Source organism: Falco rusticolus, chromosome Z (assembly GCF_015220075.1).
Source record: "Falco rusticolus isolate bFalRus1 chromosome Z, bFalRus1.pri, whole genome shotgun sequence".
NCBI lineage: Eukaryota > Metazoa > Chordata > Aves > Falconiformes > Falconidae > Falco > Falco rusticolus.
Window position 1 is genome coordinate 50922857 of NC_051210.1, and position 144179 is coordinate 51067035.

At 39.8% G+C, this 144179-nt stretch overlaps 1 protein-coding gene across 18 annotated transcripts; it reads left to right on the forward strand.

Annotated features, from left to right (window-relative positions):
• The first annotated feature begins 7676 nt into the window (after positions 1 to 7676).
• Positions 7677 to 106996, forward strand: MPDZ (multiple PDZ domain crumbs cell polarity complex component). Of its 18 annotated transcripts, none has more exons than XM_037373293.1 (50): positions 7677 to 8209; positions 16436 to 16504; positions 17289 to 17455; positions 28698 to 28919; positions 29858 to 29997; positions 32067 to 32280; positions 34188 to 34316; positions 35334 to 35537; positions 38529 to 38643; positions 39842 to 39930; positions 41625 to 41820; positions 43341 to 43430; positions 45997 to 46076; positions 46791 to 46937; positions 47564 to 47731; positions 48725 to 48910; positions 51721 to 51930; positions 53562 to 53678; positions 56209 to 56367; positions 59302 to 59589; positions 60461 to 60584; positions 64660 to 64858; positions 67674 to 67715; positions 72116 to 72220; positions 73017 to 73112; positions 73592 to 73769; positions 75862 to 75972; positions 76497 to 76580; positions 79222 to 79323; positions 80516 to 80587; positions 83270 to 83432; positions 84039 to 84235; positions 86371 to 86462; positions 86731 to 86821; positions 87160 to 87240; positions 88313 to 88405; positions 88497 to 88571; positions 89980 to 90157; positions 92554 to 92699; positions 93035 to 93118; positions 93225 to 93346; positions 93668 to 93815; positions 97002 to 97088; positions 97825 to 97921; positions 98560 to 98603; positions 99677 to 99799; positions 100631 to 100735; positions 100853 to 100965; positions 102021 to 102144; positions 103001 to 106996. In XM_037373293.1, exons 2-50 carry the CDS (start codon positions 16489 to 16491, stop codon positions 103145 to 103147), a joined length of 6360 nt encoding a protein of 2119 aa, XP_037229190.1. In that variant the 5' UTR covers positions 7677 to 8209; positions 16436 to 16488; the 3' UTR covers positions 103148 to 106996. The 18 variants fall into 18 exon arrangements, with proteins under 18 accessions (XP_037229190.1, XP_037229185.1, XP_037229187.1 ...); XM_037373288.1 differs by having other exon boundaries at positions 7678 to 8209; positions 93225 to 93418; XM_037373290.1 differs by having other exon boundaries at positions 7678 to 8209; positions 93225 to 93418; positions 98563 to 98603.
• The last annotated feature ends 37183 nt before the right edge of the window (positions 106997 to 144179 follow it).

The window sequence follows — 144179 nt, forward strand, 5'->3', positions numbered from 1 at the left end:
GCTGACAGATCTCAAGTTGTGTAGACCCAGACAGCAGACTTGGATGGGGCTGTGTTGCGTGTAATGACACTGGTAGCTTATACATATCTGGAAAAAGGCTCTTTGATCTCTTCAGCTTGAGTAAATTCTCTAAGAACTATTTCTCTGTTTCTGAGGATAGTTTCAATATCCAGGTCCAACATTTATTTTGCTAAAAAGGAATGGGCAGTGGCAGTATTAGGAAAAGCATCTGAAGAAGACATCTGCAGTGCAGATGACCTTGCAAGCATAGATTTCTGAAGGCACCAGCAACGTTCCTGCAACGCAGTCCACATGAGTTGTCATTCATTAGGTTCCAGAAAAGGAGAACACACAGAGTAACCTGGGAGAGGGAAGGAGAAACACTGCTTGTAGCCCTATGAGTAGGATGATGGTTTCTGCGCTGTGGGGCAGGGGGCTGTATGCAAACTAGTGGTCTAAGTTTGGATACAGGTACTTCCAGCTAGTTTAGGCAAAGAGCAGTCCTAAAAACTACACAGATTTTCCTCCTGCCACCAGCTTCCCTCCTGTCTCTCTTGTCAAGTCTTCCCTATTGAAAAGCACTCAAGGAGGTGTAGAACCATGTCTCTTGCTGTCTGCAGCAGCTCCTTTTGGCTGTTAAAAGCAGCATTTTACAAACCAGATGTGCATTTTGGATCTTCTTAATGTTCAAGAATGTCTGTGTATGTTAAGGCAATACAAGGTTATAAGATATAATAAGCTTAATAATTTTATGTCGTTTACCTTTCATGTTTCAGAAGCTGCCTGGGCATTTAGAGTTCTGTTATTCAAAGCTCAAGTTCTCATTGATACAGACATGAGACAGAAAGCATAGGAGGGAAAGGGTGATTTTTCTTTAGTTGGGTTTAGTTTATTTTCTGAAATGATATTAGTATTCTTCATTTGTCCTGCATACAAATTAGATTCAGAGTTCAAATATTATTAACAGCAGCTTTAAAATTCATCACTTTGCAGTTGTTAAATCCATTTCCTCTTGGTTTGTCCCCTTGGCAACAAAAATTAAAAGGCAATCGTGTGATGAAAAAAATAACGCAGCTCATCTGAGCCTGTCTTTGCATAACACATTTTGAGATTCTGACTGGTTGTAGACTTGATGTTTGCTCAATCCAAAAAACTGGAGGAAGTTTATGAGTGCCTTGAGGTCCTGTCCTGTGCTCTGCACACTGCATGAAACCTTAAAAGGCTGGGGAAAAAATGGCGACTTTGTGAATGACAGTGGCGACACCAGCTAGCTAGAAACTAAACTGTTTTCTGCAAAGTTCTAAGTACAGATGGGCAACCATTTTACTCCTGAAAGTGAGGAGTTCGTCTTACTACAGTTGCGTGGCTTTATATGGAATATCTGTTCCTATTCTTACAATGGAAGATTCTGGCACTTACTGAATAGCTAAGGGCATATTTCCACATTTAATATCAAGGTGTTTAAGAGCTTCTCATGGAAATATCACTGTGAGAAGGAACCCTTATCTAAAAGTGCACTGTAATAGAAAGAAAGGATTTACTGAATTAGCTTCCAGCTTTACCACAGCTTTTTTAAAGTTGGTGAGAGTGCAGTTGAACTAAATTTATAATCACTTCATTTGCTAAAGATGTTTTTGCTTAGTACTAAATTCCTATGAATGAAATTCCTAAGAATGAAGTAAAATGGACCTTTCAGTTATCATATACTTGCAGAACTGGGCTTATTCCAGAAACACCAACCTTTTAAGTATTTTAGTCAGTTCAAACCTTTTTCCTCATGGTGGTTTTCAGTTTTTCTTAGTACTTTCTTGGTGGTGTGTAGGAACAGTGAAGTCCTTTGCAGTGGCTGAGCACGTACAGTGGAAGGCAAGTCCATCAGCAATCAAAGCACATTGTAAAGATTTTTACATCAGTGAACCTGCCTGAGACCTTAAAAACTTGTCCAGTTACAGACATGCTCATTCAGAGCTGGGCCAACAGTCTGTAGCACAAAGCACCAGAAGCTTCCTCCTTTCATCCCATTCACTGAATAGGAGGTATTCTCAATATGGGAAATGGTCCCCCTACTCGTCCTGTTTTTACAGGTGCTGATCTTGCTAGACAAATAGCATTGGTATAGGATAACAGGGATAATGGCTAATAAAGATTTTTTCCTGGGTAGCCTCTTCAAGAGGTCAGAGCTATTCCTTCAGATATGTCACCTGCCATCCACAAATGACTGGGTGGATGCGAATGAGCAATATGTAGTTTTCAAGTTCCTAGGCAGAGGGACATGTACTTGGCATGTTTGGAATTTAGACTCAAAATCTCCATACTGACACCAACACCAACACTGTGTTGGTAATACCTAGTCTGTAATAATCAGATATTCAAATCAGCTATGTATTAATGGTATTAATTGCAGTTGATAATACCAGTAATATGCACAGCCTTAGTCCTAAACCAAAGCACAGCTACAACATAAGTAAGGTGCAAGAGGACACATGTACATTTGGGCCTCTTTTCTACACTTAAAATTGAGAGAGATCACACAGAGCCATGTGGAAACAGCCCTTTTGGAAGAGCATCTGTGGAAGGTCATAAAGGATGGCTGTTTGCAAGACCTCTGTCCACACAATGACTTGGCAAAGCGATCTGTAACTATTCATTGCCCTTTCAAACACACTACAGCTCTGAAGCTGGTCCTTGTCTGGGACTGGGAGATAGCATTTTGATGGTCCAATAGGTAGGGAACTGTTTATCCGAAATGGGTAATATCATGACTGTTTTGGGGAACAAAAGGCTGCAAATGCAGAGCTGTATTTCCCCAAAGTTTTTAACTCTGAAACACACCGAAACCAGAAGCACCCCTCCAGTTTCACAGTTTGGATCAGAAGGAAAGAATTGAAGAATGATGTGTATTCTTAAATCTGCATCATACACTGTATAGGGCAGGATCTCAGACACACTGAGTAGCTAAACAGTGTATACAGAGGAAAATACGAGCTATTTGGACAGTGATAAACTGCAGAGCCATATGACAAGTTGATCTAGCAGTATGTCTGCTCTGCTTTACTTCAGTTTCACCAACTCATCTTCAAGAGGATTTGTTCTGAAACTAAATCAACCTGCCAGAGAAATATTTCCCTTCCCTCCTATAAATATGGCTCCCTCCCATATAATGTACTGCAGTTTACCTGGCTTTAAAACTGGTTAATTACATGGCATTTGTTCAGATAAATTTATATCTCTGTTCTGATATTCTAACACTTAGGGAAGAGGTGATACCATTTTCAATACGTAATGTTAACATGATCAGCTGCATACAAACTCCTGACCTCGTCAGGTCAGTTCCTCCCATTCTGATTTTTTTAAAACTCAAGGAAATCTCATGGAGGACCTAACAATTTTTCTAACACAAAATCTATTAATGAGATATTGTCTCGCCTTTTCAACACTGGAACAACTGTTGCATTGACAAGTACGCCAGATCATATGTTGCTCTGGACTGTGTCCCTTGAGGCACTTCCGAAAAGTCAATTAGATCATCTGAGAGTGGGGGTCTATCAAATATGTGGCCACCTTTGGCAAAACACAACATTTGGGGGAAAAAAAAAAAAAAAAGCGCCTTAATCTGACGAGACCAGACTCTCCTTGTAGATATTAAGTGTCTGTAAAATCTACAATAAGGTTAATAATCTTTGTCACTTATTTGGCTTCACATCTCTGCTATGGGCGAGGCCTGTGGTTTTAAACAATCCTGTTTGTGTGTAAATAAATGCCCTTTTAATTTGCTATAATTTCAAGTATTTTGTTTTGTAGTTACAAATAATTAACATACCTTTTATGATTTTTTTTAACCTTACGGGGCATACTTTCTCTTCTATGCACATGTGTAACCTCCAATAGCAATACTAACAGTTATGAAGTATGTCCCCAGGAGAGGCAATTTCCCTAAAAAGCTTTAAAATGTAAATCTATGCACCATTCTTGCCAACATGTATGCTCCAGTAAGTGAGATAATATTCTGTACTTGCCAGCATAATAATCCAAAAATTGAATAAATTCCAAGCACCAAAGTTAAGAGAAAGTTCCTAATTTAAACTCTGCATAACAACATGCATGGTGTTACCTCCAACTGCATAGGTACTTATTGCCATATGACTTTTGAAGCGTAACTTCTATGTTGAGGTGATGGAGAAGAGTGTTGTATTTAATTTGATTGTATGCTTTTGCATACATAGTATACATACACATAGTATAAATTCTGAAAAATGCAGTACAAAACTATTGTATTCTAAAGAGCTCCACGAAAAAGAAAGATAGCAATTCAGCCTTATTTGGATAGATAAGGACAGAATGCATAACCACATACTTAGCATATTTAGATTAGCAGCTATAGCAATTACGATCATAGTTACCTTTGATGTCAGATTGGTTTTCTACAGTTTAATTCCATTTATGCAACGGATTACTCTTGGTTTACACATCTGGGAATAACATTTGATCTACGTTCATTGCCATTTTCTAACAAGGCAGATTGTTATTAGTTGAGTTTAACCTAAAATTTGAGTAAATGCTCTGCTGAAAAGTGTAATATTGTGTCAGTGCATGCGTAAATACACATGAATATACATTAAAAAATGATGCTGTAATACTGAAGAGTAAGGCTATAAAAGCAGAAATGTATTAAATTTTTAATTAAGGTAGAGTTTATGAAAAGGGTTTACTGGTCGCTTTTTATGTTTTATTCTAGTTTAGAGATGGAATTGTTCAAGCATAAATATAAAATATATAAATATTTCTGAGTCCTTCCTCTCAGAATTCTTCTAGGTCCCTAAAATATATATCCTACCCATTCTGCAGTGGTGCATGCAACACCAACGCCCATACCAAAATATAATACCCAGAGTGATGAAACAATTTCTGTTATAAATACAACTTTTTTTTTTTTTTTGGTTAGGAAATAAATTGACACATGCCGTAAATGTTGTCAAATGTGTTTCATAAGCAATATCCTTCTCACAGTGAAGTCAATGTTTGTGACTCAGAGCAGGATCAGACTCTCGCTCCCATTGCACTTGTGAGATCCTGTTCCCATTACTATTTTAAAAGACTGCATTCCCAACAGTGGTCTGATGAATGATTTAATAGACACGCAGCCTTGTTTTTGGTGCCCCTGTTATTTCTGTAGACTTTTTACTCTGAGTTTACTTCTTCATGTTTTCTAATAAATCTAAGCAGTACTTTATTATTAATTGGTGCTATTTTACCAGCAGTATGTAAATCAGGAAGACAGACATCTCATCCAATATTGATACTTACACCATGAGTATATTGTAAATTGGCTTGAGAAATTAAATATTACTGGAGATTAATACTGGAGAACATAAAATGTTGGGGTTTTTTTCACTTCCCCTTCATCTTCTCCTTAAGAATCCTTTCTGACAGAATATTATATCATGGCTTTTGTGGTCATAATGGTCTTTTGAAGAAAGTTTATGTTTTAAAAAAAGTGCTTGCAGTTCTTACTTAAAATCACATGGAGAAATGTATGTAGATATGTAATTTATTTTTTTAGTTTGTAAACATGTTTAGACTTGAAATACAGAGTAGATTGGCTTTCCTCAAATTTTAAGGACATTTTAAGGGCAGCGTCTCGCAAAATTATACAACATTGAAGGCCACACTACTCACACTAACAAAGCCATCACACAGCTTAAACATTATGTGTCACTGTGCATCACCTAACCCATCCTGGGGAATCCTTAATACTTTTGAGACCCTCTTTTTCTGGGAAGAGGATGGAGAAGTAACATGGTTTCCTCACTGTGGAATCAGTGAAATGATTATCTTTTTAATAACTACTTTATAACGTGTCTGGCAAAGAAATGAGTAAATACTAATTGCTTATGTCTTTCTAGTTATCTTTCTAAACCTGTTAGCAGGTATACCCCCAAGACCACTAAGGTACTCCAACCCCTAACAGTTTGCTTTGCTATTGCCTAGATCTGTGCCTGCATAGCTCTTCATCAGAGTCATCAGGTACCATATACGAGAGCTCATGCGATGCTAATTCCCCTTACAGATGTGCTGTATGTTTACTTTGTGGGTACAGCTGTGTTAGCATAATTATACGCATGCAAATATTTTCAATACAGGCAATGTCTAAGGTAGTGTCATGTCTTGAACTTCTGTAGGTATAATCTAGTTAATATATACATCAAGGGACTAGACAAAATCTGGATATAATTGAAAATGCATTTCTACTTAATAATAGCAGTTTGCATGTTAAAAAAGTATCTGAAAGGTACATCCCATATAAACACAAATTGCACTGGAAAGAACTATTACACAGTGATGTTTTTCTACATGAGGAGCAAAATACCATTTAGCCTAATTTTGACCGGCTTTTAGCTCCAAATGAACTTACTAGAGTCACCATACTTTATTTCAGTAGAGTGCCACAGTTAAAGCCAGAGCAATAGAGAAAAGAACAATAGCTGTCTGGTTTTGCACTTACCTAATATACTGTGGCTTATTTAGTGAACAAAGATACATGCCAACAGTACTTTATTTTTAAGATTTTGTTCTGGATTCAATAAAGGCTCATGTAACACAGAAAGCCGCTGGGACAGTTTATAGAGCATTGAATGTCCTAGCTATAGCAAACAAAGCCTCTAGATTTGATTTAAAAAAGCAGTATGTTCACCAGCATACACTGGATTGAACAACGTAGCCTGTGAATAAAATCTTGGAAATTATTTTTCCTAAGTTAAGAAGCAGAAGAATGATTGTTATACAGGGGTAATTACATGCGTATTTTAATATACAGCAGAGGAAAAAGGTAGCTAATCATTTGGAGTTCTTCAGTCTGCCAACTGTAATAAGCAAGAGATTGTTTGGAGGGCCAACTTTTTTCAGAAGTTAACCTTCCAAATAAAAAAAAATAAAATACAAAAAGATGTATTTCTTAAAAGTTACATGATGCATGTTCTTCTTGTGAAAGTGTGTGTACCAGGACTGCATTTATCGATCCTTTCAAACAAACAGGGCAGTATTCCATTCTATCTCCAAAACAGTAACTTTGTTTGTGGGACAAAACAACTACCCCAAACAACTACCACTTGAATAGGGTTCTAATCCATTTGGAGAAAGAACCAAACCAAGTCAGAAGGCAAGCAGAGGAAGCTCACATCGCTGGCGTGCCCAGCCGAACAGCCCGGAACATTTCCCCTGTGCGGGGTGTCACCTCAGGGCAGCTGCCCGAGCGTCATCTACAACAGAGTTGTCCCCTGGCAAGGAGAAGGGGACACTGTGATCCTGCTGACGTTTGCTGGGTGAAGCAAAGTTAAAAAACAGCAAAATACTTCCACCTTCTGAAGAACTTTTTTTTATTTTTTATTTTTTATGGTCATTGCAAACACTCCGTGTTATAATCTCAAGATGTGCATACGTGAAAGGTACGCGGCATCTTTGCTTTTAGGTAAGAGACTTAACTACCTGGTGCTTAGGAGCAAAGCCCCGTTCATGTTCATCACCCCTACGCCCTCGGTCATCATTTTGCCTAACGTCACCGTGGGCTGTAGGTTTTCTTTTAAACATTTCCAGGCGTCTCCCACCCTCTTCCGCTGCAGTGCAGGCGCCCCTTGCCGGGGCAGGAGGGCCGGCGGCCGGCCGGCGGGGCAGCCCCGCCGCAGGAGGCACGGCACCCCCGGCAGAGGCGGCCCGCCGCTGCCGCCCTCACCTCACGGGCAAACCGCCTGCCTCGGAGGCCGAGGAGGCAAAGCCAGGGCGGCCCAGCTCCTCGGCGTCCTCCCCGGCGAGGCGTGCGCTCCGCCGCCCAGCCCCTCCGCCGCCGTGCCTGCAGCCGGGGAGAGCGAAACTTCGCTGGAAGAGCTGCGAGCCGCCGCGCCGCGGCGGGGAGGGCGCGGGCCGGGGAAGCCCCCAAACGTGCCCCCCCTCGACACCTCCGCCCCCCGCTGCCGGGATGCGGCTGCAGCCCCGCCCGCCCCAGCCAGCCCCGGGGGGCGCCGCTCCCGGAGACCCACCGCGGGGGGGTCCGCGCCCGGGCCGGGCCGGGGGGGCTGCGGGGCAGGATTAGGTTTCAGACCGCCGGGGCGTGCCTGAACGCGCTTTCCCCGCGGCGCGACTCGGCGCCGTTACTTGGGGGCGAGAAGGACGAAGGCGGAGAGCGGGGCCGGGCAGGGAGACCCGCCGAACTGCCGGGGTAAGCGGGGCGCTGGGCCGTGCCGGGCGGCGGAGCAGGGTGAGCCCGCCCGTCGTCTGCCGGGGGCGCGGGCAGGGCGGGGAGGGACCCACCGTGTCGCCGGAGTTGTGAGCGGCCTTTCGAAACGTATTTATCGCGCGAAGTTTTGTTTATTACTGTTCTGTTGATGCGCCGCGTTTTGCCGGGGCCGGGGGGAGAGCGGGTGGAGGAGAGAGTCCGGGGAGCCACGGGGGGGGCTGAGCTTGTTGCTGGCGCCCCCCGCCCCCCCCCCCCCCCCCCCCGGGCCAGACTGCCGGCGAGCGGCGGGGAGCGGCGCTGGGGGCCGGGCCGCGGCTCCGGCCTGCGGCAGGCGGGCGGTCCGTGGAGGCCTGGCGCGGAGCCGTCCTCACGTAAACAAAAGCCGAGCTCCTCTCGGCTGCTGCGGGGAGCGCTGCTGTGCTCGCCCTCTCTCCACAGCTTTTCTCGTTGTAAACTCAGCGGGAGTGTGCCGTGCCCGGGGGGGGGTCGCCTCACCTGCTGCCGCCACTGAGCGGCCGCGGCCCGGGGAGGGGGTGTCCAGGGCGCGGCGGCCCTCGCCCAGCGCTTGGCGGTGGGCGGTGTTGAGGCTCGCAGGAAGCCGGAGCCGGCCCAGAGGCCCGGGCAAGACCGGCGGTTTCCTCCGCCGCGGGCGTGCTGGCTCCCGGCGGAGCGGCGGACCTCGGGCGCCGGTACCTGTTGCCGTGTCGGTGTTGGTGCTTCCCGCAGGTCCGGGCCCCGCTGTGGCTCTCCAGCATCCCCCCCGGGACCGCATGTAAACGTGACCGGTTTGGCGGAGTGGAAGTGGGGGGGCGAGGCGCAGTCCCGAGTTGTGTGCTTTGGTGGGTCTGGGTGCGAAAAGTAAGAGTCTGCTTTTTGGGATGGCTTGTTGTTTCTTGTGTGGTGTCATCCCCTGCTGCCCGTACCTCACTGCGTTACTGGAAGGAGCAATTGGAAGGAACAACGTTAAAGAAAAGCTCTCGCGAAGCCAACTGTTTGAACTCTGTGTACCACATTTAACAGATTTGATTTGCCATTTGGCTGAACAGTGTTACATTGTTTTGTTTTGGGTTTTTTTTCTTTTGTTTTTTTAAGCACTGCCTCATGCTTTTATCTTTTTCCTTCTTAACACATGGAGATGATTTTGTTAGTGTAAGCTGTTGAAGAGAAAACGTCCTTACTGGCTTTGGTGCCAGAAAGGGTAGCAGGAGTCTCTTGCCGGAGCAGAGCAGTGATTTACTGTAATCAAGCTGACAGGTCTGAATTCTGGTCTTGCAGGAGTCTGTTGTGTAATGCCTTGTTGTTTCCCTGTCGGCACTATGTTTTCCAAGGTAACAGGAGCGTGCTGGGAGGAAAATAAATTGGGAAAAGGGAAAGTGGTAAAATGTATTTTGTGGAAATGTTGTTTGATGCATCTATGTAAGTGAAAAGCAATGGAACGTTAGAAGAAAAGAAGGCAGAATCAAAGTGTCTAATGGCACATCCACCTTAATGGCAACATTTTTTATAACAGAGAACATCACATTTTTTTTTCTTTTCAAAATCATTACTATTTTTAATATACATGCTTTTTATCTTTCTGTATCTTGTGAACAGTAACATGCATGTAACATTTACTGATTAGCTCTGGTGTTTCAAATGGCTTCCTTTGGCTTTCAGGAAGCTTTTCCATCAGGAACAGGATACATTCTCCCCTCTCTTCACACAAAAGTGCACTAGGAAAGTTAGATTGGTATCAGCACTAGTGAAAAAGACCTGCACTACTTACATGCTAATGGATGATCTTTATATTACATCTGGCTCTGTTCCCTCTGAAGACTTAACAGACAATGCCCATACAACTTCTCAGTCACACAGATTGCTGCAAATGGTTTTGCTTTAGTAGGTAACACTTTAATCAGTGCATTGAGAATGATTATAAAGACCTTCTGAATTGTGTGCTGCATGTTTCACGTAAGAAAATTTAAAATTCTGTGGAGTTATTCAGTAGACTTTCTAATTTGAGCATTCTTCTGAAGCAGTTTAAGCTAATGCAATGCCGTGCTGGCAGTATACTGTATCATCATTGGTAAGGACACCTCTGTTTCACTCATGGAATTCCCAACAAGCCAATATATAAATATGCCATTTTTGCCAAGACAGTACTGGGAATTTTTTTGCTTTCGAAGAAAGACCCCATCCTTGCATACGAGACCCTGCACGGTAGCTGTTACACGCTGTAATGCTCTCCTGCATTACTCTTCTGTTACTATCACAATATACAAGGAGAAGTTTGTGTTTTCAGTTTGTAAGGAAAATGGCGACTCTTCATTGAAGCTTACTGGCAGCTGTTCAGTGGGGCTCCTTAGTCATTCATTTATGTATGCTGTTCTCACCTCTGTGAAGATTCTAGTATAAGAGGTGCAACTGTTGTAGGAATTGTGCTTCATCAGGTTTTACTGAATTGAATGAATATCATTTTCAATATCAATTGATATCAATTATCAATTGCTTATGCTGAAAACAAAGAAGAAATATTAACCGTGCCTGGGTTTCGTACATGAATTCAGTATATGTAATGTTGCATATATTCTGCATATACTAAAAAGTTGCTTTTCAGTTTCTGAAGCTAATACTGTATTTCAAAAGTTAGAGGAAAGTGATTCCAATTAATCTCAATTTAAAATATTCAGTGATTTTATTTTTTTTTTTTTTAAACAGATGATGTTAGTTTCCTTAACTGAAAAAAAAAACCCAAAACCAAAAAACCCCACCAGAAGAATTTCCTCTTCGGTGTTGTTGTTTTTGCAATACTCTTTACAAATTACTTTTGAATACCCTGTGTCACACATTTATCAGTATGTGAAAGCGTTAAGTATAATTTAGGCTCGTTTCCCAGTTGCAATTATAACTTGCTCATCAGCTAACATGGGTCTTAGTCTCATATAGGGCTCCTTACAGTGTTACAGAAGATTATTAATTAAACACAGCAGATTGCTTATTCATCGAAAAGCATTGTAAGTTTCCTTCATGTGTGATGTGTACAGAAGCTTAGAAATAGTTGAATGTTCAAAATTCTGTTTTCGTAGTTGTTTCAAAATAGATAATCCTGTTCAGCTCTACCACAGTTCTTTCACATACAGAGCACTACTATAATCTTTTAACATCTTTTTGATGCATTCAGTATTCTTCTAAATTTCAGGCTAGTAACGTCACTTCTCAAACAAAACTGCTTATAGTCTTAATATAGGCTGTGCATTAGTTCCTGAACTGCCTTTTTATTTCTGTTTTGAGTGCTTCAGAACAATTTTCATTAGCATAGGTCTTAAATATAAAGGTCAGGCATCTTGTGCTTGCCTGTTACATTCCAGGTAGTCAATGGAAATCTGCTTTGTTCCTTGTGAACAGTGCATGGTAATTTTGTTTGTATTAAGTCCTTGATTTGAATTAGTTCTCTCTTCTGTTAGCCAGAAGCATGCAGTCTGGGGTCTTTTGGCTCATGAAACCAAGTGGTTGATGTTAATTTGGCAAGCTCACGTCCTGTCAGTAAAACAGTAGGCTAGCCTCTTTTCCCCTTCTCTCTTCCTTTCCACTTGTTTTTGTTCATCCTCCTTTCCCTGTTGGTGTCTGCTCTCCTGCATTTACTTCCATGCCCTTTCCCACTATGTTTAAGCATGTGTGTTTCTTTCATTACAATAGTGAAGGCTATACCAGTCAGGCTACAGTTGTCAAGTCCTTGTAATATTGCTCATAATCCTGGAAAGTGCTGTATGCAATGGCAAAATTGCCTTTGTGACAGTAGAAGAATACATAGAAAAATGTGAGGTCTTTCAGTTCACCATGAATGGTTTCCACTGCCTTTCTGTTGACAAGACCGCCCCCAAAGATGCTGGGGATCACCTTTATTTCCTTCCCGGGGATAGCAGCCAGCATGCAGGAGGTAACTGAGTGCAATGGAAGAGCTTCTGGAAATTGCAGGCAAAGCAGAAGGTTTAACAGTGATTAGTATCTTCCACTTCCTCTGCGGTTTGATGTCCATTCCCACGCCAGGCAGTGCTAGCACAACATGCCTGTCTGAGTGATGGACAGAAACTAGGGGAGGGAAATGATATGGGATAGAAATCAAGTACAAAAGGATATCTCTAGCTCAGCCAAATCCAGGCCCAGGTGTTGAAATTTAGATTAGAAGATTTGAAATACTCTTTTTAGCAGCTATAGAATGCATGTTGTGATTACCATGCTGCTTAATTGAAATAATTTAATTTTAGTCTTGAGCAACTCCTAGCCAAAGTTTGAGCCTAGAGATCACTCTTAAGATAGGCATTTCCTCTGTATCCTCAGACCCCATCAAGTAATGCAGGAGCTACAGAGCAAAGCCCATTACTGTGTTTTCTATCTTTGGCATTGCATATTTGCTAATCCAGTGCTATGAGCATTAGTTTCCAGGGTATTACCTGAAATGGCTTTGTGAAATAGTAGCTGGACTACCTGTTAGTCAATCAGAGTAAGTTTCCTTGTAGAAATTACATGATCAGATGTGAAAGAGTAGTCACTGGAAGTGGGTCATCTTTCCGTTTCCATGAATCTTTTGGCTGTTTAGCTAAATGGCTTGGATGGTGCAGGGGAAAGGAAGTGATCAACGTAAATTTCATGTCTGATTTTTAAAATTCTGAGACCTGTGGATTTTAGTGTTTTAGGTGTGGGCACAAAGAAACCAGAGCTGCAGCACGGCAACTATTTTTTGGGAACTGACCTTATAGAAGAAGGGCAGGATAAAGTGGAGAAATGTGCATATACCATGTTTGTTTGTTAGCATAGGAAGTGTCACATTTCAGAAGTGCAAGTTTGGAAGGAATTGTATTTAACTTCTGTGCATGCTTCGTAGACGATGGCGTGTGTCTCACCATTTACCTGTCTAAAATGACTTGTTTTCTACTTTCCTGTTATAAAACAGGAGGAAAAAGAAAGGATGCCTTTTTTTTTTTTTTTAGCCACATCTTTCACATACCTGCGCCTTTAAAAACTTCAAAGTTAATTTAACTTGCTATTCATTTAGTAGTGTTTCTTCAAGTTGCTAATAAAAATGACTAACACAGTTGGTCTATATTCTTACTACTGTGTGATTAATGAACTTCGACACTGAAATGCAAAAATAGTTAAATCTACTTTAGGCTAAGCTAGTAAGCTCTTTGTGGCGTGACCAGTATTTGTATGATGTATAGAAGGGCTTGTTCTGGCTTCAAACTGCTGTGATACAGGCTGCCTGGAGTTAGCAAAATGAGAGAATCAGAACTAAACTTCCCATTTGTGCATCTAGAAGTCTGTGATGAAATTATAAAAATAGTCACTATAGCAAATGATAGGCTTATGCCTTTCAACAAATAATCATTCATGCCTCCATACTTCTCCCCAGCACATTATTGTTAGAATACCTGGAAGCAAGCTGGTTTAAAGGCCAGGAGTTGCAGCTGTAGTGGTTGTTGATGGTTATGGGTATGTCTCTGTGGTGCGTTTTGGACAGATGTGTGCTTGCTTTGCCTGTACTTCAGCTATGTTAATGCGCCCCTGAGCTGGTGCTGACAGATCCCACTTGTTAGCATGGATGTGGCACAGCAGGAGTACAGTCACGTGGCTTTTCGCCATTTCAGAGTGCAGGCAGAGCGAACAGAGGTCATCTTGGACTGCAACATGTAGAAATGCTGGTGTGTCTCAGTGCCTTGCATCTGCATCAGAGGAAGTGTCCTGAAGGAAAACATCCTGACTGCAGTTTTGTTCTTGCTCCCACTTAGTGCTGCAGTTGATGAAAGCTTTAAGCTGATGAGCTGAGGAGGATTTTCCTGCTAATATAAATACAAAATAAGGAAAATTAATCTGAGAGTTAAAAATGGATTTGCTGACGTTAGGGTAGCTCTAGAGCAGTGTTCCTACCTCTGAAGCATGAGGTAAATAGAAAGTATATAATGAGTGTCTTAACAGAGCTAAGGAATTAGTTTCATTGCAAATTAGGTAGCATCATCATTTATAGAGTATGTTTAGGACTCGTGTCTGCTTTTAGAAAGCTTCCGTTACGAATCATCAGAGTTTGTACCTGTGTGATTGCATGAAGACAGTGGTGACCTTGTCCATTCTGTCACTTGTAAAACATGCCTTTCGCAGGACACCAAGAATGCGGCTTTAGGCAAGTTTAATCATAATGTAAAGCAATATTAAGCTGCTCCAAAAGATACGTACTTTTTACAGCTGCATCTGTTCTTGAGTTCTCAGGGAGCTAAAGCAGAAGAACAATAACCCTGTATTTTCCCTTATTAATTTCCTCAGAAGGTGGGTATTGAATGTACGGTGCTGTGTGCTTGTGTGTATAGTACTGTGATAAACAGGATCATGGCACTGAAATGACTGAAAAATACTCCACATCCTTTTTTTTTGCACAGTTTTCTGGTTGCATTGACGACACAGCCCCGAGAGTAGCTATAGAGGAAGAACTGGAACAGTGAAACAGGAAAGAACTGCTTTGGTTGGCATTGCCACTGAGAAAAACAATTTTGAACATCACTTAAATACCTCTATTTGTAAATAGGGGCTCTGGATAGAAGATGTGACAGTAGTTTGTTAATCTAGAAGGAAAAACTATAAGCTATTAAGGTTTGGAGAAGCCATCTTCCTTCATAATGTATAAATAATCTCATCCAGACTTTCCCCATGTAAAATAGACTTTTTTTTGTCTTGTTTTTGAAGAGTGTCAAAGTGAAAACACAAGATACTGAGTTTGGTTTTCAGACCTGGTAATAATGTGCTGGGATTTGCCATGCCAAGTGAGAAAACAAATTCATAAAGGCTTATTTTTATTTATTACTGAAACGTGTAATTTGGATCATGCAGTAAGGTTACTTTGACAAAGTCAGATTCAAAGGATTTGAATGTTTGTCCCTAAGTAGTATGTTGTACTAGAAAGAATGATTAGTGATTCTATACTGATGTATTGGCAAATTCAAATGCAATACTGTAAACTGATATGAAGCCCCAGGCATACTGAATCTAGAGAAGCCTTGGAGATGGAACATGAAACCATTCTAAACCCACTTGATGTGGGTTTTCTGCACAAACTGCAAATGATACGTGCTTGTCAAACTGTTTATCCTGGCTTCTGTTCCTTGTAAGTGAATCTATGTTAACAGCTGGTTGTTTTTTTTTTTATTGCGAGGATTAATTAATGCTGGTCCTGCTTAGGTTCTATAACTAATGGTCTTGTTGAATTTTAGTTAGGCTCTCTTACCCAGAGATCTGTCAGCACCATTCCTTTCCCTATTTTTCAAGAAAAAAACCTTTTCCCTGAGTGTGTCAGGATCACTGCTCACCAGATTCAAGTCAGGATGCTGTACTGAAGTGCTTTCCTATTATCAAGAAAACAAAGGCACTGTTGTGAAAGATAAGATGATAAAATGCAGAGCTTAGTTCATACACCCGCAATGATATTTGAACTCCTCAGCTATCCATCTCTGTCAAACATACTCCGTTACTACAAATTCCTGAGAAATTGCAGACACACTGTTGAAAAAGAAAATAACCCCCAAAAAGTAACAAAAAGGAATAACAAAGCAATTTCAGAATTCCTTTTTCCCAGTGGACGATTTCCAGCCTGGAAACCCACGCTGGCAAAAGACCTGCCATCATCCAGATCTGATCAGTTCCAGTAGGCACCAATAGTGGAGGCTGTAGTGGGAGGGTCCTGCAGAGCTGTGTAGCATGAGGACTTGTGACTTACGTGACTTTTCTTTTTAAAAGGTGACTTTAAAAAATATGCTATGGCTCATGCACCTGAAATTGTTAACACAGAGCTTGAAAATGATCCCTCAGGGGATGTTTTTTATGATTCACTGGAAAGGAAAGCAATGAAACTGTGTAAAGTATCAGTAACAGCTATGATTCATAGCTTCTGATTAAAGCATTGCAGGAAGGCATGTTGTGCAACAGCATGCAGACAGCAGCTTTGATATGGAAATGAAAAAATATTACAAAGTATATTCCTAAAAAAAATTTCAGGCAGGTTTGAAGCTCCGAAGTGACTTAGGATATGGTCACTGTTGAGGTTACATTAATTATCCAAGGAGATGCAGTTTTTGTGGATTGTTATTTTGCAGGGCTGTTTCTTCTTGTTAGACGTCAAGCTTTTTTCTTCTTCAGAGCTTAGTGTTTCTATAAATGTGACCCTTTTCCCTTTCTGTTCTTTTTCAGAGAAATACTGTATTTCTTACCATTATTGGAATACAAGCTGAGAAGCAGAAAACATGTTGGAAACAATTGGTAATTTTTTTTTTTATTTGTATCACTATATTTTTGTGGCAAAATGAAGTGTGCATGATAGATTTAGGGCATTGGTACATACTGCTAAAGAGAGGTTCTGTAAGAAATACCTGCTGTGCTTAGAAATACATGATGTATTTGTGTTTTTGTATTTTGTATTTGCAAACAAAAGAGGCACCATCATTTGTTCAGCATACTTAATTTTGAGCCTGTTGTCTTGATTTCATTGTTTTAATCTTTACAAAAATTAAAAGAAGTTTGTATGAAAAAGACAAATGTTTTCTGTTATGGCTGGTTTTGTCACTACTTATTTAAGTAGTCTGTAGCCACAGGTCCTGTAACTGAATTTTAATGGAGGCTTTTTCACTTCTGTAACCTAGTTCTTGATGGACAAAAATGTAATTTTTGTTGGCTTCAGTTTTGTGCTCTGCCTCTGACTTCCTGATTGATTATCATAGAAACATAGAATCATTTAGGTTGGAAAGGACCTTGGAGATCAAGTCCAACTTCTAACCTAGGGTTGCCAAGTCCACCACTAAACCATGTCACTAAGCGCTGCATCTATGCATTTTTTAAACATTTCCAGGGATGGTGATTCCATGACCTCCCTGGGCAGACTGTTCCAATGTTTGAAAGATGTGTTTGGGCTGGGGTTTTTGTCCAGAATGGAACCATTCAAGTCCTCTGTGGTTTGAACAGTAGAGAAGGATACATTTAAACCTGTTATCTGCTTGTATGAGGCTGTTTCTAAACTGCTACTGACTAGGAATGATTATTGCTACAGATACATATCGGGCCCTTCAGGCCATGGAGCGCTTACAGGCAAAACTTCGGGATCGAGGTGACATTGCAAATGAAGAGAAACTGAGCTTATTAAAATCAGTGCTGCAGAGTCCTCTCTTTAACCAAATTCTCAACCTTCAGACTTCTGTTCAACAACTGAGAGATCAGGTAGGAAAAACACCCTCCGAAGTGTAAGAGGAAAAATTGTCAAGAAGGTGCAAAAATGTGTGTGTCTTTGTATGTTGAATGGTGAAATCAAATAGCCTAAATTAAATGTCTCATACAAAGCTTCAGGGTGCTGGGGGGAACATACCCGTGGACTTTTCTGTGCTTTGTTAAGGGCCATAGTTTTTTATGTGGGTTTTACATATATGCATGTTGCTTGCAATGTGCATGGTAGGGGAATGGTGATACTGGGTGGGGAGTTAACATAAGGCTTTCTGTCTCTGTTCTTAAAAAGAAATACGTTTTGTATGAGGTCTTAGAATTGTTTTCCTAGGAGCCTTTTATTTCTCTCGTGTGTCTTACCCTATTACAATGAGAATATATGAGGGAAGCTGTGGAATGTTGATTTCAGAAGGACATGAAGATCTTTTTCTTTTTGGTATAGGAATAAAAGATCAAAGAGAAGCAAAAGCTCCTACCTCCTTTTTCCTTAGTCAGGACTTTATGTAGAAGTACTACTTTTCTGCATGTCTTCAGTGAGGAGGAGAAAAAGGGCAGCAAGTCTACTTTATTGACTTGATTATTTATTGCTATAATTTAATTTCTTTGTCAGCAGAGTAAGAACTTGAAGAATTTAAAAAGTAGTCCAGTAACTGAATTAGGACTAACATGTGTATCTGGTTTTGCAAATACTTGTTCCTGTGACTTCTGCAAGATGGGCGACTTTGTGGCTGGTATGCAGTAATGCTGAAGTGGGAAGATGCAGCCCTTGTACGCTGACCTTATGGTCACTGTGGAGCCACATCTCTGACTGGTGTGCAGTGGTCTCTTGACTGGTGTGCAGCTGGTGAGGAGTCCTCACAATTTTGATGCCACTTCAGTTGTGTGACAAAACAGTCTCACCCTTTATTACTTCTTGTGGATCATCTTGATGCCATTTTGCAGAGACAAGAAATAAGTTAGAATGGTGTCTACAGTGCTATACATGACCATGTTTTTCAGAGTTCACATGTTTAGTGTTTAGAGATGTGATGATAATAAAGTGATTTTAAAAAGTCTAGGAAGAAAAAAAGCTGTTCTGAGGGTTTGGTTGCTTTGCTGTTTGAAAAGAAGAATTTAGCAGTGACATCTAGAAATTATGTGAATGATGTAGTGATGACTTGGGGAACGTGTAATGTGAATGAGTGTGCCTGAAGCATGAATGGGAATTCAGTGAAAAGGCAAATTAAATTTTCACTTTGAGACATTAGCTGTGAGGTTAAAGGATGTCACCTAAAGGTTAAATACAGTCACATAAATTAGTAGTATTAAGAAGCTGATACTACAGGTGGGCAATTTCAGATGTGTATTTTTTAAAAAGCAAATAATTTTACTTTCTGCCCTAACCCTGCGGGTTTATCTGTGAGGTAACTTTAGTGATCTGTGCATGTTCATGATGCAAGCATCCCAGCAAAAGTAGGTCAGAAAGTGAGACCTACTTATGGGCCTGTAGGCCTTAATAAATTTGAGGGTAGGAAGTGTCTTGAGGCACTGTATCTGGAAGTGTCTTGGTTTAACCCCAGCTGGCAACGAAGCACCACACAGCCACTCGCTCACCACCTGATCTCCCTCAGTGGAATGGGATAGGAAAATCAGTAAAAAGATAAAATCTGTGGGTTGAGATAAGTGCAGTTTAACAGGTAAAGCAAAAGCCGCACATGCAAGCGAAGCAAAATGAGGAATTCATTCACCACTTCCCATGGGCAGGCAGGTGTTCAGCCATCCCCAGGAAAGCCGGGCTCCATCATGTTTAATGGTTACTTGGGAAAACAAATGCCATCCTTCCAAATGTCCTCCCCCTCCTTCTTCCCCCAAGTTTATATACTGAGCATGATGTTCTATGGTATGGAATATCCCTCTGGCTAGTTTGGGTCAGCTGTCCTGGCTCTGCTCCCTCCCAGCTTTTTCTTGTGCACTTGCTCACTAGCAGAGTGTGGGAAACTGAAAAGTCCTTGATTTAGACCAAGCACTATGTAGCTACATATAAGACATCCGTGTGTTCAACATCATTCTCACAGTAAATCCAAACCATAGCACTGTACCAGCTACTAAGAAAAAAACCCCAAATACCTCTATCCCAGGAAAAACCAAGACAGGAAGGCACAGAAATGACAGGCAAGAGCCCTGTCTTCTATTTGTGCAGTGAGTCTGGAAAGTGAGCTGGCAAATCCTGTAAACATCTGTCATGTTTCCCTAGCAAAAAATAGGATGCAAATACACAGTTTTAGCAGACAGACATGCCTTGCATTCCATTGAAAGTTGCTACTATTTTTTACAGTCTAAAATAGTGGACTTCCTTTTCTTTTTTTCTCCCTGAGGATAACTGATCTTTTAAGCACCAAAAGAAGATTTGAGAAAGTGTGTGTTTCTCCGTGCATGGAGGTGTTTCATATTTGCTGTCCTATTTTATTAAAGCTTCTGCATGTTAATTGGAAATTGATCTACTTCATTGTTGACATGTGCTTCAGAAGAGCCTCTTGAGTTTGCATTTGTGTTATGTGCAGTGGTGTGGGCCGAGTGCTGTGTTGCTTCATCTGGGTGTTGGTGAGGCTAACTAAAGTCAGCAAAGCTGATGTTTTGGTGCTTATTTGTCGGTGCTTTAAAAGTTTTTTTTAATTAATTGAGCAAGCAGGTTTTGTTTGCAGTGCATATATGTCATTGTGAAGTGAGGAACCGGAGTGGGAAAAGTCTGGACACAGCAAAGGTATGATTTTTTGAGAATTACTGTCCTGACTTCACTAGTCACTTGAGTTGAGGAGCACTGAAGGAACCATTTTTTTTCCCCGGCCTTTTCAAGTGTTTATTGTCCTGATGAAGAGCAGTCTCCTTGTTAGAAGATAAAGGAGTGACAGAAAAGAAAAAACTGGGACATTGTGATGTTTTGAACTTTTCAGTAATATTTTATTTTCTTTATAAAATATTTTAAAGAAAATACCAGACCATGCTGGCAGTTCTCTCCAGCTTCTCTTCCTTTCCTTTGTCTCTCCTTGTCTACCTCTTCCTCTTCTCCTTCTCCCGTCTCCGCTCCAGTCAGGGCTCTGCCAGAAAAAAACACCCTTCCCTTGGCAGGGCTACATTCCTCAGATGTTTTTTTTGCTTGAGAGTTTGACCATATTTTTTCATTCTCAATGCAGTCAGTAGTGAGAAAGAGTTCCCTTGCGGTGCAGCATATACTGGGTTCTATGGGATAGCTGGGTGTGAGGGTGGAAGAGGATTTAGGGAAGAAGTGGAGAAACTGTCTTTTCATATTGCCTGTGGACACTTGCTTAACTCTGTGGCTTGCTGTACTAGAGGAGGCCTTTAAGTCCTATCCTGACCCCCCTTTCTGCAACAGTGCTGTTTGCTCTGTGCTTCGAAACAAAATGCTTATAAGAAATGCTAATGTGGGACCTGCTTCACCACCCTGAGGATGGAGACAACAGGGAGCAGCCAGCAGGGTGGTGCCGGAGCAGTGTGGATGCCAGTGCCAGTGCCTGTTCCTGGGGAGCCTGGGGCTTTTGCTGTGGGGGAGGCAGTGTGCCTGCGGGGATTGCTGGGCAGGGCAGGACGCCTGCAACTCTGTCCTTGCTGCTGCCTCTCTGGAGGCCTCGCACAGCGGCTGGCTTGTGCTTCCTTGCTTCCAGTGCGATTGCTGTTGCAGCCAACATTTTTATTACTTGGAGCACCTGCAGCAAGCTGAAGTGCTGCCCTGTGCTTCTGTGTGGTCTCCAAGGGCTGGGACTCAGTGGCTGGAGTGCAGAACCGCCAAAAGTGCAAAAGTTTGCTCTTGTCCAAGTTGAGATCTAGCAATGCGGATTATGTTACTTTAAGTTTTGATGCACCGCAGACATGGCTTGGGTAACTTTTTTTTGTTAAAAAAGTATTTTGAGGAACTGCATGTAGGCACTATTTGATTGCATTTAATGTCTGTCTGTGTGACTGTAACGTAAGTTTTATCATACTTGGTGACATTTGTGAGATTTTCTTTTTGTCTTATGCCAAAATATGACCACATTGCAGATGTTACATACAGTAAGGAGAAAGCCAACCAAGGAAAATTAGCATAAGCCAAATGATAAAAAAAGCAATATTCTTCCATATGGTACTTACAAAATCAGAGTGCTATAAAGCTACTTCTTGAAGTATGGTGATTTTACTACTGCAAAGTAGCGCAGTCTGTATGTTACGAAAAATATTTAATGCAACCATAAGAGTATTGTCTTTCCAAGATTTTCACTTGTGGTTTATTGCTCCCCCTGGAATCACAGAGTGATCAGGTTGGAAGGGACCTCTTGGAGATCAGCTAGGTCAGCCCCCTACTAAAGGAGGTTCTCCTGGAGCAAGCTGCACAGAATCGCGTCCAGACAGGTTTTGAATGTCTTCATAGAAGGATACATCACAACCTTTGTGGGCAGCCAGTTCCAGTGCTCACCCTTAAGATATTTGTAGACATTGGTAAGATCCCCCAGCCTTCTCTTCTCCAGGCTAAACAGGCCCAGCTCTCTCAGCCCTTCCTCACAAGGAAGATGCTGCAGTACCCTCATCACCTTCATAACCCTCCACTGAACCCTCTCCAGCAGTTCCCTGTCTCCCTTGAACTGGGGAGCCCAGAACTGGAGCCAGCACTCCAGGTGAGGCCTCACCAGGGCAGAGTAGGGGGGATGATCACCTCCCTTGACCTTTGGCCACACTCCTAACACACCCCAGGATCCCGCTGGCCTTCTTGGCCACCAGGCCCTGCTGCTGGCTCAGGGGCAGCTTGCTGTCCTCCAGGACTCCCAGGCCCTTTCCCGCAGAGCTGCCTCCCAGCAGGTCAGCCCCAGCCCGTGCTGGTGTGCGGGGGGTCGTTCTGCTCCCCAGGTGCAGGACCCTACACTTGCCTTTGTTACATAAAGTTCCTCTCCATCCAGCTCTCCAGCCTGTCCAGGTCTTGCTGAACAGCAGCACAGCCTACTGGTGTACCAGCCACTCCTCCCAGTTTTGTGTCATCAGCAACCATGCTGAGGGGACAGTCTGTCCCTTCATCCAGGTCACTGGTGGATGAATTGAACAAGGCTATGACCCTGTACCTATCCCTGGGGAGCACTGCTAGCTACAGGCCTCAAGCTGGACTGTGCCACTGATCACAGCCCTCTGAGCTCTGCCATCCTGCCACTTCTCAGTCCATATCACTTCTCATCTAGTCCATGCTTCCTGAATTTACATGTGAGGATGTGTACGGGAGACAGTGTCAGAAGGTTTGCTGAAGTCAAGGCAGACAGCATCCACAGCTCCCCCCTTGTCTATCCAGCTAGTCATTCCATCACAGAACTTACTCAGGCTGTTCAGACATGATTTCCCCTTGGTGAATCCATGTTGACTACTCCTGGTAACATTCTTTTCCTTCAAGTGCTTTGAGATGGCCTCCAGGATGAGCTGTTCCATCCCCTTTCCAGGGGTGGAGGTGAGGCTGACTGGCCTGTAGTTTCCTGGGTCCTCCTTCTCGTCCTTTTTGAAGACTGGAGTGACATTGGCTTTCCTCCTCAGGCACCTCTCCTGCCCTCCATGACCTTTCAAAGGTGATGGAGAGCGGCTTAGGAATAACATCTGCCAGCTTCCTCAGCACTTGGGGGTGCATCTCATCAGCACATATGGATTTGTGGGTGTCAGGTTTGCTTAAGTGATGGCTGATGTGATCCTTCTTGACCAAGGGAAAGTCATCCTTTCTCCAGACTTTTCTCTTACCTCCAGGGTCTCGGAAGTTGGAGGGCCAGCCTTGGTAGTGATGACTGAAGTGAAAAAGTCATGCAGTAACTCCGCCTGCTCTGTGTCATTTGTCACCAGGGCACCCACCTCGTTCAACAGCAGGCCCACATTTTCCGTAGTCATCCTTTTCCTGCTGATGTACTTGAAGAAGCCCTTCTTGTCCTTAACCTTCCTTACCAGATTTAAATCCAAACGGACCTTAGCCTTCCTTGTTGCTTATACTGGACCTACACCTCTGTGCTTAGCAAGAATATACACCAGTTCTTCCCAACTTTTACATGCTATAAGCCTGTATTTGGGGGGGACAGGGAAAAGTATGGTTGTCAGGTTTTTGCTTATAATTTGTCTGTGGATTCTGAACTTCTACCTTTAGGGTAATTATAAATGTGATTATAAAACAGAGATGTTTTTAAGGGGTGTGTGTGTGCGCGTTTCCAGAGAGGAGACATTCTAAAATCCTATGCATACACGAAACTTCATTCTGTTAACAGTTTGACATTTTTTTTAAGGTTTCATTTTCTTCTTGAACTTTCACAAGTCAGCTGCCACTGTATATGAAGTAGGCTTACAGTGTCAAGCAGTTCCTCCACTGAAGGTGTTAGCTGTGTTTGTTTAAAAAAGGTGTGATGAAAATGAGGTGTTTCTATCAATTGGTGTTGAAGAGGTGGTGTTCGATACCGCATTGTGGCTGTGCTGTAACAACAGTTTTACTGAAGATTTGAGGTGAAGCTTTGTAAAGTTCTGGTTAAACTGGTGTGGATTGGAGGGTGATTTTTGTCTTTTACTGCATGTTTAGTATGCAGCACTTCTTTTCAGTGATATTTCAACCATCACACAAATAAAAACCATCCTGTGTCTTTAGAATGATGCAGTTAATAATTAGTTTTGGAAAATGTCTTAGAAAAACATAAAAATCTTCCATCTCCTGGTTTGGAGGGCAGAAGAAATGGGACAGGCCAGTCAATTCCTAAATGTTTGCAGTGGTGTCCCAGCTCATGCAAGTATGCAGAAAGCATGAAATGTCAGATTGAGAAGGTGGGCACTATATTGCTAGTTTGAACAGGATTCTGTCAATGAAAACAAACAATGCTAAACCAAAATAGGAGGTGTTACTGGTGCTGGTGCTACTTCTGTTTTAGCGTGGGGATGTATGAGTTTTCTACCAGAGAGAGAAACATAAATCCCTGAGGAGACTGTCATATCTTAATTGAAGAACTTAAAACTTGCCTAAAGAAGAAAGTGGTGATACTGGGCACATGTTCAGCTGCAAGTTAATGTGTCCATCGTGGCTAGCCTGCATTCACAAACAGTGAAATGAACTGCCTAAAGCAAGCCTCTGTTAAGCAGTACTAGCAGAACGTATACAGAACATAGTATGGGATGAACACAGAGCTCCTCTGCATACTGAAGGTTGTACTGTACGGGGTATTGAGTGGTGCAAGAAGTTTTTCAGATTCAGAGAAGGTATATAATTCAATTAATTATAAGGGCAATATGTCATACTCAGTAACCATTTATTTCTGATGTGTAGCTCCATTTTTTTCTTTGCTGTTTGTGCATACAAGAAAGTGTTTTATTGTATATTAGAGAAAAACAATATCATGATGAAAACACCATTTTTATCATTCATACTAATCTAAAAATATTGTATTTTAGGATTATTGTGGCTTGGTTGGTCTACATTTTGTGCACTGAATGATTTTTCCAGTGTTGCAACTTGCTCCCTATGTGTTTTTGTGTAAAGGAGTGTTGCAGATACAGCAAAACATTGACTTTTTATCCAGAGGGAGATTTCACAGACTGGGATTGTCTCTGGGTTAGCAGTCTGCACACCATGTGGTAGCATGGAAAAAAATGTAAAGTGAAATTTGTGAAGGAAGATGGAAGGGAAATAGAGGGTGAGGTGGGCACAGCAACAGTTTCTCAGCTACAGTCAGTTTCTGTGCCTTAAAATTCTGTTTCTATCCTTTTTTGCCTACATGGCTTGTTCTTTGAAAAGCAGAAGGCTTTCTGGCTTTCTGTATGTAGCCTCAGATTTTGCTCTTAGCATTATTGTAGGATTTTCCTTCTTCTTTTCACGTTTTTGTCTTAGAAGATGACTGCACACTTCATTCGAAGTGGGGGAATTCACACACAGTTGAGTTTTACAGGACGATCAGTAATACTGGTGACTCTTCCCCTTCCGCCATCCTGAAGATGAAACCTCAGGAAGCTCCTGCCACATTAAAAGGGTCCCATGACAGAGTAATGCTATGCTTAGAATGGTGCTAAATGAAATTGAAGGCATTTCAGGTTTTTCTCTAGGTTTAGTCTTGTTGACTGGAGTCATTACTGCTCTCAGCTGCTGCGGCTTGCATACTTAGTTTGAGGTTACCACTCCAGAGGCTGCACTGAAGAGGTTGTGTGAGCTCTCACTAATCTATATGCAGAAAAAACAGTAGGTTTTGCTTATAGTACCCTGTTGCTTGTTTAGGGTAATCTTGCTGGCTTTGCCTGAGCAGGTGATGAATTCTCTAGTGACTCCTTTCAGCAAGTGAGCTCTGAGGATGGTAACCTTCAGCAGGAAGGGCAGTTTGGTGCTGTTTTCTACAATAAGCAGTGCAAATTAGAAGATGAATGTATACATGTTACTTAGGAACATTTGTGATACCAGACGCATATACTATGGCCTTTGAGTATGCATCAGAAGTAGTTTGGATTTATATCATTTAGGCTGCTTCATCTTGCTGTAGAAATGTAAGAATGTTTTAAAACAGAAACAATGCAAGACTGGCTAGGTACAGTAGTATTAGTTATTCTTGCAAATTACAGTTTGACCCATGACAATTTTTTGTGGAAAGGAATGTGACAGCAGGATGCGTAAGAAGATTTGAAGGTAGGAGAACAAGAAGTGAAGCACTTTAATTGACCAAGTTCAATGATATACTTTTATACATTGAAATGGATGACATTGGGAAGGTGGAAGTGAATTAACCTATTATATGGAGTCAAGCACATACGAAACACAGTATGACATAGACTTACTAGTTTCAAATCCATGCATATAATGTAAGGGGAAATCTTGTGTTCATGGAAAGGGCAGAATTTGATTATGTCTCTGGGTGTTGCTACATGTAATGAACTGTGAAACTAGGCTTATCTATGTGTGCCTTACAGGCTTGCTGAAATGACTGTATGTGATAAAGAAAGTGTATGTGTGCACATATTAGGCATTATGATTCGTCTGAAACATAACACAAGTGATACCTCATACATATGGACAACAGAGTGTAAACACTGTAAGATAGAAATCACCGAGTTCCAAACATCCTGGTTTTCCTCTTTCCAGTTTTTTATGGCAGACCAGGCTAGGTGCTGTTGAGGACTTTTCTTTCCAGTGCTGTCTTGTGGTATTTTTTGTGTAACTTAAGGGTCTTCCCAGCCATAGGTGTTCAAGAAATGACATTCATTCTCTTGTATTTTCCTAAAGCACGTGGATGAGAAGGAATTGTGTGATGGAGAACGGTACTGATATTGTAATGACTGGATGGTTGGGAGAATCATGTGATAAACCTAGTGGAAGTAGTGTGCTTAAACAGTTGAGACTGGTGCAGTAGACATTTTAGAATACATTGACAGTTTTGAAATTTTTGTTGATACTTGCAGTTTAAAAATAAGGCTTCAGTGAAGGGGAATCCCAGTCTTTTGTATTGTGGTGGGGAATGCTAGAAAATTTGTGCTGTAAAACTATAAGAAGTATTTGAGGCTGCGATATTGTGGTCCTAAATTGTGGTTAGTGTGCCAGGCAAGTATAAAACAGGTCAACGTAGGGTAAACCAGTGCCTGTTGACAGTCAACAGGCAAGTGGGACAACAGCCATATGAGGGCTTCTGCTGAATTCACCTGAGCTTTGTACCACCACCAGCCATTCGTTAGAATGGTTGGCAGACATCTGCTTGAAAATAATTTTTTTAGTATGGCTGGGCGAAGTGAAGAAGTCTCTTACTTTGTTTTCTGCTCTAAGAGAAGTATATTGTCAAGGTTGTCAGTGTAAGGGTAGGACACTGGTTTTTGGATCAGCCTGGTGATTGTAGACTTGTTCAGTAATTTTGTGTTTAATTCTAGCTCATGTAGAGAGTCGCATTGGCAGCTGTAGTGCATAGTAATGCAGAAACCCTGACAGGTGAGATTTGCTCCCTGTGTAGCTGGTGAGACTTCTTTCTTTTTTCCATCAAAATACACTTTGCTTTAAAACTACTAGTACAGTAGGGAAAGCTTAGTCGTATTTTGTTTACGTCTACCATTCTGTTGGAGTACTTCAGGCTGCTATGCTGATATGAACAAAAAGAATTCTAGACAGATTATGGAAAATAATTTAGGTTATTCTCATCAGTTTCTTTAATGTTTGATAATTCACGACTTTACATGAGTTGTAAGTATTAAAAGATAATTTCCCTTCTAAAAATTATGTTTTTAAAATTGCAAATGGGGATTTCAGATATTTTTAACAAGCAATTGACCTGTTTTGGTGCTCTTGGATAGGGAAGAGATGCCATGTTAGAGTCTGACGAGTGGCTGGGGGAGTGGGAGGACAGCCCTCCCGTTGGGTCATGAGATTTGGAAAGGATCCCCCTGCTTTCTGAACTCCTTCTCAGAGAGGAGTCTAGTTGTGGCTAGATGCAATCCTAGTCTCAGATTTGGTCAGCGGTTTTGAGTCTAAAGGATTATGTGTACAGCCTCTTACTAGAGTTAACCTTTACTTGTCAGAGCCCAGTTTAAGGACTTTCACTGAAACAGTTTTGCAAAGTTGAAAAAATAGAAATTATTTAGAGATGATTTATTAGGGTGACAGATATAACAAGATTGGAATTGACATTGATAAATACACTTACTGCAAAACTCAAGGGCTTTTGTTAGTGATATTGTCCCGGGTAACATCCAATGTAGTTGGAGCCGCAAGTCTTACCAAAGAGACGTCCCTTCCTGGGGAGAGAGAGATCCAGGCCCCTTGACCTGTCCTGTAGTTAAGAGTTCTCATTGTTGGGAAAAAAAAAAAAAGATACTAAAATGCCAGATCTTATACTCGGGGCAAGGTGGGACTAAGTCAGTTACTGTGCGCTGATTGGCCCTTAACAAGGTGTCAGTTTGGGAAGGTCGTCTGGGTGCGATGGTTCAGCATGGAGCGGGAGGGTTCAGTACAGGTAGAGATTCACTGTCACAGATGTGCGAGGGTCTTCCTGGCCTTCACTGAAGCAGCACCAGGCTGTGAGGACCCCACTTCACCCTGGATATCACTCAGTTGCTTTGCTTGTTAGACTTTGTTCGTTATCTGTTTTGCAAGAGAGACATGCTGCTCAAGCCAATTTCCTGACTCCATTTTAAGCTGAATACAGTGTTCATTGTTGTGTCAGGAGGGGTGGTGTGGGTGGCATGGGGCAGGGCACACCACCACAGGAGGTTTCTGCTCTGTCTATAAATCTATGTTGACATCAATCTTTTACAGGTAAATATTACACCTTCCATACATTCCACTGGTGAATTCCCCCAGCTTCTCCATCATGGTGTGAATTTGGGGTCCTTGCCCCATAATGAGTCGTATTTGTTGGCTCAGCAGAATGGCAGCTCAGCTAAAGTGCTAGAAGCATCAATGAGATCTGTTACACCTCAGATTAATGGGAAGTCCTCAAGTGATGACTTTGAGCAGCTGATCAGAAATATGTCCCAGGTAAGCATGTTGCCTCGTAACCATGAAATGTGGGTCCCTAATGATCTGGAAGATTGAAATGCTTGTATTTTTATTTAAAAGCAATTGGGTTATTAAGCAAACCGGAGCTCACTTGCTATATAAACTAAAAATAACCTTTTAATTTGAGCAACAGTCGGTAAGTGAGAAAACAGTTGGAAAAGTAGCCTTGACATTATCACTGCTGAGTTACTACTGTCCGTAGCTGGGCAGTGTGCCTCTTGCAGATCAGCATGCCATTATCTTTCCGTGCTGCTATATCTGTGCATGAGGGAGATGCTTTGTCAGAGCATGCTCTTGTATGCATAACTAATGAAAGCTAGTTCTGTGACTTGCTTGGAAATAAGATGGAAAATTCCTTTTTGGCCTGGCTACTCATTGTTCTGTAGTCTTAGCTGCTTTCCCGTGGTAGGCAAAAATGGTGTACAAGTCCCTTCAGTGGCTGGAGCTGAGAATGGCCAGGCATATATTCTAGCATTTTTCTAATTAACCTGTAATAGAGCCAGGTAGAAGAAGTGTTCTGCTGTTCTGAAAAGCCTTTTGCACAGTCCTGTTTTCTGTCTTGCTGAAATCCATCCTCTTTTTCTAGTTCTGCTTGAGAGTTTGTCTGTGCCCTCTAAAATTTTATAGACACATATCGTAGTTCAGTCTCTGCTAAGTCTAAACTCTGTATATTTAGTTGTTGCTTCCTGATTTCCTCTCCTGGGCTGTAATAATCTTTATTTCTCAGACCTTTCGTAATTGTCACTTTCCTGTGTGATAGCAAGAAGTTTGAACTGAACAACTGTTCCAGTTGTTATAGCCTTGTCCAGCTGTAGCTGTCAAATTAGGAAATTATTCCCAAGTTGTTCACCACATTCGTTAATACTGCTTTTCAACATTTTAAACATTTGTACCCTTTTTTTCCTTCTACTGAACAGGGTCGGCTTGTTGAGACTATTGAGCTTGTTAAACCTATAAGTGGTGGTCTGGGCTTCAGTGTCGTGGGACTCAAGAGCGAAAACAGGGGTGAACTAGGAATATTTGTGCAAGAAATCCAGGAAGGAAGTGTGGCACATAGGTAAGATTGCTACTGGAATATTTTACTGTATCAAGTGCTAATATGGCACTGCAATTTAGTTGTGTTATTGCTGTTTTTGTGGTACAAGGGCACATTTCTCTGGCATTCTAAGCCATACATCGTAGTAGATTTAAAATTACTGATCACTACAGTTTATGTAACGTTGGAACAGGGCAGTGTACGATCTGTTCCGAATTTCTAGAAACTACAGATGTAGTTCCTCTGTGGTTTGTTTATAGTATCACCTTTCCAACAGGGAAAACGGGAAAGTTACTCTTCTCTGCCATGGGTTTTGAAGCTGAAATACAGATTTTGCCATCCTTGAATGCAGTGAAAAACAGTTTGGTGCAAAAACCCCAGTTGTAGCTAGCAGCGTTGTTTGTTAGGTAGGGTTCCATTGAGCAAGTGTGAAACCTAGCTTTTAAGTCAAGCAAGTCTTTAAGAGTTGTTGAACTCTTAAAGAGATACTTAGTTGATATTACCAGAAACTCAGCAGTGACAACAGCTTGCTCTAAGTATGCTTTAGACTTTAATTCTGATTCCAGAAATAGTGTTGAGAGAAATGGGTTTCTGCTGTAAGAACAGCCCAAGGGAGCAAATTAATGCAGTAGTGAATGGCAGCAGCACTGGTTCACTGCAGAATGGTGGAGTGTATCACTCTGTGTGGATTTGCTGATCAGCATCCCTGCCAGAGCTGGTTTGTGGTGCACTCTGTATGTTGTGTGGGATGTCTGAGTCATCTCGCTGCTCTTTCTCACTGTGCTGTAGGGAGAAAATTTCTGATTATTTGTGGTCTGAACACTGTCCTTTAACAGAGGGCAGAGCGTGGCCTACAGAGTTAATTCAGTTATGAAAAGTGGCATGCTCTATTCATGACAATATTTTTTAACCCGCCTAGATTTCACTTTTCCACTTCTTTTTTCTTCCCCTTCAAGATGTGTTCACTTTTACTTTTCTTATTCCATGGAGTTGAGACATATCTTTACTGAATCAGGCAGGGCCTGATTCCCTGGCAAGAAGAGAAAAATTAAACAACTATTACAGGGCTCATAAATCAGAAAAGCCCTGGCAGTAATGAGTCTTTGAGAGCACTCTGAAAAACAGTTCAAATTCAAAAGCACAGAAATTATGGGTTGAAGCTAAATAGCATTTTTCCTGAATACTGTTGGGTACCTTGGCTTCTACATTGTAGGTGCTTACAAAAGCTGGTGTAATAGGCATCCTTCGTTTTGTTACTGCCCTTTGATTTCAAAGCATTGCCACTTTGGGATGTTGAAGACAAGACTCCAGAGTTTTTGCTGGTTTATTGTAGAAGCAATAGAAGTGGTAGAGGAGGCAGAGGGTAACTCATCTGTGTATGCTTTGTACATTTCCTTTGAAGTAGGTCTGAGGAAGGGCTTGGTGTGTAATTTAACAGTAATGCTTCCTTTGTCAGAAAGTGAAGAGTTACTTTTTAATTTGTTCAGGGCTTTCCCCCCCTCATTTAACAGGGGTCCGTTTTATCATTTTCTTTCTGTTTCTGTCTCTGCCTTTCCTTCTTTTTTCTTCCCCAGCCCCACTCACCACCCCCGCCCCCCCGCCCCCTGGCCCCCCTTGGTTTTTTGCAAAACAAAATTTGTTTCCGTAACATCTTGATGAAAGTGTGTTCCACTCCATGGTTTGATGAATATTCAGAAGGAGCACACTGAACAAAGTGGAGCACTTGGTCTGTTAAGCAGGAGGCTCAAAGTCAAGGATAAACATAAGTTCCCAGGCTATGGCTGGGAGTGACTGAGATCTAATATGCTTAGTCTTGCATGGGGGTACAGGGAGAAGAAAGCTGGCTGGGGGGTAGTAGCCGGGGAGAGTGGCAGCGGGATTAGCTTCAAAGGAAACGATCACCAGGATGCCGCATCAGCTCCTTTCAGCAAAACTGCAGGGAGAGATTAAAAAGTGGGGGGAATAGAGACCAGGTTATTAAAAAAACTGGAAAATTGTCAAAATACTGTAATTTCTGTGGCAACACTTCTTTGGTTTTTCTTTTTTCTTTATTTTGTCATCCACCTTCCCTGTTTACACATGCGTGACAGAGATGGAAAGCTGAAGGAAGCAGATCAAATCCTTGCTATTAACGGACAAGCCCTTGATCAGACAATTACACATCAACAGGCTATCAGCATCCTACAGAAAGCAAAAGATAATGTCCAGCTAGTTGTGGCCAGGGGCACTTTCCCTCAGCTCATCAGTCCTGTAGTTTCCCGGTCTCCATCTGCTGCTAGCACAGTTTCAGCCCATTCCAACCCGGTGAGTAAACCCCAAACATCTATGTGTTTAGTTCTGGGCATGTAAATGCTTAGTGCATCCAGTATTTTGAGACTTTTAATTGTAACTTGTATGTACATTTCCTTCACATTTCTTGAGGTTTTTCTTCTTTTTGTCTTTGTCATAGCTTTTCCCCATAAGAGTGGAAAATACTCAGATTTGCCTGGGGGGATCTTGATCTTGGACATATTCCTTCTTCCTGTCTGCCAAATTCTGTGTATACACCCATGCAAACTCATGAAGCTTTATGTTGAGGTTGCAGTAAACAGGATCTTTTTTCTCTTTGCCTTCTGCTTGGGCAAACAAAAGTGTTATAGATGTTGCTGTATGGTCTGCACCACCAGCTGGATGGGTGCTTCTCTGTTTGTTTCTCTGTCATCTGTCAGCAGTGGGGCTCAGTGGGGGAATTGCCAAATGCCTTGTGTAAGGACATACTTCAGGACACCCAGAAAACAGCTGTGCTACCTTTCATTTCTTTTGAAAGCTTTTGCAATCCATGTGTAGAGAACATAGCTCAGAAACATGGTAATACTAACTGCACTTTCCCTTCCTGGTGTCTTACTCATGTAAGGGCTTACCCTGGGATGAAGTGGCCTCTCTTTGGTTTCTGTGGGTTTTGCTATTTAGTTGCCTGTGGCTCTTCTTTAAGAGAGTCAATAATAGGGAGTATATAGAGCAATCAGTCTGGAAAAAGCAGCTATTCTAGTGTTTATTTTAATAATTAGTGTAAAACCTTTGGTGAAGAAATTTCAGAATTATTTTTTTTTTCTGTGTGCAGGAGTAAAGCTGATTGACCTAACTTTCCCTGTCAGCACATAGGAGAGGCTCACTCTCTTCCAGTATTCTTGTGACACACTTCTTTCTTTATGTGATTGCTTCCGTATTCTCTGAACAGCTTCCCTTGCTTGTAAGAATGTTCCTTTCAAACCTGCCATGGCTCCTTCCTGTTTTTATCCATGCCTTTCCCAGTCCTTGTGTTCCCTTTGCCTTCAGCTGCTGGGGGAAAGCAGCTTATCTGGAGCTGTCCTTTTTCCTTCAGGCTTTGCTTGATCATTGTTAGTTTATGTTAAGACTGCAGATTCCCAAACAGGTACTATAAGGCTTTGAATTTGCAGTACCTTAATTATTCCAAAATCAGGTCTTGTTTTCAGGATCCTACCTGATGGAGCACCAGCTGTGACTTTAAATTTCGGATGAGTTTATGATGTGGTTTGTTCTTCAGGAGAAACAATACCAGAAGCTTCCAGTCATCCCTTCAGTACCACCCCACACAAACAAGCTAGCATTTGTCTTTTTCAGAGCAGTTTTACTCCTGTCAGAACATGAAGCCTGCCATCACAGCTACTTCATTCCAGCGCTGTTTACATCAGACAACCCAGATATCTTTGTTTGTTACACAGGGGACAATTCTGCTAATGGCTACCTCACAATACCTGGTGCTGCTTTTGGCCTTAATCTCTGAACTGGGTTTATGCTTTCTCCTGTGCTTTGTTATAGTGGCTGATGTGAACATGCACTTACCTGAAGATTTCAATTTCCAGACCTGTGAGATTTCCTAGCAGTAGTATTTTTCTCACTGACTGCAAAGGGACATGGAGATGGACAGTCCTAGGTTGCTGCTTAAATTAATTCAGCAAGTGCTTGAAAGTTGTGACCCACTACCCAGCTCTGTTTTGTACCTGAGAAATCCAAACTGTCATGGAACGAGCGTTTTAGTGCTTAAATATTATGTAATCTTACCCTTAGTAGTAATTGTTAGAAAGGTCCCATATTTCCACCTTCTACCCACCTTCCCTTATTCAAACACATACCCAAGAAATAAAAGAGAATCTATTTTGCAAGTATGTCCTTATTTCAATCGTTTGCAAGCTCATATTTATTCCTTTTAGGTTCACTGGCAGCACGTGGAGACCATTGAGTTGGTGAACGATGGCTCAGGTCTGGGATTTGGGATAGTGGGAGGGAAGTCAACTGGAGTGATTGTTAAAACCATCCTCCCAGGAGGGGTGGCTGATCAGGTAAATTCAACCTACTCTTCTGTTTACCTTTCAGTAAGGTGTGAAGTTACTGTTTTATAATCATACTAAATATTTTCTCCTCACGAGTGTAAAAAAGAGAGAGCAAGTGGTGAAATTTATCCTCAGTAAAGGTGTGTTTAGTGCAGGGGACCTGTGCATTTGAATGTAAAAGCTGGATTAGGCTCTAAATCACATTTTCAAACCTATTACATTATACATGTTTGCTGTGGATGCATTTAGACTCCTAATTCTTTCATGAATATACTGGTTATAATCCACGGATGAGGGAACACACCAAACACTTATCTGCTGTGTCTGGACAGCTAAGAAGAGCATCTGCTTCTCTCTGCTGGGCTTACTGAAGCTTGGAGCAGGCATGTGGCTTCATGCCTCTGCTTCAGGACACAGGCTCTGCTCCTTCCGGAAGGGCTCATGCGAATTTAATTTTATAATCATGGCTCATTTCAAGCTTGTACATTGGACAAGTATCTGGGGCAGTGTTAATGATGGTTGGGGATTGAACAGGCACAGAGACTGGTCAGTCTCCTAAGCACAGAAGTGGTGGTCGCCAGATAACAGAGCTGCAGTAAGGGAGAAATGTGTTTTATTTTGAAGTCATATTTAATCCTGAGGACCAGTTTTTAAATACAAGTGCAAAACTGAAGATTATGGCGTCTTTTGGAAGTGTGTTTGGAAATGAAACCTGAAGTTCTGTAATTTACATGCACTTGTGAAATAGCAGTAGGTAGTAACCATAACTATATGCATTTTTTTTCTGTGTTTGGGTGACTGACTGATTCATAAAGGATGCCCTGGATATTTCTGTGGAAATTCCTAGTAAAATTAGTGTGCCATTCTCCATATTATCAAGATACTGACTTGGCACCCAAAAAAATACACCTGGTTCATATGTCTCAGAAGTGACTAAAGCTATGTGGTGTTTTCCTAATTGTATATATGTGGGAGGAATGGCAGGATGTTAATAGATTTCTTTTTTCCTTATTATTCTTCCTCCAGCATGGGAGATTGTGTAGTGGTGACCACATCTTGAAAATCGGTGATACAGACCTTGCTGGAATGAGCAGTGAGCAGGTGGCACAAGTTCTGAGACAGTGTGGAAATCGAGTGAAACTGGTAATTGCAAGAGGTCCTATTGAGGAGCCACCTCTACCAGCAGTCCCTCCAGGGACGCCAGTACCCATCTCCATGCCAGGGAAGCAGGTAAGCAACAGTGCATACACTTAACTCATGGCAAACTTTTATTTCAGATTTTCTTTTAACTGCTTATTGAATGTCTTCCACACTTAAGTTCTCAAAAAGACAGGGTTTTCTTTCCCAGTAGTGTTGTTCTCAGCTGACAGTCTGGGAGAATGTAAATGTCAGGAGTCCCCAACGCAAGGAACTACATGCTTGAAGCATTTTGGGATCAAGGTGTAGGACTTCCATAAGTGTGATCCAAATATCATTTGGTTCTGGGTTGCTTGTGATTGTGCAGTAATACATTGAAAATAGCTGAAGCCGTGCAATCTTTTCTTCAGACAGAGCAAGCTGGCTCTGTAGCGTTTCTCTGTCCACCTGTCCTTTTCTTCTCCAGGAACATTTCTTATTTCCATATAATCACAGCTATCCATCAGACAGTTCCTCCCTGTGCCAACCAGCACACAGATGCTGTTTCTTTCCTACATCACCTGGCATTGCTCATTTGCTAGACATCTTCCAAAAAAAGTCAGCCAGCTGCTACCCTTATTCCCCTGCTGATGGTTGTACTCTCTGTACTGTTAACTTTTTTGCAGCTGTCAGCCACTTAAAAAATGCTGTAAATATTATCATATCCTGTCAGCTCAAAACCTCTACAGAATAGGTCACTTTCATGTTTGCAGCAAAGCCTGGTTTCATGGGAGCCAGGACCAGTAGTGTAACATACGCTTATGACCAGATACATTTAAATGTGTATAAGTGGAGGAAGTGAGTGAGAGAAGGAGCTTGGTTTTGAGCCTACAACTAGATATAATTTTTGGTTTACTCTTTCCTGTTGTTTTTTTCTAGACATTTTCGTCCCAGTTGCAATTTATGTTTTGGATAGGTCACTTTGGAAGAAAAAAGCCCCAGCAATTTTTATGTGAATACCATAATTTTGCCTCTGTCCATTGTAGTTGTATCTGTGGAAAAAAAACCCCATATATTCATCCCTTCCTTTGCGGCTGTAAGGCAAAGAAAATTAATCTTAATGTGGAGTCTTCTGAGCATCTAAGAGGAGAGACAGACCGGTACTTTTGTCTCTACAGCACTCGGAGGCATGAAAACCCAGCTGTATTTTAGATAAAGGGATCAATATTTAGCCCAAATTATTGTTTCTGTGAAAAGGAGCAGTCTTCAAAGAGGAGCTGAATTTGGTAATTTCATCTGTGTATATTTCTTCAGTATTTGCCTTCCTGAGGTTATATGATGCAATGTTGAAGACTGTATCTGCAGCTGCAGGATGTGTAAGATTTCTAGTATGGAAGAAATAGCTCAAAGCCACCAAGTGGCAACATCTGACTTTTTTGCCACCTTCCTCTCCATTTCTGCCCTTTTTAATCCCTTGTTCCTGGTACATGTCTCCTGGCAGGAGGCAGGCTATTTTTAAACTGTTTCTGCCTGCACAAATCTTGTTCTTGGAGGGAGCACCCAGTTAATGATGCTGCAAACCTCATTAATTTGAGTCTGGAGTGAAGGTGATGATGGAGACAGCTTGGTTTGTTAATTTCTTCCTGGTGAATACAGGGTGCGTGAAGACTTCATGATGCTTTTAAAGCTATTGGTGAGAGGAGAATGGCTTTCCGAAATGGGCACTTCTCATCATGTCCCCTGTAGATGTCTATCCTGTAAAAATTTATGGGGTTGTAGAAATCGGATGAGGTTTTTAGTCGCATTACCTGTGGCCAAACTAATCCTGTATTATCAATTAGGGAGGTGGTTAAAACAGTAGAAATTTATTTCCCCTGTGTTTGAATATGGTTTTGGGTGGAGTTCTTCAGATAAAGAACTGTTCGGATTCTCTTTTGTCAAGTAGCATCATAGCTCTTCTGAAGTCTTTTTTTTTTTTATTTTGGCACATGCATATTCTTCTAGTCAAACTGGATGTAGTTAGTATCTGCCTGATTGCTGTATTGGCACTTTAAAAAATATTGGCTGCTATTTGTCATGCAGAAGAGACAGAATAAAAAATAGGAGTATAGTGGGATCTTGATAGATTTGTACCATATTTATGAATTCCCATTTTAAATATGTGCATAAAAACTGATGTCCATATAAATACAGTGAAATTGAAGCCTTATCCTGATACATATTGGCTATGGAATTGGCTAGTAATTTTCTGGTTTAGATAGCTGAAAGATGAAAAAAATTTAAAATAACTTTTTTAAAGTTGAAATCAAGTTTCATAAGTTGATTTTTTCTTTTGACATGAAAGCAATACTGTTGAAGTGGGATTTTAATAGGTATTGTACTTTCATTAACAATAAATAAATGAATTTGTTACCCCAAAAATTCTTTGTTACTGAAATTCAGAGGGTTGTAGTAGTTATTAGCAGAGATTGTCATTATTTGACTAGCTGGAAATGTAATTGCTACATTCCACTCCAGAATTTTTATGTCTTTCAAAAACAAGAAATGTAATTGCCTCGCTAGTAATGGCTTTTATTATGCTTTAAAATTGGCATTCATAGGAAAAATAGCTGTAGTTATTGAACAGGAATTTAAACAAATATGACACAAAATATAATGTTGATCTTTTTTTCTTTTTAATAACACAGCAGTCTAAAGCTGGTTCTGAGGAGGTCCCAGAAGGGCAGCAAGCTACATATTGTTCAAACATGGTTTGTGTAACTTACTGTACAAGAGGTTCATTGTTCAATTTATACAAGTCTCACCAGTCATTTTAGTCATCATATAATGTCTTTGTAGGTTAGAGGGTGATATCCCAGGGGTAGCAGTGTGGGGAGGGCATGACCTGCATTGCTCATGACCTGAATTGCTTTATATTGAGGAATGTTAACCTATGTTTAGTTTCTCTGCTGAGCACCAAGTAAGAGCAGAAGCAAAGCTGGTACTTTTGTTCCTACTTTTGTTCTTACATTTGTGTCTATAATTTTACATGTTAATGACATCACATAATGTGGTTGATCTTTAAAGGGAAAAAAGCTTCCTTTCTAATTATGCTTTTCTTATTAGGCAGATGCTTCTGTTGATAGCTGTGAAGATGGAGAGAAATTTAATGTTGAGCTTACTAAAAACAATCAGGGATTAGGAATAACTATTGCTGGTTACATTGGAGACAAAACGTCAGGTAATGATCAGTTCCTGCAGTTTACTGTACAATCTGTGGCGTACTATCATGCATGTGCATCAAAGACTTAATTTTATTTTTTAGTATAGTATCTCTAAAGTAATCCTTGAGCATCTAAAATCTTTTTAAGGTTTGTAAAGAAAAAATAATTTTTTTTCTTTTGTGAGAAGGACGTTCAGGTTAGAAGTAATCAGTTTTATTACAAAATCCTTCCTTCCCAGTAACATTTGTCATATTGTTTCAGGTCTGCAGAGGCACTGGTGTATCTCGACAGCTGTTAAAACCAATTTTATAGTGGATTATCTTCCCATCAAATGTATCCATTTAACAGAATTGGAACATTTATTATGGGAAAGTGGATTCTGTTAAGATTTCTGATACCAGTGTTAACAGGCCTGTGACTCTCAGACTTGATTTCATGCCAGTTCATGCTACTGTTTTCTTGATGTTATGTATACTATGCAAAATGTGCATGTGGGAACTGAGCTGTTAAAGTTGTTTCAAATTCCAGTGTGTTTTTCCTGAAATGGCTTTCTTTTAGTGAAATTCCCATCCTGTAGGTCATTTATATATATATATATATATATATGACTTTTCCTTCTGATTCATAATTGGTAACTGTCTAAAATGGTTCCCTTCTGGGTTCTTTTTTTTTACTTTCTTTTGTGTCTTCTTTTTTTATGTTGGATGAAATACTTACAGCTGCAGTTAAAAGCTGGTTTAAATGCAAGTTGTAGTCCTGATTGCTTACAGTTTTCTGCACTTGGTTATCTAAGCTTGCATTTTCTTAGATAAATACAGAATTTGCCAGATTGGTGTACTCAGACTTAATTTTCTGTCCTGTTTTAAATCTGACCAAGAGTCAGAGATACGGTTTTTGTCAATGTTGGTTTCAACATTTAGATTATAATAAATTAGATTATTTCTTCTTCTGCAGCAACAATTGGGAATTTGGCATTGTAAGATTTTGAATGAAATCTGGTTCAATGCAAGCTGACATGAATCAGGCTCATCCTTTAGAAAAATAGTATATAGATGTTTTACTTAAAGCAAATAACTTTCTTGATGATTCTTTCCTTGTCTTACCTGCCCATTTCTTTTTTTTTCTTCCTTTGACTGGTGGCATTAGTTGGAGATTGTTGCATAAAGTTGTTTCTTAATAAATTGGTTAATACAATTTTCTGTTTTTTCATCCCAGAACCTTCTGGTATTTTTGTGAAAAGCATTACAAAAGGCAGTGCCGTTGAACATGATGGCAGAATCCATGTGGGAGATCAAATCATAGTTGTAAGTAAACACAGAAAGAAATGGTGATCACTTGTCTGCAAAACTCTACTTCTTTATGTTGTAAAGAAATACTCATATAGTACTGGTTTAAAATGTTTCAGATTGGTGTTGAAATGGTGACTCCTTTTTTTGACTGACTATTCGATCACATTATCTTTCTGATGATGCTGTCTGTGTGTAATTTGAGTTTCTTAAGAAAACCTATATTATATGTGTGTACCTTATCTGTAGGAGTTTTGAGACTGCTTAGTAAAGTTAGCGTTTTGAAGTTTGATTCAAATTCAGCAGCTGTTTTCAGAATGATTTTTAAAAGTATGTCATTAAAGTTTTAGATGCTCAGAGAAAGAATAAAATATTTTCATGCATAAAATGTTAGTTGTGTGGTGAAAATCAGTTCATGAATAATTTTGATCTGTTTTTGGATTTGTGGAAGGCAACACTGAGCAAACTATAGTCTGTGGTTTTTATAATGATTTAAATGCCGACTACAAATGGCTAAAATTGATTATTCCAAAGTTTGATTTCTTCTTCTACTGCAGATGCAGAAGGAGAAAAAGATTTCACTGACCTCAGACAAAAGGATAATAAACTCTTTAAAGATACGTTTTGGTTAAGTGTGGAGGAAAAATTAAATAACCTCATCTCATTACTTTCTATTTAGAAGAGCACCAGACTTGGAAAAAGTTCAAGAGAAGGGCAACAAAATGATTAAGGGTCCAGGGGGAGTAAATTTTCATGCAGGAGGAACTGAAATAATGGTGTGTGTGTGTTGTATAGGTAGACTGAAAAAGCTACAGGAGTCAAGGAATATAGTTTTGTTAGAAGTATTTCAGAAATTTCAAGGCACTGAGGGGTGAGACAGAGAAAGAATAGTGTAGTAGGAAGTAGGAGAATAAAAAGTGGCATGTACTAGGGATAATGAGGTGAAATTGAGCAATGCCAAAGTCTTGAGTTTCAGGAAAAAACTCTTCGAGTTAAGGAGATAATGGAGTTGGTTCAAACAGAAGGGGCCAAAATCTTGTTCTTTAAAATGTTAAAATGATGGACCAGAGGTAACATTGGGATGGCTGGGACAGCGTTTGATTGGGAAACTGGACTTCATGGTGTTCAGTAGTGGACTTCACTGTGCCTAAGGTTACTTGGCCTCAGAATGGCTGCTCTCTGTAGTTCTTCCTACCACAATGAGTGGATGTCTCTATCCTCCCTTTGCCAGCTCTCCCAGCCATGCCTGTGTTGGTTCATTCACAACAGTATTTTCTCCTTGGAGGTACGGATGGCAGAAGGGGCTGAGCAGGAGGGCTGCACAACATGCCCCACACAGCACGTGCTGTGTCACCTACACTTTGCAGAGCAGATCTGCGTGGCCCAACTGTGGTGGACACCCAAAGCACTTCTCCCCACTTTGCCATACCAACCAACCAACCAATCAACCAACCAACCAACAAACAAACACACACACACACCCCTCCCCCCCCCAAGTACCACAGTACTTGTTACCTAGCTGTGGGGTACTCCAGTGAAAGTGCTTAATGTATCCGGTCTTACTAAGTCATCCAGGTTTGTGTTCTTGTCCCTCCACTTGCTTTGTGCTCAAGCTAACAGATGCTGAGAGCTTGCCATGTTATTTTGCACTGGACATTTTTATTTTTTTCTGGGTGGTGTTTTGTGGGCTGAAAGGCTGCTTAATGCTGCAGGTGGATGGAACAAATCTTCAGGGTTTTACTAATCAGCAAGCGGTTGATGTTTTGCGGCACACGGGACAAACAGTTCGGCTCACTTTGATCAGAAGAGGGGTTAAGCAGGAAAATCGTATTCAGCCCCAGGAGGACTTCAGTACTGCTGTTGAAAAGGACTTACTGTTCCAAACAATGGATAGTAGCACAGACAAAGGTATTTGAAACTGGGTTTGCTTTAAAGTTGGCTTGAAACATTTTGCTTCTCAATTGCAAACTGGAAATTAAATGGGCGAGATTCATTCTGGGTAGCTATTACTGATGGCAGTACATGAGGGAAGAATTTGGTCTGCTATAGTTTGATTAATCTTTTAGACAGAGTGGTATTATTTGCTACATTTTCAAAGTGAATGTTGAAAGCTTTACACTGCATTGTGCTTCTGGCTGAATTGCTTCAAGACTTTGATCCTGCAAATCTTCAAATGGTAAGAATGCAGTGAATGTTTTATTCGTGCTCAAGGGTTAGAGCTGCATTCAAGAACAGGCAAAGAGACACCCTCCATAATAAGCAAAAGCAAGTCTCAGTTCCTTTCACTCTTGGTACGTCAGTATCATGAGCTTGAGGTATGAGAGGAGTGGCCTTTATCTAGAGATTCTTAATACAGAATGGTCAGAGTTAAAAGGGACCTCTGGAGATCCGTCTAGTCCAACCCCTATACTAAAGCAGGTTCACTTAGAACAGCTTGCGCAGAGTTGCACCCAGGCGTGTTGAATGTCTCCAGCGAAGGAGACTCCACAGCCTCTCTGGACAGCCTGTTCATGCGCTGTCACCCTCAAGGCAGAGTTGTTCTTCCTCATATTCAGAAGGATAACCTGATAGGGCATTATCTATTTATGTGTACAAAGTTCAGAAGCCAGTGGCCAGTATTAATTTGCTGCTGCTGAGATTAGTAAAGCTTAATCTTATACTGTGCACGTCTTGAAAATCAGTGTGTTTGAACAGAAGATCTGCACAGAGGCTGGATGCACAAATGGATTTTTGTCAGCTGCTTGTGCTGTAGGTTGATGTCAGCAGTACATCAAAACTCATAGACTGAGGCATAATCCCCACTTCGCACAAAATTTTGAGACCAGTAGTCTGTTATCTATGTGGCATCCTCTCATTCCCAGCTTGAGCAAAAATTACAGAGGGAACGTTCAGAAGGTGCTGTTTCTCCAGCCTAGAGGTGTTTGAGACAGCTAACCCCCAGCAACATGCCTAACAGAACTCTGTGGTAGGTGAGGCTTTCTACAAGTGAAACATTTGTCAGGTATGCAGGTTTCAAAGTTTGTGGACTTTGAAAATTTTTGGTTTTCTGTGTCAAGCTTTCTGAATTGCACAAAGGAAGGAAGAGGAAGAAAAAAAAATGTAATACAAGAGTGCTAAAGAATATTATATTTATATGTCTGCCAGTAACTTTTCTTTCAATCACAGAGGTGCAGCTACTAATAGTTGTACTCTTTTTTTTGTCTTGTTTCATTGAAAAATTCACTGGAGAAAGCAAAGGATTTACAGAAGACGAAATGTCTTAAAAATGTGGTGTTTCTTCTGGGCCCCTCATGCCAGATTCCGTTTGCCAAATACGGATCTTCTGAAGTCCAGTGCAAGAGATAGTCAGTGCTCTGAGACATGCTTGTGAGCTTGATAAATATTGCAACACATAACATAGCTGAAGAGGCTTCTTTATCTTTTTCCAGATAACAGTGAAACAGAACAGGGATCCCCATCACTGCCGTGCAGTGCCAGTGTGGTAAATACTGGAGAGGACATGAAACAACAGGAAACAGGTTATTAACTTGTAATTTTTTATTATGTGAAAATGCACTTGGATGTGCTTACACGAAGATCAGGTGTTTTGCATGCCTTTCATCTCCTGTGTGCTGTGTGGCTGGAGTACAGCTAGAAAGTGAAAGTAATCATACATGTAAGCATGTACCCTTGAGTGCTGCGAAATCATTGACTACTGTATGTGTCTGAAGATAATTATGTGTCGAAGATGTCATACGAAGCAGTCTGCTACATGCTCAGCCCTCTTTTTATGGTTTTGTATTTCTACTCTTTTTAGTCTAGTTGTGTATTAGACTTTTTCCCTCAGGCTGGAGACAAGCCTGCCTTATCTTTCCAACTGCCTGCAGCTGTCCAGCTGCAGTTCCGGGACTTTTGCATCTTCTGATAAAATTCCTTTCCACAAATTCTTGAGTTTGCATTCATTTCAATCTCTGTTCTCTGATAATGTTTGAAATTCAGTCAGTTCTGGTGCACTGATGTGCTCTGACTTTTCCCATACTCTTCGTGGAAATTCCTACTTTCTAACGAGTATTTTCCTTTCTGTCTTGAGCTGTTAAGGCACTGTGCTGCATTTCCAAAGTCGTATGTGATGATATGTTTTCTACATTGAGCCATCACTTGTGTTTTCTAACATCTTCTTGCTTCCAGAGCTGGAGGGGAACTGAAAAGCATCACCTGTATGAGTTCTCTAATTTATCTTTTCATAACTCATGCTTTCCATTATTCTGGATAGCTGAAGAATTTTCTTTTTAACACCTTTCCTTCAGACAGTGTAGGGTCTCTGCTTTGGGGAAAGTATTGTCATATTTGAATGCCACACAACACCTGGCTTTATTTTTAGTAATGTTTCTGAGCAATTACTAGATTTAAAACAGTCTGAGGCTATTAGTCACTTCAGATTGTTACTAATATCAGTGGGAGTTGGGAACTTAATCTTGTGAAGATTCTGTTCTTCACCTGTGATAAGCATTCAGATCTGAAGAGTTTATTTTGATAATTACTGTATACAGACTACGGACCTTCTATATGTAGGGTCCTATTAAATCTACTGTGTTTGCTGGCTGTTGATTCTAAATACTGATTTTTATTGGTTCCTGCGCTGGAATCTAAACAGCGCTAATGAGGAAAAAATGAGTAGAACAGCATTTCTCTGTTTTTTCTGCCTGGAGATAAACTTTCAATCAATTTAAGAGTTGCTGCAGTTTGCTGCCTATCCCATCATAATATTTTTCACAGCATATTACTTTTCTACCTGCCTTCCCTTCCAATTCTGTTGCTACTCTTCAGCTATTAGAATTATTTCTTATTGTATGTGTGCATGTATGTAAACCCAACAACAACCAAAAAAAAAAAAAAAGAGCCAGGATTTGTGTTCTTTCACTGCCCTCTAGGGCCTACAGTTTCAAAAAAATCTTTTATAGTTGTGCTCATAGTTTTGAAAATACCAAACCTCCACATTTTGTTTGAAAACTTTACTTGGACTCACTGTAAAATGCAGGGTCAGTTCAATAGGATCAGTATGTAGTATCATATATGTAAGTGTTATCAGCCATCCCCCTGAATCAGCCTGCTCAGCCAGCGTGCACTCTGGTTTAACAGATGCCCAGGGCATGCATGTAAATTTTTCATTTGCTTTGTGTGCATTATCTTGTAAAGTTGCATTATGTTCAGTTGACACTGAGGCTAGTTTAAGCACACCAGAATTTGTGACTGAACTTCCTGTCTTTCAAAATACACAGTTACTTTTATAAGTTTTGAATCTAATACTATTCTGCCAGTTTTAACTCTGGTGAACACAAGCCTGGTATCATGGTTTAACCCTGGCCAGCAGCTAAGCCCCACACAACCATTTGCTCACTCCCCCCTTGTGGGATGAGGAAGATCATTGGAAGAGTAAGAGTGAGAAGACTCCTGGGTTGAGAGAAAGACAGTTTAATAGGTAAAGCAAAAGCTGCAAATGCAGGCAAAGCAAGCAATTCGTTCACCACTTCCCTTGGGCAGGCAAGTGCTCAGTCATCTCCAGGAAAGCTGGGCTCCACCGCGCGTAACAGCTAATGGGAAGGCAAATGCCATCACTTTGAATGCCCCCCCTGCTTCCTCCTTCTTCCCCCCAGCTTTATATATTTATATACATACAGCATGACATTCTGTGTTAGGGAATATCCCTTTTGCTGGTTCAGGTCACCTGTCCTGGCTGTGTCCCCTCCCAATTTCTTGTGCCCCCCCAGCCCTCTCACTGGCAGGGCCCAAGAAACTGGAAGGTCCTTGACTTGGTATAAACACTGCTTAGCAACAACTAAAATACCGGTGTGTTAATCAACATAGTTCTCACACTACATCCAGAACAGTGTTGTGCCAGCTACTGAAAAGAAAAAATAACTCTATCCCAGCTGAAACCAGGACACGTGGTGAAACAAAGCATGCCATGTTTTCAGTTATATTTAGGAGAATTCTGGCATTTTGAGAATGTTTGTATAGTCTTGTGTGGTCCATATATTTCATTAGTTATAGGATCAGAGAGGATGTTCTACTTTTTGTCTCAGTAATCTCAGACGTAACTTTTAGGTTTCCAGCTAACCACTACAGAAGAAGCAGCTGTGAAGGCAAAGTGGCAAACGATTATGGGTTCGAATTATGAAATAGTGGTATGTAAACTTTGATTACTATTATTAAATGCCCTTTGATGTGTCCACCTATTATTTTGCTAACATACAGATAGAAATATGTTTGTATTGTGTTTGTTCCTTTATTTATAAAAATCGTATGTATGCTCCTTGAACTGTTGAGATTATTTTGTTTTGATTATAGATTTTGAATATAGGTATATTTACCTATATTGATTTTAGCAAAATAATCATGGTCTTAAGTTATGGGGCCTAGCTTCAAGAGGATAAATGTGTATTAGAGGAAAAAAAAAATATTTAAGGTGAACTTCAAAGCTCCCTTCATTAGCCAGAATTTGAAACATCCTACCCTTGCTGCATACTGAATGAATTGTTTCATGTAATGATCTCAGGTAAAGAATAGGACATTTACTGTAGGTACAGTTGAAAAGCAGTACCTGACTGTAGGACTTGATTTGAAATTTTTGTGCCAGAACTGTAGTGTCTGCAAAATTAGGTGTTATTAGATATATTTGTGTCATATACAGTTCCCACTTGTTTATGCTGATGTGGTATATGATAAAAATTTCACTTTTTACCTGGCTCTCTCTGTTACACATGACAGTATTTCTGGTTTCTCACTCCTGGAATAGTCACCTCATTGTCACATAAAATTACATTGTATGTAAATTTAAATAAAGTAACAGTCATGGCTGTAAATATGTCAAAATTAACAATTTCTTAATCTTATTTTAGGTGGCTGTAGTTAACAAGTTTAGTGAAAGCAGTGGGTTAGGGATAAGCCTTGAAGCTACAGTGGGACATCATTTCATCAGATCTGTCTTGCCAGAGGGGCCAGTTGGACGAAGTGGCAAGCTGTTCAGTGGAGATGAGCTGCTGGAAGTAAGAAAAAATACTACTTTACCCTAAAGTCTGCATTCAGTAAGATGTTTGAGCAGTGAGTTGCTTCTCACAGGTTATGACTTTTAGAATGTAGCATATGTAACTGCATACCAGCCATAACCAGAAGTGCTTGAGCAGTCTCTTCGTATGTACATAGGCATATTTGTGTGAATGCATATGCTTACATGTGTTTCTCAGCTGATAGCTGATTTTTTAAACACAGTTCAAGGTCACTGAAAAAGAATACCTAGTAATAAGCATTAAGATTTAATTAAAATATTCCTACACAGTGAAGGGACTAAACATGTGTTTACTTTTCTAAATAATTTTCTTAGAATTACCATGTGAATTTGGTTCACATGAACGCAAGAAACATAAGGTGGCAGAGTATGTGGTGTTTGTAGGGTGCTGTTGTGCAATTTATGAGACTATTCATTCAGTTCAAAACTTACCTTGGTGCTGAATTGAGCACTGAATTGAGTAGAAATTAAGGGTTAACAGCATACATGAGCATGTTATTTTTGTTTTGTTTTGCTTTTTGAATTGGGTGATTACTCAGTTCGTGTTTTTTAAAAAAAATTTTGTTCATTATACTTATAAACACCAGGTATTCTTTATTTTTTGAGGTGAATGAGATCTCTTTGCTTGGAGAAAACCACAAGGATGTGGTCAGTATCTTGAAAGAGCTGCCTATTAAGGTGATAATGGTGTGCTGTCGTCCAGTACCTCCCCCTGTCACTCACCCAGAAGTACTGGAGAGGCTAAGTCCGTCCGAGGTTCAGCTCACAGAAAAGGTATTTTCTTTTAAAAAAACACTGAGAAAATGATTGCTTCCTTGAGAAAAAACATACAAAGTTCTTGTACAAGATCAGAGATACATTTTCATATTTTAGGACTTGGAACTAAATGAATAGAAAAAAGCATGTTAGTTCATCAGCTGTACTTCTGGCCACCAGAAGATGTCAGTCCTGGTAGGTTGTAGCAGAATATTAGCAGAAATATTGTGGCATGCAGGTTAGTCCACCCAAGTATTTCCATTCATCAGGTGGACTGTGGGGCTATGGCAAACCGAGCTGTGTGTTCTTTAGAATCTGAGCATATTTAATCTGGATTTGAACTTTGTTTTCTGGATTTGTGTTTTGCAGAACTACATGTGCATTCACTGGCAGACACGCTTCTGTCTTTTGTGAGTGCAAAGCTCTGGGCAGCCTGATGTAGTAAACATGTAGAAATGGCCTGCAGTACAGTATACAAAGCAATAGCATTTAAATGAAAAGAGACACAGTTAATTTGGAGTTCTGGGCAAGGCACCAGATTCAGTTTATAGTTGCTCAGCTTTTCTATGAAACCAAATGAAGAACATGTGTGCGTGTGTGTGTGTATGTATGTGTGTGTGTTTTCTTTTTTTAAATGTTCTGACTCCTGTCAGTGCTACTATGTTTAGATCGAGGCATATTTTTAGACATACTGTTTAATAATAGGTATTTCCTGTATATTTGAATACATATACTAAAGAAGTTTTCTGGAGTTTTTAGTTTGACAGATTCCATTTTCTAAGTATTTTCTCCAGTGAGTACTTTCTTTTATTTGAAGCATAGCTATATTGTTAAAACGATATGTGAATTCTGTTCTAGGTTTATCAGACTTGTTAACTCTGCTGAGTGCTTGCACTTTCTCTTAAGAGGCACATCACTTGGTTTTTATCTTGTTCTTCATGAATGGAGTTTTGTGTCTGCAAATTCAGAAACATGGACATTCTGTTGGTGAACATCCACTGTTTTTCTCAGGCTCACATAGAACTTGGATTCATTGGCTCCTCAGACACAGAGGGAACAGCTTTGGAAACAGCTGACGAGGGTCAGAGTACGGAAGAGGTGCAAAGCTCGTCTTTGGCAATGTGGGAAACAGAAGTACAGCACATTGAGCTGGAGAAGGGGAGTATGGGACTTGGATTTAGCATACTGGACTACCAGGTAACTTCTGCACTCCGATCTTGTGAGTAGAGGAGAAAATACATTTTATTGTTTGGATCTCACAATATGGTCTAAATATGTATTTTAAGGGTAAACGTTAATGGAAACGAAGCAATACAGTAAAGCTACCAGTAAAACTACTGGTAGGCATCCCACTAGCTATGTTACTTATTCTTCTTCCTGTATTAATGTTATTATTAAGGTTATAATTAAGGTGATTAATTATACAAGTTCCAACGATAATGATAATACTAGTCCAGAAAAATAGATAATCTGTAATAGTACTAGGATCTTCAGAAAGCTCATCTGCTAGTATGCCAGGGGCAATGAGTGATGTAGTCAGGATATTCAGGCATTTAGCCTTGTATTTTGCACCTGCAGTGAAGTGCTTAGGGCAAAATCCAATAAAGGACTCAGGTACTTAAAGCAGGTTTTACTAAAATCCAGAACTGTAATTCTGAGATCCATTGCTTAGCAGCTCTCTGTCCAGGATGTGCCTAAATGCCCCCAATTCGTTTTGTGTTTTGACTTCAAAATTCCTGGGTAACTTAAGCTGTGATTCTTGGTGTGTCCTGATGACACACAGCGCAGCGCCCTCTCTGCAGTTGGTCAGAATCCCAGAACAAGTTTTCTTCCTGTTCTCAGTTGTCACAGTGGATGATTTTTAATCTGACTTCAAGTAATTTGTCCCTGCAGACAGCTTAGGCTCTTGCCCATCTATTTGATGAGGCTGCAGCATCCTGTCTCCTCCAAGGTCACTGCTAGATCTTGTCCCTAAGAGTATATGCAGTTGCATCTGGAGGTCATTCCAGGTGGAAATTACGCCCGCAGTGCACTGCTTAGAATTAATCTATGCCTCAGTAGTATTTTGCATTTGCACACTGATAAAGGTGAAGAGCAGTGTAGTTTAGTAATTAATTGGAAGGGTAAAGCCATAGTCCAATGTCTGTTTTGTGAAACAGTGATTACTCTCTAGTGTGTTGCTCATGATGCTCTGCAGTGAGACACATCAGCCCAAAGAAAAGCATATTTTTACTTCAGGCTCTTCTGAAGCATTGGTACAAACTATTGTTGCCTGTGAGGTTAGTTACTGGATTTTGATTGTGGGTGGTAATACTGAAGGGTTGCTGGAGGTACCTTAAATTATTTTGTATATTTTGCAAATGTGAGTTTGATTATATCCTACAGCTCTAGTCAGCTTTCTGAAATTTACATTTTAGTATAACATACGTGATTTGTCCTATGTTCTCTCCTTTGACATGTGGTTAAAACATTTCAGTTCATCACTGAAGTTTCTGCTTTCATCTAAGACTGTGAACAATAAGTTTACAGTGAGATTTATCTTTGTATTTTGTTGTTTCCATCAAATTTTCCATTAATTTTCAATGAACAGTGACTAAAGTTAAGGACAGTTATGTTCCTACTAACATGTTCCTCATGTTTTATGCAGTGGCAGGCCTGTAAGAAAGTCTACATGATTTCTTACCTAGGGAAGACTATTACATACGATGAAAGAAGTGATTTTTGGAAAAAAAAAAAAAAAAAAATCTCATGCAGGGTCACCTAAAGTGGCAGTGTAAATATTGATTAAAATAGTGAGGGAGGTGTCAGTGTTCAGATTCAAGCACTATGCCCAGCAATGCTAGTTACATTTCCAGTTGTGTTTTATTGCTCCACGGTATTCTTCTTACAGCGTTAACTGCCATGAAGTGTTAAGGGTCTTCTGGGTGCCCTACCCTCCTGAGCACCTCTCACACTAGCTTTGAGCAGTGTCCAATTCCTGTGGTTTTGGGTGCCACCTTGATGATGTGTGTGCTTTCAGATGTGCGTCTTGGCATGGAAACTTGTTACAATTGCGTGCCAGTTTGTAGATGTTTGCTTTTCTCTTCCTTTTGCTGGTACATTACTACATTTATTGGTTTTTTTTCTGTGTATATTCAAGTGAATTGCCATGTGTTGGAAGTTTTGACATGTAATAGCGTTCCTTGTGAATGTAATTGTATAAGAATCATGCACTTGTGTGTATAAGAATGTGTGCACCTGTGGTGATTGTTATAATAGAATCATATGTTCCTGTTACTAGTTTTTGATGCTAGTGTTTTTATAAAAATCAGTGCATTGGGAGGATGGGGACTACAAACCAGTTGTCCTTGAAGTAAACACCACTTTGTTGTGTGTTGTTGATTAGTGCTGTTCTGGTGTGTTCCTGTCTCCCATAAAATGTCTTAATAGGGCATGCACAAAGATTTGCCTCTTAAAAAGCGCTTTCTCAGCTCACCAAGATCTGGTGCCATGAAGCATAAGAGAGTTACTGAAAATAAGCCCTTTGTTGCACTAGAATGCACATATTAACTTTGCCCCAGTCTGCATTGCCCAGCTGTATTCCCAAACCACTGGATGTAAGGGAAGATGAAGTCTGCAACACTGTCATTGCAGTAGGAAGTATTTGAATTTCTGGTGTGTATTTACACATTACGGTATGAACAGCACTCTGCAGTTTACCAGTATTTTGTGCTGGAGGTGTATCATGGGACATCACGTAGAAAGAAGTAACGATTTTCACATATAAGAATTAAAAACAGGTGGAATTCTAACATATGAACAGTATGGACAGAAGGGTAAGTTGCTGATGAGCGTTCATCTGGAGCAGAGCTCCAATAACCCAATTCTGTTGGCTTAGTAACAGCTCATGCATAAAAGTTAGTCTCTCAAGACATAAGGCAGCACACAACATAACCAATGTAAAAACTCACCTAAGACCTAAATTTTTAAGATGTTGCTTAATGATTTTTTTTTATTTGTTTAATTAGGATCCAGTTGATCCAGCAAACACTGTAATTGTGATTCGCTCATTAGTTCCTGGGGGTGTGGCTGAGCAAGATGGCAGACTTCTTCCTGGAGATCGGCTTATGTTTGTCAACGATATCAACTTGGAAAATGGGAGCCTGGAGGAAGCAGTACAAGCACTGAAAGGAGCCCCACCAGGAACAGTTAAAATAGGAGTTGCCAAACCACTGCCTGTAAGGATTTGGGAATTTGATGGGTACTTTTCATGTCATTTAAGCTGGTACATGATGATCCTGACTTCTGCATACACTTGGTGTGCTTGGGGGTATAGTTGGGTGGCTCAAAACACCCAGAAGCTGTCTTTAACAGATTCCTGTATCTCCTTGCATGTAGGAGTGGCCTGTGTAGTGTATGACTGGTGTAGTGATCGCAGGACCTAGCATACCTGTCTCGCAGCTGTTGAAACAGCGAAGCGTCTTGCAGCCAGCACAGTCTTTCAGGGATGCAAGTTGCCAGGCATAATTTTATACACTTTGCAATATTCTCTGGATGTGTGAGATGGTGACATTAAGTCAGTTTGATGTGGTTTGCCTGGAATTTACCTGTTCCTTTGCTTTGCAAGGTATAGTACATATGCAGTCTTCCTATTTAGACTGCACACTTCATGTTTAAACAGTGGTGAGTAGTCTTCAATTCATATACCTCAAACTGGTTGTTTTAATATAGCTATAAACAATTTCAGGCTTGATTTCAGAAGGTAGTGTGTAACAATTAGAAGAATGAGGTTGAAGGAGACCTAGGGTTACTAAGATAGTGTATCAGTAAGGATGCTAGTGGATTAGTGTCCCTGATGTGTTAAGTTTGGATTAGTAGAATGGCACCAGTTCATACATACAAAGAAGATACCTTTCACTATGTTTATAAGTGCAAGTGCAGTTTTTGGGGTTCATTTGTGCTTCTTATGAAATTATAATCTTGTAGTCTTTGTGGATGCAGATACTGAATTTTAATTCTTAGTAGAACTTTGTGGAGAGGGTGGGAGAGAATGGCTAATGTTTAAGTTCCTAGAAACTTTTTTGTTCTCTGTAAGAGGGTACTTTTAAAACTTGCTCTGTTAAATTAGTTTTTTGTAGTGGGGACTCTGTGTTACACACTAAAATATCTTGCAAGTCAACCTTTTCATGCTTAAGAAGATGCCACTCTAAAAGAGAACATGCATGGGGGTTTTGTTTCTGTTCCCAGCAGTTTGTAACTATTCAGCAGTTGCACTGTAATATTTCACATATTATGCATGTCAATTAATTGAACATTGTGAATAATCACTGGTTTCTTTGCAGTACTGGATGAATGCACCTAGCATCAAATTGTGTTGGAAAAAGCTATTGGTTTATAGTCAGAATTAATCTTTTGTCCTCTTGAGACCGTTCCACCTAGTAGATATAATCCTAAAACACAGTGAGTGCAGTCTTCTGCCTACTAACAAGATTGCTGTGTGGCAGGCAAGGTTGTGAAGGCCTCTGCTGTTATGCTGTTCCCCTGGTGGCACTCTGATGGCAGTTTTAGTATATGTTTAATAAAGAGCAGAAATTGAAAATCAGTTTAGACTAAGCTGTGGGCTCTGTGGTATAGCTGGGTAGGCCTTTTTCATTACTTGTAGATGTAAATGACATGTGAAGCTGAATCAGTTCAGGTAAATAAATAAAAAAAAAAAAATTCTCTCTACCTACCCAACACTGTGACTATGATTGAAATGAACTCTTTGCTGCATTTGGAATTCATTTGCCTCTGTAAACCCCGCCCAACACACGGTCCATGCCCTGTGTCCTGGCCACTCATCCAACTCAGAGCTTCATTCTTTCTGCAGCTTTCACCAGAGGAGGGCTGTGTCTCTGCTAAGGAAGATTGCTTTTTCTACACTGCCCAGTCCCTTGAGGAGGAGGGGCCAGCTGATGCAGCCCTCTTCCATGCTGAGCTGGCTCTGGTTAGTGGCCCAATTTACCAAAGATTTCTTAAGTCTTTGCATTTTGTAATGAAAGGAGTTACTTTGTTGCTGTTCATACTGATTTTTTTTAGTGTTTACTGTCACTACATTACTTATCCACCATAGCTGGGATGGATCCCCACGTGGTAGAAACTGGGGTCTGGAGATTTTGGCTGTTTGCATGAACTGTGAATCTGGCCTATGATATGTTAGTTGCTGGAAAAGAAGGGAACTATTCTGAGATTTTCAAAAATGTATGACTACCCATTTCTGCTTGCATGTACAGAGTATCCCTTTGAAAATCTTACCTTGTGTAGAGAAAGGTTCATGTGTTTATTTTGTAAATAAATCTCTGCCTATATGTCATATCACTGATCTATCTTACAGTTTTTTGGGACTCTGTTTTTGCATGTAATCCAGCCTTACAAGGAATGCTGTCTGTCTTCAAAAGCTGCCAATGCTTCCTCCTAATAGTATTCTTTAGACTTCAGCATCAACCAGTGATTATGAGATTTGCAAGGTCAAAAGGTGTTCACTTGTATAAACGATGGGGCTTAGTGGAGCATTTAGTGCCTTACATAACCCAGAAGTTACCAATAAGAACTCAGATAAAAAAGACAAAGGAAATAATACTCTGGGAAAAAACCAAACAACCCACAACCAAAAAAAAAACCCCAAACCCCAGAATATACATGTATTCTGAGTGTGTCTTCTTGTGGTTATATGTACTGATCTGGGTCTGATACTGAAGTTATTTGGCCCTCATTTTCTGGGACATGAGTAGAGGAGCAGTTTTTACTGAATACCAGAATGTAATTCGTTAGAAAAAAGAATTAACCAAACCAAAACCCTGAAATAGATGATTTCAAGACAAAAAGTCTCTGAATTACTGATTCCAGTATGTTTACTATTTTTCAAATGTTTGCAAATGACAAGCTGGTTTTGATAACTTTTAAACAAGACTGCCTGTATTTTCTTCTGCAGTTTGTTAACTTGGTATGGTAGTTAGATAATAGTATTTGCCTTATTCCGTTCATTGGGAAGAAGTATGAAGAAGCCAAGTTATATATTACAGATATCCATTAATTACAGATGTGTTGAAAAGATCAGATTAAAAATTTGACTTCTGTCTGTGATTCATATAAGAAAAATAAATTGTGAAAGAACAATGAAAATACATGACAGATAATAATACGGTTAAATTGTCAACTCTGTCAACTGTCTAATTAAATGTGCAAAATATGAAATTGAATGTGCAGTCTCCCGCTGAAGATGTGTTTGTAGAGGGCACTCATGAGATACTGTTTTTCATAGATAAATCTACATTCAGATTCTACAGGTCTGTCCCTGTTTTTCACAATCCTTTTCTTAGGGCGTAGGTTTAGTAACACTAGTCTGCATTTTCCAGAAGATGGACTGAGAGCAACTTACACCAAAGGAGCAGTTTGAATTAGCTGTGAAGTGTTTAGGGTTGAGATAATAAAAAAATAGATCCTTTTTACCCCAAAAAGGAATCATTATGTTGAATCACTGCAGATTGTTGCTATTGCTGTTGTGAATCTGACATAATGAATACATAGTACGATGAATCACAGAGGCTGAAAAGCAACAGTTAGGTTCCATCTCTGCAGATGGGTGCACTTGGCTGTTTCATAAAAGTTTATGTTGTGGTCGTGGCTCTGAACTTGCTGATCATTTTTGTTAGCATGCACTGCTTGCTTGAGCTGTGCCAGGGGAGATGAAATTATAATCAAAGTGTAGAATATGAAGCATCACAAATTAAGTCTTTTAGGTCTTAGTTTTATTCTAGTTTCTGAAAGTATATGAGTCTTGGGGAAAAAAAACCCTATTTGATTGTTTTTTAAAAAAGGCAAAAAGTACTGCCCATGTCCATGTCTGGAACTCTTCAAAACTTTATTTCTTGTGTAAGACAGGAGAATTATCCGTATTAATCTTGTTGTCAAATGTTAAGTATTTTAGAAATTAGAAAAAATGTTATAATTTTTTCTTATAAATACATTGGAAAGCATTGCTGTTTCCAGAAGATTATTTTCTATATGCTTTTAAGAACAGCCAAACCTATGAAGCTGGGTGAACAAAACATTCCAGACAGGTGGCACTGAGTGAAGCTTATGTTTTTTTCAGTGCTGATTCTTGTAAAAGAAAGTTAACAAGCAAAGAATAAAGCCCTACAAAAATCAAAATACTGACAGCAGGGAGTATAGCAGAGTTCTCCCAACACCTCATACTCCTGTTAAAAGCCTGCCTCAGCCCTGCAACTCATTCCAGTTGAGACTTTCACTTCAGCTACTTTTTTAAAACCTCTGGAGATGTAGTAACATTAATTGTAACTGGAAGCAGAAAATTTTCCTACTGTGCTGTGCAAATATAACTTCAATGTAAAGCATGGGGGGGGGGTGGGAAGAGGAAAGTGTCAGTCAGTATGTAGTGGCTGAGGTGCATGTGTTCGGGGCTTATGTGGTATGAAGGTAACAGATAGCCTGGCTGATTGAATTGCTTTTGTTGTTAGGTGGACTCCAGCGAGGCAGATCTAGTGGATGAGTCCACCTTTGAATCGCAGTATTCTCTAGAGAGTGACGTCTTCCAGGCTTCAATGATAGCTCTGCATGGCAGTGCCTGTAGCGGTGAGCTGAACTACAGCTTCTCTCTTCCGTTGTCAACTCCCAAGGTAAAAAGGAGGATGGTTTTATTGATGACAAACTTTGATTATAAGTGTGAAAAGGCTGTATTATTAAATATAAATGTTGTATGTCATCCTGGTTCAAATGTCACTATTTGTTACCAGATTGAAGTGCAGTTTTATTTAGGGTGGTGCTGGTGTCTTTCAGATACCTGTGTTGAAGAGAGAGGTAGCTAGAACATTGAAAGCTTGGATTTGTGTATTGTATAGCCAGATAAAGTATGATGAGATGTTTGCAGTATTAAAGCAGTGGTGAGCAGCCTGCTACAAAAAAAACTTAATTGTTGTTACTTCAGAGCATAGTAGGGAGTGGTAGCACAAAGTAACTGCATTATTCTAGAATATTTTAGGTATGAAAAGCAAGAGTAAGTTTTCATCCTAAGCTTTGCTTTTATGCTTCTTAGTATGTTTGCTAATTCATTTACTGTGTTCTTGCATAAAATGTTCATAATGATACTGTAATTAAAAGTAAATCTGTACATATCAAACCTCTTATTGCTAATAATTTCTATTTAAAGTCAGTAAATAAAGATAAGTTCTTTAAAGGTATTACAAAGAACAGTATTTTTTTCTTACTGGTCACATACCCATAATGACTTGATTGTGTGTATCAGACTTGGTGTCCTGTTTCTCTCCATTTTTTTCCATTCTCTTTTTTTCTTGGCAATGTATAGATTTATTTTGCTAATCCAGACTCTTCCAAGTAATTTCTCCTAGCAGTCATCTTTGAAAGCAACATTGTAGGGATTTTTTCCAGGGTTTGCAGTCTGTGATCTTGAATAGAGTAGCTGCTGCTTTTTCCTCCTCACCTGAGCTGCGGTAATTCCCTTTATCCCTTCTGGAATATGTTCAGCCTTATGAGGCACTGGTTGGAAAGCTAAATTCATCTTCTAATGGTTTCTTCTAATCCACAGAAGAGCACATCTCTGCTGTGCCAGTGGGACAGATTGCATTGTTTAACTCTGTAATTGTTAAACGGATTATGCATTTTGCATGCTGAAAAGTATTCTGTGAGATAGAGGCTGGATTTACATCATATATCACGTTGAGGTTCTAGAAAGTCTTATGTTATTTTCAGCATTGGCTTAAAGATGTCTTTGGTTTACATGTTTTTTTAAAGATTATGGTCCTGACTTTTCAGTGCTCCTCTCTGTGCACTGGTATGAAGTGATACTAAGTTTTCATCAAATAACACGTTATACTGTGCAGTTATGAGTGATTTCACAAAGTAAACATAGTGAAAAAATCTGTTCATAAAAGACTTCTGAAACAAGTGAAATGTAGTAGGATTATTCAATGCTATGAGGAGCTATTTCTGACTACAGGACAGTTGACAGTTTCTGAATGCCTTTGGTGTCACTTAAAACAGGTGATGAAAAAAAACACTTACAAATGATCTAAAGAGGCCACATGCTGCTGTAGTTACAAATTCCTGAAATCATATTTTTCTTGAAAAATTACGGCATTAGTCATATGCTGCAACTCTTAATATGTAATATGGCATATGGAATAAATATTCAGTATGATCTGGATCTTGTTTTCACTGATGCAGAAATGGATACAAAACATACTGTAAAAGTAGGTGTCCCAGCTGTCACTGAATCCTCATGAAAGAATTTAAGTAGGTTATAGTCCTGGTGTTCTGTTCTCCAAAAGGTGGTAAATTATTTCATTGATTATATCACGCAGATTAGTTGTATTTAGGCTTTGCTCAATTATCTTCTCAGATGTTACTTAAGCCACTTATTTACAGATGAACCTTTTTTGATGATTATCTGGGGACGGAGCAAGCTTGTATGCACTAAGGCCCTTGATACAAAATGTTGCAAAATATCTCAAAATCCTGGGAAACATATTTTCCCCATTATTTGGAAAAAGAATAGAAGATTTAATAGGACCAGTGGATAACAGCAATGATAGCTAGGGGAAGATGTTCTTACGACTGCATTTGCTGCATTTCAGAGAAAAATCCCTAATACTGCTACAGAGCCTCTAAGTCCAACCTCTTAATTTATTGATATATCTTTATAATAGCAAAGACCTGCATGTTTTTAGAGTTACTTATTTTGAAAGCTCATATAGAGAATACTTGAAGGTGGATGGATTTATTGTTGGGGTTTTTTTTTGGGGGGGGAAGGTTGTGATTATTGAAATACATTAAAATATTTGAAATACAGGACCTTGGAATCTTGAAAGTCTAAATAAATTTTGTGGAGAGAACTTAATCCTAGTGCTGCAGCCGTAGTCGATACACTTGCAATAAATACTAACTGCTAAGGTTCTGTAACTGTATCATTGTATTTCATTGTTGTCACGCTTCAAAACTTCCATGCTCATTTTTTGCTGAGATTTGACCGAGTATTTACTTTTCCCTCTTTGCATGGAAGCAATACCTAAGTATGTTTTTACTTAGGAAGTGATACCTCAATATGTTTCTAGTCAGTCAAATGGATGATAAGATTGCATGCTTATTGTGTGAGCTGCTTGAAATTGCTCGTTGCTTGCTAAGTGTTCTGAGAGTGAAGACCTTGGTCTTGTGAAGTTCTTCCACTTGAGAAAGACAATTGGATGCTTTAATTTTAGTAGTTTCCTGGAGTTATGTGTAGTTTGAGAATGTTTGAGTGGGCATTACTTTGCTGAAGTTAGTGAAGAGTTATTGATGAGTGCCAAATTAGAATTTGGCCTTCAGAAGTAGCTTATTTTCATTGATTTCTGGTATTTTAAAACAGAAGAAATAGTCTTGAGGAATCAAGTAAATTTTACAGTAAAATGCCTGTAGGGATCTACGGAAGACACATATGTTACAGCAGATATGTTTAAATTCTGTGAGATTAGTTTCTGTTTAAGATTTTAGCATGAAACGTACTTTTCAGTTATACTTAAAATATTGTTGATTGTTCATTGTCTTCTGTGTTTTAACAGTCTGTTGGAGAGGAGTGTTCAAATGCTGCAGCTGATTACGATGTGTCTGACAAGAATCTGTACAACATGGATCTGAATCAGAGAGTGAGAGAACAAAAGTCCGTAGCGGGCAGTAGCCTGGAAACTGCAACTGGTTTTACCCAAAAGGATCTTCTGTCTCTGAGTGTTCCGGATATCAACCAAAATGAAAGTGAAAACACAGCAACATGGACTGGATCTCAGACAACAGCAGAAATTCCACTAAGTGCAAGCCTTGCCACTACCATGCAACTTGATCCCACTGGAAAAGTAAAATGTTTCTTTTTTTTTTTAATAATAATTTAAAAAACCTATGGAAAGGACATACTACACTGTAGAATCTCTTACAGAAACTGACACTGGCCAGCAGCCATGTAGGGTTCTTTGATGGTAAATGTCTGTCAGATGTGGCAGCTCACATCAAAACTTAGGGATTTAGAACTCTACAAAACAGGAGGTAATTTCTGGCGTCAAGGTAGTAATTTCCGAGAGACTGGTGATACAGGGTTATATGAAAGTCTGTTTGTGCCTCACAGCAGTAGATACTGCTGGACCACAGTTTAGTCACTGGGCAGGCCAAGGGGCTTTTCATATCCCCTGTTAAACTCCACAGAGGCATGAGCGTAAGGAGGAGGTGCACAGCTGGTAGCTAGGCATAGGAAGCCCAGGGGGAGCAGTTTGAAAGGTGCATCCTGATGTTGACACAAACCTGCACGGTTTAGCTCACAAACTGGGCTGTGATGCCACAGTATGCAGACATTATATTCCTGTATATGACAGTCACTGTGTCATGTGTTTCTTTTTTCTTCTGTTCAGTGATTTATCCAGAAATTCTTAAAAGACCTCCAGTTTCTTAGAAGATTTATTACTTTGGCGCTGGCAGATTGTCAAACATCTGTGGTGAATGACTCTGAGAGCCCTTGAATTCATTGCATTAATGTTAAGAGTGTAACTGATGTCCCTAAATTAAAAGCATACTTTGTGATAGATTTGCTATGTTACCTGAAAGAAAACAGAAATCTTATGTATGTCGGTTTGATCTTTGATGGACTGACCTTTCCAATGTCTGTAAGGGAAGATGAGTTTAGGTCAGTATGTCCAATCTCTTCGTATTCTGATCTGATACTTTCCTGTGTGTTAGGATCAAATGCTTTTAATGGAGAAGAAATGCCCAGTATCTTTGGAGGGAAGTTCCACAACCCCAAATCCAGTCAAAAACATGTATGAGATGACCATCACTATTGCAAAAGGCAATTCAAGTCTAGGTAAGGTAGCTAATGTTTTTTGTAACCTATTCAAGAACGTGGCTTTCTGTTTTTCTCATATGTTTCCTGTTTTATTAGTAAAGACTAAATATTGACATTTTATTGGGGAAAGTATAACAGGATATTCGTTCTTTGCTGCTCTTCCTGTGTTTGGCTATAATGGCAGTGGGTCCATTTGCTGTCACAATGAACATAAAAGTGTCCAGTGTTACAGATTTTTTTTTTTGCATAAAGGAGTTTAGTCACTCTTAAACATTAACAGAACAATTTTAATACATCGTTTTTTAATGTCTATACATTTATACAGTATAGTAGGAAAACGAGATATAGCCAAGGAATGCTGTAGAAGAAGACTTCTTGAGTCAAAGATCTGCAGACTAGACTTTCAAATGTATGTAAACACAAAATGATCTTGCTTTCTGAGGATAGTCAAGAGTCTAAAGAAGCTACATATTTGTATTTGTATCTTAAGTGCCTCTATTTCTGAATATCAGGTCATTGACACATTTATTAGGTAGTATTTTTAGCTCAATGTTATTATCATTTTGTAGAGAATTTCAGAATTTTAAATGATTGTGATCTGCAGCTTTGTGAGCATACTGACTATAGATACATTTTCGAGCAAACAGGTGTAACAGATGGAAATGTTTTTCAGTGTCTTCTCCTGGTCTCTGGTGTGGCCCTGGGTAGTGTGAGGGGGAACATGGGGACAGCGTTCTTCCAGGCCAGTTCCCAAAGCCAGTACCAAGGAGGCTTTTTGGTGGAAGACAGTGGTGCTTCCCTCTCGTTTGTGGCCGGTGTGTTCATTTGCTTTGGTTTAGGTTCCTGGTGACATTTCTTCCGGCCATCTGCACATCCTTGAAGACTTTCTGGTGCTGGTAGGGCAGGAGTTTGTGTGGGCACTGGCTGTTTGCAGTGGTTCTGCAAATGCTTTAACATGGATTGTCCACGAAACAGGCTGTTCATAAACAAGCACCACTCAGGACTCCCTTGCTTTGCAGAGGTAGGTGCGGCACAGTGATGGTGTATTTCAGTGGAATAATCTTCCACCTGGAATAAACTGCCCTCTGATGGCTGGATCTCAGTCAGCCCCAAATCACCTTCTCCTTTGTGATACAGCCAGTGTCCAAACTGGATCAGGAGCTGATCTGGTTTAGAATCTGCCTCCCCAAAATACAAAACTGTTGGCAAGGTTGGTGTGGGTATAAATTTTGAGTTTTGTTGGGTAACTACTGCCTTTATTGGCCTCATTGCCAGGGTGTAGAAAGTGCAGGTCACAGTGCAGTTCCAGGCATTCAGATTTTGTTAAAAAAAGTTTTGTTTGCAATAACCTCTTAACTCAGTTGAGCAGTTTTTTTCATGTGTGTCTATGAGTGTTTTGTTTTCATTGAACATACAAAGCAAATTTAGCTTAATACAGCATAATAATAAGCATAATGCAGCATAAAAATACAAACTGGGGGGCAGTGTGCACATTGGCAGCCATCACATGCATGAAAAGTAGGACTGGCCTCTCATGTATACATGATATGAATGTGAATAATGCTTTCTCCTGCCTTTTGACTGTAGTCTTCCAGTCTGTGTGTGCTCTGGCCTGGGAAGCTGGCTGGGCACAGTGACCAATTTACACACATGGCTGCACTGCTTTTAACTTCAATTTTTACAAAAGGAGCTAAATCGAGAGCTGTGAATGATGTTGAAAGCTGCAGCTGCATCAATTATTTCAGTTGAGAACTGGCACTTTTTTTTTCCTTTTAAATGGTGTCACCCATAGCTTGCAACAGCTCTTCGAAGCCAACCATTTTTTAAAATCCAATTGATTTTTAAAAGGTAAGAGGACAGAGGACCCACATGCCAGAAGAGCTGAAATGCCATTGTCCTGTGTAATTCATTTGGCAACCTGACAGTGGCATTTGCATTTCTAACCTGAAACTGTAGCTGTCTGAAGTGTGACATCAGCCTTGCAGATCTGCTGTAATGAGGATGTCAGCATAGGTACTGGGGGTGATGTTTTTCTAGAGTGCTGTTACACTAACCCTAGCAATACTGTTGGTTGTTACTGGCTTAACCAAGCAGCAAAGTTAGGTTCAGAATTTCAAACCACATTTCATCTGTTTCCTTGGCAGTCTGATTTTGTATTATGGTGAGACCACTCTGTTGCAGCATTGTGTTTACATTCAGATCTGACTGAGTAACCCGTGTGTGCTCATCGTTCAAGAGGTGGTTGTTGGAAGGAGTGCATGAGTGTAAATGCTGGCACACCCACCCCAGCACACCACCTGTAAATGCCAACTGTGATACGCTCAACATTGTAATATTGCAACATCAACGATGCACAACACCACAGTCTTTCATCAGAATAATACATCATCATGAAGATGGGTTTTGCAGTTTTTCCAGAAGATGAACCTTGACTTCTGCACGCCAAAGTGGAGAGGTGCATGTATTCCTGTGTCTAAGACGTTTATTGGGCAGTTCCTTGCTAGTCAGGGCCACCTCCTCATACTTCAGACAACAATGGTGATCTCAACTACAAGTGGGTGTGAGGAGCCAACGCTACTGAGATTTTTATTTTCTGGAAGGAGTTCTAAAAAGCACAGATTAATACCTAGATTAGTGTCGTTCTTTAAATGGTTGCAGTATTATTTTTCTTTTCTCTGAGACAGATATGTAGGCGGGTGTTTGTATGGCTGGCTGAGTCTGGGTAGCCTGGGGCTTATAGCTGCCTTCTAAACTATTCAGCCAGCCTGTCTCCCAAGCTCTAAGGTCACCGAGTAAAGTGTTCAGTCTCTGTCTTCTGTAGCCATGTTTGTATGTAAATGGTTAGAATTTTTTCATGGTCAGTATCCTTGGTTGTTTTGCTTTATCTTCTTCATTCCACTTGTAGTCTGGACAATAAGGTCAGGGATTGCAGACACACAGCTGCACTTTAGTGCTTGCTAGCCTGATATTTAAGTGCAAAACCAGAAGAACACATAGTAGGGTAGCCACTGCCTCCTTCTCCCATATATACTCCTCTGTAAGGTGCTCTTACAGAGCTTCCTTGCAGCTTACAGAAGCTTACAGAAGGTGGCTTCATCTTGTCAGTAAAGGAGAGCTTCCATGTTAGTGACACAAAAGATTAAACAAAGTTTGGCAGTATTGGGATAGTGGAAGTCCAGTGGGTGAATTTTCAGGGTACTGGCCCTTCAGCTACCTTTCTGTTGCCTCAGTGAAGAACAGTTTTTCGTGAAACTGTCATCTGGGTTGATTTCATGAGCACCGTCTGCCTTGAAAATAACAGTGACAACTCATGCATGTAAGAACAGCCACAAAGACATGTGAAGCCCAGCACCCCATGTAAGTCCCTGTGGGCTCCCCATGGGAGTGGAGGTGGAAGAGCATCTCTCTCTCTTTTTCCATTAGTGAAAAGAAAGTAGAGTTACGTGGTTTGTATCCACAGGTGGGATCATGGTGAAACTCAAGTAGAGGACTGAACCCATCAGTAGTGGCGCAGGCATTCACAGAAGCAGGATGCTCTTCTGGGTCTAAGTGATGGTCCACCTAGTAGAGCAGGAAGGCAGCTACTGTCTCAGTAGGATCCTATTCAGGCATTCTGTTGAAAATATGTGTGTGTGGGTTTATTTGCCCTATGCTCCTAATTAACTGTTTGATCATTTCACTTCCTTTCCAAAGAGAACCATCTTAAACTAAACTGAAATGTGGTGTATAAACTCAGTGAACCATCCAGCAGAGTGTAAATCTGACTGATTTAGAGGCAATTTCATTTTTTTTTAATTTATTTTCTGCTTATAATTTTCTACAGTCTTTTTTTTTTTTTTAGATTAAGCCTGGTATGTGAAATAACACAAGGTAAAGATAACTATGGTTGTGATGTGTAACTGCTGTCTCTTGTTTTCTGTTGGAAAGAAGGAAACGCAAGGGAGAATAAGAGCAGTGTTTGTAGACTTGCTGACATTGGCAGATTGGCTGGCTGGCGTTTACCTTAACTGCCCCAGGTTACATTCCCTTTTCTTGGCACTCAGAGCTTGGCCTTGAAGACATTATTAACTGTTTCATGTGTTTTTCCCTATAGGGATGACAGTAAGTTCCAATAAAGATGGCTCAGGAATGATAGTCCGCAGTGTCATCCATGGAGGCTCAATAAGCCGTGATGGACGGATTGGTGTAGGGGACTGCATCCTGTCCATTAATGAAGAGTCAACCACTAACTTAACCAGTGCACAAGCCCGGGCTGTGCTGAGGAGGCATTCGCTCATTGGACCAGACATAAAGTAGGTAAAGCTAGGTGATGAATTGTGGTATGAATATGCTAATAATAAACATTTGGTTATTTATGCAGGTATTCTAAATTAAAAAAAAATGTTTGTTTTTACAACATGAATTTACCTTTTAAGTTACAGCTTCAGATGGATAATTCACCTTCAAATTACATCTTCATGGGTTTGAAAGATAAAATCGCTTGTGTAAGAGGCTTTGGATGTTCTTAGAAAAGTTGTTACTCTCATTAGTAATCATTATCATTACTGCCCTCCCTGTTTTTACTGAAGGAAGAGGATTAGCATTCATAGTATGACTCTTCTAAAGAAAGGAAGGATTTGCTCAAAGTGTTTGTGTTTCTCACATGTGGACTGACCTGGCCATTGCACAAGTGATTTCATTTGATGGACATCTTTGTAATGGATTTTGGTTTTGACTGCCAGACAAAGTATGATGCATGATGTTAATGCAGAAAAGTAATGCTTAAAACATTTTCGGTACATCTGTGACAAACAGCAGAAACAGTCTGTTTTGTGAAATCACAAGTTTTTATTAGTGCATATGAAGGAGCTGTTGTTTAGTGCATAAATATCTGCTTTTGGGAGTTACTACTTTAAACTTGCAGTAATTAATAGTTTTGGAAAATCTGCTTGCTTGATGAGAAAGTTTCTTCTCAAATTCACTCAGTTGACAGAATTTTAACTTTCCCTTAAAGTACAGTTCTTTCTAGTTGATGTGATTGTGGAGTTTACTTTGCCCATGTGCACCATCTGGAAATAAGGTTGTTCCGGAGCTTGTGGACAGTGCTCTAGACACACCAGTTCTGGGTTTACAGCTCCAAAAATCTGGTAACCGTTTTTCTCAAGCCCATGGTAACATGGATCGTGTCATATCTGCAAATGGGATTAATAGAGCTGTTGGTAATAGAAATCTCTACTTTTTTAAGAGGGTGGCCTTGAGAGGGATCAGTTCAGTCCCAGTGTGGTTGCAGGTAACTATGGTTTTTGTCAGTTCAGAATGGACTGCAGGGCATTCTGTTCTTGCCCAGAAGTATTCTATCTTTGAAGACACCCAGCATTTTGGTAATGGGTAGGCAGAGTATCTACACTGTGGGTGGTAGGTTTAATGGTCTGCCCCATAGCTGTCATGCATTTAGGATTATGATCTATGCAAGCTTGTTTAAATAATGGCATATGCTCATATAATGAATTGCATTATTGTCAATGCTATCATTAATATGAATGAGTCAGTTTGGTAAAATATGGTGATTATTATTGTAGGCTTTCAAACTGTATTATAATTCTGACTGCCACGACTGAAATCAGTTGGTATGTGAGCATGCATGTGTGTGTATGTCTGCTTAGATAGACAAATGCTACAGCACCATTTTTCGGTGAGGAGTCTTTTATTAGTGCTGTGTTTACATGATCAAACACAGATGTGTTCATTATTTGCACTTATCCTTTTAGAGCTGCTACATCTTACACTGTGTAACTCTAAGTTTTGGGTTTTAGTGTTAGGCTTTTGCAGATATGTCGAAAATACCAAAATCTTGTCTTAGATGTGATTATTCAGATTTTCCAGAGAAAAATGCATCCCTTTCTGAAAGGTCTCACAGAAAAGGGACAGTTGCTATTCATACTCTTACTTTTTTGTCTTTCATTTTGTATTTATGTTCTTCAGTGCATTCCCATAAGGGTTAAAGCAGAGCTGGCTTCTACATTTCAAAAAATGGAAAGACCAGATCCTTTGGTAGTTTCTTAAGGAGTCTTGCAAGAATAAGGACAGTATTTTTGGGCCTACATAGTTTTGATACAAAACTATTCAGCATAATTAATTTTTTCTGTGATTTTTACTTTCAGGAGCAGTACAGAATTATGGAAAAATACTGTGATACAAATATGTGGATAATGACCCAAGTCAGAAATTTGGAGATATGGAGCATTATCCCATGATAGTTTTTCCTGTTTGCTAAGAGGAATACACAGATATATAGATGTCATTTCAGAGCTAATGTGATACACCACTGTGCAGGATTTGCAATTTAAGCATTTCAAATAAGCAAGTTGAATTTCTTTGGTGTCTTCTTCAGGAGACAGGTGCATGCGCACTCAGGTGTGGCCATTTAGGTATCACTCCTTTTTATTCCTACAGGGCTACAAAGGTGTCTCTAATTTTTAGACTGACCTTTTTTTGTGTAGCAGCGTGAGCCCCAAAAGTGATTAAGTACAAGCATTTTAATTTCAAAGCTGTATTTCAGTGGCAAACAGTATTTGTTGAGAAAACATAAAGCTATTCTGACTTGCCACATGAAGGCTTTATTTTGTTTTATTTTATTAAAGGAAATTTTGTTTTGAATACTTCAAGAACCAGCAGTCTGAGTTTCAGGCTTAGGTATTTAATTTTTTTCCCCTTTGTGTGTGGAAAACCAGATGTGTGGCCTTACCAGAATGCATTCTGTTTCACTTCTCACTCCACCTTGCCAGGAGCTCTTACATTTCTGTAATAATAGCCAGGGTTTTGTGTTCAGCAGCAGCTGCTTGTAACATCTGTCAGGTAATTACAGAGCTGAATTATAATTCACCTGCCTAAAATGTGGGGATATTCCTTTTTCCATGCTTGTTAATAATAACTGAAATAGACAATCATAAAGAGCAGATGCTTTCTGGGAGAGGTGTAGATGAAGCGAAGGTGGAATGGAAAAAAAAAAAAGAAAAAAGCAGCTCACACTTTTAACTACATAAGTATGCCTGTCACATTCAGCATGAGACATTGACATTTGTTAACACCATTGTATAAAGATGCTGCATCATATGCTTCACATTCTAGATCTTCTCCAGCACCTGCTGATGATCAGGCCCTCTGTTATGTGTGAGTATTGGCGATTCAGAAATTCATTATGGCTCTATGTTGCAACTTGTCTGTAAAATCATTCCATGCTTTTATGACATCCATAGTAATGTCAGGGATATATCCAGATATAGGTACATATTCTGTGTGTGTGTGTGCGTGCACATGTGGCTTTGTGTATATATTTTTTTTTTAAAGAAAAAGGTCATGAGAGTGTGTGTGTGTATGGCTTTAAACTTGGAAGATCAGTGCATACTTCCTAAGACTGAAATGAAAACACCTGTATTCTAAAAATTATTGCTAATATTTTTAAATTTCATTTATGACGGCCGTCCCAGATGTGCTCAGAGCACGTGGGTGTGTGTGTACGGGGTTCACTACAAGAATTGGCATGAATACAATGTACTGATACCTGGATGTACTGATATCTGGATTAATCTCAGTGTCATATTTTCTGTGGCACTTACATTTTACTTCCTTCATGTATAAAAAGGCTTAAATTAGACCTTAAGTGTTAATGACAGTAATCTGTTCTTGAACGTTTTCCATACTTCATTATTTGGTTTGTTAGTGTTTCAAGGTTTTGTGTGGCTGTTCAGTCAAGCATGTGTTATGTTCCTCTGTACTGCATGCGGTGTTGTGTTTACAAGATATTTTCGTATGTACACCCTTTGGTGTTTCCATTGTCACTGCTTTCATTGCTAGTGCATATCTCTGCAGGGAGGAGGCTGATTGTAGCACTCAAGAAAGGAAACCAGAACACTTTCTCCTTCAAGCTGTACAGCTGTGAAAGAGGAATGACTAAAACCTGCATATTGCTGAATTTTAACTTCTCTTGCAGATAAGGAATGTAACACAGTCATAGAGCAGTCATTTACTTGTTTCCTGTTTTCTGTGTCTTTATCCCTATTTCCTGCAACTTGTTTCTCTTACTCTGTTCCCTGTGACTATATTAAGGCAGTTATCAGTCCCTTTTGCAGATCAACTCTTCAGGTGCCTGGGTAGGTTTTTGTTTCTACTTTACAGCGCAGGGGTCAATGGAGTTGACCAGAGGAGCCCACACATTTCTTGTTCTGGGCCCTTCATCATCCTAGTGACATGCTGAGCTGTTCAGAAGGATGCTGGATGTCTTCAGACCTCACTGTGACCTCTAAGAAGTGAGCTATGGTAGCAATCCAGCAAATGGTGTATAGTATAATGGTGTGGTGTCTGCCCATGAAGTACTAAGTAGGGAAAAAGGTTGGCATATATAAATCCAAAGTCTTTACTACAATCTGACCTTACTCTGTGGCACAGAACGCAGGAGCAGGATAGACAGTCACTTAGCAAAGAGGACTTCCTGTTTTTAGAAAAATAACATATTTAGAAAATAAATATTTCCTAAAACTCTAATTTACAGCAGAGCTACAATTTTAGTGTAAGTTTTCATTTCAATAATAATATGCAAAGGAGAGAGGAGAGGAGGACAGCCACATCAGTAATACAGCTTAGCTAGTAAGAGTAGCTAGGGGAACCTTTGCTGTTAACTGGACTTTGAAAATCATGAGCAAGAAACAAAGGTGAACTCTTACTCTGATGCATTCTGTCCATGTAATTTAGTTTTCTATGCTATTTTTTTTGCAAAATGCAAGTAAGTGTTCTGGTTTATATTTATGAAGTAGCTGAAGCATTGTTGAAGTTTAGTTGTAGATAGGAATGAGCAGTTAAAAATATACTGAATGTTCCTTTGAGTGCTTAAACTATAGTTAGGCACTAAAATAGAAATAATGTAATTTTCCAAAGAGCTAAAATGTAACAGTTCCCAGTGATAATATCTAAATTTGACTCCATGTGTGGAAATTAATTAAGTAATTTGGTTGCTCAATTTTAGATGCATTTTTAAAAATGGTGGAGGGAACCTCTTTTCTTCTCAGTTCCTGTGCTGTCACAGAAAGGGAAGCTTGCTTACCTAAGAGGGATTTTGGGACATGTTTGTAAGTAGCATCTGAGGCTGTTTTGAGAGAATTCTTGGAGCTGTACCTTTTGAATGCCCCATCACCATGTCAGTTATTAATTCGTATAATGAAAAACAAGGGTATCCCAGAAGTTGGAGTGCATATGGTTTGCCTCCCCCATAGCTGATCTCCAACATTGATGTTACACAGATGTATGAGGTAAGGACTACTACTGCTCTGGGCCTTGGGAAGCAGCGTAATTGTTTGCCATGTGCTGCTTGCACAAAAGGGCTGGACAGAGTTGAAAGATGTTGGACACTCTGCTCACACTTTACTGTCTACATCCAGGCTGAATCTGGGCATATATGTTTCCTTTTTAGAAGCCTGCCATTCTCATTTCCATACTTGGAACAATAGCTTCCAGCTGCATTTTAGCATGAAGGAGGTTGTCCAAGTGTTCTAGCCAGCAAAAAGATTGCTTGCAATTCTGGTTTCTTTACTGCAGCTGTCTTTCAAGGGAAAATACATTATTTCCTGCTTATTTTTATAGGGTGAAGATTGATGAATTTGACTGGGATGAAACTGTTGAATGTAACTGGATGAATGACACATTTTTGTTCATTGAAATGCAGCTTGCACATCTTTTAGGTTTTGTAGAGGCAAGGTATTCTTACAGGCTTACTGGGTGGTGCTTCTGCAGCAGCGTTTACCCCATGAGAATTCTGTGACCTTAGTGCTAACACTTTGCTATAGTTAAGTGCCTTTGGAGTTGGTGATGGATAAAAGACTTTTTTTCAAAAAGCCTTTTCCTTCTTGATTCTCTCCATTTCACTGCAAGGGCTTCATGAAATAACTGCTGCATTTCTTGCAAGACAGATAAGAGTCAGTGACCTTGTGCTGAGTCTTTGCTCCCTGGTGTGTGTTAAATCCTCAGCACTTCAAAATGAAAACACTCTGTATCGAGCACATAACACTTGTGTGTCTGAAAAAAGGCCAGAGCAGAAGAGGGAGGAGATTTAAGGAAGAGAACAAGTGTTGATAATATGGATGATATAGAAATTACCATAAAAACCATTACCAAAAAACACTGGAGAGTTCCTCCTTTTCAGCACTCTAGGCACCTCCGTAATGACAGTCTTCAGCCCTTTCCTAGATATGGTAGATGTGAGAGGAGGTGGGGAAAATGCTTGCTCACAGACGAAGAACACAAACAAAGATGATCCTTATGATAGTTCTAACAGAGTGTTTTGGACAGACGGCATTAGTCGTAGAAATGCATTTGCTCTGCCTTCTGCTGCTTGCTGTATTCAGCAGAAAATCAATGAGAGGGGGAACTGGTGGCAGTCAGGGAACAACAGACAGAAGAAGGCTCCAGTCAGGGAATGATGGACATGAGAGGGCTCCAAGTAAGTGAGAGGCTCAGAGCTGAAGGAGTCTCTCCTCAGCAGTTTACATCTCCTTGTGAAGTGGCCAAGATTTTTTTATTTTATTTTATCCTATCTAAGGGGGAAATGCATTCATATTTGTTTTAACTATGTGATGGATGGGAGGACAGCTAGTTTTCTGGTGTTCGTTTTCCATCAGCCTTATTTCTTGCAGACTTGGATTTGACAGCTAAGCTGCTTATGGAACAACTAAAGTTTTTTAAGAAGATAAAGCATTGTTAAAGAAGGGCCATTTAAGTAGCCCTGTTCAGGTCATGGTGTCCTTTTGCCTGTAGTGGGAAGTTTCTTAAGAAATGTTCTTCATGCCTTTAACTTTTTTTACTTCTTTTTCCCCCTCCCCAGTCTACTGGACCATTTCTGCTTCTGACATTCAAATGTGATCAGGGTGCACCAGGGCTTCAGGAGTCTGCATGTAATTTGGCTGGTGAAACAGGACTGGCTGACCATCCTGAGCTGGCTGGAAGTGCATGAAGGGGTGGAAGAAGGAGTTGAGCAGGGGATTGCTCTCTGCCTCATAGGTGGTGTGCTGTAACACATTTGTATGTCTAGACCCATGCAGTACTTTTCACCAAAAGCACATAAAAATAAAACAGGATACAAAACCACCCAGGAAAGCTGAAAACCTCCTGCAAGCCAACTTCCAGAAGCATTTTCAGCCAGCATTTAGGATGGTAATGATGCTTCACACCTTGCAGATTCTTCAGTGTTTGTCTTTGCATGAGGAATCTCTGTTTTGACTGAAGCTCAGATATCTCTGTGGCACTTCTGTCACTGTTCAGGCACCATTTACTTAAAGTGGCGTGGCCAGCCCTCAGAAAATTACGTGCTGGCCAGCTACTTAATTTGCTAGAATTGCATATTTGTTGTAAAGTCACGAAGGATTCATGTAACTCCTTATTCCCAGCATACCAGCATTGTCCATTTGAAGTCAATGACTACGTGAAGTAATTTTGGGTGGCTTCCCCATATGCATTGCTCACACCCACCAAAGGCAGGACCAGCAGTCCTCATGCTACTTTAATCATGTTCCATTTTATTGCAGTATTACATATGTGCCAGCAGAAAATTTAGACGAGTACAGGGCCAGTTTGGGACAACAGACAGAGGGAGCTGTGCCACTTGAACTTTTTCCTTCACATACTGTCAGGTGAGTCAAAAGACACTGTTTTCTCACATAGGGTTCTTGGAAGTAACTTTTCCCATACACTTTGCACAGTTAAGGAAAATAAGTTTTATTTTCAAAGAGATGAAAAATTGATTAGTTTCTTCAGACTGGCAGCCATTACGATAAAAAGCTGTTCAGAATACAAATTTTGCTTTTGCTGGCAAATCTTTCTGGTATTTTGGCAGGGCTGTTTTATAGATGCTTGATCTACGCAAAAAGGAGACTGAATATTGCCTCATCCTAAACTTTTCTTAAATGCCATGCCATGTGATTTATGTATTGCCACAAGTACTCAGTGCCTCCAGCATGTTCTTCCCAGAGCATATACTAGAAAGAATGAATTATGCTGTCCTTTTCCTTGAGTTCCAAAAATGCATTACAGTTATAGGCCAGAATATTCAAAGTGACTAATAGTTTTTGTTTTCTTGAAATTACTCTCCAAAAGCAGTAACTATTTTTGAATGCTGCTGTTGTAATTTCTTCGATTTTGGAAACAATAAACTGTTACCTTCAGCTCTGATTTAGTTCTAGTTCCAAAACACAGAACCTTTATTCTGTGATTGTCGGTTGATAGCAACTTAATTGTGGAGACAGGTGAACAGGGAATCCCCAAGCACAGTATGTATTCTAACAGACTAATCTAAAAGAGAAGTTACTTACACGAACCCTGTGTACAAATTCTCATGCTGGCAGGGTGATCCAATACATGACATTTTGCAGTGAAAAGTAGTGATTATGTGCGTTCTTTAAAAATGAATTGCATGTTCCTGTTCATCAGCAGGGAACTCCCAGAGCTTCCAGAACGTGAAGAGGGGGAGGGAGAAGAAAGCGAACTTCAAAATGCAGCTTTCAGTAACTGGAACCAGCCCAGAAAGTAAGTGCAGATCTAGTTGCACAGTATAAAATCTCATCTGAAATTCAAAAACTTTGAAACCTGTAATATATTTTAAGAGAAATAAGAAAAGAACAGAAATGCAATATTATGCATTGCAGGAGTAATTCACTGTTGTTTTTAACTGCCATTGAGCTAAATCCCCACAATTTGGAAGTTTCTTTATTGCTTTAGTAATTTATCTTTATAGGCTGGCTTTCTGGGAGCTAATAAGAAGGGGTGAAGAGAAGGATTCAAAGTTTTGATTAGAATCCAAAATAAAGTGAAAAACTGGTAGATGCAATTACAGACTTGCTGAGCAGTTCAGCAGGTAACTCCCACCTAACAACAAAACTGTCCAAGGAGGAGTTATTTCTGGATATTTTTAAACCATTGTGCAAATCCAGTATCTTCAGTGTGCAGCACTGTCATAATCACAACAGATTTTCATTTATTCTGGTTCTTTTTTTTTGTCACAACAGGGTTGAACTCTGGAGAGAGCCTAGCAAGTCACTGGGGATCAGCATTGTTGGAGGACGAGGGATGGGGAGCCGCCTGAGTAATGGAGAAATGATGAGAGGGATCTTTATCAAGCACATCCTGGAAGACAGCCCAGCCGGCAAAAATGGAACACTGAAAACTGGAGATCGGATTGTGGAGGTACGAGCCGAGTACCTTTTGCTTGCAATACCATTAGCATCTTGGGAGCTACTTGAGATGGACATGTGGTCCTGGGCTGACAGCTGTGTAATTGCTGCAGCTGGTACCACTTGAGCCATACCAGAGTGTAGTACCATCTGCTGACGTTTGTGTGTAGACAGATTTAAGTTGAATATACAACCTGAAGTATAGATGACTATGTGAGCAGGAGTTTACAAAGCCAGCAGTTTTACCTGCCTGTTTTAAAGCCAGCATGTCTAGGAAAAAGCTTAAGTTTGGTGAAGCTAAAAGGTTTTACCTTTGCATTTTGGATAGTAACAAAAATGGCCAGTGGATAGCAAATCGTGCACATAAATGCCAGGCTTATTTCCCTTTTAAATCTTAATCAAATCACATCATTCTTGTGCATCTTGTGCAGGAATTAAGGGAGACAATTTTTTTTCCTACTAACATGATGAAAGCTAGATTTGATACAGAGGAGATCAAGAGCATTGTGCTCAGGTCTGAGCATAGGGTAGCCAGCGGTGTTGCAGGCAGTTTATGTAGATTTCTCTTCTGTTTTACCAATCCTGTGCTTATGCAGCTACTTCTGCTTTCTCACTTAAAGATATTGAAGAATGAATGTGCTAAAAGGAATATATCCTTCCTGTGATGATTATCAGTAAGTCAGGTATTACCCTGTCTCCACTGTCAGGCCATTAGGAGCTGAACTCCTTTTCACCCTTAGCTGTCTGTCCATCAGTACAAACATAAAAAGCAGGATGGTGGACATGGCAATTCATCCCGTGGATCACACTATGCTTGCTTTACGTGATAATACTTAAACTGCAGTTTACTATCTGCTACGATATCCATATAAAGGATCTTGAGGTAATGCCTTAATATAGGTGGCACTTCCTACAACAGTCTAGAAGTTTCCAGTGTATTACAAGTTGGGAGGTAGAATTTTGCTTGATGGCCCCAAAGTTAAAAAACGTTCATTATATCTGAATATGTGGATTTTTATGAATATGTAGCGGTTGTCTCTGATGATACTTGCAGGAATTGGAGTGGGTGAGTGAAATTAAGTAACCAATGTTGTGTTAATGGGACTGTTTCAGAATGGATTATTTGAGTTTCTCAAGTTGTGGCATATCTAAGCTTTTCTCTCTACTAGTGCATAGAGTATTTCAGACATGGGGAACTGGAGAGCCTTAGTGTTACTGTTCAGTTCCTCATAGGTTTAGAATCGTCTCAGATTGTGTTTGTGCTCTCTTTATTTACATTGATTGTTTAAATTTAAGGTAGAGAATTAAAAAGGTAGGGGTAAACATATAATTTTTGTGCACGAATTGCCACTAACAAATAACATTTCTGCATTAGCTTCTAGCTTTTACTATGGTCACTGTGAGAATGTTTTACTGATGCTAACTTCACCATAACATGGTTCTTACTTCAATCACAAGACAAAGTTTTGCACTTCAGTACAGACCAAGGCATGAAGAAAAGCAACAAGGCAAAAATTTGTCCGTAGCCATCCTTTGTAAATACTTTCTCCTAGAAGAAAGATTTTCAGCTCTGACATAAAAATTTAATTTCTGGGGGAAGTGCCTAGTAGTTAAATTTTTTTTTTAATAGAGGAAAAAAAAAGAATTAAAAGAAAGGGAAAAAAGTTCACTGTACTGACATAATATCCCATAATGAAAGACCTTCCAACACCTAACAAGTTTCAGTTTGTAAATCTCATGAAGAGAAAGCATTTACAAGAAGCAGCGTTTGGCAAACATTGCCACTCTTTTCAGATTACTTTATCTCTCCTATTACCCTATATCTTCTATTACGTTGTCTGTGGGAAAATGTATAGAACCTGAACCAAGAATGCTGGAAAACCTGATTTTAAAACCATGGAGAATATTTATTTGATGTCCTTTTAGTGCTCTGGGAAATCTCAAAACTGTGTGTGAGGGACTTCAGGCCAAGTCAGTAGAAACCTTTCTGCCAGTAACAGAGGTTTGGGCTTAAGCTTTTGTCAAAGTTCCCTAACCAAAACCCAGAGCAGACTCATGATTCTTGTAGCTTCTTGCAATGTTAAGATGAGGCCTTCCAATTTCAGGTGGATGGAATTGACCTCAGAGATGCCAGCCACGAACAAGCTGTGGAAGCCATACGGAAGGCAGGCAATCCTGTAGTCTTTATGGTACAGAGCATTATAAGCAGACCAAGGGTAAGCATAAAGAATATGAAAAGACATGTAATACATAGTAATAGATGAAACAATTGTTCAAGGTGGTGGTGTTTGGGAATGGGATGCTTAATCCTGAAAGTTCCATCTCAGCTATTTTAGGAATAAAGATTTGATTTAAGTATTATTTCCATTTAGAGTGAAATCGATTTGGATTTGGAATTACCTTCCAGCACGCCGTCCTCAAACTGTTTTGAAAAGCCTCAAGAAAGATAATTTGTTGGGGGGCAGAGTAGGAGTCTAACTAAACCCAACTTTTAGAGATTGACGGCATGTCTGAGAAGCGCATGCAGAAATACAACACGTGTTAAAAAATTCATTGGACATTAATGAAAGGACCTAGAAGTACACGGAAGTTTTCAGTCACTAAGCTGCATGGACATTGCAGACAAAAGCTACTGAGGTTTAATGTTAGTTGCTTGCTAGAAACTAAACTTCCTCATTGTGTAGAGTCTGTGTAAGCTCCATGTTTATTTACTAGTTGTCTCATAACTCTTGTTCCCCAGCCAGAGTCTCTTTATAGCCCTTCTTCAGCTTCTGCTCCCTGTGGGCAGAAAACTACTAATCCATTTTATCATCAGTCATCTAAGGTAAAGTTGCATGAAAAAGCTCTGTCGAATGTTGGTTATTGACACTCAAGCTACTAAAGTAAGGCTTTTGCATTTGCTGTGATGTGAATGAAATTGCCACTGCTGAATGTTTAGACCAGTTTGGGACGGGAATGTGGCCATTACTTTATCACTACTTACTTTCATTTAGAATTATTTTTATTTGTAGTTCTGTGTTCTCTTTCTTTTCCAATTATTAAGCTTGTTGGTTATTTCTTGACTGTTTATTAACAAACCCTTGTTTCTCTGTAAGCAAAACATTGCAAATGCTCATCCTGTACACAAGCATTGTGTTGTGATCTTTGTAAATGGCATTATATTTACTGTTTTCATCTTTTGAAACTTGCATCTGTACTTTATAGTAAGATCTTATAAGGAAATTTCCTGCCTTCATTCATGTACAGTCACCCAGATACCTAGCTACCTGCACACAGTAGCTGTATATAATATGGTACCACTATGTATTTAGCGAGGCAGGCAGTTTCAAGTGACATGTTGCTAGCGAGTCAGTTTTCCTGTTCTCTGCCCCGCCTCCCCCCCCCCCCCCCCTATTTTTTTTAATTCTGGCTTCTGTGGTAGTTAAAGAGATCCTAAGTGTGCTCCAGAATAACCCAAATAATGCAAATAGGCTGTGATAAGCTAGTTGATAGTTGTGCTAGTAAGCAGTTATCCATCGAGTCTATGTTTCATGCTGATAATGCTCTGGGTATTTCTGAGTAAGAATTAATCTGTCACCATGGTTATGGTCCAAGGTAATTTGTAGGGTTACAGCATTGTGCAATATGAAATGCTAGCTAGTTTCTGATACCTTAGCATCCTGGGCTCATTAATAGAATACTGAACACAAGTTAGTGGAGCAGGGATGGGCAGAAGGTAAAATACTGTTATTTTAGGGTTTGGATTTGGGAAGAAAAAAACAGTAAAAAAAACCCCACCATTATTTTAGTATTTGCTTTTCATGTCCTAGACTCTGCAAAAAAGCATGCTAAACCTGACTGTTAAGGCAAACTCAAGTGCTCCGTATTTATCATGGTAGTCAGTCCATATTAATACTGTGTGGTTGCGTAGATTAGAATTTGAGCTGGCAGTAGTATTTCAGGTGCTGTGACATCATGACAAAACACAAAAGGACATATTTTGAATTATTGTGGCTGATCTTTTGTTTTCTCTTTTACTACGATTTCACAGTTTATATACAAAATGTGGCTGATACTTACTCTAGTTGCTTAGTTTCATCAAGATACAATCCAAAATTTTATGCAGATGACAGATGTAATGGTTAAAGTGTAATAAGGATCATTACACTGGCAAATTAGTTTTCCCAAACTTCTCTTTATAAAAGACAAAATCAAATGTGAATCTCACGTGTAAACAGAAAATCTTGTACTGTAGGGAAATTGCCTGTTAACTCTGACTGACTTGCCAGTGAAGAAACCTTGTCCATGCACAGCTCTGCGTTCTTGTTGCTGAAGATACTGTAGAACCAAGACATATGTTGTCTTACCAAATTGCATTACTTTTTGTTTTGCAAAATAGTATCTGAGAATAAATGTTTAGGGATGCTTTTTCTATTTTCAGGAGCATTTTAAAAAAAAACAAAATGCTTAAAGAAAATTCTTAAACAGCAACATATATCTGTTAAATTACTGTCGTATAAATGTATCAGTTGATGCTGCAAGCCTTTCACAGTCCTTTTCAATTACTATGCTGTTTATTTTCCAGAAGTGTTCAGCTTACAGCCCTAAGAAATTTAGGCGATTGCCAGATTGCCTAGTGTAGAAATTACTTTTAATAATACATTGAACAGTATTTCCAACAAACTATGCAAAATCAGAGCTCTTCCCTCTTTATTAAACAAGTTATGATCTCAAAATAGAATACAGTACAAAAACTGCAAAAGGAGCATGAATTACATCCTTTAATTTTGTCTAAACATGAAAACTCTTTTTGTGTTAAATAATGATAAGGATGTACCTTGTATTGTTTAAAGAGAAGACCAGAATAATTATTTTCATTAAACTATAAATTCAGAAAATTATGGATGCATGTACACACATAAAAAATGGTCTGTAGAAGTTATGTTCAGATACAAAGTCTGTTTAGAGATGCCTAATATTACTAAACGTTCTCTTTTGTGAAAATCATAGTGATTGTGTAACCACAAAAGATAAATTATGAGAACTAATCTGTGGTTTTAAAAATAAAACTAAACCTACTGCATTATTACAAAGAACTGTGTTTATTCGAATCCAGAAATCCACAATTTTATAATTAACTGATCTGTGAGAGTATCCCTTATGCTGAGATGCTGGGACAGAATTGTACAAGTACCACAGCAAGTAAATTTTCTGTTGTTCGTGCTTCTGAGTTCTGTGCTTTATGCCCTTTGTGGGCTAGAACAGTTATGAGGATCAGTGCTTTTCCTCTACTCTCTGCTAAATATAGCTGATACAAACACAGGGCAAATACAGTTCTGCTTACCTTAACATACCTGTAGCAAAGTGCAGGAAGTGAATCTTGTTTGGTTAGAACAAACAGCTAAATAACTATGTTCTGTTTCATGAGTCACAAAGGGTTCATTTTAAAATGGTTTTGCTTAGTTTCTATTATGTTTTCCTTTTAGAACCCTTCCCTGCCTTTCCCGCAGAACAGTCTTTTCTGTAGGCCAGCTGTCTTCAGCAGCACTAACCCGTTTGCCGATTCTTCTCAGTTCAACATTAGCAAGGTTGGATAATTCCACACTACTTTTGACTCACCAAACATCATATGTGTGCTTCTTTGCCATTAGTGTCTCTGCATTTAAATTCTTTTACACCAATTTGGGTAAAATATTGTGCTGATGAGAGTGGAAATTCTGTGTAGTGGATTAAAGACACAGACACTTAGGCATAAAGAAGAAGTTTTGAAGAAGTTAAAGAAGGCCAGCTCCATTAATCATAACCACTAAATCTGTCTAATCAGAGCTACCAAAGGAGAAAGTTCTCTATTACAAAATCAGTCCCTATGATATAAGTTACAATATCCACCTGACTGTAACTCTCTCATCAGCGTGAGGTGTTTTGCTGCTATACATACTTAATTTTCTTTTTATGTGATTAGAACTTTCCAGCTTTGATACATCTTTTTTTCATTTTGCATGGAAAAAAAAGCCCAACATTGGCAGCTTTTGTTTTATGATACTGAAAATGTTTTCCCTCTTGTTTCATGGAAATTTTTTTAATGCAACATGAACAGGATGGTGACATCTTTGGAAATACAAAAAAAGTTAGGTTCTTTTTTTTGTGGTTAGTGCTTACTGCATGTTATTAATATTGGGAACAGAGTTAACCTCTAACGCAATAATAAATAAAGACTTAATTCTTATGTGCATGCATTTCTGATTTAATAAAATTATTTCTAGGTGGTTTTACATCTTGAGAGTGATTGTGCCCTTTGTCTGTTTTTCCATGTTGTCAAATATATCGAATGTACAATGAACATCTATGATGTGATATACATGTGTGTTTTTGAAATCACTTTGTGTCTGTTACAGTTCTGAGGAAAGGTACTAGAAGTATATATGATGGCTTGTGTTTTCTGTATTTTCAAAAGTATTTCTGAAAAAGCATTGCACATCTTTGTAGAAAAAACCTAAAATTTTTGCAGTTTCTGCATAATTCCTTTTTTAACATTGAGATAAAAATAGCCTTTTGTCATCTCTCTGCTTCTGCTGAACTAAGGTTCATGTACAGTAAGAAACTGCTGAATCAGTGTCCTTAGTAACCCTTTAAATACTTTTGTCCATTTCTAAATGGAGTAAACAAAAGTTGCTGCAGTTAGCAAAATGAATCTGTAATTGAAAATGAGTTACTCATTAATAATGCTCTGTATTGCCAAAGGTGCTGTAACATGTGGATTGCTGTTTTGTGTTACTGTAGGAGGTATCGAATCCAATTAGGGTTACCTTCCGTTGTTCCCCAACTAACCCTTTTGCTCCCACACCATTCAAGGTTTGTCGTGATTCCAGTGAGTGGGTCTTACTGTATGTGTGCTGTATGTTTGTACATGGCTTGTGATACGTTAAGGAGTACTGCTTCTTCTTCCACGTGTGCCTTCTCCAAATTTGCTGCCTTTTTTAGTATTTGCTTGGCTGTGTTCAGAGACACCCTGGTAGCCAAATGGGTTCATGCACTGTCTGATGCTTTGCATTTTAAATGAAATACTGTGCCGTGGCACACTGGAAGTATTTCATGAGTTAAAGCATTTTAGGTTTTTTGTGTGTGGCCCGATTCAGGGAGCAAAAGTCTTATGTGTGTGTAAACTGTGGGGGTCAGCTTCTGCTGCTGGCAGTGCATGCATGACAGGCCAAGTTCTGGAGGCAGGATATGGTCCCCTCTGGCCAGATGGCATTGTAGCACCCTTTTTACCCTTCTCGCAAAGGATCCTTGCTTTTACTTTCAAGATTTCCTTAAACATCAACCATGTTCAACTTTATGTAGGTGTGCACAGAGATACAGAAGGAAGCATTTTTTTGTCAATCAGATTATGGTGGCTGCAGTTCTAAGTGCTAATCTGTCCAGATGTAGTGATATACAGATCTTCTTGAGGTCCTTGACAGCATTTTTTTGTTCTTTTTTTTTTTGGCCATGTTTTTAAGTTTGTGCTGTTACTGGATGCTGTTATTTACCAAGAGTATCACTGAAGTGATATGTTAATTTTGGTTTTAAAACACAGTGACTGCTGTAAGATCTGCTGATCTGGTCTGCTCTCACACTGTATTTCCTCATTTATTCAGTGTGTTACGTAGCTTTCTAGCTAAAACTCTAAGAAGCCCTCTGAAAAATCAAGTGTTTCTAGAACTTCTCTCCCCTTTAGCCCTCTTTGAGGTAGATGTCTGTCACTGACTTTCTCCGTGGTGGATACATGAATTTTTAATCACAAAAAATCATTTTGAATGTTACTAAGTAGTGTTTCCACCCTGATCTTGATTGTGATGGGTAACAGTGTCTTTGCTAGAATTTTGCTGCTTCAGTTGAGGTTTATGTCTGCCCTGTAACTATTGGCATGTGTTAGAGTATAATTTGCATAAATTTTAAATAATTCCTACATGAGGGTTAGTGATGCAAGGTATCATCTCAGCAGGATGGTATTGTCTTAGATTTTAAGCACAGGTCAATATGACCGATACAAGATAGAAAAAATATGGTATTTATATGGATTTTTTATAAAAATTATTAGCTTGGGTGCCATATTAAAACTTCCCATGCTTTTGACATTTAATGACTTCTTAGTTAAGCTCCTAGAACAAGTTCCTGAAGGAAAGGAAGATCTTGTTCAAGCAGAAGCAGAATGAGGGAGCTGAAGTAGGGCATTTGCATTTTCTTTTAATCTTTGGTGTATACAAAGAATGAAGGTAACTCATAGCCTGAGGGATAGGACCTTCCTTAAACCTCAGTATGACTAAACTGGTAATATCCCAGTATTTTCAACACCTTCGATTTAAAGCAGATTGAAGTCTTCCCAGTTGTATATTGTTACCCATTTCACTGTTGCCTCTTATAAAGAAGTTGTCTCAGTGTTATTGGCCCCCAGAGACACTATCTGAGATACTGTGTTCAAACTTCTGCTAATGGCAGTAATGAAACCTGAAATGGTGAGAACAGGGCTGTGAAGCTAGGGCAACACCTGAAAATCTTGGTGTTGGAAAAATACTTGGTGTTCATCTAAAGTTGTTGTTGTTTACATCAACAGCTGATCTGCCAAGTATCAAATTCTCTTGGGCATGCATAAGCTTCAGAATGACGATTCTCAGATACAAATTTCTTGCCTACATGTTTACTATGGGCAAGCCAAAATGACAGAAACTACATACACTTAGCCAAAACCCTGATCAGAACCTGTATTTCTTAGGGAAGCTCTTGAATGGAGGCTTGCCAGATTGTGGATTTGGGTGTTTAACCATTATATTGCAGTAGTCATGTGTTTATACTTTTAAATTTTTGCGACTATGAATAGACCACATACATCAAGAAGAAAAGTATTTGTCTCCTTGGTGATTTAATCTGCATCCTCCTTTATTTGATCTCCCCTGTGCAATGTATAGGAAACCAGTAAATGGGACTGAAAAAGTCCAGTTACTGTGGATTTCTTCAGTTACTATGTTTCATTTTGTTTTTAAATTGTCTTTTCAGTTAATACACCAGTTATTTTCTTTTTTATCTGGAGGCATTTTTGAAAGGACAAAGTTCTTTGTTTCTTTTCCTTTTCCTCCTCTTCGGCTTCCAAACCATATGATATGAAAAAATTGTATATGCAGTAGCTTTTAAAAATAAAATAAAGCGGAAGTCTTTTACAAATAAGGCATTTAAAAAAATTCACTTGAGTTTTCATAAGAAACTTTTACTGAAATGTAAAGTGGCACATAAAACTTTACTGAATTGGGCTTTTATTGTGAGTTCTGTTTGCTTCCAAATACGTTTTGGAGTGATGTTACCTCTTACCTTGCCTGGTGTTTGTTTCTATCTTTGATCTCTTACAGCCTTTCTGTGCTGTGTTATTAATTTAGAATTCCAGCTGCTTGGTATTTAAACTTCAAAGCCATAGTCATTGCTCTTTCAACATTTTTGTATACTAGTTTGCCCTGCACAGAGTCTGAATCTGCTTAGCCACTGCATTTTTCTTATTCTCCACAGGCATTTGGTCCATCCGATCCAGAGCCAGAAAAGACTTCACTTTGTAACTTGCCTCTGCCTCCTCCGTCAGCATTTTCAGGAATGAGCTGTGATGTTGCACAGTCATCTTCGAGCAGAGTCTCAGAGGATGTGGAGAAAGAGGATGAGTTCGGTTACAGCTGGAGTAAGTTTATCCTTTGCGATAATGTTTTAAATATTCAGTGTTGAAATAGCACCCTAGAAATGGGGAGGTCCAGTTTAAACTACTTCGTTCTCATGCGCTTTGATGTTTAGGTGTTAAGTGTTGCTGTCAGCTTTCAGTTGTGCTTGGTCAGATGCACATGGAGAAATATAAAACTAATTTATTCTTCTTAGTTGTTCATTGCACTCCAATCTCTGTTTTCCTCCATGGTCCAAATTCACTGTTTCATGCGTAGGACTGCTTGAAGAATTTCAGTGTACTCTAAGTAACTGATGGCAGTGACTGATGTGATACCTTCTGTTACCTGAAGGTGTTACTGGAGGGAAGATTATTGTTTTTATGTATGAAAGGTCTTTTTTTAAGAGAAGTTTTAGTGTTTTCAAAAGTTAGAAGGGAAACGAGGAAATAGGAATATTGTTATAAAACATCTAAGACTTAGCTTAAAGTGAGGTGCACGCTGTAAATTTTTTCATCCCTTTGGGATTCTTCTGTCAGATACTGCCCACAGGACACTGATCTTGACTCTGAGTGATATATGAAACTTTCTAATGTAAATCCAACCTCTGCTGCCTACACTTTTACATTTAGAAAAGATCATGCAGCGCTATGGAAATCTGCCAGGGGAGCTACACATGATTGAGCTGGAAAAAGGAAGGACAGGTCTGGGACTTAGTCTTGCTGGTAACAAAGACCGGTCCAGGATGAGTGTCTTTATAGTGGGAATTGATCCAAATGGAGCAGCTGGAAAAGATGGCAGGTTACAGATTGCAGATGAGTTACTAGAGGTGAGTTTTTGCAATTTATACTGAAACTCAAATACACTGACTTGAAATGCACTAAAGTATTACATTCTTGCAGCAATGTAGATGTTCTTCAGTGGACCTTGAAATACCCAAGTTATCCAACTTGACATCACTCTGCTACCAGATTTTCATTCTGGTGTATGCCAAATATTTGCAGCTGTGTGTGGCTTTTTTTCCTCGTTACAGTAGTACTAAGTAAAGGTGCGTGTGTATTTAGAAAGGATAAAATTGGAGATGACAGCAGTTGCTGGGTTATGGAGATGTATGGAAGGGCAGTGCATTGCAGACCATGGGAAATCAAATGAAGTCCTTTAGTCCGTGCGTCTGTGGGGTGCTCCAGGCTTTCTGTTTACTTCTTCTCTGCCTACTGGAAATGTGGTAATATCATTATATGTTTACGTTATGTAACATATAAAATGGAAATTAAATTGGGGAAACAGGAACAGATCTGGTTGTATTATGGACTTTTATCTCATGACACATTCAGACTGTTTTCTGTTGGCTTTGTGAGGGGACTCAGCCACTGAATGTGCAGCTAACATTCTCAGTGTTGATATGATTATAAGGTATATTTTTATATTACCACAGTTCAGTTGATGATAGTTGCAGATGCATTCTCTGCTATAGCTTTTCCCATTCTTTCCAATAGCGGTCGGTAACGTTACCCCACAGAAATGCCTTGTGTAACCACAAAACTGTATGTGGAGGTGTTTGAGAAAGTGCTAGGGAGATGGTACAGGGGGGGAATGGTGAGACTGAACAAAGCTTGGGGACCACACTGAAAGAGTAAATGATGTAGATTGGCAGCTGCAGACTAGGAGAGAAACGAAGGGATTTGTAGCACTGTGGACCTAGTCTCATGGTGGGACCTGTTATTTGCAGAGTCCAGTGTTACCTGCTAGATAGTTCTCTTGAATCAGTTTAAACATCTTTTTTAAAAACCTTGATGTTGCCGATGCTGAGTATCCTTAGAACACATTGAAACACATCTGTCTGAGTCTGCTCTCATGTGATTTCTTGCTTACTGTCCACACTGTAAACCTGCAAACTAATGCTAAGAGGTTGTCTCAGCCTCTTCTGAGAGGAGACATTTGAGCTTGCTCCTTATGTTGCCGAGTAGCTCTCCATCAGCTGTGGCAGACCATGCCCTGTCCCCCAGCTGATGGCCTGACAGTGGTCCTTCACAAGCCCATGGCAAACACTGGAAGCAGTGCTGCATCGGAATTGTCACCTCCACTATAAATGACAGGGTGCAGTATCCCGGTGACCATGCCTGGTGAACACAGTATATGGGAGCTGAGGGGTTGCTGCTAAGTTCAGCCCTCAGTTCAGCATTTTGTGTCTGTTGCTCACTGTTCACTGCTTTTGTGCTTCTCTGCTTCTATTAGTACTGCCTTGGTGTGTGTTGCATTATTTTCCCTTTGTGTAGGTCCAAGGTGTCCTTTTCCAATCATTTCCCCTTTCTTAGAGTGGACTTCTGCACTGTAGTTTTTATGTGAGTAGTTTATGACAAGAACAAATGCGAATGATAAACTGTGAGCAAACAGTGGCCGTAGTGGGCACATTCACACTGATACCTCCAATCATACCTGAATCATAGAAGCTTCAAGGGGTTTCAGTGAGTCTGCTCTGCCAAATTAATACAATGATTGTCAGGACAAATCTTCAGGTTGTAAATGCACCGGTGTTCAGACTCCTGTGTATAAAGTACCTTGCTCAGAACTGAAATCTGATAAATAATAGCAATCTCATTGCCGGATATAAGTGATTCATTTATTTGGTATGGTTGGAATTTCCCATGGCCCGGGTTTATCTCCACATCAGTTATGGGGTGATCAATGGCAGGTGGAAATAGATGACGTGCCAAGTCAACTGAGTATTACTCAGAGAATGACACTGAATGGCACTGTGACAATGTTAGTCTGAAATCAAACTATAAGGAATTTTTTACTGAAAGAAGGGAGTGAAAGCAGGACACGACATTTTCTATTAATTTAATACAATTGCTGCTTTAGCCAGTGATGTGGGATAATGGACCTTTTAAGGCTTAAAATTTAGTCTTAAGTATAAAGGAATAAAAATATTTTGAGAAATAATTGCTGTCTTCCTTTATGTAGATAAACGGGCAAATACTCTATGGAAGGACTCACCAGAATGCTTCCTCAATAATCAAATGTGCACCATCTAAAGTAAAAATAATCTTTGTCAGGTAAGTTCTGGGTATATGTTGGCTAAAAAAGTTTTTAATATGCACAAGTTTTGCACAGAGTATTTCTGTTTTATTTTTAATTTTGATAAGATTGATGTGCTTTTCAGCTCAGTTCTTGGTAGTTGTTAAATATGTCTTGAGTTTTCTATTTTGGTATTTGCATTGTGAGTGCCAGAAATAAAGTAAAAGAAACTACTAGACTTGTTCTAAGAAATGTGGTCCTGTATTATTACGTTCTTACTACATTCCTTCACTGAATCGATTGTAGAAATAAAGATGCAGTAAATCAGATGGCTGTTTGCCCTGCGAGGTCAGTAGAGTCTTCCCAGTGTACGTCAGGAACACTTCAACATCAAGAGGTAGAGTAACTGGGTTTTTTTCTCATTTGACTGAGATACTAAGATTGTTCTGGATAAAGGATTGCCCTGTCTGCTTAGCAAATACTACAAAAGAAGCCATTATCCAAGGAAAAAACAAATGGTTTAGTAAAGCTGCTAAATTTGGTACAGCTGCACTCAGTTCTGTTTTATGTGCATCTAAACTATGAAGTAAATCTAACATTTCTGTGAATAGGGTTATAGCAGTTTAAATTAATCCAGAAAATGATCAGGCCCACTTTAAATGTTTGTGCGCTACTTTAGTGTGATGCAAAATGTTGAATACAATTGCTCACATTTATGTTTTCATTTTCTGTTAGATTGATATCAGTGCTGCAAACTCCAGTGCTTGTTCTGACTTCAGTTCCTGTAAAAACATTCAATATGTGGAACTCCCTAAGGTATGTGCTGAAGATTAAATTCACATCAGCCACATTTCTGTTCATTAGCTTATGGCAAACAAACTGTCTCTTTCTTACTGGAAGTCAGAATAGAGATTTCTAGAGGTCTTCTCTTCCTATTCGTGAATGGACCCCAGAGTTTTACTGATGTAATGACTGTCTTTGGCAACTTGATGAATCTCGACCTTAATATAAATTTGCCAGTTGCTTTGTGTCTCTGGAAGAAGTCAGCTCTTGTCCTATTCACAAAACTTTTGATAACCAGCTGCTGGTGGTGCCTCAGGTAAAATCATTGCCTTAGTTGTTCAAAGTGAATGCATTAGCAGAATATAAGCACCAAATCCCCCAAACAAAACACACATTTAGTGGAAATGGTACAGCTGGGAGAAAATGTCCAGGTTTTCTGTAACTATGAAGCTTCCAAGTGAGGGTGGAAAAATTGCTTCTGCTTACTGATATGGAGAAGACAGGTTGATTCAGTGGACATAAGGATAGAGGCTTGCAGACTCTTGTAAGTTTTTCTTCTTGGAAATAGCCTTCCATTATTAACTGGGAGAATACGTTACAGATGATATACAGATGGTTTAATTCTAGGTGAAAGCATTAGGGAAATTTCACTTTGCCACAAACATTTAGTGATTTCATGGAAATAGCATACATTTTTCCATCCTCTGTATTTTCCACTCCTGTGCATTTTTTTGCTGTAGTTTCAAATAATAAATTTAAGCTATGTCATTTTTTTTTTTTTTATTTACCTCAGTTTTGTAGTTTCCAAATATTTTGTGGTTTTTACTCCTATGTATGAATTTAACAACTGAATTGCAGTTGACATTATAAGTTTCAAATGGGTGGATTTAAGTTATGGAAGTGTTTCAAATTTGTCTTGGTAGCCAATATGCTGTTTGTAGGTTGGCAAAATCTATTTCAGAAATAGTTTAAAACAAAAATATTGATGCATTGTGAAAACCAAAACTTTTGTTTTGTCTGCAAGCTTTGCTAGAGTTTGGTGAATGTATTCTAGCATTTTGATAAACACAGTATTTAACCATCTGCATTTTTGTGTTTGCCTCAGGATCAAGGAGGCTTTGGAATTGCCATTAGTGAAGAAGACACAATTAATGGAGTAGTTATTAAGAGTTTAACAGATCATGGTGCAGCAGCAAAGGTGTGACAACATTAAAATCAAAATAGTGCATAAAAAATGTGTTTTGGGATAGCATCCCGAGCTGATATTTTTTACTCTTATTTTTTTCCAGGATGGACGAATCAAAGTTGGAGATCAGATCCTGGCAGTGGATGATGAAATTGTTGCAGGATATCCAGTAGAAAAGGTACTTCTGAAGGGTCAGGAATGTAGGAGGTGATTGTGTCTTGAACAAACTAGTGAGGTTTTTGTGGCTATACTCTGACTTGATTTTCAAAGCTGGCTATAGAACCAGAGATCTCCAGGCATTGAGATGCAGGTGTTGAGAATAAGCTAAAGCCTGAATGTAAAGCTTAGCTGCTATTTTATATTAATGCACTACATGAATCATCTGTATCTGTGCTACACATGTGATTTCTTTTCCCCTGTGGTTCAGATCTAATGACTGAGAGGTGATCAGTTGTGGGATAAAAGCCATGAACTATCGCTCAGTAATGACTCTTCGTAGCTTCTGCACTTGAAAAGTATTAGAACCAGTAAAATGAATATGTGTAAATTTACATAGGTGAGTTGTGTCAGTGGTAAATCAGGTCATGAACTGTGCTTTGACATGGGGATTGTCAATAATAACGGCCTCATTATATTCCAAGTCTGGTATTTCAACCCTTTGGAGAAACTGATCTCCATTCCTAAATAACAAGATTTAGTTCTACTAACTTCTAGCTCTGCAAACTCAGTTTGGATTCTGTAATGAATCAAGGAGGGCTTTTTTCTAGCACATTCCTTGGTACCAAGAAAAGTGATTCTTTGGGCATAAGAAGATTACTTTCTGTTTGTAAAGCACAATTAGGAGAGGATCCATCTTACTCTTTGATGCACTGCTATCTCTGAAGCAGTAAATGAGTAACAGAGTAAAGTGGGTAAGCTTTGAAAGAAGAAACAGAGAGATTGAAATCTCTGAAATCTCTGAAAGTAATTTCATTCTACTTAAATGTCAAGTCTTAGAAGGATTTGGTGTCTTTTCTGTGGAATGGAAATTAATTTTGAAGGTTTTTCAGTATTCCTTCAAACCAGATTTTGTGTTACACCTTAGTGTCCTTCTCTCCCTCCAATATATTGTTCAGGTAGTATTTTCAGATTTTTCCTCCCAGCTGTTCATCTGATTAAGGAGCTAGGATGGCAGTAGCACATTTTGTTAAATCAGTAGATGTTTTGGTATTGACTTTGGTGGCATCAGAATTGGGCTCCACCCAAGCATTAAAAGACAATACTGGTTTTCCAATTTTTCTAATAATTGCTGTAAATGTAGTATTTTGTCCAGAGAAGCCATCAAAAGACTGCCACATTCTCATCTGCTATAGTTTGGTGAAGGTTGTGGAAGCTACTTGATTAACATCAGCCAGATCTAGCCTAAGGTTAATTCTATTGCTGTTTCTTATAAAAAACATGAATATTTGTCCTTGTTCATTACCAAGAAAACCTACAGAATTGTGACTTGTAGCTCCAGACTGGAGAACAGTTCTTTTGTTTTATTTTTATTTTACAATTAAACCGTCAGGTTACACTTTTCACCAGCTTTTCTCTTTGTCATTCAGTTTATTGGTCTGCTGAAGACATCCAAAACTATGGTGAGGCTTACAATCAACTCAGCAGAGACAGATAGTCTGACTGCAGCACCAGTCCCTTCCAGCGCTGCCCCAGCAGAGAGGAGGAATACGCAGCCATCAGCAACTTTCCCCTCTTCCAGCTCACCAGAACCAGAAGCAGTCAAAAGTAAGGTTCTCTTTCTGTGTCTGTCTTCACTGAGCTTGTGACTTTAAAATGAAGACCCAGCTTGTAAACAAGTTTTCTTTTTTTGTAGGAACTCAGCTGTCTTCTGAGTTCCATTTTCTAGTACTTTCAGATACAGATCCATCTAAATAAAGTAGTGAGGCTCACTACTCACACCAAAGACCTACCTCTTGCCTTCCCACTGGCCTGTTGTAGAGGTGGTAGGATGGAGGGATTTCCTTCTCCCTCCCAAAGGCTGTGCAGCAGGTGTCTCTGTCAAGGTGGTCTAGAATGAAGTGGGAGGCATTCTTTTAAATGAGAGAGAAAAATCATGTCATCTTTTCTAGAACGGGGGAATGGTTGAGACTGTCTTGCCATTTATAACTAGCCACATTTTGACTTTCCTCCTTCGGAGTGGAGAGTCAAGATGTAACTGATTGATGATAGTTATTGTTTAAGCAACACATTACTAAGAAGCTAACAATAACTTGAGTAATGTGCACATCACAGTTAATTTGCCTGTACATCACTGCAGGTATTACTGAGTCACATTTCTGTTGCTTATTACTAGCAATAGTGTTGATACACAATTATAAAGAAATTTTAAGACACACAGGAGACCTACTGGGTAATAATTCTGCCGTCTTCCCATCTGCACTTAGTTTTACGTTGTCCAAGTCTACTCCTTCCATCTCCACGCTGCCACAGCAAGTCTTAGGGATAAAGGCCTGATGGACATTTCAGCAGTGCTCCCTCCAGTATCCTGGGGATTTGTGATTGCAGCTTGGCTTCACTACCTTTCACAGGCATCCACAACTCAACTATTGAATCTCTCCCTCCTCTTGTTTCTCCACCTGATTCTGTAATTTATTCCCCTGCTTTCTTTTACCAAGCCCACCTTTTTTGATGCCTCTGCACCTTGTTTTCTCTGCACAGACTCCTTCCAAATAAGCAACCCATCCCTAACTATTTTTCCCTATTGGTCTGATTTCTACTACATCTCTGCCCAACTTTGGTGTTTCCAGTGGTGCTATATAGGCAATTTTTGGCCCGATACTGATGCAGCTATCTAGATGAGATCAACATTGCATACCAAGACTCCTTTCCAGTTCTTCAGTTTATGTGTTTCATGTACATTTTATGCCTTCTGGACAGAATTATTATACTTAAGCCTTGAAGCCCCTGCTTAGCTTGAACTAAGTAAGCATGAGCAGTTGCTCACCATACACGCAAAGAATTTGCATAACAGAGCAATAGAGTAACCTGTTCTATACTCACATAGAAGCTTTACCCCTAAAAAGTCTTTTAACTGCCTTTCTGGTTCCCTTCAGAGACCAAGACTCTTGTTTTGAGACTTGTTGTCCACACTATACCTAAGTATTTGTCTAACATAAATCCATATTTCTGAATGGTGAAGTCTTCTGTTAGTTTCAGGGGAACTTTTTTTAATCAGTGCCCTTTTAAAGTGCCTGAGAAGGAATTATATGCCTATTTTTACCTTTTGGAAAGAATGTAATTTTGGTGTTTCTTTAAGGCACAAAGGACATCAGTAGTAGAAATAATCTGAAAATTCCAGATATTTCAATTGCTGAATCTTTCCTTTAGTTGCTACATAATATACCCTCCTCGTATGTGTAACTTTTTTTTCTGTGAAGGATACAGAACTGACTAAAATACTGAACTGAAGATCCATTTTTGACATACCAGAGATGCCAAATTTACAGATAAATTGCTACATAGGTATGCCATATATATCTGCACTATGATTTACACCACAAAGCTTACTGCTTCCAAAAGCTGTTTTGGTGTCCAGTTAAAAGTTGAACTGGTGTAAGGAAGCTTTTCTTGAGGGCCACTAAATACAATGAATTGTAGAAAACCTTTGATTTGACCATGGAGTGCTGGACTTGTGAAATATCACTATATTTGTTTCATACTTAATCTTCTTTCTTGTGGTACAAATCTGAGTCTGAGACAGAATATTTAGTTAGATGGATGTTGACCTGAACCATTGCAAAAATGCAAGGCTGGCATCTTGAATCCATGTATTTAATACATACTGTGCACTTTAGTTACCTGTGATCTGCATTCCATAGTTGCTGGTATAGATGTTTTAATTAAATTCTATCCTAAATAGAATCTGTTGTGTACAAAAGCTTCTTTGGCTATCCAGACTGTTATCCAGATACTCGATGGTGTCAGAACGGGACAACTGTAATTGAAATGACAGAATAGTACTTGTCTGAGGGGAAGGGAGAGTTGGCAGCATCATTCTCTGCAGGTCAGCTGTTCAGCTGTTGCTCTAGATCTGTCAGTGGACCCTCAAATTGCTGTTTTAAAGTCACTTCTCTAATATTGAGCCCTCTTACAGTAACCAGCATGTTTAATTGTTGTTTTAGACACAAGTAGATCTTCAACTCCAGCCACGTTAGCCTCTGACCCAGCTACTTGTCCCATCATTCCTGGATGTGAAACAACCATTGATATCTCCAAAGGGCGGACGGGTCTTGGTCTGAGCATTGTTGGAGGAGCAGACACTTTGCTGGTTGGTTGGAAAAATGCATATCACTCAAGTGAAATAATAATGAAATGAAAATGTGTAATAGAAGAGATTTTTTTTCTTCATTTGTTTCTGTTGCATTTATAGAAAGATACCAAAGATAAAGATACCAGCTCAGGAAAAAAATAAATAAATTAAAAAGCACTTTTAAGGTTGGAAGTATAAATGAACTTCTTAAACAGTTTAGTAATTTGTTTATCATACATCTGACTGTTTTGTTTATCACTGGTGAATTACAGTAGGAATTTTCAGTTCTTCTTGGTTAAAGTGAGGGGATGTTCTTTCAGCATGCAATTTATTTTTGTTTTATTTGTCCACAGGGAGCAATCATTATCCATGAAGTCTATGAAGAAGGAGCAGCATCAAAAGATGGGAGACTGTGGGCTGGGGATCAGATATTAGAGGTGTGGTTTCTTTGGTCACTTCTATTGTCATTTGCTAGCTAGGCATCTTCTGTTTGTCTGGTGGAAAGTCCTGCATACTTGATCATTTTGTATGCTTTCATTGCAGGTGAATGGGATTGACCTCAGGAATGCCACACATGATGAAGCGATAAATGTCCTCCGACAGACTCCACAGAAAGTTCGTCTGACTGTGTACAGAGATGAAGCCCAGTACAAAGAGGAAGACATGTACGATGTACTCAATATAGAGCTCCAAAAAAAGCCTGGCAAGGGGCTTGGGCTGAGTATTGTTGGGAAAAGGTATGAAAGTACCTGCAGAGTCAATGTCTGGGACTTGCTGGGAATGCTTATGTTTCTGTTGGGATCTGATGCTCAGATCCTGTGGGCTTGAACGCTTTTGTGCCTAAGCTAATTGTCCATTCCTAGAGAAACTAGCCAAACATTACCTCAGCAGAAAAATGAGATAATGTTTATTGTGTTCCCAAAAGCAAGCCATAAAAATGGCCCTCAAACAATACTGTAATGCAAAATCCATATCTGTATTTGCAGAAATGATACAGGGGTGTTTGTGTCAGACATCGTTAAAGGAGGAATAGCAGATACAGATGGGAGGTTGATGCAAGGAGACCAGATACTGATGGTGAATGGAGAAGATGTTCGAAATGCTAACCAGGAGGCTGTTGCAGCTTTGCTAAAGGTATTTGGAAAAGAGAAGGTGGAAAAAAGTGAAGAATTCAGTGAAACCTTTGATTTTATTCAGACTGAGTTCAGACTATTATTGACATGTCAGTGAGGATGAACTGTGTGTCCAAATTTAGGCTTCCTGAAGTCTGGAGCATTCAGATTTTGATAGTTTGCCTGATGAAGATGGGAGGTAGTGGTGGTGCAGAGTGTGGCGGATGTTTAAAGGGCAGTAGAAGACCATTACCTAGAACAACCTAAAACTTAACACTGTATTTTCTCCAACAAACTGTTAACTGTTTAACTATCTCACATTTTTAGAAAGATACACACAACTGACTTTAAATGATGGAGAATTCATCAGAGTAGTTGTGCCAGAAAAGTGATTACTTTTGTACTTGGTTGTGTTCTTTTTTCTGTGTATATCTAGCATCACCTTACATCCATTAAATACTATAATGCATTTTCCTGTGACCAAGGCATCTAGCATAAGAAATTACTTTATCATAAAGATAACAGAGGTAAACTCTCAGCTGCAGCTCTTGGAACCAGAATTTCTGGTCTCAATAAATTTTGTGCTTCTGATGTCCTCCCCTTATTTCCAAATCAGAATGAAGTCAGATATATGACATTTCCTGTGGTCTGGCAGGAAGTCCAGCTGGTCAGCCAGCTTGCCTATTTTCCATCCAGGGTTTGGAGACATTCTTGCTGCCTGGTAAGGATTCTATTGAGTCAGCATTTTCCAATGGAAAACTATTCCGCTGGAAAAAATTCAACAGCTACTACTCATAGCTGACTCTTGAATGCATAGATACATAATCATGCTTCTTTGCACTCAGGTTCAAAGGTATATTTTCCAGGTCTTGAACGGTTCCTTGAGGTGTGGCTTTTTTTTTTTTTTTTGTGTCTTTTGCTGGGGGTGGAGCATGGGAAGTAGGAATTAGAAAGTTGAGATCGGAGCACTTTCTCTGTATTTCAGAACGGGCCTGTAAGCAAGAAGAATGCCAGAACTGGATCTCTGACAGTAAACTTGTTAATACACTCTTCTGGGGTAACAGCACTTCTCCATTCTTACCTGATACTTTATTTTACCTAAGGACAGCACATTTCTTCTTCATATGCTGCACTTTTACATCTCCTCTAAATGAAAACGCCATTTTAGTAAAGTTTCTTTCATTTTGGCAAGCATTTGGAGTATCTTATCAATGGTTCTTAATTCCCACTTATCATTTGTATATTCATGTTTTAAATACTTAATCTCTTTCAGTAGTACTTGTAATTAATTTTCCTAGCCCTGAGAAATAAGGCTTTTAAAATACCTCAAGAGATATTAACAATTCTGTTTTGTTAACATAGTATAAGTGGCATAAAGCACAATCAGTCACATGTAGGCAGTCAGCTATTTTAGTTCAAGTATTAATTCTGTTTTCATTCATGAGAGTAAGATCTAGGAACGAGTTTTGTTGAACTGCCTGAAATGTATTTTGCTAGAAAATTATTTAAAATCTATGGATAATCCCTGGGTATTTTAAGTAGCATGAGACCACTAGAATGTGTTGTCAGGTTGAGAATTCTGCCTGTTCTTGCAGTGTTTCTTTTTAAATATCCCTAAAATGTGAAAAGCTGATAATTTTTTCCCATAGTTTGACTTACGGCTTTATCAAGTGGGAAATTTCAAGGAGAGAAAGCTATAATAAAGCTGAGTGTGAGCTGATTTATTTGTAAGTTTAGTTGGAAAGTATGACCTCCCATTTTCACACAAAACTTTCAAATCTTATTTGTGGGTCTGCATTTTATGTAAGGATGTGATGATTTTAAGTACATATATTACTTCCTCAGTTTTCCATTTTGGATAAGAGCTGTCCGTGTGGTTTAATATGAGTCAGTTCATAAAAGTAGCAGAGAATGGTTTTGCCTGAGCTTTGATCACATCTTTCCCAGAACATTGATAAGTGAATATTACTTAAAAATAAAAAGCAATTTATTAATAAATCTGTTTTAATGTCACCCCTAAGAGAATAGCAACAGGATGTGACGTATGGAAACCCTTTTTGAATGGATAAGTCCTGTTGTTGGTTTTCATGTATTGGTCTATTTCTTACTCTGATTTTCTGACAAATACGTGAATGCCACTTAAGAGTAATAACAGCTGAAGCATGATGCCACTTAAGAGTAATAACAGCTGAAGCATGATAAATAAAGGCAAAGTTGTGTAATACTGAGTTCTTTGGATACAGGAGTTCATGCTGACAACTTCCCAGAAGAAAGAAGGAAAAGCAAAATAGCAACAAAACTTTGAAATTTCTGTATTTGAATACATTGCAGAGAGATGGTCTTCTTTTGACACAACTTGTATTATTTTGGAAGTCTGGTTTTCTGCATGTTTTTGTGATAATAACGTACCTGTTTGCAAAATCAGCCTGGTGTGTGGTCTTCTAAATATTTGATTGCAGGGTGATTTTTTTTTTTTCTGAGACATGCATTTTATGCAGATGTGTAAATACTTAATAGTATAATTAAAAGTTTACAGAGTAGTGGAAAGATTTTCCAATATGCAAACAGTCTATATCAACCAGCTTCCTTTTAGGAGTCAGATGCTGAAAGGTCCCTTAAAATACAGATAGATATTTGGAAAACTTCCTACCCAGAATTTCTCTAGTTACATTGGTATGGATCCAGAGTAACAGGGCAATTTCAAGAGCGGGAGAGAGGACTAACCTCTCAATTAAATTAAATCTCTTAAAATTAACAGTTTAAATACCATGTTCTCAGTCATATCAGCAGAAATAATGATTAATACTTTGAGGTATTACAGTATCTTTTAGTGCTTATTGTAAAAATAATCAGTTTTACTATTACTTGAGAAATGCTATCTTGAAAATATATGTTGACATTACAACTGAGAAGCCAAAATTACTCTGTGAGGTGAAAGTTAATAGAATTAGTTGTCTTGAGTAATTTTCACACCTGTGTTGTAATACTGGTTAATTCAAGAAGCACCCTGCTCAGTATTTAATACCATGGTATACTTAGTTTGTGTGGCTTTGATGCTGTCATGAGCTCTGTCTGCTCAGTGCTCATTGCGGTGTTGTTCCCTTCTGTCCATATTTTTTTTCTTCTTCCACCATCTAATAAGTGACTTAAATATTGTTGTAGGCTTTAATGTTGTGGACAGAAGAGATATAAGTGACTGGTTCTTTAGTGTTCATTAGGTATGGTAAGACTAGAGGTCGGAAGAATAAAAGCTGGACCATTCCACTCTGAGAGGAGGACATCCCAGAGCAGCCAGGTGTGTAACTGTAAAACTGTTTAGTTTGAAATATACAATGGTTAAGTAATGAAAGCAAATAAAAAGAATTGGTTTTGTGATGGGAATAATTTTCCACATACCTGATCCAAGAATGAGAGAATAGTTTTTATCTATTTTGCAGCTTTTTGGTAACCACTTTATATGTTCACTTTAGCATATTGTATCTGTTGATGACATGATCCAGCCAAAAATGTAATCCAGAAATGGCTTTGCTGTGCTACCTAGTCTGTTTTTTATGGCTTCAGCCTGGCAAGCAGGTAGAGCTCTGATTTTCATCGATACCAGAAGAAGTTGTAGTTGACTTTAAACCTCTGTTACTTTTGGAGTGCTTGGCAGGCAGTGGAGTATTATTTCAGTAAACTTAGTGAATTTCTCCACTCCTTGCATACTTACCATAATCTTGGTCATCAGAAGCAGGAAACCTGCACCCTTTCCATCAGGCTTCTCTCAAGTTTATTTATATTACTGTTGGTCTAATGTTGGAGTGTTCCAAAACTGCATCAGTTTCTGTATTTCAGTGCATCCTTTGTGTGGTAGCAGCTCATACGTGGTATGTGGTATGCAGCAAAAATACGTGGAGGTTCACTCTGTTAAGTTTTAACTGGGCACAGAAAAAGTAAAATATGTCAGAATTTGCTGATTACAGTGAGTTACAGTTTTACTTATCAATTGGGTGCCTGAAGCTGCTCTCTAAACCCAGTCTAACACTATTTAGGTCAGTGAAGGAAGCGGCAGTCTCTCATCATTCAGTTTCCCGGTTTCTGGGTCCAGTGCACCTGAAGTCTTTGAAAGTGGTCTAAAGAAGAATACCAGTAAGATTTCTTTGGTGCTTTCGTATTTTATACATGTGAACTGGTAGCTGAGATCTTTCACTTTCTATAAAATGTTGTCATTATGTACTGTAGGTGTGAAAGTGATTCCTTAGTCATTAAAACGCTGCAGGGGTGGTTATTGTACAGTACGTCATATATCTTCAAATAGCTTTTTGTAAAAGAAACCAGCAGCTTGTTATACTAGCAGTTTAGATTTTGAGAATCTAAGCTGAGCCATAATTTTTTATTTAATCTAAATACACCTTCAGTCAAGCTGTCTCATTCAGGTACTGTGTAGTTAAAATAGATGTGAAAAAGCTGTGTCATGCTCAATGTAGAACAAAGTTACTTCTGACCAAGGTATTAATAGCAAATAATAACTTTCTCTATTGTATTTGAGTATGCTTAGCGGTCTTATTCCAAAAGTTATTTACATGGAATGAATGAATGACTTTTCCACCCATTCTAGAAGTATTTCAATCCTATTAATTTAATGACAACCACTTTCAAAATCTGCTTAAAATGTATGTCTGTAATAAGCCAACAGAGAGAGTTATCATAGTGGTTTGGATAACTTTTAATGGAAAAGTTTCCTAAAAATGCTAGTTTAACTTTCTTTTTTCTAATTCATTCGACAGCAGCTTCTGAAATACAGGGACTGAGAACAGTTGAAATAAAAAAGGTAAGTTACACATGAAGTGCTATGTGTCAGGAAGAGGCTTTGTAGATGTTGTGAATAGGTGTGTTTACAGAAAGGAAGAAATTTGGCCCTGTTAATCATTGGCAATAATCAGTTAATTTGTCTGTCTTTTCAGGTCAAGACGGTATGATCATCACTGACTATTTTTATGTAAAATCAGTGTGATTTATGCTATCACATTTTGTGACCTGTTTTGAAAGCAAAAGGAGACAGGATTAGTGAGAGATAATGGGTCCTACTTTTACTGTTGTCAGACTCACTTAAATTCCTACTCTGTTCTGGTGAACTCAGAGGAACTGTACCAGAGTTGCAAACCCATTGATGGGTATTTCATATTTTTAAGGGGTAGGCTTGTACATGCTGCTAGGTTTTCAACTGTGAAATTCATTTGACTTCCGTATTTATAGGAGGGCATGAGATGTGAGTCAACAGACTGCTGATTATCCAGAATACTTGTTTTTTTTGGTTGTTTTTTTTTACTTTGCGTGGCATCTAGTTCACTTGATTGCATGGATAGGGTTTAGATATTCTTTGTTTACAGTAGAATCTGCAAATACCAGTTTACAATAGCAGTTTTTGCAGTTAGATAGTAGGGTGTTGTGCAGTAGTGAACAGCTAGTTTTTCTTCAAGAGTAGGACACTAGGGGGAGCATAAAGATTAATTCTGCTCTCTGGGAGGTTCATAATAGGAGATTGATACAAACAGTATTAAGGACAGGCAATCGCTTCACTCCAGTTTTCCTTGCCCAGACTTTCTGTGCTGATATTAAGGGTCTAACACTAAATTCTGTAAGTGTTTAATTATTGTTTAAGATAAAGCATACAACTAAGTCAGTGAACTGTCACTTACCACTGATAGGAAGAATCATATATACTGTGCTCTCTTCACTTTCCTGAAATGATGCAAAGTGTGTTGGCTTAAAAAATGACTTGAAACCTAGGAATTCTGATTTTTCTAAGACAGGGGCTTTAGTAGTTCTTTGATATAAGTCTACAGTTCTCTGTATGTGTTTTTCTTTCCAGAAAAGTCTAATCTTTTTTCATGACAATAACAGGGCCCTGCAGATTCACTAGGAGTGAGCATTGCTGGAGGTGTAGGAAGTCCTCTTGGAGATGTACCTATATTTATTGCCATGATGCATCCAAATGGAGTTGCAGCTCAGACTCAGAAACTGAGAGTAAGTTAATTGATAAGAAGGTCGTAAAGATTGCATGGTTAATGCACATTAATTACTCTAGGTAGGCAATTAATTAGCAGTTTAATGATACAGTCATAAGTGCTTCTGGCTGTGACAAGAATTTTTGCTGTTTGGATTGATGAAACTAACTCAGATTGGTAGCATGGTAAAAGGTAATTATGCAAAGATACTAACTTTGGGAAGGAAGTCATAAAGCAGTCTTGGATCACAGAGGTAGTCAGTTAGTTTGTGAAAGTTAAAAGCAGAGAGAGTGGTTAAGAATGATGGATTCTGTGTGAGCTCCACTGGTGAACATGGTGGTTATTCCTGCAACCGTGTCTGTGCAGTCTGTCTCTTATGTTTTCTTATTTACCTGTCTTAGGATAGAGACAGTGCTTTTTAAGTTCTGAGTTACAGTGGGAGGTCTTACCTACACTTACATGTGTACTGTATCCAGTCTTTACCAAAGGTGGTTGAATTTGACTCGTGAGCCTTGGAAAATGAACAGTGTTATTTCAGGATTAATTCAAACATACAATCTCTGATGATAATTTACTGCTTCAGTCTGCCCTATCTTCAGGTGACATGCAAAATGCATTTCTCACATGCTGTGTCTTCTAGAGTATTAGGATCAATTCTGTAAAGCATCATTACTTTTTTTACACTGAATATACTAAACTTGCAGTTTAGTATATTAAATTTGCTGTGTAATTTGCAAATTGTGATGTAGAATTTTCTGCCTTTGTTATAGGGTCATTGTGTAGTTCAAAGATGATTTGCATTCATAGAATCATTCTATGATTGTATGGTTTTCTATGTTTTCTTTCGCAGGTTGGAGACAGGATTGTTAGCATCTGTGGAACATCTACTGAGGGCATGACTCACTCCCAAGCTGTTAGTCTCCTAAAAAATGCTTCAGGCACTATTGAGTTGCAGGTAAAAAAATCTTCAGTGACATTGGGAATATTTTCTGAATACTATTTTGCCAGCTGCTACAATGAATTATTTTAGTGTCAGCATTCTCATTATACTGTTTAAAAACCCTATTCCTAGGTTGTAGCTGGAGGAGAAGTGACTGTCATAACTGGTCAGCAGCAGGATCCACCTACGTCCAATCTTTCCTTTGTGGGACTAACTTCAACTGGCATTTTTCAGGATGATTTAGGGTCAGTAACTGCAGAATATACAACCTCTGTAGCCTGTTATTTTAGGTGGAACTCAACCTAAAATACTTAAAAATTCTAGCAAATAATGTACAAATTGTTTGACTTAATCATGACTTACACATTTGGTATACATCAGACTTGGAGGCCATAGGTCCTTTTCTGCATTTTTCATGATGTGATTTTCTGTGCTGCTTTATTTTGGCCCTCTGTAGAATTATAATATCATTTCATTTCTTCTTTGTAAGTATAAGCCACCTTTGTTTCACTGTGCCTTTGTAGCTGGGGTTAATTGATAGACCCAACATGTCTTTTGTCAGAATTAGACAGCAAGGCCCTTTCCACAGAGGTACCTGTGTTTCCGTAACGTCCTTTCTAGCACTGGGCTATCGGGAGCATCAAACTTTTCTGGTGTACAAAGTATACTGCTGCTAGTATACTGCAAGGTACAACTGTGTAAGCAAGTTTTGCCTTAAACTGTGTCATGAATCCAAGACATTCTTCTAGGAACAGGGAAAGAAGGGGTGGGGTTCTCCAGCCACAGAGGTCTACTTTGAAAGATAGAGCTTCAAAATTTCTTACAGTCAAAGTATATGTGGGGAAATATACCTATAAATGAAGCAATTAAACCGTACAACGTAAACTATTGGGGCTAATTTTAGATTTCTTTTAGGAGGTGTGATGGGTTACAGGATTTTTACAGTAAATGTTTGTTGTGAAGATTTGATACTGGTATTGCATCTCTATTTTGCTAGAGCAATATTAAGCACTGTAAGTGGGACATAAGCACTGTTAGTGGGACACTGCAGCTGTAACTATGACCCGAGATGGGTGGAAGAGGTGTTTGAAGTAACTACCTTTAAGTAGTAAAGAGGGCATGAAACTGCTACAGTGTTTTACATAAACTCAAATAGCAAGTTCATTATAATAAAAGCATTGGTGTTATAGTGGAAAGGGAACGTGCTACTTAGCTTGAAAGGAAGAATGCTTTTTGTTGAATATTCTACATGTTAAATTGTAAGTTCAGAATCTCAATACCCTTTTTTCCTTTTTCTTAGACCTCCTCAGTACAAGACCATTACTCTGGATAGAGGACCAGATGGCCTAGGTTTTAGTATTGTGGGTGGTTATGGCAGTCCCCATGGAGACTTACCCATTTATGTGAAGACGGTGTTTGCAAAGGTAAGTGTTAATTTGTTCAGTCAGTCCATTAATGAGTTAGATCACAGCAGCCACTATCTCAAATCATGGCCTGAGTTTGAAACTGAAGGTTTGTTAACAGTTTCTCACAGCTTTTCTTCCTTAGTGCAAGGGCTGGTCAAAATGTGCTTGCAGCATTTGAAGGTTTTAGGTGTTAGGAAGATTCAGAATTTCCAAACGTGTATGACCCTGCCTATGGCACATTCTTCTTAAACTGTCGAAATGGGAATTGTGCACATACATAGAAAAACAGTCCCCTTGCCTTACATTCAGAGTGTATTTTCCTCAGGTAGTAGAAGGGACTGTTTTACTTACTGTGACTGAGGGCTTGAAAGGTAGACCAAGATAAAATAATTGAACTCAGTCTGGATGTTTGGAGAAGTTCAGGTACTGACCTGGATTTGATAGTTTGGGCTGTCCTAAGAAACAGCCCAGAGTCAGAGAAAAGTGGAATCAAGAATCATAAAGTTTTATGGTAAATCCAAGTACAAACCTGGGTTTTGATTGCTGAATTTCTTATACCAGTTGCTGAAAACTTCTTCAGATCTTGAAAATCTGACTTCTGTGATAGCAGAGTTAAAATATTACACTAGCTGGACGAACAGGGTTAAGAGAACGTAAAAGTCCTGTAGATCTGATTTCTACATGTTGTGAAATGTAGACAGAGCAGGGCATACTGCGACACTAGCAGACTACTAAAATTGACTGTATTTGAATCATTGAAAATTAAAAAATATAAGGGGTTTTGTGCACTGAACCAATCTTATTCAGACCATAAGAACAGTGGGGCAGGGAGAAGAAATGCATGAGTCTGCAGTTACATGTTGTATCATTTCAGGGTGCAGCAGCAGAAGATGGACGCCTGAAGAGGGGGGATCAAATCATTGCTGTGAATGGGCAGAGTTTAGAAGGGGTGACCCATGAGGAAGCGGTGGCTATTCTGAAAAGGACAAAAGGAACAGTCACTTTGACTGTTTTGTCATGAACTGGGTGCCCAAAGGAGTAGGGTCAGTAAGACTATGTTATTTACATTCCGCATAGCAAAGAGAATGGAAGTGTTTGTATAGCCTTCTTGCGCTTCCAGCTTGACAGGATTGCGTTACACAACACTGAAGAAAAATAATGTTTGACCATATTTTTATATACAATAGAAGTATTTCTTTTACTGTCAAACCACTGGGATGGAGTTTTGTCAGCTATGGAAAGACATGGATATTTTTCCTATTAGTATTATAATGAATGCTTGTAAGCCACCAAAACGAAAAAGGAATGTTTGAATTCATAACCATGCCACAAAACTGGAATGTTTTGCTAAGAGACTTTGGATATTTGAAGTATGTTGGAAAAATGGTAAAGTCACCAAGTCAACAAGGGGCTGCCATGGGCAGCAGTAGTCAGAAAACAGAAATAAGGTTATTGAAGAAATAATAAAGTATTAACAAAATAAGGAATTTTGGGAAAAGAAGGTAAAGTGTGTAATTTGGAGGCAGATGATTAACGAACTCAGATGGTTTTTTGTATTATTTCACAATGGCCAAGTAGAAGGAGCTAGGTGGGCAACTTGGGTAGCATTTTTTGCTTGTCTGTTTGTGTGTTTGTATTTCCTAAGTCATGGTATATCCAAAAAGAGAAAACTGTGGTTTAGTTTGGCTTAGGTTTGAGGGTTTGGTTGGGGGTGGTTTTTTTGCGGCAAGGGGTGTGGGTGTGGGTGGGCGAGTGGGTGTGTGTGAATGGGTGTGTGTGTGTGTTTGTTTTGAAAGGAGAGGACTTGTGCTCAGGGCTTAGGGCAAAATCCGTTTGCTAGCGCAAACTACTCCTGGTGAATGAGAGAGCCCAGCAACTGCAGTATTAGAAGAACTAGACTTACGTAGTACTACTGTTTTGTAGCCTGTATGGGTGTGAAAGCAACCTTCCTGACATGACGTGTGTAAGCGAAGGCTGTCCTCCTCCCATGTGCAAGATTAACTACAGGCTCAGTGCAGACGTTTCTGTGAACTGCTTGCATCAGAGCTACAAACTGCTCAGGGCAGGTTTACTTAGCTGCAGACAGACACTTGTGGATACTGGTTAAGCCAAGGTGGAAGGTGATGTTACAGTGTTGCTGCCATTACCAGTAGCCGCAAAGGTAGAGTCCTTCTTGGACTGAGGAGGACTGAAACCAGGAGCTGAGGTGGGTGAAAGGATGAAAAAATGTCCCAGTGCAGTTGCATAGGAAGACAGCAGTTAAGGTCTTTCTGCATCAGCATTAAGGTATGCAGATATCTTAAGGGCTAGATGATGTGGCAAGAGGATGCAACCAGGCTCTTTTCAGTAGTGTGAAGCAACAAGCACAAACTGTAACACAGGAAGTTCCACCTGAATGAAAAACCTTTTTACTTTGAGAGTAACAGCACTGGAACAGGCTGCCCAGAGAGGCTGTGGGGTCTCCTTCTTTGGAGACATTCAAAACCCACCTGGATGTGACTGTGCAACCTGCTGTAGGTGAACCTGCTTTAGAAGGGGGTTGGACTAAGACTTCCAACCCTGAACATTCTGTGATTCTGTGATTAAGCAGAAGAGATTTGAGGGCCACAAGTATTGTTTTGGGGCTTTTAATTTTAGAGGCACAAATAAAATACAGTGACTAGTAAGTACAATGCAACCATGGAGCTATTCTTTGGGCAGCAGTGTGGTCTGTAAATTTATCAACAACCTCAGTTTTATAAGTTGGGATCCTCACTAAAACTTTATCCAAAAAATGCACCCACTGAAACCCTCAGCTGATTGTAGCCTGCCTTTGCCTCTGCTTCTTCGAAGTGGCTCTTAGGAATCTGGCAGATAAAACACACCTTGCCTGTGATTCACCTTCCTGCAGGAAAACTTTACCAAGTCTTTTGAGGGAGAAAGATACCTAGCTAATTAGCATGCTAATTAGCAGCAAGACCCCTTGTGTTAGTTAGGAAAAACAATTGTAGCAAGAAGGCCACCATGTCAGTTGTCATTTAAGAGAAATTTGAACTGAAAATGCAGGCAATGGTCAGGCTGTTATTAGGAGAAGGTACAAAAGAATAACATTTTTTTTAGTGGGACACCAGAACAGTATTAGGAATGTCTATGAAATATTACTAACAAATTCATAGTTTCATCTAACTGAATTTACTAAAAAAACACACTGTGTTTGTCTTTTTAACTGTTCTAGAAGATAACAATGTGGCAGGCTAAGACAAAAGAAAACAGATGGTCATTACTAGATGCTGTTATTACTGAATTGCTCTTCTATACTTATTCCTTGGTTAGAGTGAGAAATGCCTCCATTATAGTTTGTAAAGTCACCTTAAATAGTATCTATATTTGTAACAGAAGTAGCATAGAGATATTTTGTTGCTGCTGTTGTGTCTAAATGGAGGATTTGGAATAAATTGCAAACTGTCATGATGAAGAAATAAAGTCACAGGTGTGTTTCTGGTTGCTTTACAATGGCATGCATGCATTGTTCATTCTGTTGTGAAAGATTAATTCAAAACAATTTGATATAAAAAAAAGGCATTACTCATTATGTGAACCTTAAAGCACCTGCTTAATACTGCTTTCTGGTCAGTCTATCTTTTTGATTTTCAGATAGGTAGGTAGTAACATTTTTTACTATTATTATTACATAAAAGGAGTATTTGACTTATGTACCATAAATTTTAGCTGTGTTCTTTGCTGAGAGTGCTATATTGGATTTTTTAAGTGCTTGCAGTTAGATGTCCAGTTTACCTATAGACAGACAAAAGTGAGAGGTGTTTGTCTTAGATGGGACCTTTAATTTGTCAGCACTTGTTAATGTTTTCTGGTATTTCATCCTTTGGCAGTTTATTAGTTTAGATTATACGTTGTTAAGTGTAGTTCAGTTAGTTAGAGAGCAAGAGCACACTTTTGACTGAGCAAGGTAGGCATTATAGCTAAAAGGGAGTGAATGTTCTTAGTGTTTCTGTGGGGTGTGGGTTACCCTTTTGAGACTCTCAGCACTGGTCAGCAACAGTGTCACAGTTTGCTGTATTTTCATTACATTTTTTTATGCTGCTCACTGTTCATAGCCACAGAAGAGTGCACGATACCAGGACTAGGAAGACTGAGACCGCAGGGTACATTCTCAGGAGGCTTTATCAGGTTTCTACTACTGTACCAGATGGAGATAAGAGAGCCGGAGTTTCTTGTTGGGCATCTCACATGAGTGCTTAGGCTGAGGCATATTAAAGGTCTTTGCAGGCTTTCAAGAAGTACTTTCAAGTACCTTCTCATCATAGGAGTGCCATAGCCACGGCATCCAGCACTTCAGACTTTCACATTATTGGGGATTTTACAAAAAACAATGGGAGCAGCACCTTGGGAGTGAGGGAAATTAGTTATTCTCTGGTTTGGGAGATTTTTTGTCTAAAACTGTCAAAGACATATATACTTTGTTTTGGCTTGAAAAAAAAAAATTCATTACTCAGTGCTAAATGTGAATATGTCTGTTGGGAGTAGAAAGGTCAGTGTTGCAGATGAGTTGCTTGAATATAATCCTAATGGTTAAAGCAGCAAATGTTCACTGAAATTCCTGTTTGTGACAGGAACCACTGAGCTCAGGTGATAATAAAGATTGTCATATGGGGAAAGCATTAACCTTTGTTACTGTCACTAAGACCAGAAAAAGGTTACAAGTGATAGTGTTCATATTTTTGTCTTGCTTTTTTAGTAAGTCCACACCAACTCTTTTTCCCAGATTTTATGTTTTCTCCCAAGTGTAAAGTGTCTGCAAAGAGCTAATAAGTTGTTACTCTTCTGATACTCTTGGAATAAAAAAAAAATTGCTCAGTTATTGTTTCAACTATGTCATTTTTCTTGGTTTTGCTGAATACATACAAATACAAGTAGCAAAGGAAAATGTCACTCTTAACATTAGAATTCTCTTGGGAAATCCAAGCAACTCCAAACCTAGTATCTGGGCCGGAGACTTTATGTTGGTAGTTGGATTTAAATGGGACAAGTGACACATTTAATGTAGTGATTTTTTGTTGTTTCATGGTGATCTTAAATGCTGGATAATACCAGCTGCATCTGCAGCTCCTGCTTTTTGCATGCACCTAGATGTTAACTGCTTGAATTCCTGTGTCCTGGAGAAGTTCCTCTCAAGAGAAGGCTTTCTCTTGCAAGTCATGCTTTAATGGAAAATAAGGTTTAGCAGCATTTTGACAGAGTAACTGCAGTTTTCTCTCTGTATGAGAAATTCTGAGGTTTAGGTCCCCTGCAGACAAAATATGATTCTGTTCCTGATGGACTTAGTCTCTGAGAGATGTGGTGGCTAGAAGCCCACCCCTGGGCATAGCAGGCTCCAGGGTCACTCCCTGATTGGATTAGTGCATGCTTGGCTCTCCTCAGTTCGCATACAGGTGAGTACCATAAATCTGACAAACTTGACTTGCAGTCCTAGAAGTCAAGGCTTTTTCGGTTCTTTGGTTGTGGGGCCTTTTTAAAATCTAGTCTTGAATGTCTTGGCTTTAATTTAAAGATTATGCAGAGGCCCTGCATTTGTTCTACGTTTAACTCCAGTTCTATTGTAACTTCCCTTTTTAAGCATATACATAAGGAGAAGTAATCCACTCAGATTTGTTGTTAATGTAGAATCAGAGGTTTTCTAATCAGATGTATGTGTTAATTACTTTACAAAAATGTTTGTGGATGCAAGTCTTCTGGCGAAGTTTTTACAACCCCTTTCACAACACTGAACAACAGCAGTGATTGCCTTTGCGTTAAATTACATGTCTAACAAAGTCTTTGCAAGAAGTATTAGTCTGTCCTGGCCAGGAAAGAAAATTGCTTGAGACAAGGTGGGAGCCTTGTGGACTGAGCTGACTTTCCCATTATACTAAGCACGCTCTGTTTTTGGTCTGTGCCTGACCTCCCTAGGTACAACTTGGCTTTTGTTTGTGTCAAATGGCAGCTGACCATCAGAATTCTGTGTATATAGTCTCCCTCTGGAAAAAGGCCTTTACTTTTCCTATTGCAGTCACTAGAGCTGGAAATAAAAATATAACTGTACCTTTGTCTTAAGTGCATATTTATGGATTATTAGCATTTGGTAGAAATAACTCATTTACAGTTTACTCTTTGCAATCATATGGTATCCTGTTCTTTCCACCCTCAGAAGTCAGAGACTCTTCAGACCGATTTATTTTGCCAGCTGCCAAACCATTCCTGTCTGCTCTACCCTTGCTCCCATTTCTTTAAATTTATGTGTGTGTTGGGGGAGGGTATTATGTGTGAGGGGAGGATGTCAAAGTTTTTGTGTTCTTGTGTGTGTATATATGCATATATATGTGTAGTTTGGGGAATAGTACTGTGTAAGTATAAACTGTTAGCCTGTAGATACTTCCTTCCAGGCATGGTATTTTTTTTTATGGAAGAAATTAAAACAAGCACTCTAATCCTTCTTTATCCATAGGTCTCAAAGGATTTTTAAAAAAGGGAGTGAATATTTGATGTATTTTAATGTCAGGAAAAACTGCAGCAGAGGGATTATCTGTTTCAACTCCGTTAAACTGTGATTATCATGATTCCTGATAAATCTTTTCCTAATGTGAGCATACATCTCTTTTATAAGCCTGATATGTTTAAGAATGAAGTACCTTCCAGTTTGTGTTTTCAGGGCAATGAAATCCTATTTGAAGTTGAGAAATGTTTGGGACTAGGATAATGATGCAGTCCTTGTGGGACTAAGAGTGCCTCATGAAATATGAATGCAATTCAGACTTCCTTACTGTTCAGAGCTTTTTGTTTAGGCCCATGTCAAAGATCTCACATTCATAGGACTGCTTCTTTTATATATAGGAACTGTACTCAGTTTTACCCAGCTGATAGAACACATGCACCTGTATGTATTATTGACACTCAGACTTGAGCTTAAACCTGTTAACAAAGCTAGCAAACCTCTTTCACCAAGCCTAGAAGCAGCAACCTGGAATTAAATTGGTTTCTCTCTCAATGTCAAGGAGAAGATGAACAAAAAAAAATAATATTGGGTGACAGGCGGCAAGGAGACAGAGGCATTTGCCTGTTTGCTCTTCTCTGTAGTGAAAGCTGGCTGGAACTGCCCTAGTGTGAATTTCCAGTTCAAAAGTGAATGGGAACAGGAGAGGTGAAGTCCTCACCCATTTAGGTACAAATAGGCCACCACCAACAAAGGTAACACTGCCTGCATGGGTGTTGCTTTGGTTTTTCAAGACCAAGAAAAATGTTTATGCAGTCAGCTGCTGGGTTCAGCTTGGGCACTTAGACTGGAAGCTTGGGGTGCTGAAGCTGTGTGGGAGACTCTATTTGTCTTTAGTACCCAGCCACACACACACACACCTTGAAGTCAGACTAGCTATGGAAAAGGGACCTAGGTTTGTCCATAGATGCAGACTGTTTTGTAGCTGCATTTCTATGCATTGATCATTTTCAGTACTAGCCACTAGATAGCACTAGAGAATCAAGGTAAATCTCAAACAGCATGGGTTGCAAAGATTTGAACAAACTCGAGCACTCCAAAACTAACAAGCAATGAAGTCCATCATTGATGTTCAGCTCTGATCAGCGACCTAATGGAAATTGTTCGATCAGGAGAAAGTTAGTTTAAATTCTGGTTTACTTTAAATGTCTTCAATGATGTATTCCCAAGCAAAAAAAAAAAAAAAACCACCACCACTCATAGAAGTAGCATGAACAGGTTACTCTGCTCCAGCCCTCTTTCTATTACTATATTATTTCTAAAAAAAATATTTGATCTTTATTGAAGGCCACAAGCTACAACAAACTGTGCATTAAACCCAAAATTTTTCATACTGGGCATCACAAAATAAACACTTAAAAACTGAAGTAAAAATACACGTCTAAAAAATTCCTTATGGATATATGCTTTCCAAAATTATGCCTCCAAAAACATATCCTCAACAGAACTCATTTGCAGAGAGAGTAAAAAGTCATCTGTGCCTGTCACTTCCTGGAAGTTTACTCTATCCCTTGCAAAATGACTTGGCATTTTTAGCTTTCCAAGAAGAGTTTAAGGTAGTGAAGAAATCATTACTGACCATCTCTGTGAGAAGCCAAGAACTCATGTTTTTAATCTCAATTGTGAAAAGCAATATGGGTACAACTTGCTTACTGATAGCCTTTCAAGAAGCACCATATGAATTTTTTTCTAAGGGATTGGAAAACACAAAAAGGTTTTGGGAGAAAGGCATGGGTTACTGCTGCTTGTGCCGTGCATTGCATTTTCATAGGTTTTGCACTCTTCTTGCAAACCATACATGTAATGCACATATGTACTTTTGATCTGCACTTTCATGAATAGTTTTTCTGGCAGTCCTGAGAAATATACACAGGTGTGCATGGTGCTGTGTAAGGTAAGAAACTTGGTGATCTCTGAAAACTGTGTTCCTGTGTTTTGTTCCATACTCTCTAGGTAATGACAAATTCTTCTCTTATTCATTAACATAGTTTCTATGCCCAACTTACTCTGATAACATGTCTCAAGAGTTTTGGCAGGGATGTAAAATTGGAAATTAGAAGGTCTTGAAATCCTGGAGTAATGTCACCTAAATTCTTTTCTTTAAGGACAGATTAATAATCAGCTCAGAGCATCTGGATCTTGTGGCTTGCATCTTAAAGTACATTGAACAGACTTGTATCAAAATTTGCAGCTGTACTGGCCTTTATTTCCTATAGGCATGCTTCAGCTTAGGTACAGGGACTTCAAGGACTGCAGGCTTGGCTGTCATGGATAGAAGTTCACGGGAACTCCCAGTGGACTGGGCTGATGTGTATGTGAGCTCTCGGCCAGTAAGCTGTCTCTTGCTGAAGTGACAGCCTGTTATCAAGAGATGCATGGGCTGTCTTTGAGGCTTGCTTCCACTTAACAGTACATCCAGAATATCATCACCTACCACTTTCTATAGCAATTCACCTTTTCCTGTCAGTATGTGAGAGGTGTATGTTTAAACAAGGTAAAAGATTTTAACAGCACTGAAGGCTGATCATCTGTTTCTCCACAATTTAAATGAAGATTTTTGCAGCCCTCCTTTTCCCTCCCACTCCAGTCCCTCGGCTGCAGCTTGGGGGGCTGAACTTGCCTGGTGGCTAGAGTCAATTATGCGAACATAGAGCTGAGTAAGGTTTGTCAATCGAACTTCCAGCCTGCTTCAGGCATTCTTCACTAGTCAACAGCTATTTGCAGTTGGCAGGTCAGCAAAGCACTTGCCTACAAGACTGGAAGGTGAACTAGCGTTATAGTGCAGCTAAAGCAAGATTAGTGACTGACATTGCATGACAAATCCTTCCAGCCCCTTTTTTGCCTTATTATTTATTGCACATGTGAAACTATACTAAGCATGTCCATAGTACTGCTATACTTCATTCTCAAATGCAGATTTTGCAATTTGTTCTGTGATTTGTTTTGCTCCAAGTGCTAGTGGCAGGGAAGCTGTTTTTCTAAGTGCTCTGTAAACAAGTTCCAGCAAAACTGATCTTTATCAGATCCCATTGAAAAGGCTACAGGTACTGAATAGAGAAACAGGCCAGTTAAATTTTAATCTTGGTTACATAAAAGATTGTTCTTAAAGTAGCATATACGGACATTGTTCTCACACTCATTAACTTGCAGCTGAAAAGTGAAAAGATCAAGAGACATGTCAAACCTCTGTGTGTATGTGTTTGTACATATGTATATATACAACTTTTAGGGTAGAATCATGGAAACCTTTCTGCACCATTTTGGCTTTGCCATGTTTTGGTTTTCCTCATGGGGACGGGGGGATGGTGCCTTGCAGACTAAGAGTCATGTAATTTAATAGGTCTTTTGGGTGAAGGGTCCTTGTTTTGGGGACGTGCTGTCAACACACTGAGGATCTTGTTCATGCAAGTTTAGAGCAGTAGTGAGGTTGTGCCCAGAAGCCCGCATGTGGCCTGAGCTGAGAGGATTCCTAAGTAAGGGCAAAGGGATGCAACATATACTCAGGCAAAGGACAGCATGCATTTAGCTTATTACAGGTGGTAATATTTAGTTGAGTTGCCCATGCACAATTCGAGGTAGTTGTTTTTAAAAGTATGTGCTGTTGGATGCTATTCTTTGTGAAGGACTTGGAGTTACTGCAGGAGAAGCAATTAAAGACACATGTGCCTAGACAAACCAAGCTACCACTCTTGAGAGCTGTAGGGTTGCACCAGTGCAGCCTAAGAAAAATGAGAAGACAGTCTGGTGCTTTAGTTCCTTTTTTACTTTCTTCTTTTTTTTTTTATTTTTTAATTTTCTGATAGTATTTCTTATCTGTAGTGAAACGTGAAGCAAGAATTTTCCCAAGTAAATAACCTCTGATCTTTAATATTAAAGTATTTAAAAGTTTCTCTTCTAATTAACTGTTTTAAAAGGACATGGAGTTTTTGTAAGAAATTAAGACTAGTTTTCTCTGTGTTGTAAAGTCACACTTCAGGTTGTATTAAGGTCTAAGAACAAGTAAGTTCTATAGTGTGCCAAACTTAGAGGTCATTTACATACCTGTGATGCCTATTAATCTACATCAGAGACCTTTCATATTTACACCTCTGTGCCTCAGATGGTAAAATGGCCCAGGGCATTTGGTTCCCCCTTTGGTTTCACATGCTGTTCCATTAGTGTTGGGCATGACTTCACTTACATGCAAGACTGCTTCTTAAATCAGCATGAAGAATTTTTTTGGTGATTGACTTTTTGCCATGGGAATTAACTGTTAATCAAAATCCCAGGAACAGTGCTGTAGCAAAAAGTTCAGTCAAGTGATTTGCAATGGCCAGCTGCTGGGTGAAGTGGTAAGGCCAGGTGAGAATGATACACGCACAGGCATCAGAAGCAACACAATACAAAAGAACCTCAAGAGCTGGAGGGCCAAATTTATTTTCCTTAACCTATTTGCTGCAAGTCTTTGGAAAGTCACACATCCTCCTTGTTAATTGCATTCAGTCCCCAAAGACAGCTAAGGCTGTTACTTGGGGCTCTGTCTTCAATGCAGTAGCATGTCAGAATGACGGGCAACACAGTCTTCATCTGTGGAGAAGGATCAGAGCAGGGAAAGAGTGTCAGAAATAGGGAGATGGCCTACCATTTTGTCACAGCAGCTGTGCCTTTTATTAAAGCTGGAGCTATGCTCAAGACCCAGCCCAGGAAAGCCAGTCACACAATAAAACCGTATGGTTTGTTGACCAAAAACAATTGTTAAACCTACACTTCACATATTTGAGCAGTGATGATTAAAACGAACTTCCTCTCCACTGTGCATGTGGTCTGAAACTTGCTTGCATCAAAATTGTGAGGGTAATTGTTCGCTTGTGTACACTTCCCAGCATTATTTAATTAGGAAAATGTGCTTGACAGGAGGGAGGTGGAAGCTGGAAAAGAAAGAATTGTTGTCAACAACCCATGTGGTTCCCAAGAAAGCTGAGTGAAAGTGTGTGAAAGACAGGTGGTAAAACACTGCATAAGTGGTGGCATGTGTGGTTGCTGACAACCCAGTAAGTGAGGAAGAGCAAAGGTATCTGACTGAAAACTCCAGGAGTCACACACTATGCTATCATGTCTCAGGAAAGGCACAAGCAGGCTGGGGATTGCCTTTCCTGGTGCTTTATAGTCACTTTTCTAGTGCTTACAGGGCACCTGAGTAAGGTGTCGCTCAAAAAGGTCAAGAAATTTCCTACCTAGGTATTCCTGCTGACAACAGGTAGGCTGGGAGAATTATGCTTTATCACTTAAGAGTCAGTGGGGAGATCTGCAAAACAATGTCCTCTCTGTTTTATAACAGCAAGCTTTGTCTTCCATATGTCTTACAGGCACTCCAGAGATTCAGATTTGTGTATTCTGGTCCCTAAAGCCCAGTTAAGATTAAGCAGGGACACCACCAAAATAAAACAACAGGAGGTGTCTTTTGCAAATTGCTGTCACCCTGAAAAACTGTCTTCAGGTTACTCTGTGGCATTCAGACAAGAGATGAGGCAAGCTGAAAGCAAGCAGCAGTCAGTCTGAAAGAAGGCTAATATTTCAAGCCAGAATAATTTCTAGAGAGAAGCAGTATATGTATGCTTTATTGTCGGGCTCCTAAACTAGGTGATGTGGGGAAATAAATCTGAATTTCAGCTGGAAAATCTTCCTTCTCCATCTGTGTAATTATTGTCTCCCTCCTTGCTTTTTCCAGACCTGTAATTACTACTTTAGCAGATAGAACCTGTAACTGGAGTTAAGGCAACTACACTAAGCAGCTGTCTTTACATTAGTGGTTAAATCAAGCAGGGCAGATCTGAACTAGATTAGTAAAGCATAAACTTACCTGGTAGACAAATCAACTAGAAGTAACATACCCCTTACTGTCTTCTCAGTGAAAGTTCCCAGCGGTCATGCTGCAAACATCCCCTGGAACTACTTTTATGGAAAAATTACTGACAAACTATCCAAATGCTTTATGGAATGATCAGGCTGGTGGGTGGCATCAGGACTCCCTGGCTTTCAGGAGGCCAAAGCAAGTGCCCATTTTGAACCCAAATGTACATTTTTTAAGCCAAAATGTAGTTTTGATATGAATCCATTTACACCAATTAGAGGTGTAAATTCATGAACTTTATGGAGAAACTTGTTCAAATACCTCAATAGAATATAAAGGAAATCCTTACTAAATACTTGTATTTATCTGGGACAAATAGGATTTAAAACTGCCAGAAAAGTCTTACAGAAGTTAGAAGTCTTACAGAAAAGGTAAGGACTGTCTGCTGTTCCAGGCAATGTGATGGTATTGAGGAATTTATTTCAGTTTTGATAGAAGCTTCAGCTATCATCCTGAGGAAGTCATACAGTTAAATACAGGCACAGCTACCAGTTGAGTTTATTCCGATGGCTTGACTTTGCTGGGATTTATGTGCCACAATGCTGTCCAGCTGTGACTTGATTATTCTAGGAGATTTGGGAAGGCACTCCCAACAGGAGATGCAAGTAAACGGGAGACCACGTTTACAAGGTACACATTTCCAAAAAAATGAATTTCTTAGGGTTGAAATGTTGCTTCTGAAGAGATATCCATCATACTTATTTTTCAGTGTAGTTATTCTCAATTTAATGTGTTCTTGTGGCACAGTTTCAGCTTTAGTCTCCTCCAAAAGGTGTCCAGTTTGGGTGATTCACTACATGAAGTGAGTTAGTATGGTCGGTATCATACTTCAGCAGTAAACTCCTGATCCAGACTGAAGTGCTAATGCAGGAAAACCCAGACAAAAATATATACACTTGCAATAAAGTTTTGGCAATACACAGTAGTTTTTAGCACTCAAAATTGTTGATAGTTTTGGAAACCATTTTAACCAACAGATTTGTTATTACGATGTCTGTGCCTTGATAAAGAGAGATAGTGTTCACCTGAGGTCTGAGTCTAACCTGTTTCACATGAAGCACATAATGAGTGTGTTTGCCTGTAAGAGGCTGTGTGCGAGTAGGGAGGAACTGAGCTGTGGCTTATGTAAAGCTTGTGCATTTTTAGATAGAACAGCATTTGAGTGATGAGATTGAAGTATGTGCTTTAGTCCTCAACACAGATGTTTCCATGTTTTATGGATATTAAAAAAAAATATTTTTTTCTTTGCACGTGTTTTAGGGAGGAAATATTAGGTGGTATTTAGGAAACGCCACTGAAATAAACATCTCTACAACATGTAGAGTCTCTCTCCAAGTTACTACTTGGCCACTGCAATTTGATAAACCAGTCCTCAACTTAATGTATTAAGCCACTATGTTGAATCATAAAGAGCACCTGGGACATGGCATTCCTGGCTTTTTGCCAAAGATTAATCACCCTCTCTTTGAACTGGACCTAGGACCTATACTTATTACCAATTACACTGAATCTATCAAGAATTCTAACTTATTTAAAGGCCTGTGCAGGGAATGAGGTTCACATACAAGATTGTAATGTAGAGCTGCTGAGGTGTGCTTGCCTGTCTTTTATATCCAGGAAAGCTGCAATGCTAAAGAGAGGAGCAATGGGGAAATCAGCGAAGCATGAATTTTATTTAGAGCTGCGTGGGTTGAAATAATACTGTGTGCTTTAGCCAGAATGTCAGAGATGGTGAAGGAATGAGCAAGAGGGTTCAGACAGATTAAGTGGGCAGCACTGTTTTGCCCACAGTGGGTAGAGGTAGTGCAGATGTCAATGCTGCCAAAGTCTGAAACTGCGTTTCCCTGAGAGGGACCAGTGCCATGCCACTCTTGGGTGAGAGGACTTCCCAAGCGCTGTGCTCCAGCCTGGCCTTGCCATGCACTGGGTTTCGCATCCTGCTCAGACAATGGGCTTTGTGCTCTGATGCAGGGCAGCGTTTCACAGATGGTAGCTGCAGATACACGGGACAAGGGCCAGTGGGCTGTGCTAGGTTAACACAAATTGTGGCTTTCCTACCCTTCCCTTAGTTTCTGTGCTTTTCAACAGCTGCTGATCATGGCAGCAAGAGTTTTTCAAGGGCTGTTGGCTCTGTGTGTCACTTTGCCCTCATTAGCTGTAAAGGTATTACTGAGACACTGCTGGAACCGTTTAGGGAAGATCTAGTGAAGTGGAACAATCTTCATTAGATTGCTGCCTCTGAGATCAGTACCTTCTGATGTTGCATCTTATGCTTCATTTGTTTAATGGAGACATCATAGGAAGAGGGTATATTTTCTATTTTCCTCTCCACTGTTTCTCTGTGAGTAGTCACAAAACCACAGGTTAATCCTTGTGTTTTCACTTCAGTATTTCTAAGGTAGTAAGATGCAAATCCTGAATTAGGTTTTTGACTCAGAGGTGTGAGGGATATATAAATATATGTATAGTTATATATAAATATATATACTATGTAATAGTGTATAGTTGTGGCAGGTTGACCCTGGCTGGACACCAGGTGCCCACCAAAGCTGCTCTATCAGTCCCCTCCTCAGCTGGACAGGGGAGAGAAAATACAACGAAATGCGCGTGGGTTGGGATAAGGACAGGGACACCACTCGGCAATTACCATCACGGGCAAAACAGACTCGACTTGGGGAAATTAATTTCATTTATTACCAATCGAATCAGAGTAGTGTAATGAGAAATAAAATCCAAACTTAAAAGCAGCTTCCCCCCACCCCTCCCTTCTTCCCAGGCTTAACTTCGTTCCCAGCCCCTCTACCTCCTCCCCACCAGCAGCACAAGGCAGGCAGGGAAGGGGGTTACAGTCAGTTCATCACACGCTGTCTCTGCCACTTCTTCTTCCTCCTCAGGGGAGGCTCCTCACACTCTTGCCCTGCTCCAGCATGGGGTCCTTCCCATGGGAGACAGTTCTCCATGAACTTCTCTAACAGGAGTCCTTCCCACAGGCTCCAGCGTGGGTCCCTTCCACAGGGCGCGGCCCTTCAGGCACAGACTGCTCCAGTGTGGGTCCCTCGTGGGTCACCAAGTCCTGCCAGCCACCTGCTCCAGCATGGGCTCCTCTACCCATGGATCCACAGGTCCTGCCAGGAGCTTGGTCCAGCATGGGCTTCCCATGGGGTCGCAGCCTCCTTCAGGCACCCACCTGCTCTGGTGTGGGGTCCTTCACGGGCTGCACGTGGAGATCTGCTGCACCATGGACCTCCATGGGCTGCAGGGGCACAGCCTGTCTCACCATGGTCTTCACCATGGGCTGCAGGGGCACCTCTGCTCTGGCACCTGGAGCACCCCCTGCCCCTCTCCTGCACTGACCTGGGTGTCTGCAGTTGTTGCTCTCACATAGTCTCACTCCCCTCTTCCGCCTCCATTTGTTGTGCGGGTTTTTTTCCTCTTCTTAAATGGATTATCCCAGAGGCGCTACCACGGTCACTGGTGGGCTCAGCTTTGGCCAGTGTCGGGTCCGTCTTGGAGCCAGCTGGCATTGACTCCATTGGACATGGGGGAAGCTTCTAGCAGCTTCTCACAGAAGCCACCCCTGTACACCCACCTCACCAAATGCTTCCCACACAAACCGAATACAATAATGTTTATTTATAATACATATAATATCCAGTGTATATTTAGTGTACAGGTGGTATATATATGTACTATATTTACAGTATAGTATACTGCTGTGTAAATATAGTATATAATAGTATATACACTACATGTATATATAAAAGCATGTATAGTACATATATTATTTTATATGTGTGGGGGGGTTTTTTAATTGTATTTATCCTCGTGGATGCTGTTGGGTGCAATATACAGGAACATGGAGCCATATAAAGCAAATTGCAATGTCTCATTGTCTCTTGAGCACAAAATGGCTGTTAGCTCTCACAGTGCTTTAAAGTCAGATGGTCCTCACACACTTAATTGTCACAAACCTCCAAATAATTTCTCCTAATTCCAAGCCCCTCAAAGTGTTTGCTTTCAGGAGCTCTCTTAATGTTCACTGCCATACATACATATTTGCATGTTATTAAAGCTTTTCTCCTTTTTGTCTTATTACATCATTACTGTTTACTGCATGCAAGAGTTCCATTTTAACACACTGTGAAAACTCAAAAGTTATAATGATAATTTCAAACATATTCTATATACTTCTTCCTTTAGGGGAATGAAGAGGAACAGATAACGGCCTCCACTTGCCAGGGAAAATGTGTGGACCACTTGGTTCTGTTCAAAAGGCATTACACCTTGGATCGGAGAAACAGGACTGGTCTAACCCATCAGCTGATGCACATTTGCCATCAGCAGTGTTGTTTTTTGGTGTCACCAGAGATCCCATCCTGTGGTGCTCTGCGTCGCAGGGCACAACAGGTCAAAGGCAGGTCACATGGCAGTGGTGCTGACTACGCAGGGCTGGATCAAGTGCACTAGGACAGATGAGAAGCAGCATGCACTGTCACGGGCTTGCCACCTGACAGGGCAGCTCCTTCAGAGAGGCAATGGAAGCAGAGGCATGGGACACAGAAAGGCACCATGCAGTGACTGCTGGCATTCTGAAAATAAGCAGTGATCTGTGAGTAAAGTTAAAAAGAAGGTGCTGATGTTGGTTATGGTGATCTGAGGTCCCAGGCCCCACTCCCCTTGTCCCCTCAAAAAACAACAGTGACCACAAAACACATCTCGTGGACAAGGGAGAACTTGCCACTTGTCACACTTGATGTGCAGAAAGATGTTGACAGAAGCAGATCCTTTCCACATGGCTCCACATTCTCCAGTGGAGAATACAGATAATAAAATTAGTTCAGCCAAAGAGACCAAAGAAACAGCAAAACTATTTTAGCTCTAGAAACTAGTAGAGTATATTGTTTTCCTGAGAGATTTTTTGTGTGTATATATAAATACATATTTTGTGTGTGTGTGTTTATATACATGTGTAAAAGGATGTTTTAAAGGAGGAATTTTATTCAAAATGGCACTTTCTTAACTTAGAAGAGCTCTGACTCACAGGAGCCTAAATACTTACTTATCTGTACGTGCACTGAGATTACCAAATGTCTCTGTGCAAAAATATGGGAAAAATCAGGTAGGCTGCTTACAGGTCAATTAGCCACCTACACTAGTTAACCAAATTGCTTTCTTAGATCTTACCCCTCACCTCACCCACCCTTCAGCCCGTTTAGTTTATGAACCTCAGTCCTTTCAGGATCCAAAATCTTGAATAATTTTGTCTGGGCAGACATGCAATACTTTTCATTCAGGAACACGTTGCTTCCCAGCACTGTAAGGAAAAGGGCTGACCCTAAGCTGTTTACCAACAGCACTACTGGAGTACTTATCAGGGGACAGCTCACAGCTGCCTTAAAGACAAAGGATATCATGTCCTGCTCTACACAAAGTACTGAAATTTTCTTTGGGCTGGCGCCTTATATAGTGTGATACTGCTTGTGTTGCTTACTAATTGCATCACTAATGTTAAGGAGAGAATTACTAAGCTATATAAATTGCTTAGCAAATCTAAAATACATAAGCTACTGTAAGATGTTCAGTGTAGGAATGGGATGCAGTTCTTCCCCCTTAATAGTAAATTAATAGTAAATAGGACTGGAAAGGACTGTAATACGAGAAGCAATGGGATTCAATAAAGCATTCAAGTGGGAAAACATAAAACTTTGTTACAATATACTGGATCTGATGAAGATTTGACAAGGGAAGCTGTATTTGGTCTTGAGAATATCATCACAAGAAAAGTGCCAAAATACTCAAGGAATCTTGAAGCACAGTTTAAAAATTGATGGTCATATCTAGGGTTCCCAAAAACTTTGGGTCAGCTCCTGACAAACTGAGATGGGATTTGGTTTTGATATGGCTGGCATAGAAAATGAATCACAGATATAGGCTAAAAAATCCATTGTAAATGTTCTTAAGCTTGAATCCTGTGACCTTATGCTTCAAGTAAGTACACAAATGTGAGTGGTGGTGGGAGCTCTAATCTTTCTATTTCTTTGGGAATTTTCCATATGTTGTGCTTTACCAGTGTGGCCAGGCTGTTAGCCTAAGAAGCAGTTGCAATTTGTCAGGACCTCAAGGTTGGGAGGGAGGTGGTGGGAAATGACTGTCAGGACAGCATTCGAAACGTGTCATCCAAACATTTCTCTTTGTCAGCTTGCAGCCTTAGGCTTAAAATGGAATTATCCATGTAGCTTCCAGAGATGCCCCAAACCTGTCAGAGGCCTTCTGAAAGACAGAACCCCTGCCCTTGTTCTAGGTCCTTCAGCTCTGGAATATACGAAAGCACTTACTACTCTGCACACACTTGATTGGGAATTCCCAGGCTGAGCAGAATAAATCCTGACTGCTCTCAGCCTGATTGCGATACTCTGGCTGGGTTTAGGAGAGGCAGCATTTCAGCTGGGAAGCCCGCTGCTTAGTGTCAGAACTGCAGAATCTTGGCAAGAGGAAAATAAAACCTCTTCAGCTGAGACACTCCAAAGAAATAGGAAGTTGTGCCAGAATTTTTCCCATATCCACCCTGAAGATGTAACATACAGAGCCAGGTAAATAGCAGTCCTCAGATAAGTTGCATTTACAATTGCCATGTGATGGTGACTTGGCTATGGTTGCTGAGAACAGTAATGATCTATTTAATATAGTATCTGTGATGGGTTAATAATTGAAACTCACAGCTGCTGTTGCAAGGACACATTGTTCAGCCCTTTATTCATATCTGGATCTTTGACTGCTACCTGGATCCTAATCAGTTTGATTAACTGTGCCCTGGTATCTCTTCAGTTAAAAAGGACAGTAATTACACATGCCAGGAAACAGAGGAAAGTCAAGACAGTGGAACAGACTGGGATAGGCCCATGGTACTTTGTTTCAACTAAAGAACAAAAAGTAGCTCTTTCAAGTTGGTTCCTGAAATAAAGAAGGATGCAGTTTGTTTGTTCAAGGTGGAATTACGGATATGCCTGTTGCAGAGAAATAGAATAACCAATGGGATTGTATAACGAATTCCCCTGTTAGTCTCTGCATGAAGGAATCTTAATTTGTGCTAAAATAATAGGTAATTTGTGTCCAGCACTGTAGAGGTGATGAGGTTTTTTCTATCCAAGAAGTTATTTCATGCAGGAGGGAATCTTACAGACCATGTATAATAATATCTTGATCTCTGCCCTTGTTTGTTGGAGGTTATATAACTTTCCACAGATAATTATTTTGCTGCATTGATGAAAACTATTGAGCTGTTATTTAATGCTTAGCTACTGCACTGTGCTTTTGAAAAGGAGGTCATAGAAGGATTTGCTCTGTCTCTCTCCCACACTCATGAAACTGAGTATAACTTTTTGTCTTGAGTCTGTTCTCCTTTTCTCAACTGAAGGTCTCAGTGCTTTGGCAATTTCTAGCTTAAGTCCAAACTAAAGAAGTTTCTTTCCTCTGAATCATGGAAAAATGTACCTATCTGCTAAAAATCAGTGATAAAAAGGTACAGGTGGAACTGAGCTGCTTAAACACAACTATTCAGTGTCATTTAAGGTGCTTTATCTGAGACATCTCCACTGGGGCAGAAGAGACAATCCAACCCAAGAAAATCAATTTTCTGGGTTTATTTTGTCCAAGGCTTTGCTGTGCCTCCCACTGAAGAATCTGAAAGTCTTGTGAAGAGGAAACTATTGATGCTTCCTACTCATTTCCTTAGAGGCAGAAATCATCCTGAAATTTACCTTGTGAATGCATCTGTTTCTAACTACAATTCAGAGCAGCATCACTGGCAGGGAAAGGAAACCATGCCTGTCATTTCACAGGCAGTCTGCACATGCACTCAGTCTGATGGTTTTGGTGTGTAGGATTTGAATGTTTGTTTATGCAAGTCTTGTTAGTTAATACTAAAACAGCACAGGGATCAATAGCCAAAAGATAGCAGCTCCCACCTAGGATCGTACTAAATGGGGGGCCCATTATCTACATGATACTGATTTTAGATTGTTGTCTACGCCCAGCCTGCTTTCCTTGTACAGATTTAGGGATGGAGCAATTTTGAATTCAATTGATTTCCCATTAATTTCAAGGTTAATAAGATGCCTAAATAAACCCATGAGATTGTGGAAATTTATCTCCAATTCATGGAAGCACTTTAGCTTCGCTGAACTCTATTCACACATTTAGGTTTACACAGGTATGCCTTGCTGAGTTCATTGCTCTTAAATCTTAACTTTAGCAGGTAACTGATTTTCTTCTCTTCTCTTGGCTTATTTAAGTAGGTCTCTTGTGAGTCTTTTTACAGAATAGAACATTAAATGCATGAAAAGGGACAGTGTAAGCAATAAAATAATAAGAAAAGAAGATTAGGAATCAGGAAGTTGAGAGAGTCAAATGAGTCAGCAGAAAAAAACTACAGCCACTCCTACCTGTAATCATTTTGACTGTGTATTGTTCCTGCAGATCCGAACTCTCTAAAACAGACAGCTCATTGAACTTTTAATGCAGTCTTGGTTGCCAGGTAAAGTAAATAATAACATTGTGTTATGCAAAAAACTTTTGCCTTTTGTCTGGGGCGTACATTTTACAGTTCCTAAAACCTGAATTCAAGCCCTGGGGTCACTCTTCTGTCTAAGTAAGAGCAGTGTGCAGTCTGGCCTGGTTTCTGTCAATTCATATTCACTCACCAAGGGATTCTCTGGTTACTCCCAAGTCTGACTTCCCCTGAGCTAGTGAAGAAAATTCCAGATAGGATTTCTGGAAGCAAACATCTGGGTATGCATCTACTGACACTCACAAGAAAAGTGTGCCGTGTTCTGGGGATAGGTGCCTATTCCAGAGGAGGACTGATCCCTGGCTCACAGTAACCCTTGCTGCTGAGGTGGGATCCCTAGTAGATGAGGGTCTAGCTCTGATCCCACCTAGTTGCACAACCCTGTCTCAGAGAAGTAAGAGCACTAAGAGGGTGCAAGGATGAGCAGAAAAAATATCTACTGAGAGATAAGGTTGGTAACATTACAGACAGAGAGAGGGTGGTTGGAACAGGATCATCAGCTGTGCGAGGATGCCAGAGGGAAAGCACCTACATGAGAACTGTAAGGTCTAAAGAAAGAAAGCAGAGAGGGTCACTCTAAGGACTGCTTGGTGTGACTAAGTCATCAGTGTAAAACCTGTGGATGGAGCTGGTGGAAGAGGCAGCTCAGCAGCACTGAGGATCAAGTCTAGGGAGCTCCAGGCACTGGCTCTTTTCCCCTACCCATGTCACTAATGCTTGCCTCACCAGCAAAGGATGTTTGAGTGCCTTATCAGGGTGGCAAGAAGACCTGAATCCTACCTCTCTTGTGTGTGTCAACTGAGAAACAGCTGTTTCATATTTTTTTAGTTGTGGTTTGTCTTGCCTGAAGGGTCTTTTCATAGGGCTATGAAGGCCCAACCAGAGTCACCCAGAAGAACGTTGTTATAAAAGGTAAATATCAACTTGAATAAAGATTTCATTTTTTTTAAGGAATTGTTACTTATTTGCAAAATTTTGCCAGACTTGAATACACTGAATGTCTGAACTGTGTGACTGCTGAAAACACATTGCTTGAAGCAAGCTCGTAATACATGAGTTCAGGGTGGAAACAACAGTAGACATATTGGGTCAGCAAAAATATGTTAGGAGTTGTTATCTCTGACCATGTTAATAGGCAGATTTCTGTAACGAGTCAGGTGGCAATAACTGCCATTTTTACTTAAAAATTGTTCTATGGAAATAGGCTACCCCCTCTTTTTCTCTACCCCCAGCCCCTCCCCGCCCCCCTGTCCCCCTTCTTTTTCTCTCTTTTGGTTATTTAATTCTTCAGATTTATCTTCTTCTTGTTAGTACCTTACCAGTTATTATCAAAGTCTTCCCGGCTTCATGTATTAAAAGCAGCTGGTGCGACTCTGGCAGTCCCTCATGGTATTTTTGAAACCTGGTGATTTGCGGCTATAAAAAACATTTTTTTCCCTTTTGTACTGCTTGATTTTTTTCCATCACTTAATTTGTAACTGTTCTCTAATGATGCATTTATGTTACCTGTGACAAACGTATTATGTTCATACAGACTCATGAATTCAGACTGTTGCACCAAGAAAGGTTTCATGTTTGGATTTAACAGGTAGGAACTCATGGATTAATTCTGGTACATGCTTCGCAGAATTCAACATGACATATTCAAAATGCTGTATGTTTAACCTTTTTCATTCTTACAGGCTGAGGTAGAAGAAAACAAGAGCTGTTGGTCTTGGGTTTGGATTCTGGACGTTAAAGAACAACTTAGTGAGATGACTCTTAATGTGGAACCATAGTCTGTTCATGTAAATGTTCAGCTCCAGATCTTTCAATCTAACTTGAGCAGCCTGCCCATTCTGAGAAGCGGTTTCCCGCTGCTGTGTGAAAACAAAGTGTCGATTAACATGATGTATTGCCAAACACAGTTTCAATGACGGCCGTAACTCAGATCATTTTGAATTCAGTGGCACACTTACGCTCTCAAAACACGACCTGTGTTACTAGTATAAGACAGATGGGAGCACTCAGAAAATTCCACACACACCCAGGCCTTTGCATATTAACTTTTATTTCCCAGGGAACAGGGAGGTATTCAGCATTAAAGCACTCCTGATATTCTTGAAAGTGATTTCTACTAGGTAATTATTTCACTGACATTGCTTTTCTTCGAGACTTGTGGCATTGTCCTACAGCATGTGTTATGCAGTGTTTGTTCATACTGTTGTGGTAGGTTAATTGCTGTAGTGATTGTTCATTTTAGTGTAGGTTGCGTGGATTTTTCAAGCAATCAGTGTGGTTTCCCTATTGTATTTGTATTATTTGGCTCCTTGCATGGTCCATTTAAAAAATTCTATTACATTAACTGCCTTTTTTCTTTCCTGTCCACAGCACAGATCACTTTCAGAATTAATAGTAAATTCTCCCCAACATTCAATTCAATGTCAAACTGCCACTCAGCTCCACCAGGTATTTTTTGAATAATGAAAATCACATAAAATGTTGATTTATGCCTATTTCATGTGCATAAACAAACACAAATATCTATATATGCCTGTCTACACCTATGTATTTGCCTCTCTTTGAACTAATTACTCATGTTGTATTTCATTATTAAAGAAACAAATGACATCTGAGGGACATGACATGGATCTTTTTCTTCTGTTTAGGATTGGGATTTTTTTTCAGGAAAAAGGGCTCTCATTTGACTTTGAATTTTCTGGTAGCTTGTATCTATCAAGAAATCACATTTTCCTTCTTTGGTTCAGTCACATATCACAGGTTAGAACAAGAAAAGTTTTTTCTCTTCTAGTGAATTGGGCCAACAAAGTTATTGCTGGAATCTACCAGTCTGTAGGTATTCAGAACTTGATGGAAGTACTTTTTCCATGGTTTGTCAAATGGTTTGATCACCTGTGTAGCACGGTGATACCGGCATGTGAATGTGCACATGCAATACAAGGACAGTACTGTTCTTCTAGGAAATTAATTTATTTCCTGCAGGTACTACACTTGATGGATTTTAGAAAGGAAGATTTGTTAAGTAAGTGTCAAACCAAAAAAAAAAACCCTAACCCAAACCAAAATAAAAGTCATCTTTCACATGAAACAAGCACTTTTTAAAGAATCAAGCATGTTACTAGTGGCTGTTGTACGTTACTTTAAGGCTACCACATAAATTATATTTGACAAATTAATTACGGAGAGCTATACACACCAATTTGTATCAGTGGTATGAAATATTCATTTCATTGTAGCTTCTGTTTAACTGAACATAGTATTTCCTTCTCAAAGCTACTTTAGGGTCTTCCTTGTGTCTAGGTGTATGAATAATGCTCCATTTTCTTGGTTTACAATTAATTGAGGCAAACAGCTTTTCTTGTCTCCTACTAAACGAGTGCAAATGATCCCCATTGAAAGCATCAGTTAAACTGTCAGAAAATTCAAGGGACATTGATTCGTTATTGTATATCAGTTACCTTCCATGCTGAGGTTACAGACAGAACACCATTGATCTGTTTAGTTAAAATGAAGTTGCAATGCATGATGCATTCCTGTTCATTTGATTTTTTAATTTGTCTGGAATATTTTTAGCTGACCTCTATGCATTCCACTGTCACTTTTTAGAAATTTCCTAAAATATATAAATGGCAGTGACCAAGTTTGAATTAAAATACCTGTAATAGAAAAGCAGGTAGAATATATTACAACATAGGCATAAACAAATAAATCTTCTTAAATTACTGTAGCTGTATTGACTAGTCCATGCGCCCCAGTATGTCCCAGGAATACCTCTTTTTTTAAAAAAAAAAAAAAAAAAAAAAATTATCTATATTCCTATAAGGAATGTTAAAAAACTGGACCTGTAAATATACTAGCAAATTAGAAAAAATGTCAATTTATTGTAAATCCATAGCAGAAAGCTTTCACTGCAGATTACAGCCAGGATGGATTTGAGCTGTGCCTCTTTCACCCTTCCTACTTGCTGGACATTTCACTTATACTCCCTATGGCTGAGCAGGTGCAGTAAGATACCTGCATACTGAAGTAAGTCTTCCCCTCTGCCCCCTCCCCACTGTGCACCCCACCCCCCACCCCCAAAACAAAAAGATAACCCAATGAAAATATTTGGCTGGACAAAGTTTGAAGTTTGTGATGAAACAAATTAACTCAATCTGTTTTCTGGGCTGGGCTGTTGAGAAGATGATGCTCGAGACTCTAGGTTTGGGGAGCTTTCTCCTGATTAGGTCGAATATGGCAAAGACTCAGTCCAGAACATGCAGTATGTATGTGGGGCTTTGCACTGTGGTAGAAAAATGTGCCATCCATGCTTGGACTATCTCTCAACACATTGCATTTTGCAGTACAGTTTTGGGTGTCTGTGTGTTGCCCCCAGCATTTGGGAGCCAGACTCAAAGCTTGAGGCACAAGAAGAATGTAGTCCGAACTACTTTCTGTGCTGGCCTTGCCTGCATCCTGTTGATGTGTGTTATTAGTGTGGGGCCACTGAATGATTTGAAACCCAGCTAGCTGATGAGATCTCGTTTGTTATCCTTCCTCTTTCACACAGGACAATTTGAGTAAATGAGATATCAGAGTTCAGGAGTCAGAAGAGATCTCAGGAAAGTGAGTTCTGTTTCTTCCCAGTGCTGATGCAAAACATGCTTTTTTCTTTGCCCTTCCCTGCTGTTTGGCTTGCTGCTAGTCTCGTGCTTGAAGTATGTGTTTGTATTCCCCTCATTAGGCACAGCCTAAGAGGTGTCTTTTCTGGCCTTTCCCGTTCCTTGGAAAAATGTCCAAATATCACATACTGCAGTGCTGTCTTTCTGTTCCTGCAGCGGCCCTGGAAAACCGATAGCAGAAAACACTGCACATGCTTAATTTTGCATTTTACTGATAACAAGCAGGTGATGTTAATTCTGGTAAGCTGCAAATGTTTGCCCTTCCTACTGTGAGAATCATTCCTTATGGAAACTGAGAAAAACTCGAACCTTCTTGCCTTGAGCTGGAATTGTATTTACCCAAAAGTATTTGAAAACATTTTTCTCCTCAGTTACTAAGTCATGGCCTGACTCATGATTACTGAGCAAAATTGCTGAAGAATTACCAGACTGGACTATGATAAAAATCATGGCATGGCTGGTCATCTCAGGTGGTATTCCAAGCAAATATTCTTCTCCAGTATTGGATGTAGCAATAAGATGATGTTGCTATCAGTGACAGTGCTCTGCAATTTATCACTACCTCCTGGTGGCAGGGATTAGATGCTGGCCGGACAACTCCTGCAAGCCTCTCCAGAGTTTAGGAGATGCTGGCAAATGCTAACTTTTGGTAAATAAAAAAACGATTAAGGTAAGAAATAGCAGGTACCTTGTGTTTGGCCTGTACCTGATGATGTTACCCTCCAAAACTTTGAAAATTTCTGACAGAATGCTGTGTAGCTGTGTTCATCTTGTATATTCATGCTTAATAACTTGGGTAGGCTAAAGTGCATTTAAAAGTAGAGAGAAAAGAATATTAAACAACTTCATTCTGAGGGAAGAAAAACAGTTCTGGGTTCTCCCTGTTCCTACAAGTGTAGTACAAAATGAAGCTTTCTTCATTGTGAAGAGACAGCCAAGCTGTTGCATAAAGTTAACCAGCAGTGACCGTGGTGTACTTTTTTATTAGGACATGTAAAAATTGTACCTACACATAGGCTCAGTTGACCAGTGATGGGGTTTTTGTGCCCTAACTGTTCAGTATGGATTCAGTATGTATTTGATTTGAGAAGGGTGCCAAATACATGTGAGATGGCAAAGGTGGGTTGTTAAACAGCAGGCGTGGAACATCCTACCAGCACTACCTAATATGGAGTGGCATTTTGTTTTTTCTATTTTGTTTCTTATTTTACTGCCAGCTGTCTAGCTATTGCTTCCTTAGTGTGTTTGTCTGGGCAAATCCAGACTGGAGTTGCCATGGTATTGTCATGTAAGGACTTAATCCAGTACATCTTGTGTGTGGAGTAATGCTCATTTGTATTAATGGTCCTGCTGGCAACACTGGTATTAGTCACGTGAACAAATCTTAAAAGAACAGATCCAGCCTTATTCTGGTAAAACTGGTGATGTAGCTAAAATCTCGCTGGGAGACCAGATTTCCCACCTAATGTCAACTATGAGGTGGTGGGAGGAGGGAGAAATGGTGTGAGCAACCTGTCACTGTCTGGCAGTTCTCAAAACTGGTTATGACCTTCATTCCTCTGCCATCCTGAAGATAAATATTCTGTTCTTAGACCATTTTACTGGAAGGGGTTCAATAAATGTCAGTAGTTATAAGTGACAAGTCTATGATAAAAGCAGTAATGTGATACTGGATCATCTCTGAGGAAGTCCCTTTCTCTGTCCCTCTGGCATCCATCTACCTGGTCTGGATGTGATGTATTCATCCAAAGCAAATTAATACTTTCTCCTTTGTTAAAATTGAGAGGATTGGAGGCCTTGCTTGTCCAGATTACTACTACTTATTTGGAAGATTTGCTCTGTTTGCTAATATGTGGGGTCACAGACTGGTAAAGTACATGCATGAAAGCAGCCCTCCACTGCAGAACATACTTGGCTCATTCTTGTCAGTGAGCCAGCCCGTGTGTGAACTCGCCACACAGATGGTGGCTCATGGGGAGGCACTCCCCAAAGTCTCCCAGAAGAGCAGGGACACAGCTTCCACACTTATCACAAGGACATCAGTCTCTCTTCAGGCATCTGGCTTTCTGTAGCCCAGCCTCCTGAGACAATGACACAGTCCCTTCAGCATCTGTTTTAAAGCAAAAAAAGCCTTTGTGTAGGAGCTTACAAAAGAATGCAGAAATTTTTGAGCCAAGAGCTGAGATCACCATGTGTATTCAAAACAACAACAGAAAATGGCCATCTCTAGGGGCAATGGTGACTCAAGTGGCGTAGTGGGAATCAGCTGGAACCACCTTTTGGCTGCAAATGTGCAGCAGCCTCTAGATGTCTTAATGCTTGGGTTCTAATCTATGAATAAAGATTTTAGGCAGCTACTAATTGGTAACACACACAGAAATAAAGTAGCCAGGCTGTGAAAGTCCACCTTGCTTTGAGAGAGTATCTGCCAGAACTTTTACTGTGCTCTGGACTTGACTGTCAGTGAAAACACAATTTCTTAACCCCTTGTATTCTTTGAGTTTTAAGGAATGAGCTGTTCTATTTGGTTAGTTCCTGCTTATACATACTAATGCTCATCTGTTCTCCTTTCTTTAATTTAAGCTACTATTGGTGTTTCTGAGAATTTGTTTGGGAGAACAATAGAATCCTTTGGTACACTGGATTCATAAGAAAACTCTGAAAAATCAAAAGTCATGACATCATGTATCACAAGGAAGATAAAAGGCAAAAAAGGGCAGTAGGTAGAGAAACAAATACACTGGTCGGTGGTCATGATGTTGCCATTATACACATGGTAGTCTCCTACAAATGTGCAAGTGAAATAAGAACACACATTTCCAAGTCAGTAAGACTTTTTTTCTTTCTTTCCTCTTTCAGAAGTTCTTGCTAAGAAAGGGACATCCAGAGGCAAAAAGATTGTTGGTTTCAAAATATTTCCATAAGGAGTAAAAAAGATTTGTTTCTTACTACCTATAACCAAAGGGATGTATTGAACAGATGATGGGCTTAGGCTTAAGTCACTGGGCTAACTCTCAGAAACACTTCTGAGATCTGAGTTCTTAGGCTTCCTGTGTATTCTTGGATACACAGTTGCTGAATTTCATCCCACTTTTAGTTTTCATGTTAAATTGAAAGATGAGGATTGCTGCTACACTTCAGCACTGTGGAAAGAGAGCTATAAATATTTATGGGTATCAAGCATACATGTTTATCTTGGTGTCTCCTGTGTTCCTCTGCTCCCGAGCTCTGCTTTGCATGACATGACAGCCATGACATGACAGCCTTGGCCTTGCAAATGGAGTTAGGTCCTTTTACAATCTGGGCATACCAAATCACTGAGAATATTGAGAATAGCCTTGCAAAAAGCCTTCATAGATCAGATACTGTGATCTCAGAGATTCTCTGAGACAATCCTGTAAGTGGCTTGTCATCGTGGAAGTGGCCATAGTCATGATCTGTCTCAGTCTTCTTCCAAAATGGGTTGAAGAGACTGTTATGCTGCACTTCCCTGAATCAGTACATCTCCTGCAACCTTCAGTTGGCAAGGTGCAACTGTGCATGTCCTTGTTAGCTGGAAAAGGGCTCTGCTTGAGTAGTTTCATCTCCCTTCTGTATGATTCATATATACAGGTTGAAAAATCTCATTGGGTGTACTGTATGAGGGAGAGATCCATCATTTTCATTCTTGCTTTCAAGAATGCAGGATGTCACCAATGGTAAACACTGTAATGGGAAGTTTATATCCACATGGAGTGCAGCAGTACAGACTCTCCCACTCCCAGTGCTCTTCACAGAATACAGAAAAGGAGCACCCACTGGTTTTTTGGTGTTTGCCAGGAGATACTAGTGCCAGCAAGTGACTTCAGTGGAAAAAAGCACTGGAAGATGTGTGCAACATATCTGTTAACACAACATGCCAGACCCTTTTGATTCAACATGTGCTAGCCTAAGCATGAGAAAATCAACAATTTTAATGTGAGGAGAGAAAAGGGCAAATAAGCCGACAGATTTTTACACTAAAAGCAGATGTTGGGAATAATCTGCAAATCAAAGGGGGCAATTTTTCTCAAGCAGAAAATAACTCATTGGAAGGCAGCATTGTCTGTGATACATTCACACAACTTTGGACACAGAAATTTTTTATTCCTTTAAGCTGTACAGACCAAGTAAGGACAATAAAAGACAAGTGTTTGTGTCATCTTCTTAATTTAGAGTGTGTAGTGAAGGGGCATGTTTATGTGTGAAATACACACATGGGACCCTGCAAGGCTGCCTGCATGTTAGAGCAGATGCAGGATTTAAATGGAAAACTCATTAATTTTTTCAAGACGGCTGTTTTGGAAAATGGTCACAATAGCTTAACAATGCTTAAAAATGGACTGAATGGACCTTTTACTGCTCTGAGCTATTCCATTCCACAGTGTCTTTCTCTTCTGCCTTTTTATTCACATGGAGTACAAGCTCATGAAAGTACTTGGATCTTGCTGATCCAAGGCTATTTAAGTATCATTATATCAAAAAAATCCATTGGATACTAATCTGAAAATATTCTTAAGGGATATATATACACATACCTTTCTATATATCTGTAGATAGGCAGACAGACCATGTGTATCAGACAATGCAGTCTGCTGAGTCATTTAAATACAGCTTAAATGCTTGTGAGTCAGGGGTAGATCCAAAAGTAAATCCATGGAAGTGAATACAGAAAATCCAGATTTTTCGTGGGATAACACAAATGCAAGAAATTTTCATGCCAACTATATTGCAACAGCAGTTATTTGTAAATTTATTTGATCTTAATGAACCTTTTGACTAATTCTGACTTGATAATTTTAAACAAAACCTGAAAAAAGCCAGTGAAGGTTAGCAAGAGGCACTGCAGGAAGATTTAGCAGCTCTTGTTAGCATAAATATGTCTTCGTGAAAAAAGGAAGCATTTTTCAGAACAGGTTGTGCTCAGGAAAACAGACTGTTGAGATATGGAAAAGAGAAGGATATATGGATTGGACTGAAAAGTAAATCTTAAGAGCAGTGGTACACAGGATGGGTAAACAAATACGATCAAGGTAAATGTTTGGTTGGAATTCCTCATATGACCTTGCTTGTTTCGTTTTTCTTTTAATTTCATGTTGGTTTTTGAAGTCCACTTTAGACTTTTTCAGATATACTACAGAAAGCTGACATATATTCCACAAAATGATCTGATGTTACCCAAACTCATACCTTCACTTGTAAACATTCACAAGAAACACTTCTTTTGGAAGTATAGTGCTTAATATTGTGCTTTTATGGCAGCCTTTACTAATTGTGCATCAGGTTAGTTGTTTCTGTAACCAAAGTTATCAAGGGAGTGGAACTGAAATGAATAATGGAGAGCAAAACATGGGAGGGATGTTTAAGTAACATGAAATGAAAGGAAAACCAGCTAATTTTTTAAAAAAATCTTTCAGTGAAGTTAGAGGTGCTCCATTAAAACCAGATTTGCTACTTCATTAGAATCAGGTCAGGTCCTAATCAGTTTGCCGATAGAGTCCAATTAATCTCTAACATCATCTATGAAAGAAACGCAATGCAGTTGTGTATGCTAGGGACTGTCAGCAATTTAATCAACTCTAACTATTTCCTTTTCTCTTATACAAAGAAAAATTACAGTGCATCTGATGTGTAAAGGAAAGGTGTGTTTTGAGTTTTGGGTTGTTGTATACTTTTATGTAAAACTTAGAATAGAGGAGGTTTTCAGTCTTGAAAAACTGTTTAGACCCCCAGCTCTGGCATTCCTATTCTACTAAGCACTGAAGCAAATGCTTTAAAACAGCAATAGTCTGTTGAATTTATAGGACGTTGGGATGGCTACTTTTAAGTCTTTGCTGAATAGGACTTTTAATTAGATCAGTGTTGAGGACAGTTTGTTTCCATCATAAATATGATGAGCACACTTGGGCTCCACGGGACAAAAGCTCTCTTACGTCTTTTGATCATAGTGTGGCAAATGATGCTTTGGGGAAGACACATGCATGGGTCAAGTGAGAATGCAAATGGATGAAGTGGTTGAAATGCACTACATCTTCCCACAAGTGAAAGAATGGGAAGGTGACTGAGTGGAGTGAGGGCCCCACAAAATGGCCAGCAGAAAAACTACTGGCACAGGCTGGCTGTTGATGTGCATTCCTCCAACAAGCTGCATGACGGGGTGTGGGTGGATGTTTTTTCTCCATGCTGCGTGTTCTGCCACCAGATCAATGGCATGCCCACCACAAGGAGGTTTTTGAGGTTTTGTTTTTGTTTTTTTCTTTTTCTCTGAAGCTGATGTGAACACCATTCAGTACTCCATCCTGCTCATTTCAACGGATCTGCTTGGCACCATAACCTGCTCTGAGCTGAGAAACCAACACCATAGAATTTTTCCTATTTGCTTTTATAGATCCTTTCTATCACTCCATGATTTTTTCAAGATGTCTGATAGATAAAAGTATGCTTCTAGGGTTGCCTGGCCTGAGTTCTAAAAATATTTGGAAAGGATTACAAGACGCTAAACAGTCTCCATTACTTAGAACATCCTAAGGATTTTCTTGAGGTTTATGAGGTTTTAAAGTTTTTAAATTTTATATTTTGCTAGTGCCTTTCTGCCTAGAAACATACAGTTCAGTGACTGCAATAGTAGGAAGATCTGTTGCCTCACTTTTTAAAAAAATACCAATTGACCATGAAACATTAGAACAGCAATATTACAGAGTGATACAGAATGAGCAACTTTCAGGTTTTTATTATGTAATTTCAGAAAAGTTCACATATACCGACTTCCTCAATACTATTGCATTTTATATAGGGTTTTTTGCACATTAATTGCACAAAATATACTGTTGTGTGCATTTTTCTTCTCAAAGACTAATAATAGAAGCAGCTTCTTACACTTTTGAAAAGTTAAATAGCACATGTGGGAATACAAAGATCTGTGAAAGACTGAAGTGTATTAATTAGCTGCATAGGAGTACCTTGTTAGCATAAGTCCAAAAATTTTTGTGTTCACTGCCTCAGAGATGAAGGTTTAACAAACAAAACCTGCTTGTCCAGCATATTCTCACTATCTTTAATTTTATACTTTCCTCTAGTTTTGTTTTTTAAGCCAGATTGATTTACATATCTTTTTCTGTTTAAAACAATTTTTCTGTAAATTTAAGTCAGGTGTAACTGAAACCTAGTTGTTCTTAATAGTTTTATAGTGACATCTGTACCAGAGTAAGGCAAGCATGCCAGGATAAACCTAAAAGTGCAGAAATAAATATAAACTGAAAATAAACTCAAATGGAAATAGTCTGCTTGCAGTAAAATGACAGAATTTAACTTCAGTGTGGCTTTACTGGGCAAAATGATAACAGATCACCTGACTAGTTTTTAAAAATCCATCATAGCCAGGTACTGCACGTTCTTTGGTGATCAGTTGGGTAGCAAAGCATACAAGCAAAAGCTGGCTAAACACTGTCTTCTCCATTAGATAGATCTATTTCAAACTAGGCAAAATGACATCATTGATAATGAAATTGTTCAAACAGAAGAACAGGAAAAATTGTTTTCCCAGAGATATTTACACCAGATGAACTATTTTGACTGCAAGGCAACTACTGCAGGACTCCATCTCATCTTCCTTTTTCTCATTATGGCATGCCAAAATCCAAACTAATTCTTGATTGTGCACAGATTTCATTGGCCTAGCTACTTGCAGCTGTTGATTGTGACTGTAAGGCTCTGAGGATGCTGGCTACAGCAATGTGTTTGTTGTGTGGCCACTGAGCAGTGGCTCCTCAGGCTTCCATCTCACTCAGAGCACCCCAGTGATAAGACAGCTACCAAATAACCTCCTGTGTACTTTTGACAGACATCTCAATCTGAAAATGTTTCTTAGTGCCTCATTTTTGTTTGTCTTGTCACTACAGCAACAGGGAATTATATTTTTACAGTTCTATTATGTACTGTCTTTTCTCACTGATGGCCTTGTGTCCTGATGACCTTGAGCTTGTAAATTTTTGGTTGCAGACTAGCATAATAGAACATAGAGACCTGTTTCATTGAAAATAATGGAATATTTTTCTGGCATTAAAAAAAATATTATTTGGTTTTAAAAAAAAAAGAAAAAAGCATATCTGTATGGGAGAGAAAGGCAGAATAGAAAAATGTACTTGGAGTTGCATCTTAGGTCAGCTGTCGTCATCTCAGACACAACATTTGTAGAGGCATTTCTTGCCAGGAATTAAAAAAATATCAGGTTTTAAAATATTTTTAAGCAGATCAAATGGCTAGTCTTCAAATTATCCCTTTTCTAAAATATCAGTTAGCAGATTGGGCTTGCAGGTATGATATTTTACTATTAACAAGTTAAAAAGTTCCTCACTAGGTAGTGTCCTGTGTGCTAGGTGGGAGAGTTGTGGTGATATTACCGTCACAGGTTTATAAACTCTCTGTTACCGCAAATCTATGGCAAAAGAGAATCCTGTTATGCTACAAGCCTGCTCTGTATAAAAGCCCAGATGACAGAAAAACAAAAACCCCTCCAGCTACTCTAGTAAGCACATTTGTTTACACATAAAAATACAAACAAGCTACTGAAATACGTTGAAAGAAGAATGGACATTTAAGTGCTAGTCTGCAGACTGTAGGATCAGAGCAAAAGGAAAATTGGATAGATGAACTAAACTAAATTAACAACTTCAAAGCTTTCTGCAGGATTCAATTAAAAACTTTGTATGTGAAATACACACTTAAAATCAATACAAATTTCATGCTGCAAGGATAAAAGTGCTATGGGGGCATCTAATTTCTTCTGGCCTTTCCCAAAAATGCTCTGCTGTGTGGGCGAGGAGCTATGAGAGAAAAGAACATGTGCTCCAGCTGGAAGTGAGGGGGCTGCATAAAGAGCAAGGCTGTTTTACTACTGGTATTTCAGTTGCATTATTGTAAGAAGCACAATGCAGCTTTGCACATGGAGACATGTTGACAAGCCCAGAAATTACCACACATAAATCTGAATCAGGTTCTTTTCTAATACAGAACAGTAGTCTCTTATTTTCTTCCTTTATGTATGCATGCACATTGTATGATGATGGAGATGATACAGCCAGGAATTTAACGTCAGTTTTTAGTATATCAGCACAGCAGCACTGAAATGTACCTGTAATTTCATACAAAACCCATGGAAATAAGCAAAACTGGAAGGTTTGGCCTGTATATTAGAAACAATTTCACTGCTGTTAAGCATAGAGTGCATGCCACACATTAGCTAGTTTACTCTATTATTTAATTCCTGTAACAGAGCCAAGCCACTAAAAACATACTGCTGGCCTTGCAAATTAAAAAGAAGCAATTCAAGTGACAAGCTGCTGATGCAGTGCTGCTGTGGGAAGACATGATCTCGGTGTTTTAATATATCTGTAATTCAAGTTTTGTTAACAGGCCAGCTGCAAAGTTATTGTCAATGTGTTATGATTAAATCTGGAGCTACTGTTAGCTCTGTATTTCACACTTCATTGTAGCAGCGCTTCCACAAGTAGAAAACTAGAGTAAGACTGAATGTTGTATTCAGTCTTGTGACTTTATGGTCATTTTTTACATATTTTAATAAAAATGTTAGGTACAAACCTTTCATGGTAATTTCGGCTTCGTGAACTACTTACAAATGAAAAAGCTAATGTTCTTAGGTGTTAACAGCAGGTCTGTAGCGTGGTCTCTAGAGTACAAGCTGTCCTTTTCCAGCAAACCTCTTGACTCGGATAAAGAGTGACACATCCCGTGCTGAGCTTACCTTTGGGTTCAGAACATAACATGCTGTAGGGACCGTACTGTAACATCCCCATGGGAATACCTTCCCAGCCTGCAGAGGAGTAGAGGGCAAAACCCAGCTTCACAGTTTGTAGTGGGTTAATGCCATACACAAGACAGCCTGGTACTCTGCAAGGGGAAAACGTAGGAATGCTGTGGCGGAATGGAGTGAACCCACAGCGGCTTCTGCCTTTTAGGTTAAAGACGTTTCTCCAGGGAAAGTTTGCCAGGGTTCAGTTCCCACTGGTGAATATGGGCAATCTGTATGAAAAGGGTTGAAGATCTTCCTATGCATGAGACTGATTTCCATGTCAAATGAAGCCAGAATTATTAGCATGTGGTTAATAGCTCTTCTTCTTTTTATAAATACTAATGTTGATTTACTGGGAGAAGCAGAATGGCAGAAAAGCATTATTTCCCCCTGTTTTTCCCATAGATTACCCCTGAGTAAAGCCTGGTATTTAATAAATATGCAATGTATTTTCCAGCCTGATTAGACTGTGCAGTGAAGTAAGAGCTTTGCAATGTTTTTGAATGTTATTTCCTTATAACCTTCATCTCCCTTTGTGAGTGCATCAGGGACTTCTTTTAAAAAATAATAGAAGTTTGAAAATAATGATCATTCACAGCCATGTGGTAGAACCTTTGAATGAAGAGGAATTTGAGAAGAGTTGGGGCCGGTATTTGGTATAGGTTGCAGGAGCAGTAGGAAATGTCAAGACACCCAAAGGCATGGTTTAAAGCACCCCACCCCCAACCCCTCCCACACCCACACCCTAAATAGTAAAAATCTTATGTAATATAAAATTGTATCTATCTTCTGCCACTGACAATTGGGCTCAGGAGCTAGACCCAGGATGAATGGATGGATCATCCTGTTACAGCTGTGAGTGGACGGTCTTTTTCTGTATGATGAACTACAGAACTGGGGCTTATGAAGTACACTCAGCTTTTTGGCAAAATGAAATAGGAACTTTGAGACTTCATTCCTAGTGTTTCCATCTTACTGTTTTGGGCTGACAGCCAAGATAGTGACAGCACTTATACATTGTGTAGCTTGTTCTGTGAAGTACTAAGTTGCATCCTTTCTCTCTTTTTTTAATATCTCATGATCTCTGAGCAAGGCACATAACATCTCTTAAACATACGTCTTTGGCAAAGAAGAGAAATACACAGTGTCTCTCCTCATTGACTAAGAAACATTGAGGCAAAGTGAATAATTCATTCCCCACTGACTGCAAGTGAAGATAAACACCTGTACATCACACACACCCAAACCACCAAACCACCCTGATGGAAACCTCCCTTCTTCTGTGACTTGAGCAGGATTGTTACCAGGAGGACGGCAGCAACAGAATATGGTGAAATATACTCCGACAACCTTTCTGCTTCCTAGCCTTCCTTTTACATCTATGTCATAACAAAAGGCAGGAAACACGGGGATTTTCTTTGCATTGGTTGCCATTAGAGAAATAACCTTATTTTCCCTGAAGTGGCTAGGCTATCTGCTTGACCTGCCAGGATGTTGCAGAGATTTCTAATGGTAGCTGTCTCCCTACAAATGGTGCGCGAACCTACCAGATGAAGAAAGTGTTCTGTAAAGATGGTAAAATTATTTTAAGCTATTGACTATGCTATGTTACTAAACACCTGTGTGATCTGTGGGCCTGCAGATGACAGCACTCATTATTGGCAGCAACATCAGCAGGTTGAGGGGGAACTGGAGTCCTGAGTTTAGCCCAGGGTATGAAATGCAGTCTCTTGTTTGAGATGCTTCTGCCACTGGCACCTTCTGCTTGTCTTCATCCTCTTTGACTGCTAATGCTTTCCACATCTGTTCAGATGCTTGCTCTCTCCCAGCTTTTTTGCTCCTCTGAACTTTTTTAAAGCTGCTGTTTCTGCCTCTTCTTTGATCCCTGTATGTTACTGGGGAACACAGTAACAACACAGATAATTTTAACCAGTGATTTGATGCAGATGAACTGATTAGAGGGTCCACTTTCAGCTGTCAGAGCTGGCCTGGGTATTTACTGAAGTTTCAAGCATTCTGTCCTCTAACCTAGAAAACAGTGGTGTTCTTCCTGTTTTAAACGTTACCAGACAAAGACACCCATATTTTATTAATGTATGAGAAAGTGTCCATCATGTGTGAGGATTTTTCATTTTCAGTTCTTCCAGATGTTAGAACAGGACTGACCTGAATAAAGGTGTTTTGTTAACAGTAGGGGTATTTCTTGCTCTGTCATCAGCATTGTGTTACTATACCACTGTTTTGGAGGGATATTTCCCTTTGGAGTAGGAACTGTCAAACTACTTCAAAAAGGAAAGGAAAATTGCAACTGCTGGCTGAGAAATTGTACAGAAGTTATGCTTTGGATGTAGTATAGATTGGCAAAGCAGAACCAGGTTTACCTAAGAAGGGCTTTATGCTGTCAGTAGTCAGAAAAACATTAGTATTACTACTTTAAACTCCATTTAAAGCTGGTTTGTGTATTTCCAAATTACAAAGGAATTTTCAAGGGCCATGAAAATATGAATTTTGGTCTTGCCAATTAAACATCAGTACATATTCTTCAAAGATGGCACATCAGCATCTTCCTGGAAAAGGAGGGAGAAAGGCTGGGGGAGGCTAAAAAGTGACATGGGACCCCATGGAGCCTTTCACAAGGTTCTGAGGACTGGGAAAAGTCAGTAAGAATTTTGTGGGTTGTGGGGTGGGAAGTGTTTAGGAGCTCTCCTGGGAAAGGAAAAGGGATGTGTGGTGGCAGGTTGACCCTGGCTGGACACCAGGTGCCCGCCAAAGCTGCTCTATCAGTCCCCTCCTCAGCTGGACAGGGGAGAGAAAATACAACGAAATGCGTGTGGGTTGGGATAAGGACAGGGACACCACTCAGCAATTACCATCACGGGCAAAACAGACTCGACTTGGGGAAATTAATTTCATTTATTACCAATCAAATCAGAGTAGTGTAATGAGAAATAAAATCCAAACTTAAAAGCAGCTTCCCCCCACCCCTCCCTTCTTCCCAGGCTTAACTTCGTTCCCAGCCCCTCTACCTCCTCCCCACCAGCAGCACAAGGCAGGCAGGGAAGGGGGTTACAGTCAGTTCATCACACGCTGTCTCTGCCACTTCTTCTTCCTCCTCAGGGGAGGCTCCTCACACTCTTGCCCTGCTCCAGCATGGGGTCCTTCCCATGGGAGACAGTTCTCCATGAACTTCTCTAACAGGAGTCCTTCCCACAGGCTCCAGCGTGGGTCCCTTCCACAGGGCGCGGCCCTTCAGGCACAGACTGCTCCAGTGTGGGTCCCTCGTGGGTCACCAAGTCCTGCCAGCCACCTGCTCCAGCATGGGCTCCTCTACCCATGGATCCACAGGTCCTGCCAGGAGCTTGGTCCAGCATGGGCTTCCCATGGGGTCGCAGCCTCCTTCAGGCACCCACCTGCTCTGGTGTGGGGTCCTTCACGGGCTGCACGTGGAGATCTGCTGCACCATGGACCTCCATGGGCTGCAGGGGCACAGCCTGTCTCACCATGGTCTTCACCATGGGCTGCAGGGGCACCTCTGCTCTGGCACCTGGAGCACCCCCTGCCCCTCTCCTGCACTGACCTGGGTGTCTGCAGTTGTTGCTCTCACATAGTCTCACTCCCCTCTTTCGCCTCCATTTGTTGTGCAGGTTTTTTTCCTCTTCTTAAATGGATTATCCCAGAGGCGCTACCACGGTCACTGGTGGGCTCAGCTTTGGCCAGTGTCGGGTCCGTCTTGGAGCCAGCTGGCATTGACTCCATTGGACATGGGGGAAGCTTCTAGCAGCTTCTCACAGAAGCCACCCCTGTAGCCCCCCCACTACCAAAACCTTGCCACACAAATTGAATATGAGGTGGCAGCTCCTTCTTTCTTTCACCACCCCCAGTAAGACCTATTTGGCTTTCTGGTGAGTGGGGAGGGAAGGGGGAGTCTGCTCCTGCTACAGGGGAGTCAGGAAAAGAGACCGGGCCTAGGCAGGATTGTTGAGCTGCCCCCACCTCTAGATGTGCTGCTCCTGCCAATGGTGGAAAGACAGAGTTCTGACACTGGAAGAGCTCTCTGTCTCCCACCCCTTGCCAGTATCCACTGCAGACAGTCAAGCTGGGTCAGGGAGGCTGAGATCAACCACTCTGGGCAGCAGGGGTTTCTCCACTGATAGGTCTCTCTTTCTGTCCCCAGTGCTTACCTCTGCTCCGAGACAGCCAACAGCAGCGACCAATGCCAGCTCTCTTCTCTGACTAATTGACACAAAGACTAATTATCCACCTTTTTAAAAAGCGTAGCTTTCCCTGACCAGCCCTTGGGTTTTTTCTTGGTCAAGATGACTCCTACTATGGAACAGTAAGGTATGTAGGGGGATGTTTAACTTCAGATACAGTCCTGCGGCTGAACCTGCTGGCAAAAGGAGGGCAGTATGTGACATGTTCAGAAGCACCTGCTCTGCTGACCGTGACTTCCCAAGAAGCTACTTAGGTTTGCGTTTGATCTGAAATGCATTGTACAATGCTGGTGAAGACTGAAAAAGCTGTAACATGCTTTTCAGAAGTGGATGGTGCTTTTTCTCAACTACTCTTACCCTGTAACAACTAACTCCTCCTATCAGTGATGCCAGATGAATCCCCTGAGCACATCCCCTCCAAGTACAGGAAAACTAACACAGTTTCACTCCACTATTGCCTCAACAGCAAATTGATCATGGCTTTTACCTTATATGACCTTACTCCTATAAATTTCGACTGTATGACCTTCTCTGCACTAGAAATGAGCTACCCGGTGTTGTTTTTGAGCTCAAATCCCAGAGAGGATATTTAGTTAATAATAGGTGATCTGTGCAGCAGCATATGGGCAGGTCATTAAAAGGGGTTCCCATTATCTAATTAGGACTAGTTCTCTGTTTGCCTTTCCGCACAGTGAATTAAGGCTTGGCTTGCAGCTCTGCTTCTGATCTCCCTTAGGAGCTTCAGTTCCCAAAACGACTACCCCTTCCCAAATAGCCTTGAACCTTGTCTGGCTGCCTGAAGAGCAGTTTCCCCTCTGTGGATCCTCCAGGGTACCCTGCTGGATGACTATTCATCCACAGACAAGCCCGCTGGCTGCAGAGGCAGGGAGGGAGGGAGGACATGGCACATAGCTGCCCCCAGGAGCATGAAAAGCTACCCCATGGTGTTGATACACACTGTATCAAGATGCACTTGCTTTCTACAACACATTATCTGAAGTGTTTCTTCCTGGTGGTCTTGGTGGCGTTGTCCTGGACAAATATGCTTCAGAAATTTCTCGTGCCACTGGTAAACAGTGTTTGGATTTTATTTAGCACAAATAGTTCAGTCTTCCACTAGCAGAGAAAGAAAATATGGTACCAAGGTGAAAATATTGGTACCATACAATGTTAAACATGGACTTACAGCAAATTAAATCTAGAATTATGCTCATAAAGGATTCAGACCTAAAATTAAAAGCTCTTTCTAACATCCATGCTTTTTTACTTGCTTTTTGAAAAGCCTGTTTTACGCTTTTCATTTTTCATAACCTTAAATTTACTACATTTTTTTTAAGTACCTGTTATACAGCACTGTAGTCTTTTAATTTAAAAATTGGAAATACTGGATTTATGTCTTTATCTGACAAAATGGAATAGGACCAAAGCTACAGTTACTAAAGCCTAATCATTCAAGAGAATAAAGTTTATACTACAGGACTACCATAAGTAAAACTCTCATGTCTTAGTCATGGAAAATTTATATCAAGTTTTCCTTACAGTTGGACTGCAAATCTCATCTAGAAGAATGAGGAACAAAGACCTCTTAAGCTCTGAAATACTTTCTTGAATATCCTGCTAATGTTTTTTAAGGAGTTACAAGATAAAAATTCTCCCAATATTTCTTTTTTCTAAACACCAAATTAAAATAATATCATCTGTCTTATAAATGATGAATTGATATTCCTCCCAGCTTTTGAAGAAAATATAAAAGGCTGTATAAAATTCTTGGCAATTTCTCACAGTTAAAGCATCGATTTGCTCTCCATTTTTCAATACATAGGTGCTTTTTTCAGTGCCATATATAATGTGCATGATTTGTTAAATCTAAGGGTAGTGTTTTGTATTTTTTGAACAATTAAGAAACAGATTATTGCAAGTTCCTCAAATTTATCTACACTGCCACAAGTAAGAAGTCATTTCACTCCATAAGCTCATAATCGATGCAGGTGTCTCTCAGTGGTGGGAGACAGCAGCATGTAGTACAGAGAACATCATCGTGTGGGTTTGTGTGAACAAAATTTATACATTCATTGTCAGGTATTAAATTTGGTAACGGTTCTCTCTGCCTGTATTTAAGCAACCACAGACGAGCAAGTCTTTTGAGTTTGGTGCTCATATCCAGGGATCATACCATGATGGTCTTCCAGGAGGAGAACTACGTGGAACAATGATGAAAACATTCTCTAATAAATCAGTTGCACCTGGGGTTTGGAGGCTTCAGTAGAGTACCTTGCTCTTGTTTCTCAATGCATTTGATAGCCAGTAGCTCCCTGACCTAAACGCTGCCAAAAGGCTTGTTTTAATGTTCTTACAGAGAGTTGAATGGTG

Bases quoted from the DNA above. Each gene is read 5' to 3' on its own strand.
- MPDZ (XM_037373288.1), top strand. The intron at 53,679-56,208 runs GTTAGTGGCCCA...TTTTGTTGTTAG, and splicing joins TCCATGCTGAGCTGGCTCTG to GTGGACTCCAGCGAGGCAGA. The intron at 100,966-102,020 runs GTCAGTAACTGC...CCTTTTTCTTAG, and splicing joins ATTTTTCAGGATGATTTAGG to ACCTCCTCAGTACAAGACCA.